This window comes from Miscanthus floridulus, chromosome 5 (genome assembly GCF_019320115.1).
Source record: "Miscanthus floridulus cultivar M001 chromosome 5, ASM1932011v1, whole genome shotgun sequence".
Lineage (NCBI taxonomy): Eukaryota > Viridiplantae > Streptophyta > Magnoliopsida > Poales > Poaceae > Miscanthus > Miscanthus floridulus.
In genome coordinates this window covers 5,286,684-5,405,941 of record NC_089584.1, presented here as the reverse complement: position 1 = coordinate 5,405,941, position 119,258 = coordinate 5,286,684, and the positions used below count along the sequence as shown (strand labels likewise).

General features: G+C 48.4%; 4 protein-coding genes and 5 pseudogenes across 5 annotated transcripts; 2 read left to right on the top strand and 7 right to left on the bottom strand.

Annotated features, from left to right (window-relative positions):
• Positions 1 to 5,470: 5,470 nt before the first annotated feature.
• Positions 5,471 to 13,136, bottom strand: LOC136454170 (peptide chain release factor APG3, chloroplastic-like; annotated as a pseudogene).
• Positions 13,137 to 13,435: 299 nt separating this feature from the next.
• On the bottom strand, positions 13,436 to 14,915 carry LOC136454168 (uncharacterized; annotated as a pseudogene).
• A 9,150-nt stretch (positions 14,916 to 24,065) lies between these two features.
• On the bottom strand, positions 24,066 to 26,209 carry LOC136449411 (cationic amino acid transporter 5-like). The gene has a single exon (XM_066449436.1). It carries the CDS (start codon positions 26,124 to 26,126, stop codon positions 24,270 to 24,272), a length of 1,857 nt encoding a protein of 618 aa, XP_066305533.1. The 5' UTR covers positions 26,127 to 26,209; the 3' UTR covers positions 24,066 to 24,269.
• A 5,302-nt stretch (positions 26,210 to 31,511) lies between these two features.
• LOC136449408 (uncharacterized) lies at positions 31,512 to 32,897 on the top strand. 2 transcript variants are annotated; one of them, XM_066449433.1, is made up of 4 exons: positions 31,512 to 32,280; positions 32,373 to 32,486; positions 32,575 to 32,643; positions 32,725 to 32,897. In XM_066449433.1, exons 1-4 carry the CDS (start codon positions 31,789 to 31,791, stop codon positions 32,884 to 32,886), a joined length of 837 nt encoding a protein of 278 aa, XP_066305530.1. In that variant the 5' UTR covers positions 31,512 to 31,788; the 3' UTR covers positions 32,887 to 32,897. The 2 variants fall into 2 exon arrangements, with proteins under 2 accessions (XP_066305530.1, XP_066305531.1); XM_066449434.1 differs by having other exon boundaries at positions 32,539 to 32,643.
• Positions 32,898 to 32,987: 90 nt separating this feature from the next.
• Positions 32,988 to 36,218, bottom strand: LOC136454167 (alkaline ceramidase TOD1-like; annotated as a pseudogene).
• On the bottom strand, positions 36,152 to 37,554 carry LOC136449410 (uncharacterized). The gene is made up of 2 exons (XM_066449435.1): positions 37,248 to 37,554; positions 36,152 to 36,806 (listed from the first exon to the last, which is right to left on the bottom strand). The coding sequence occupies exons 1-2, from the start codon at positions 37,466 to 37,468 to the stop codon at positions 36,365 to 36,367; spliced, it is 663 nt and encodes a 220-aa protein (XP_066305532.1). The 5' UTR covers positions 37,469 to 37,554; the 3' UTR covers positions 36,152 to 36,364.
• Positions 37,555 to 47,612: 10,058 nt separating this feature from the next.
• On the bottom strand, positions 47,613 to 48,469 carry LOC136451403 (uncharacterized). The gene has a single exon (XM_066452107.1). The coding sequence runs from the start codon at positions 48,366 to 48,368 to the stop codon at positions 47,847 to 47,849; it is 522 nt and encodes a 173-aa protein (XP_066308204.1). The 5' UTR covers positions 48,369 to 48,469; the 3' UTR covers positions 47,613 to 47,846.
• A 2,501-nt stretch (positions 48,470 to 50,970) lies between these two features.
• On the bottom strand, positions 50,971 to 52,749 carry LOC136451402 (peptide chain release factor APG3, chloroplastic-like; annotated as a pseudogene).
• Positions 52,750 to 75,136: 22,387 nt separating this feature from the next.
• LOC136451401 (phospho-N-acetylmuramoyl-pentapeptide-transferase homolog) lies at positions 75,137 to 79,566 on the top strand (annotated as a pseudogene).
• The last annotated feature ends 39,692 nt before the right edge of the window (positions 79,567 to 119,258 follow it).

Genomic DNA, 119,258 nt, shown 5'->3' with positions numbered 1-119,258 from the left:
TTCCGTTCGATGAGAACTTTGCAAAGAAGCGAAAGTTTCATTAAAGTAGCAAATGGAGAACAAGCAGATGTTGAGGCCGTTGGTGATCTTCCGTTAGAGCTTGCTGATGGCTTTATAATTATTCTTAGAGATGTTCTTTATGTACCTTCTTTGCAAAGAAATTTGATTAGTGTTTCAAAGTTGGACCATGATGGTTATGATTGCCATTTTAGAAATGGCAAATGTTAGATATTGTTTAATAATAAATGTATTGGTCTTGCCTTCCGACAAGACGAGCTTTATTTGTTATCACTTCGTGAAAATGTTAATTCCGTATGTGATGTGAATGAAAATGTATCCTCATCGAACAATGGAAACAGAAAACGAAAGAGAGCTCAAGATGCGTTGTCGAAATTATGGCACTATCGTTTAGGCCATATTTCGAGGGGGAGAATAGAAAGACTAGTTAAGAATGATATTCTTCCTCCATTAGAGCTCTCAGAGTTAGAACAATGTAGAGATTGCATAAAAGAAAAGTATATAAAGAAAATTAAGAAAGATGCCAAACGAAGCATAGGAATTCTACAGATTATTCACACAGACATATGTGGTCCTTTTCCTGTGAAAAGTGTGGATGGTTATGATTCATTCATAACATTCACATACGATTACTCTCGTTTTGGCTACATTTATCCAATTAAAGAAAGAACAGAAGCGTTGGATAAATTTAAAATATTTAAAGCAGAAGTTGAAAATCAGCATGATTTAAAGATTAAGATAGTCAGGTCTGACCGTGGAGGAGAGTACTACGGTCGACATACCCCATATGAACAAGTTCCTGGACCTTTTGCAAGGTTTTTACAGGAGAATGGTATAGTCGCCCAGTATTCAACACCGGGCGAACCTCAGCAGAATGGAGTAGCTGAAAGGCGTAACCGTACCCTGATGGATATGGTGCGCAGTATGATAAGTTACTCCACTTTACCCACGAGTCTATGGATGGAGGCGTTAAAAACCGCCATTCATATTCTCAATAGAGTACCAAGTAAGTCGGTGCCCAAAACACCGTATGAGTTATGGACAGGAAGAGTACCCTCACTTAACCACTTGCGTGTATGGGGGAGCCCTGCTGAGGCTAAAGTTTTTAACCCAAACATTGGGAAGCTAGATCCCAAAACAGTGAGTTGCCATTTCATTGGCTACCCAGAAAAGTCAAAATGTTTTCGTTTCTACTGTCCTAATAGACATACGAAGTTTGTGGAAACGAGACACGCTGTCTTCCTAGAGGATGAAATGATTAGGGGGAGCATGGTAGCTCGAGAAATTGACCTTGAAGAGAAGCGGGTGTATGCACCCACTCCGATCATTCATGAGCCATTTTTCTCACTATCTACTGTTGCTGCACCAACAGGACAAGACACTGTGGTGCCAGCACCTGTTGTTATCCCGCCTGTGGCAACAATGAATGAAGATGAGGAACCTGTGCCTCAGGATCCTATAGAACCTTGTCACACATGAGGGGGAGCAACAACAGCCTCAAATAGAAAATGTGCCAATTGAGGAGGCCCCTAGAAGGTCTCAAAGAGTTAGAAAATCAGCTATTCCTACTGATTATGAAGTGTACAACACTGAAGAATTTCAAATGGAGGATGATCCCACCTCATTTGAAGAAGCCATGAAAAGTGATTATTCATCAAAGTGGCTTGAGGCCATGGAAGATGAGATGAGATCAATGAATGCAAATAAAGTTTGGGATTTAGATATAATTCCTAAAGGAGCCAAAACAGTAGGCTGTAAATGGGTCTACAAAACAAAACTTGACTCTCAAGGGAATATAGAGAGATATAAAGCCCGACTTGTGGCAAAAGGCTTTACACAAAGAGAAGGGATTGATTACAATGAGACCTTTTCTCCAGTCTCATGTAAGGATTCTTTCAGAATCATAATGGCATTAGTGGCACATTACGATTTGGAATTACATCAGATGGATGTAAAAACGGCATTTCTCAACGGAGACTTAGATGAAAATGTTTACATGGCACAACCGAAAGGTTTTGTCATGGAAGGAAAAGAACGTTTGGGATGCCGCCTAACGAAATCTATTTATGGATTAAAACAAGCTTCAAGACAGTGGTACTTGAAGTTTGATCAGACAATAAAGAATTTTGGGTTTAAAGATAATGTTGAGGACAATTGTGTCTACGCAAAGTTTAAGAATGGGAAGTTTATCTTCCTTGTCCTGTATGTGGATGATATCTTACTTGCTAGTAGTGATGTCAGTCTACTACTGGAAACAAAAAAGTTTTTGTCCTCAAAGTTTGATATGAAAGATCTTGGTGAAGCTTCGTTCATTCTAGGGATCGAGATTCACCGAGATAGAAGTAAAGGGGTATTAGGACTGTCACAAAAGGCATACATAGAAAAAGTCTTAAAGAAATTCAGTATGCACAAATGTAGTCCCTCACCTGCTCCTATAGTCAAGGGCGACAGATATGGGGATTTTCAATGCCCCAGAAACCAATATGAGATCGATCAAATGAAAGTGGTTCCATATGCTTCAGCTGTCGAAAGCTTGCAATATGCTCAAGTGTGTACGCGCCCTGACTTGGCATTTGTTACCGGGTTACTTGGCAGATTCTAGAGCAATCCTGGAATAGAACATTGGAAATTAGTAAAGAAAGTCTTGCGTTATTTACAAGGAACGAAAGGCCTCATGATGACGTATAGAAGATCTGATTCACTCCATATAGTGGGATATTCAGATTCTGATTATGCGGGAGATAATAGAAAATCCACGTCTGGATATGTGTTTACTCTCGCAGGGGGAGCTATTTCATGGAAAAGCTCAAAGCAAACCGTCACTACATCGTCCACAATATATGCCGAGTTTGTAGCATGTTATGAGGCAACGGGGCAGGTGAACTGGCTAAAGAAGTTCATACCCGGTTTGAAGGTGGTTGACGACATCAATAGACCACTGAAGTTATACTGCGATAATAATCCAGCAGTACAGTATGCTCACAACAATAGGTCAAGTGGTGCTGCCAAACACATTGACATAAAGTATTATGTTGTGAAGGATAAAGTCCGGGATCAAATGATAAGTCTTGAGCATATAAGTACCGAGAAGATGCTCGCGGATCCGCTTACAAAAGGCTTACCACCCAACGTGTTCAGAGAACATGTAGCCGACATGGGTTTAAGGGAAAGCCTATGATTCCTGGACTATAAAGGGCCCAAAAGTTAAAGTAACTATTTCAGATCAGAGACGTGCATTGTAGCTGTTAAATCTATCGGCGATTGACCGTGACGATGAGACATGCTCTATGCATCATCTGTGAAGAAATGAGTAAGGATAAAAGGATTAAAGTTCAAAGTTTAAAGATAAAAGTAATAGTGAGATCAAGGGGGAGAATGTTAGATTGATCTCCTGACCAATAAGCCCAACGGCCTATTGGGCCTTGGTCTCGCGCCCTGATCGGGGGCGCCCAACCCTACATGGTTGGTGAGCCCCCGTCGCACTGCGCTATATAAAGAGGTGGGGGCCGGCGGCTCAAAGCACGAGGTTCGCCGTGAGCCGCAAACCCCACCGACAAACCCTAGACCGATCTAAGAGGGCGCGCAGCCAGCGACGGGAAGCTCCGTTGATCCTCGCCGTCGTCACTGCTACGCCCGACCGCACTGCATCGACGTCCGTGCAACCTCTACTTCACCCGTCGCTGCCCGTGTGCTGCCTCCATCACCGAACCAGCGATGGCCAGCACAACCGCGACATCATCTGGAGGCTCAGGTTCATCACCAACCCCTCTCTCCCCTTTCTCCCTCTCGGTGTAGTGTTCTAGGTCTAAATGTGCATGTGTTTCATGGATCTATGAGTTCATCCGCCTAGATCTACCCTAGTCGATCCACGGAATATTAACATTCACAGCTGATGGGCAACGTTGCAAGACCAGGAGGAGTCCTCAGGACCATCTTTTGATTGATTTTGTACCACGAAAAGGTGAAGAAATTCAAATTAAAGTTGTCGGTTCTTTCGGGAGTTTTAACGTGGCTTCGGCGGAGGCCGGAGCTCTTGGGTCTTGGCACTTGGCTGGTGCCTGGCCGCGTGCGAATTTTGGATGGATTTTGTACCACGAGGTTGGCTGGCGGGCGCGCGGCAGTGCAGTGCGCGGTGCAAAAGGACGGCGTCATGTGCCAATGATGGCAGTGATTTGCGGCAGCTTTCAGCTACCGACACCGCGAGCTACTGCTGTCTACTCCGACGACTCTACTCTCTCTAGCCCTAGCCGTGTCTTGCCTTTCAACTGCAGTGCGTGGCCCGTTGGCTTTGACTGTCACGGCGCGATGGTTTATGGCCCAACCAAGGCGACGCGCATTCATGGCGAGCTAGCGCTGTGTCCCAACTCCCAACTGTGCCACCCGCCAGGGACGTGTCGTCGTCCGCCTGCGGCTGCGGCTGCGGCCTTTCTGAGCTCAGGACGAGGAAGGAGGGCAGCAGCAGGCAGGCACGCATGGTGGATTGGTGGCCGTGGCCCGTGGCTGGCGGGGGTCAGTCGGTTCAGTTCACTTCACGCGTCACCGCCCCCATTGGCGTCTGTCGTCGTCGGACGCCTTGGTGGACGAACCCCGGATGCGTCAGGCACTCGCCCACGGATCCGGGGCACCCGGCGTCGACGATGACGATGACAACGAGGGGCTTGGCAAGTTGGCAGCAGCCATGGCGGCGCCGGAGACGGATGAACGTGGCGTTCGGCGAAATGCCGGTGGTGAACGGGGGTGGACAGACACAAGGCAGAGGCTAAATGTGCAGGCAACAGCGACCAGGTGACCAGCGAACTAGCGAAGCATGTTATGAAGTCTTCAGAGATTGTGTTGTACAAGGGCTAAAGCATCTAGGAGTAATAAAGTATGTTGTTCTTCTCAGAATTGTACAATAAACTTTAGGTTGTGAACTTGGGATCCAAGCTCAAACCCTTGTCAAAGTGAGTCTGTCTGCGTTGCAAGGTGAACTGAATTTTTGCAAATTTGTTAACCAGAATGTGCAACGTTTTTCATTAAGACATGGATGGGGAAAATGGACAGCCGGTAATCTACTTAACACATGGCTATAGCTTTCTTCATAAATGGATATTTGCATATTTTTAGCTTGAAAAATTACACGGTGGGAACAAAAAAATTTCACGGAACAACATACCTAAAAGGCTAAAATGCAGTAAATTGTAAAATATTAGAGCAGTTGAACTGTACATACCATTATATTTTCTAATACTGAAAAATCTGCTGCCGTCAAGGAAGCTGAGATGCATGGGTATGTTCTACTTTGGCATAGTCATGACCTGATGACCATGTGGACCACAGAAAAATTTCCTATGTGGAGTTCATTTTATCGGTTTCTTCATGTACAACTATCAATACATCTTTATCAGTTTGAACACACCATGAGTTTCACGATTCTGTTTGATGACCTGATCTCAACGACGAATTGCCTGAATCATACGTGCATTGCACCTACAGAACTGGCCATTTCCAAGAGCTCCTGCTGCTCCATATTGTCGCACAAGATTGTAGATGTTTGAATGACAAATGAAATTGTTACATGAATTCATGTTATTACATCATCTGTGCTTTAATAATTGCGTGTTGCCACATTTACATAGTTTTTTTTCTCAAGTAATATACCTGAACAGCCGATTCGATGTCTCCTAAAAGGAAGCCGGTCAGTTCAAAGTTCATCTTTAACCGATGGTCTGTCACTCTGTATCCTGTGACCAAAACACCTCTATTTCACTATACATATATAAATGTTGGAGACATGAACATGCATTTATAAAGCATAAGAAGAGCTCCTTCAAAAGAACAGAGAAATAAAAGACAACAACGTAAACATGAGAAAACAACATAAACAGTTCTAGGTGATAGATGTCCTGCTACCTTGTAATTGTACGTCTTTATCTTCTCAGATCGAGCACCAGTACCAACCTTCAGTTGAACATGTATTAGTAACATTGAACAGAGGGGATTACATAATCTTTCATGATGGCCAACTCTATTTCCTACACAAACTGAAGGCAACTAGCTTTTGTTCTCTTATCATGGTTTATTTTTTTGTGAATTTCAACAGGATATTATACTGTTCTAATAAATGTCTACTACACTGCTACTGTGTATTGAATTTGAGCATTTATCATCTGCAAGACAGTTTTTTGTTTGATTTCAATTGGACACAACAGCTATGACCTTTGGAAGATGCGATGCTTAAATAAGAATCGACAACATACCTGCAATTTCCTCTGGTTTTCTTATTGATTCTTGTTGTTCCCTTAATTTTATCTCATAGCTGTAATGTTCATGGTACATACATTGTATATAAGGAATGGTAAAAGATTACATAAGGATGACCATGTATTATATTGGGTACAATATATAACTTGGCAACAATATATTCCCTCTACTTTGAATTAAGGGATTTCTAAAACTAGAATTTACACTGTAATTATGGTCCTCTCATCAAAGGACATGTTTAGAAGCAAAATAGCTGAGGTGATAGAAAAATATAGAGAAACATAATTCATAGTTTTAAAAGCTATAACAACTTACAGTTTTGCTCTCAACAATTGAAATGCCCGCTCTTTGTTCTGTAGCTGTGATCCCTCTTCTGTACTTCCTGTAGGCTTGTGAATAAGATTAACAGTCGTCTCCACCTTGTTAACATTCTGCCCTGCATTGATTGAAATGTTAGAAGATGCTCAGTTGTAAGGGAGCAATACAGAAAACCCAGTAATCTACTACGACATAACACAATATGCAAAGTGATATTACCTCCAGCTCCACCAGATCTTGCTGTTAGCTCAATATCTTTTGGATCAATAACCACATCAACTTCATCGGCCTACTATGCCATTGAAACAACATTAGGCGTCTCAGAAGAAGAGGGAATTCATGTCATAAAATAAAACTTCACACAAATGTCAAAATGGTCCACCTCTGGCATAATAGCTACAGTTGCTGTTGACGCATGAACATGGCCCATAGTCTCTGTCTGGGGAACACGCTGAACACGGTGTACACCTGACTCAAACTTCAATTTACTATAGATTTGTTTCCCCTTGACCTCCATCACGTATGTCTTGTATCCACCCATTTCTGCCTGAAAGGGACAGCTTGTGAGCAGTGTTTTTCTTATTCAATAGTCAGGTTAAGGTTGCAAGTACATACTTCTGAGCTGAGAAACCGGCTTAAACTTCCAGTTGTTGCGCTCACAGTATTTCTGAAACATGGGTACCTACAGAAAGCCATTGGCATATTTAGTAGTGGATTCTGTGAGCAAATTTGCAGATATTACACACGTATATCAGAAGTATAACTGCTATAATGACAATAGAAAAATGAACTAAGAAGAGCTTATATTCCAAAAAAGAAAATCGAAATCCTACTTGCACATTCATTATTTATTCTAGGTTATTTTTCCAAATAAACATCAAGGTCTGTGTGTCCAGCTTTAGTACTCTACTATTTGAACAAAATGAAAAACAGCTATATCTCATTTGCTAAATTGCACTCAATTGGAATAAAGTCATCATCTACCTACAAGGTCACCAGCTCAAATTCCAGCTTCGTCACCACCAGCACCTGCTCTTACTGCAGAAACAAAGAAAGACAGTTCTCAGTTTCCAAACTTGAATGAAAAAAAAAACTTGTACAGCAAGACGTTGAATACTCATGGGATTGCCATATAACTAGGTTGAAATGTACAACTGAGAAATGGAGAGAGGTACCTTCAAGTAAGATGTTGCGTGAATCTAGAGGATCACTTGGAAGCAGTAGTAACTAACATGAGGAAATAAGAGCGGATGAGAGGCACTTCAAAATGTCTAGTGTATGCTTTCTCCAATGAAATACAGAAACAGGCATTGTAGAATGCATAAAGCTAAACAGAATGTCCAGAACTTCTGTAGCTATTGTGCATAGTGTTATGTCCTATTCACCTTTAATTTTTCTTCAAGCTCTGCAAGCTAGTTAGATAGATCCTGGAGCTCAGCAGCTATGATCTCTGACATATCATGGTCATCTTCGTTTTCTTTTTGCACAGCTATGATGTTGCAAAGGAAAAAAAAAAAGCTAGTGAGAGTCTAGTATTTTCTCACAGGCACAAGAAATACCATAGTAAGCCAAATAGCTGATCCAGTTCAGATTTTTTTTTTGATAAGTAGACCGAGGGGGAGAGAGTCCCCCACCTGAATTATATTTATAAGGTGGCTCTCAAAGCCTAATGTTTGGAATACATTGTTTACAATTTCTCTCTTGACTTTTACATTGGTGATATGGTCTTGAACGTAATTAGTGTGGTGGGAGTGAGAAGGCAAGGAGATAGGATTATCTTAGTCAAGCTTGTCATTGGTGATATGGTCTTGAACGTAATTAGTGCGTATGCCCCTCAAGTAGGCATCGACGAGAGTGCTAAGAGACAGTTCTAGAAAGACTTAGATGTCCTGATTATAGCTGTACCTAGTAGTGAGAAACTTTTTATATGAGGAGATCTTAATGGGCATGTAGGTACTACAAGCATAGGTTTCGATGCAGTTCATGGAGGTTTTGGGTATGGTAGTAGGAATCAGGAGGGGGAGGAAGTTCTGGACTTCGCGGTAGCTTTTGACCTGATGATAGCAAACACTTTCTTTAGAAAGAGAGAATCTCATCTAGTGACCTTCAGTAGCGGACAACACTCTAGCCAGATTGACTTTGTCCTCACAAGAAGAAAGGACAAACGAGCATACTTGAGTTGCAAGGTGATACCAGTGGAGTGTGTTGTTTCTCAACATAAGCTTTTGGTGGCAGACTTTCGTTTTCAGGTGCGTGTCCATAGGGATAAACAAGCTAAGATTGAAAGAACAAAGTGGTAGAGACTGAAAGGGGAAACATTAGAGGTATTCAGGGAAAGGGTTATCAAAGAGGGCTCTTGAAAGGAAGAAGAGGACATAAACAACATGCGGGAGAAGATGGCAACCAACATTCAGAAGGTGGTCTCAGAGGTGTATGGAGTAACCAAAGGAAGTGGAGGCGAGGCTAAAGATACTTGGTGGTGTAACGAAGAAGTCCAAAGGGCTATTAAGGAGAAGAAAGAGTGCTATAGACACTTGTACCATGACAGGAGTGTAGACAACATAGAGAAGTACAAGGTGGCAAAGAAGACTGCAAAGCGAGCTGTAAGTGTGGCAAAGGATAGAGCGTATGAGGATCTTTACCAATGTTTGAGTATGAAGGAAGGAGAGAAGGACATTTATAGGATAGCTATGGTTCATAAGAGAAAGACAAGGGACTTCAACCAAGTTAAGTGCATTAAGGATGAAAGGGAGCATCTCTTGGTGAAGGAGGATGAGATCCGGCATCGATGGCAAGAGTATTTTGATAAATTATTCAATGGTGAGAATACGGACACAACCTTTCAGTTGGATGACTCTTTTAATGACACCAATAGGCGCTTTGTGCGGAGAATCCAAGAATATGAGGTCAGAGAGACGTTGAAAAGGATGAAAGGAGGTAAGATGATGGGACTAGATGGTATCCCAATCGAGGTGTGGAGATGCCTCGGGGACATAGCTATAGTATGGCTAACCAAGCTGTTCAACCATATTTTTCAATCGAACAAGATGCCTGATGAGTGGAGAAGTATATTAGTACCGATCTACAAGAATAAAGGAGATATTCAAAGTTGTACTAATTACCGGGGAATTAAGTTGATGAGCCATACTATGAAGCTATGGGAGAGAGTTATCGAGCATCGCTTGAGAGCAATAACGTGGGTCTCTATGAATCAATTTAGTTTCATGCCCAGAAGATCAACCATGGAAGCCATTTTCTTAATAAGACAAGTTATGGAGCGGTATAGGAAGAAGAAGGACCTACACATGGTTTTTATTAACTTGGAGAAGGCCTATGATAAAATACCGAGGAATGTTATGTGGTGGGCTTTGGACAAACATAAAGTACCAACAAAATACATCGGGCTTATTAAGGACATGTACAACAATGTTGTGACTAGAGTTTGAACAAGTGATGGAGACACGGATGACTTCCCGATTAGGATAGGACTACATCAAGGATCAGCTTTGAGCCCTTATTTGTTTGCCTTAGTGATGGATGAAGTCACAAGGGACATACGAGGGGACATCCCTTGGTGTATGTTTTTCACGGACGATGTAGTGCTAGTTGATGAAAGCCAGGCAGGAGTGAATCAGAAACTGGAGTTATGGTGGGAGACTTTAGAGTCTAAAGGTTTTAGATTTGGTGGAACTAAAACTGAGTATATGAGATGTGACTTCGGTACTACTACTCGGGAGGAGGAAGATATTAGTTTGGAAGGTCAAGTAGTGCCTAGGAAGGATACCTTTTGATATTTAGGATCAATGCTACAGAGAGATGGGGATATTGATGAAGATGTTAGCCATAGAATCAAAGTAGGATGGATGAAGTGGTGGCAAGCATCTAGTGTCCTATGTGACAAAAGGGTACCATAGAAGCTAAAAGGTAAGTTTTATAGGACGGCGATTAGACCAACTATGTTATATGGTACAGAATATTGGCCTACGAAAAGACGGTATGTTCAACAGATAAGTGTCGCGGAAATGCGTATGTTGTGTTGGATTTGCGGTCATACAAGAAGGGATCAAGTTTGGAACGATGATATACGTGATAGATTAGGGATAGCACCAATTAAAGAAAAGCTTGTCCAACACCGGTTGAGATGGTTTGGACATGTCCAACGGAGACCTCCAGAGGTACCGGTGCATAGTGGAATCCTAAGCCAGTATAGTAACGTGAAGAGAGGCAGATGAAGACCGAAGTTGACTTGGGTAGAGGCAATAAAAGGAGACTTGAAAGGATGAAATATACCTAGAGATTTAGCCTTAGATAGGAGTGCTTGAAAGACAGCTATTCACGTGCCTAGACCTTGATTGTTTCTGCTGGGTTTCAACTCTAGCCTACCCCAATTTGTTTGGGACTTAAAGGCTTTGTTGTTGTTGTTGTTCTCTCTTGACTTTTATATTACATTAACTATAGTAGAACGCCAAACGCAGCTATGTCTCTGTCATTCCTGAAGACTGTTATTCCTTCGCTTCCAAATTTGCCAGCAGCACAAGAGCAGAAATGTTTGAAAGTGTTTGGCTAGGATATGTGTTGGCGGCGTGATCTGCTGGAGTTGTGTCACCGACCAGCTATCATCAGTTGGAATCTGAGTGGCCTCCCAAAATTGCTTTGCAGCAGAGCAACCAAAGATGACATGATCTGCCATTTCATCCGCTGCATGGCAGATATCACAAATTGGGCCTTCCACGATCCTCTTCCTGGCTAGATTGGTCTTGCACTATAGTCTTCCTTGTGATAGCAGCCACACAAAGAATTTGACCCTAGGCGGCGCCTTGTTGTTCCATACAAACTTTGCCCAAGGTTCAGGATTGGAATCAGCCGTTTTCAGTGCCCTATACAGCATGGAGGTATCTAAGTCACCATTAGGCTTGATCAGGGGCTCTGTCGATGATCTCTTCCCTCCTATAACTGCTGTTGTTTAATAATTTCAGTGACTTGGGTGAGTTGTAATTCTGCTGCTGCCGATCGCCGAGGCACCATGCTGCTCAAATGGCACCATTCACTGCTTGTCTGATGGTCATCTCCTGTATTCTGCAATGGCTATAGAGCTCAGGAAATTTATCCGCCATTGGGTCATCACCATACCAAACATCATGCCAGAAAGAAGTGCTTGCTCCATCTCCCAAGATTACAGTGGTGATGACTCTGTATATCGGTAGTAGGGACCTTAGCATACCCCAATGTTGTCCGTGCAGATCCCCAGTTAGAGACGCAACGTGGCTGGCGATTTTTTAAATAATATTTTTTAATGAATAATTGTAAATCTAGAAGCTATCGTATAAAAATTGTAGATATAGCATCTTGTCGGCTACTGGGAAGCCGACAGGAATATTATCGGCCTTTAGACGGCCGACTAGTCTTAGGCTCGAAGGGCTGATACATCCTATAGGCTCTCCAGAGGCCGACATGTCTATCGACACACCCAATTACACTATTGAAGCATCCCTCCCGCAGGAGCCAACCCAACTACATGACTTCTGCTGCTGGTGGCTGGCGAGTCTCTCCCGGCGGCGCCTTCACAAACTCTATAGGAACCGATCCCTTCTCGTCATCCGAGATGCTACGGGAGATGGTGGCGCGGAATGTCATGCTCGTCCAGCGGCCAGCGCATGACATGGCCTTGCGGCAATGGGCTTACGGCGAGTCTACAAGTGGCCATGCCGGATGTGAATTCGGTTGTGCTCTTGTTGATTTCGTTTGCTTTGGATTCGATTTATGACAGCCTCTTCTGTCCATCTTTGCAATTCTAGAATTAAAAATTGACCTCTTGCTGTGATGTGCTGCCTGATTGGTTGTGCTGAATGGTTAGATGGAAGAGGACACTTGAGTTTTGCTGTAGTCACTACAGAATACAAAAAAAGATGTGTGGTGTATTGGTGTGTAATGGGTTGGTACTGGTCATGTGGGTCCCATATACTTGTACCAAATCATACCATTCCATACATCTATCCAAACAAGCAGTTTGTATCATGCTGTACAAGTAACCAAACAATCGACATGTACCATCTAATTCAGAATTGTCCCATCCTTCATCTATCTATTCAAGATGGTTCATCCCATTCATCTCTGTACACCCAACCAAACGCTACATAAGGTAAGTAATCCCACCACTAATCCTAATATGCCTTAGGGAAAGTAAACAAAGCACGACTTGCAATGCCATGTGTGGAACTATGTACTTCCAATGTTCAGAGGTCCACCACTAGTCCTAACATGCCTTAGGGAATTTAACTTGCTGGGTCTATTACATTGTTCTACTGGGTGCAGCGTGGTTGTTTCCCTTTTCTGTCGCGCCCTAAAGATGGTTCCGCTACATCCTTCTTGTTCTTGAGAGCTGCCTCTCGGATTTTGAGCTCTTGCTCCTAATGCTTGATGGCTGCTTCACGCATACTTAACTGCTCTCTTCTCCTAGCAAGGTCATCCTCCTTCCCCTTCAGATGGATTTGGTCGACCCTAACGCGCCGCTCTTGCTCCTCCCTAATTTTCCGGACCTTCTCGCGCTCCTGAGTCATCTTCACGTAGTATTAGCCTTTTGGTTTCCACCTCATGTGGGAGATTTCCTGGCCATGTTGGAAACTTCTGATCCACCCATTGAACCCACTTGCAAGGCTACGTGTGTAGTGGTAGATGTCATGGTTTAGGTTGACAAAAGATAACGAGAAGTCAAAGGGAGATTTAGTTGTCGTTCTTACCATGAAGTCGTTATCCAAATTAGGGCACGTGAAGTACCTACAACCATAGTGACCATCTTCAAACGACACGGACAGGATCGTCCTAAACTCGTAATGGCACTTTGGTTGCTCACGCCACTCTAGGAGTTGAGTTGGGTCGGTCCTCTAGGACGACATTGTTTCTTAGTTGAATGGGGAGGGGAGGCGGAGGAGATGTATGCAAAAATCTTCCATGGATATGTCATTTGTGGATTCTGAACGACTAAGGCTGCCACTTCACAACGCTCTCGCAGATACAACATTGCGCCCCTCAGGATACCCTCCACAATTGCAACCAAAGGAAGCGACCCTGTACCTTTCAGCACCCAGTTGTAAAACCTCCGCTAGATTCGTTGTTATTATGTCGTAGCGTGCACCATAGGTGTCATGCAACAATGGCCACTTCTCGACGAGCTCCTCTTTAATCCAATCAGAGAAACACTTTAAAGACTTGCCCCCCTTGCATCGACGAGTTTTGCTTTTAGGCTCATTCGGATCGGGACCAAGGCCTTGCGGCTCCTCTCATGCCACAATAGGTTGACGACGCACTTCTTTCATGTGGCTTGTGGTCAGTTCGTCTAACCATTGCCAAAGGAAATCAAATTTTTTTCTAGTTCTGCTTGCATAGCCTCTTGAACAGGTCCATTGGGCGCTTGCTCCTGAACTGCTTGTAGAAATTACTAGCTAGATGCCTCATGCACTAGCGACTTTGGCCATTAGACCTCTGGATCCCTACCATTCTTCAACTTATCCACTGCATTCAATAAACCTACATTACAATTATGCATGACACAAACATTTTCCCTTTCTTCCATGAGAGCTTGTTTCAGCAACTTCAGGAACCACAACCAGCTTTCGTTGTTCTTCGATTCAACTAGAGCGAAAGCAATAGACACAACCTAGTTGTTGCCGTCAACCCCTATGGCTGTTAGCAACGTACCTCTGTACTGGCCAGTCAAGAAAGTACCATCGACACAGAGCAGAGGTCGGCAATGCTTGAAGGCATGTATCATGCACCTGAAAGAACAAAAAGCTCGTTTGAGGACACGGTCCCCCTTCATGTTCATATAGTCGTCAATATCAATTATAGTCCCAGGGTTTCTCGCTTGAATGGTTGCTCGAAGAGTTGGCAGGTGGTGATATGAGTCCTTGTAATTACCGAACCTCTTCTCCAATGCTAGTTGTTTTGCTCCCCAAGCCATGTCATAAGAAATCTCATAACCATATCTATTCTGAATAGCAAGCATTATCCGAAATGGAGACATCCTAACTTTTTCAACTATCTCGCCGTACATTACGTTTGCCACGAATTCCGCCGTCATGTTCTTATGCTTGATCAGCGTTGTCTGCAGCAAGCAACTGTGTGGTTGGACAATAGTGGCTATGAAGTTGCCCTCAGCACGTAGCATATGACCATGAACACGCCGAGTACAACCTGGGGTCACACACTTCACGTCCCACGTCGTGGGGTTAGAAATAACCACCTTAAACTGCTTCTTTTTGGAAAAAAGCCCACCACCGAACTATGTGTTGTAGATGAACCTTGTCATGAAACATCTGCCCTTGTTTCACTTCAATCATTGAATACGCTCCAACGCCTTGGACACGAGAAAATGCCACTTCTTCACGTTACTGGCCTCATACAACTCCTACCTCTATCCATTCTCCCGCAATTTAGGCACCAACATACTAATACTGAAACGATGCTGTGAGGGCGGAATACCCAAATATTCATGCAGCCAGGCTAAAACTTGTTTGCGGCTATAATCTAGCGTCGAATTCAGTTCTGTGTCAAAGACCTGAAACTCACTAAGGTCTACCCCGCTGTCCCCATATCTAATTTCACCGTCGCCATGTTAAATTATGAAAGGAACTAAATCGGTCGACATTCCTGATCGCATCGTGCAAAATATCATGTCAGTTATATGAAGTACCATGTGAACTAAACAAAATAAACTAAAACTAAACTAACTCTAAGTAAATCAAACCCTGCAACCTAACTAAAATAACTAATGACCACTAAAACTAACCCTAAAAAACTAACCCCAAAAATCTAACAAAAAAACTAACCCTAAAAATCTAGCTAAAATCTAACCCTAATATACGACTACAAACTAAATATACTAATTAATCTAACCCTAACCATATCTAACTAAACAAACTAAACTAACAAAATCTAAATAAGCTAACTAAAAAACTAAAATCTAAATTTACAAAAAAAACTTACCTGCACCGCGCCGGGCGAGCAGGGTGGGGGGGCGGCGGCGGCACGCCCTTCGCCGGATTCGGTGCTGGCTGGCGCAGGGAGGGCCGCCCGCGCGGCGGTACAGGCGAGCAACGGCGGCTGATGGTGACACGGTGAGAGAGAGAGAGAGAGAGAGAGAGAGAGAGGGAAGCAGGAAGATGCTTGCTAGATATTTTAGGACCTATCAGCCAGCGGAGATTCTCGGCCCCTGCGCGACCGATAGGCCTATCGGCCTGATATGACCCACTTTGTCGTACGAGTCAGCCTCCTCCGGAGCCTTGTCGGTACACCTGGGAATGGATGTGCATCCATGTCCAAGTCAAAGAAATCCATACAACATCCAAATTAATCGACCAAGCCCGAGGTCATGGAAGTCAACACCGAGCCCCCCAAACCGACCAGGACACGGACTGGCAAATTCCGTTCCTTGATTGGCTCGATTGGGGGGAGCTTCCTAGTGATAGGAAAGAAGCCCAATGGCTTGCGCGCCGAGCCAAGACTTACGTCCTCTGTAGTGATGAGTTGTACAGGCAAAGTCCCTCTGGTGTCCTCCAATGATGCATCACCGTTGAGGCAGGCCGAGCCCTGCTCTGGGACTTGCATGCAGGGGCCTACGAGCACCATGCGGCGCCTCGGACGCTCGTGGGGAACGCTTTCCGCCAAGGGTTCTACTAGCCGACGGTGGTCGCCGACGCCACCAAGCTAGTACGCTCCTACGAAGGATGCCAGTACTACGCTCGGCAGACACATCTCCCGGCCCTGGCCCTCCAAACCATCCCCATCACGTGGCCATTCGCCGTGTGGGGGCTCGACATGGTCGGGCCTCTGCAAAAGGCCCCCGAGGGCTACACCCATCTACTGGTATCAATCGACAAGTTCTCCAAATGGATCGAGGCTCGTCCAATCAATCGAATCAAATCCGAGCAAGCAGTGATGTTCTTCACTGACATTATCCATAGGTTCAGGGTCCCTAACACCATCATCGCCGACAACAGGACACAGTTCACCAGCAAAAAATTCTTAACGTTTTGCGACGACCACCACATCCGCATGGCCTAGTCGGCCATAGGACACCCAAGGACCAACGGCCAAGTAGAACATGCCAACGGCATGATCCTATAAGGCCTCAAGCCAAGAATTTACAACCGATTGAAGAAGTTTGGCAAGAAATGGCTCGCCGAACTCCCTTCGGTCATCTGGAGCTTAAGGAACACCCCAAGCCAAGCCACGGGGTTCACGCCTTTCTTCCTGGTCTATGGGGCCGAGGCCATCCTCCCCACTGACTTGGAATATGGTTCCCCAAGGCTATATGCCTATAACGAACGAAGCAACCGCACCACCCGAGAGGACGCCCTCGACCAACTGGAGGAAGCCTGAGACGTCGCGCTGCTGCACTCAGCTAAATACCAACAGACCCTACGGCACTATCAGGCCCGACACGTTTGAGGTCAAGACTTAAAGGTAGGTGACCTGGTGTTGAGGCTAGCACAGAGCAACAAGGGCCGCCACAAGCTGACCCCGCCATGGGAAGGACCGTACATCATCGCCCAAGTGCTGAAGCCCGAGACCTACAAGCTAGTCAACGAAAAGAGTGAAATCTTCACCAACGCTTGGAACATAGAACAGCTACGTTGCTTTTATCCTTAAAATTTCAAGCATTGTATATATTGTTTCTCGGAATACAATTGAAACCTGTTTTTTAGTTGTTCTAATTTTTCGAGAAATTCCCCGAGCCTATCGTTGGTCTCAGCAAAATGATGACACTATAAGGGAGACTTGGCTCTGCCTCTGCAGAACCGAATCTCCCTCGAGGGCTAGATAGGGGATTCCCCCTAAAGTCCCACGCGCCATTTTTAGTCGTTTTTCAAAAAAAATCCTACGCCAAACCCTCTAGCACGCTCCGACGAATCGATTGTGGAAAACCCAAGGACCAAAAGCCCGTCTCAGGGCCAGAAGGCCGCTTGAGTCGTGAGATGGCCTAAGCCTCCGGGCTACGGCGCTCCCTCACCACCTTTCGCCCAGGGGATGGCCTAGGCTCCAAAGAGGTTTTTTTGCAAAGAAATCCGATCAGAGACAACAAGAGGGTAGAGGCTCGGAAATACAAGACAAACGATTAAAGAAACATGAATACTTCCAAAGAAAGGCCTCCACTGCCACAAATGTTATGATACATAGTTAATTCCTACTCTATTTACATGGCCGCTTGGGCCCAGGTCAAGGCTCAGCACCTCTGGCATTGGTAAACAGCGGGGGAGGGACCACCTCCTCTTCAAGCAACGTTGCCAGCGTAGTGCCAGGGCCTTCCACCGCCTCCAACAGCTTTGTCACCACCTCGTCGGCCTCATCGTCATCATCGGGCAAGATGTAGCCATCGCTGATGGCTTGAAGGTCAACACCAACGTAGTGCGAGGCGATGACGGCCAGCGCACGCTTGACGCCCGTATGCAGCGCTCCTCGGAGCCGCTCACGCACTTGACCGCTCAGTGCAATCAGACGGCTCCCAAGGGAGCTACCTGACTAAACCCCCTCGACCACTAGGGCCTCGCAGGCGGCACAGGCGGCACTCTTCAGCGCCTCGTGCTCCCCAATCTCGGTCTCGAGCACCGTCTGCACCGCGCTGGAAGCCTCGGCTACTCGGGTAACCTCTGCCTCTAACTCTGCACCACGGAAAATGGAATGGGGTTGAGCGAGAGAAAAAACAAGCTAAATAGGGACAGAAGCCTACGGAACTCACCCTTGGCCTTAACCTCCTAGTGTCGGGCCTCGACCCGAAAGGCCTCGGCTTTCTTCTTCAGGCGCTGAGCCTCGACTCGAGAAGCCTCGGCCGCCCTAGAAGCTTCACTCCCCAGCTCCGCGTCACACGAGGAAGTTAGGGAATGAATATAAGAAAAAGCGAATAAAATGAAGGGACTAGGACTCACCCTCGACCTTTCCCCTCCAAACCACAGCCTTGGTTCGTGAGGCCTTAGCTGCTGCAAGGGCCTCATCCAAAGCGCCTTTTGTCAGCTGGTGCGCATTCTGTTCCACCCCTAGCTGCCCAGCAAGAGCCATGGCCGAGGCCGTAGCTTCTATGGCTCGAGACCTGAAGGCATCTCGATCACTGGCCGCGCGGGTGAGCTCCTCCTCCAACTCCTTGACCCATGCCGCCAGAGGGGCGAGCTGCTCCTGGGCCATGGCCGCCTCGACCTTCGCATCAGCACAACGAAGGCGGAGGTCCTCCACCTCTGTGCTCCACGCCGATAGGAACTCGTTGGCGCTTGCAAGAAGGCCCTTCTGCCGCTGAAGCTGGTCCCAGACATCCCTCTCCCGGTGGAGAAACACCGACTTCCCAGGAGACCGGGTCTCGAGCTCCTGGGGGAAACAAAACAGGGGTCAATCCCTACAAAGAAAACTCAGAAAAAGACCACCGCATGGGAAAAGAAAGCACGAACCTGGGCGACTCCGAGCAAATTGTCGGCCACCACGGACAGCGCCATCCGTAGAGACTGCTCCACCAGCTAGCGGTACTACTCGAATGTGTCCCAGCAACCGCCCTCGGCCATGTCCTCAAGGGCAAACAGAGGCTCTGCCTCAGGATTATCCCGGCTTTGCCATAGGACACGCGGGTGGTTCCACCCGCGGGGCTTGGGTCACACCCGCGCGAGGGCCGAGCTTCCCTCGCCCGAGGGTTGGAACCGGCTGTTCCACGACACCGGCCACCTCGGCGCCGGCCGTCTCCTGTGCTCGGGAAGTATCATTAGAGGAGATCGGAAGAATCTCCACCTCCTGGGCGCTCTCCCGCAATGGCGGCGGGCCTTGAACCAAGGGTGCCGTCAAGGCCTCCGCCGCCTTCATCTCCACTTCCTAGGCCGGCAGCCCTGCCATGATCATGTCAGCATCGGGGGTCTCGAGGGCTCCGGCCTCTGCCATCGTGGCCTCAGTGGTCTCGGGGGCTCTGGCCTCCGCCATCGTGGCCTCGGTGGTCCCGGGGGCTTCGACCTCCGCCATCATGGCCTCGGTGGTCTCGGGGGCTCCGACCTCCGCCATCGTGGCCTCGGCGGTCGCGAGGGCTCCGGTGCCCGCCGCAGCGGCCTTGATAGTCCTAGGTGCCATAGCCTTGGTCGCCCCGACCTCCGAAACCCTGGGGACCTTAGTCCCGGTGGTCTCGGCGGCCAAGGCGACCTCGGCCGCATCTGACCCACGGGCCTCGCCATCGTGGGGCGGAGGCACTCCCTCCCCCTCCTGTGTTAGGGCCGCCTCGGTAGCCCCTCCTTGGGTGGCCGGCTCCTTTGGGTCGGCCTTCGCCGACGCCGCGCCACGTTGTAAGGCGGCTTGCGCCTCCGCCACCCAGTGGGTGGTGGAACCGGGATTAACCTTGAGTGCTTTAAGGGGCGCCAAGGTAGGCACCTCCGTAGGCCGCTTCCGGCTAAGGATGAGACGATCACAGCGTCAGCACAAGACAAAAGAACGAATGGAGGGCACTGCAACCCCACCAAAAATACACCTACCTCGAGCGGGGCGGCAACCGCTTCGCCACGGCGACCCTTGTCCACAAAGGCGGTGGCGGCGGCAGAGGCATGGCCTCCGTGTCCATCGGTGCCGGTTGGTCCTCAACGGACCCTAGCGCCCCCTCGGTCCTCTACGGGGGCAGTTGTGTCGCCTTCGCCGCCACTTGCTCCACCACCACCGCCGAGCCCACTGGGCTGACGGCGTGTTTGCCCAACGCCCACGCCTCGGGCGTGTCGGCCTTAGCCCCAGAGCGAGCAATTGCTGACCCTGGGTCTGCTCCTCCTCCTCCTGGGAGCGCCGGGCTGCTGGCTGATGCCCCGGGCACCGTCTCCCCTACGTTAGGGAGATGATCCAAGGGACCCCGCCCCATCTCGCCCTCGTCATCCCCGTCCGAGGCCTCCGTCGACAGCGACGGCGATGGGGACTCCTCCAACGGGAGGCCATCCTTCCTTTGTTGACGACGGCGCTTGTCCAGTTCCTCGCGCGTGAGGATCTTCTTCGTGTGCTTCGCCGCCTTGGCATCCTTCCTCTTTTTCTGTGCCTCGGCGTGCGCCCGATTGATTGCCCGCCGCCTCGCGTCCTCAGGAACGGGCGGCGGAGAGGCGCGCACATCCCTCATCCCCTGCAGGAACGGTGAACGTGCATAAGGGAATGAGAAGTAAGGAGAAACGAAGAAGGCTCGGGGCTACAGCGACGCATGACTTACCAGCGAGAGGAACCCCTGTGATGGGCGCATCACGATGGGGGTCAGGTTGTCGCCCCTCAGCTTCGCCTCCACCGTCTCCCCCACCCGACGAAGAATTTCCTTATCGGAAAGGGCGAAGGAGGACATCCGAATGCCCTCATTGGGTTCACCCGGCCTCATCTCGAACAGCCACCACCGTCGAGCCATCAGCGGCAGCACCCTCCAGTGGTGGAAGGCAGCCACGACCATGGCTGCGGTGAGGCCACGGCCCCATAGACTCTCCAGCCCCTCCGGAAGCGGCTGCAGCTTGGGCTGATCCTCCCTCAGGATGTCGTACTTCCACCTCTCCGGGCAGCTCCCCACAATCCGCCCAGTATATGGGGGAAGTCCTTCGTCGTCGTTGTGAAGATAGAACCAGCTCGTGTACCATCGGTGATTGGATGACGTGAGCTGGGATGGGATGTAGAGGTGTTGGCGGTCCTGGCGCACTTGGAGAGTGCAGCCACCGGCCCTCGTTGCTTTCCTCGATCCTGACGTGCCCGTCGGCTTAGTGGTATGCCCCGCCCGGAAGAGATGGAGCCACAACTCCCAATGGGGAGCAATCCCCAAGTACCCCTCATAGACGGCAACAAAGATGGCCGCCTGTGCGATGAAGTTGGGGTTGAAGTTGTGGAGCTCCACGCCATAGTAGTGCGGGAGCGCCTGCATGAACCGATCAGCCAGGACGCCGAGGCCGCGCTCATGAAAGGAGACGAACCTCACGATGTAACCATCGCGAGGCCTCGGCTCCGGCTCGCCCGATGGAGCGATCCACTCCGGCCTATTAGGGTCCATCACCGGACGAAGGAGTCCACCGTCGATGAGCGACTGAAGCATCTCCTCGGTGACGTTAGATGGATCCCAAGGGTCCGCCTCGATGACAATGATGTCGCCGGCCATGGATGCGGTGGAGGGATCGAATGCGGCGGTGAGTTTTTCTCTCTCTCTCTCTCTCTCTCGCTCTCTCTCTTTCTCGCTCTCTCCCTGGCTCGCTCTTCTCCTTTCTTCTTCCCAGCACCCGCTGCTCTAGCGATGGCTCGATGGGGGCAGAGCTAACGCAGGCAAGGTAAGGTGAGGAGGGGTGAGGCTCTTTGCGTATTTATGTGGGGGGAAGGCGAAATGGACGGGCGATGAAATCGAGGAAGTTTCCCTTGGATCCAGCGCGGTTAACCCCGATCCGACATACCAAAAGGGTCACTTAAATCCCATCAACAACAAAGCTATAGGGTAAGCCATGGGCTCATCACCAGCCCCGTCCGAGCCCACCAGGCTCTCCGCCTCGCCTCAGGCCTCGCACGGGAGGTCTCGGCGCCCTGACGCAATCTCCGCCTCGCGCAAGGCCTATCACGGGAGGCCTCGGTAAGGAGCCCAATCTCTGTCTCACCCAAGGCCTCGTGCGTACAGCCTCGGATGAGACTGCTATCCTCCGTATCGCTCGAGGCTGGCTTGACAACAACTCGTTGCTCCCGCCTCGACCGGTCTTCTCGACAGCATGTCGTGTCCCATTAATGCGTCAACCACTCCCGCAATCTCAACCGGACGACGGCTCGACACCGCGGAGAGGCCGATGGGACAAGCAGTCGCATCAGCGCCATACCGGCTGAGACAGGGCATGGCCGGGATTACCGGCCACTGTATTCTAGCGCTGTACCCACGATCAGCGTCCGCACTACAGTGTGCCCCGTAACTCCCGCCCCGAAGACAACGCAGCATGGGAAATCTAGCCCGGGTCATCATCGCCCCCGAACCAGCGTACCAGATCGACCGCCCCCTCTGGGCCTCGGCACTCTACGCTAGGGTCTCGGCTATCTCAGGATTCACGTCTGCCGAGACCCCCACCACGGTTCGGCCTCGGCACCAACCCGGCCTCGGCGCGCAATCAATCCACAGCGACCCGCACGCTGACCACCGCGCCCGCTCCGAGGCAGCCCTGGAGCTCCCATAACGCACAGGATCGGATGTGACCAGCACGTCGCCCCAGCGCTCCAAGGATGGACCACTCCGATGACCACACCGCCACAAGAACATGCTACAGGGCTCGGACTTGCCGCCTCTGTTCGCACGACGCCGTATAGTTAGCACATGTAGTACCCCTGTCCTCCCTTCAACTATAAAAGGAAAGGACTTGAGCCATTTCAGGGGGGGAGCACTCACGAAGAACAACACCCTGTAACGCGCACACTTCCCTGTCGCTTGAGAGCAATATCTCAAGCAGCCCACATCACTCCCCGCCGAGACCTAGGACTAGCTCCCTCTCTCACCTAGTTTGTAACCCCCTACTACAAGCACTTCGGTGCAAGGAATACAAGATCGATCTCTCAGACTGGACGTAGGGCACCAATTGCCTGAACCAGTATAAGCCTTGTGTCTCTTTGCATCACCATCCGAAACTGAGAACACGCAGTATAAATTTACTAGTTGGTTGAGGATCCCCCAGTCCAAAACACCGACAGTACCCTTACCTAGGAGACAACTATTTTGCTAAATCTGATATTTATGTCATCTAATCTATCCTTGACCTGCTTGCATAACTATTCTAGTACCATTTCCATAAAAAAATTGACATTCTAGTTTGATCATATTTATATTACTAAATAAGAATAATTAGGTTTATCAGGAATATATTTTTGTTACCATACCTATTCTATGTTATTAATGTTGATGGTTTTCTCTATAAATTTAATCAAACTTAAGATAATATGATTTAGCACAAAATTAAAATGTTGTTCTTTCAGATGGAGCTAGTAATAGTTTTCAGGCATGGCCTATGTATGTGCAGGGGTGGAGACAAGGGGTGCAGCTGGCAGGGGCCTACCCCTCTCCTAACGTTGCACAGTCTTCATAAGTACTTCTCATAATTAGTTATTACTAAATCACTAGAAACTGTAAGTAAATAAGTCTTCTCAACTAATCTAGTATTGTTTTTTCTCAAATACTCTTGATTGTCCAATATTAAATGTCTAAAAAATACGATGTGAACTTTTGATCTATGAATTGTGCCCATTTTTATCTTCAATTTAAACGTTTAGCATTTTTCTAAGCTGAAGAGGTTAAAGATGATTTATTATAGTTCTTTAAGCCAATATTAAAGTTGATAATTTTTTTAAGCCAGTCTTAGGATTTGGTGATGGCACTGAATAGTTTTTATTGACACTCTGTGATCTAGTCCTCTACTAGTATATCTAAATCCTGGCTTTCGCTCCTGCGTGCAAGAACACGGTAGACACACTAGCCCTATGATTCTACGAATGCAAAGATTGAATTTCACTGAGGATAATAAGAAGGTCTGCATTCTGTGATCAGAGATATTGAGGACACTCGTGAAGTTGGTACGTGTCACATACTCACAGGCGTAATTGTGCATGCACGTTTGCAATCCTAGCGGTAAAGACTCCGGCTCATCGTATGGTTGGTGGTAGTACAAACGACGAAACGCATCTTGTTCAAACAGCAAGTGTTCAGCCGCCTGATCGAGTAATCAAAGGGCGCCGCCTGCCGCATCAGCCTTCTCCACGTCGGCCGCGGCAACAACCTTCTTCTCTTCATCGGCGGCCGCTTCCCCGTCGTCGTCCTCCCCGCCGCAAGCGCCGTGTGCGACGTCATAGGTGGCGTGGAGGCCGACGAGGACATAGTAGACGAGCATGACGGCGGTGCAGGCGCCGAAGCGGATGAAGGCGTCCTTGCCGAGCGAGCCCATGAGGAAGAGGTTGGTGGCGATGGACAGCGAGGGCAGCCACGGCACGAGCGGCACGCCCCACACCTTGGGCGCCCGCGCCGCGGGCACCAGCAGTTGGATGCCCAGCGTGCCGGCCGCCCACGCCGGCACCAGCACCACGTAGCCCTGCCACCTCTCCGGCGACGTGCCCCAGTACGCGGCGATGCCGATGGACGACGCGATGATGAGCAGCAGCAGCGCCGTGAACCGCAGCGCGTGCGTCCGGGTCGTCACGCCCCGCACGTAGTACCGCCGGACGAGCAGCGCCGTGGCCATCATCATGAAGATGAAGAGCGTGCTGACGGAGAGCAGGCTGGAGAGGACGTCGAGGCTGGAGAAGAGGGCGATGCAGGCGCCGCAGACGGCGATGAGCGCGGTGGCGTGCACGGGGGTGCCGGTCCTCGGGTGCACCAGCGCGAACACGGGCGGGATGATATGGCTCCGCGCGATGTGGGTGGTGTAGCGCCCCTGCCCCAGCGCGCCCACCAGCAGCACTGTGGTCATCCCCTTGAGCGCGCCCAGCGCCACCACGTACTGCGCCCAGTGCATCCCCACGCTGGCGAACGCCACCGAGTAGGCGGCGCTGCGGTCGATGGCCGTGTACGGCTGCATCATGCTCAGCACCAGCGCCATGATGCAGTAGATGGCCGTGATGACGGACATGGAGCCCAGCAGGCCCAGCGGGATGTCCCGCGACGGGTTCTTGGTCTCCTCCGCCATGGTCGCGATGTTGTCGAAGCCGCCGTACGCGAAGTAGACGATCGCCGCCGCCCGGAACACGCCCGGCACGCCGTGCGGCATGAAGGGCCGGAGGTTGGCCGGGTTGGCGTGGATGAACCCGGCCACGATGACGAACGCGATGACGACCACGTGCACGGCGGACGCGACCCAGTTCACGCGGGAGGTGCCCTTGGCGGTGAGCATGGCCAGCGTGGCGGTGACGGCGATGACGACCACCGCGATGGGGTCCAGCTCGTCGTACCCCTCGGCGAGCCCCGGCGCGTGGATCCGCAGCGCGCTGGCGGGCTTGTTGATGAGCGACGCGAGGTAGGACGTCCAGGACCGCGCCACGGCCGCCGTGCCGATGACGCTCTCGAGGATGAGGTTGGCGGCGGCGATGAACGCCGCGGCGTCGCCGAGCTCGACGCGGAGGTAGGCGAAGGAGCCGCCGGCCACGGGGATCTCGACGGCGAACTCGGTGTAGCAGAAGACGGAGAGCATGGCGGAGAGGCCCGAGGCGACGTAGGAGAGCACGATGGCGGGGCCCGCGTGGTCGTGCGCCTCCTGCCCCGTGAGAACGAAGATGCCGGCGCCGATGACGGAGCCGAAGCCGAACCAGGTGAGGTCCCACCACGTGAGGCACCGCCGCATCTCGTGCTCGCTCCGGCGGCGCAGCGCGCCCAGCTCCGCGGCGTCGGTGGACCGCCCCGCGAGGCGGTCCCGGAGGCGGGCGGGGGTCTCGCCCAGCGCCCGACGGTACGCGCCCCAGCTCGCGAACGACGGCTCCGGGAAGAAGTCGTCCCTGTGCCATCGCCAGTAGCTCCTCGCTGGTACCGTCGCCGCGGCCTTGCCTGCGCCCTCGTCGTACTCAGCCGGCGCGGACATCTCCGCGGGCGCCATGGCCGCACTCACGCCACTGGCGCGCTCCCGCTTGGTGTGGAGGTGGAGTAGCTGGGCTCGGGACTGTGTGCGGTATGGCGACTGGCGAGGTGGCACCCGTATAGATATGGGAGTGCGGATGGGTCGCTCGGTCTCTCGGTCGCTGTCTCGCCGGGCGGGACCGTCTTGGCTTGGAGTTTTGCGCTGCAAGACGCAGGAGGGAGGCACAGGCACGCAGCTACCAATTCAAACGCCGATTTGGTTGCAGGTCCTGTCTCAGAACTGCAGCGCGACGCCGATCGCCCAGCATTTCAGGAAAACCGGCGGCGGCTTCTTGTTGGTTGTGATTGGACGCGTTGCGTTTTCCTGCAACACATGACGTACTACGTGTCACCAAAATCTTTGCACTGCTATGAAGTGATGGACTGCAAAGGCAAATTTGGAAAATGAACCGAGAACAGCAGCTGCAGGCTGCAGCGTCAGCTGGAGTAGGGCATAAGCACGTTCTTGGCCCAGCCCCATATCTGAGCCGAACTGATCGATGTGTCCTGTTTTTCTTCGAGTTCCTGGATGGCTGGATAGGTACCGGATGTGCGCACCGGTTGGCCCGATTGCAAAGGCATTGGTCAGACTAAGTGTCTCCATACACTGACAGACATACATACACCTGGTTGTCCTCTCTCTCTCTTTTGAGAGGACGTACACCTGCTTCTTTGAATGATTGCATTGCAAATTGCAATGAGAGAGAGAGAGAGAGAGAGAGAGAGAGAGAGAGAGAGAGAGAGAGAGAGAGAGAGAGGCATTGCATGCGCTGACTCGTCTGTTGATATGGCCATCCATATGGGGCATATGGGTGCGGTGCCGCGACACAAAACAAGGACACGGTTGGCCGGCGATCATGATCGCTCAGCTCGTTGGTCAACAGATTCGCTTGGAGGTGGAGGTGGTGCACGCCGGCAAGTCGATCGAGCTCCGTAGCGCTTGGAGCCACATGCAGTGCGGGGCCGCGGGAGGACGCCAACACGGGCGAGCGGGACAGCGGGGAGGAAGCCTCCAAAACTCGCCCATCGGGGTCGGGGCCGTCGCAAGTGGCGTCCGGCCTCCGCGGATCACGCGCCATCCATCACATCACGCGCGCCGTGCCGTTGCACTGCCCGGCGCGTGCTCCGTCAGCGTGTTCGTTTGGCTGAGATGGTTTGTTGTCGGATCGTGAAGAAGTACTGCTGGCTGGTTTGATGTAAAAGAAAAATATTGTTTCGACTGAAAATTTACGATCGTTTACGAGGCAATAGGCCCAGGCTGCGTATCCTTTGGCCTGTTCACACGCGCCGATACCGGCAACACGGTCACTCCGTCGGAGCTGCAGCTGCTTGCCCTCGGGGATGGATTTGCCGAAAATGATCATGCGGAATCGAATTTTAAAAGTAGCCATGATGCTGAAAATAAATAGGTCCTTTTCTGACAGAAGACGGGTACAGACTGTCATCAAGTGTGTGAGTGTCACGGCAGAAGCATACCGGCTTATTATAAAGTGAACGGTGAATTAAGGGCTAATCAATGATGTAATGGGTTCAAAGTACGCCCGTGAGCCACAAACATAGACCATCTTTTGTTTGAAGATGATTTATTTGTTGTTACTCGTGGAAGCAAATGAAACGAGTAAACAATCTCTGTAAAGTGTTCTGGATTTGTATCAGATACGCTTGGGTCATCAACGATCAACAAAGAAAAGTCTTCGGTCCTGTTTAGCAGGAACACTAATTCTAGCTGATCATAGAAACACCTTAATGTTGTCTTTGGATATTAGAACAGTGGCTTGGTATGTTTGGTCAAATAAAATTCTCAGCAATGTGTATATAATCAAGCCTAAATTATTACCCCTAAAATCAGAATTAATATTTCTATGGCTCTTGTACAATGGTCGGCTACAATCTGCATTGAATTTAGAGGCCAAGTTAGAATTAGATTTTAAGTTGTCTAATTCACGTCTCTCCCTTAGGCATCACGGTTCTTATAACTATTCATTTTGTGTGGTGGTTAATCGCGATTGCGTGAATCACATCGCTCCTGCAATTTTAGGATTCTAGTGCAGCCCTGCAAGTTGAAATATTACATTTACAAATTGTTAAAAGGCTAATTTCCATATTTAGACTGGACCACACCCTAGCCTAAAATCTTGGTAGTCTATTTAAGCAAATCAAGATATAAAAGAATCTAGGGTGGAATACCATGATACGTCGCCGTTTCTTTTGGGCGTGATAACAAAGTGAAATGATGTATTGGTTATCGGGGGATCCACTGAGTAGTCAGAACTAAGAAGGAAAATGGGCGGTCTTGGATACAGGGATCTGGCGCACTAACACGTACTCTCTCCGTTTCAAAATAAGTATACTTCTAGAGTCTTAGTGAAGAGATCATGTTAATAAGAAATTACACATATATACACGTATAAAAAGTTGCTCTAGGATGTAATTATTGCAATTCAGAAATAGAGAAAGTGAAAAAAAAGACAACTAGAGTTAGGTGGTCCCATAGCTAGAGATGCACACTTATTTTGGAACGAATTTTGAATTCTACAAATGCACTTATTATGGGATGGAGGGAGTAAAAGGAAAGACTTTTTTTTCAAAAAAAAATCCTCTCTAGAGTTTTAAACAAATAGAGAGTTGCTTGCCCTCGGAGCATACCCGAGACGTGTGGTCTGCATTTGTGACACGAACTTGACGAAACAGCATGAAAGGTCTGTAGGACGCATCGATCCCAGACTTTCCAGTAGATCACTGCGACATTTTTTTGTGAATGACTTCACGTCTAGTTCATTCGTCCTAAAAATAACTGTTGTTTTAGAAATGAATGTGGACTAGGTTTTCTTATAAGTCTCTTTTCTCCGGCGTCAATCAGCTGGGCCCATGCCCATCACGCTACTAGCATCTCGGCCGGCGCGCTAGGCCCATGACCATCACGCATTCGCGCTCTTGTGGACCGCGCGCGCTTCGCCCCGGCTTGTCTTGGCAGAAAGTCAGAGAACCGGTCGTCGGCGACGGCGACCTGACGAGGTAGACGCAGACGAAACTCAACCATCTCCTCTCCTTGCATTGCTGTCAGTTAAGTCAAAGTAGTACATTGCACCTTTGTTCTGTAATACAGTAAGTACTAATAACTTCACAAGTTTAGCTGTAAGAATAATCCATGCATCTAGAAGCTAAGCTAATTAACGCATCAGAGTGAGGCGCTGAGTTAACCACCAGCAGGCAGCAGCAACCTTGGTGTCGCGTGTTCCAGAAGCACGTTTTCTGCGCATCTCATTCAAGGGTACGTAGTTTCTTTGTCATTAGATTAGAAGCTTTGTACGTATATCATCACAGGTTGTTGCAGGATGTACCTAAACGTAACTTTTGAAAAGATCATGCGCAGAAAGAGATAAGATCATGCGTAGATAGAGAAGTCCACCGAAGTATTTTTTTTCCCAATTATTAAACGGCTCTTTTGAATGACAACCATGTCGATGCGACAGATATCGGATCAAGGAAACTTTGGCAGACTAAAGAGTGAGGAGAGGATCGATTATTCGATTAGCATGGGCACTAATCCCTGCAGACTATTAATCATATTCAAAGTGCTCAGAAGACAAAGGAGTAAATAGCACCCAACATACAACAACTCATATGGGTGTATTATTTTGGTCCAACAAGTTAATAGAGGGAAAAACTTGTTGAACGCGCGCTTGTGTGTGGTCACATGTGTACCATACAACGTATTTTGCCACCATGGTAGGTGACATCGACTGTTTTATACACATAGCGCCATGACTTTCTTCCCCCTTATCGTCTAGGTTCTATGCGGTTTGTTTCCTTCTTTCTTTCTGTTACTCATTCGTTCAACTGAGGACTTCCTAGAGTATCGTAGCAGTGATAATGGAGCCACAATGATGTTGTCCGGTGGCTGTATTCACTCAAAATGGATTTCATTTATTTGGACTAATGCGCAGTGTGTCGAGTTTAAATTTGAGTCGTTCCTTAGACGAGAGATCATCACCTATCCCAATGTACAATAATCATAAATCAACTCTGCGGTAGCTTCGGAGGTCAGGCGCCGTAGGAGGCAATGGGGTATAAACTTGTTTCGTATTGCCTACAGGTGCCCGTACCCGATAGGGTACTAATTCTCACGCACACTCATCTCCATGCAGGTAGCAAGTACCCGCGGGTTGTCCATACTCGAGAAAAAAAACTACATCAGTAACATTATCAACACACAGGAACAACATATGTTGAGTATATGGCATTATGACCAAATAACCTATTAAGATTGTCACAAAGCAGTCATAAAGAGAGACATGGTTCTTCGGTTCATTTATGAACTCTCTTATCTTCACTCATGGGTTTAGCTTGATCACTTTTTGACCTATCATTCAATCAGATTGCATCCATGTTAATGGCGTGGCATACTCAACAATGATTGGATACTTCACATTGCATGACTCCTCATGTCTTAATTAGTTCCTTGGTGTTAATCCAAGTATTTTAGTCCTTCACCCCAGTTTTGGTTCTTGGTACCAAGCTGTCTCTCGCTCTTCACCTTTACTTAGTCCCTGGAAATCAAATCCTTGCTTAACGATTCGCCCTATCTGGCCATTCCCGGGTCAAGTTTTACTTTACATCAACAACAGGTACACATGTTTTGAGATTCCAATTTGCCAAAAACCAATTCACGCGAATCGTCAATGACCATAAATATGCATCACATTCTACTTCATCTCATTTGAAATCTGAATCATTGATTTCTAAGAATTGTGTAATCTTCGGTATTCATTTTATTTGTTTTCATCTGTTCATTGATAGACAAGGATGTCTATTGATATTTCCTTTTAATCTTCTTCAACATTTTTCAATGAAACCAATTCCATATCATTTTCATCATGCCACTTGATTTCTTCATATAGCTTGACACGTCTTCATGGATTGCTTGGCAAAATGAATACAATATCTCAATATCACGTAGGTAGGCTTTCAAACAAATGAGACCACAGATTGGCACATGTTCATGTCTCTTCTTTCTTTATCACCTTTGCTTGTCATCTAGTCAAATTTAAACATATAATATGATTAATCTTTGTCTGTATACCATTTTAGCGTTAATGGATCCAAATAACCTCTAAATAAATAAAGAAAGAAAGAAAGAAAAAAGAAACGGGAAGGGGAAATAGGGGTGGGATGAAACCACTTCCAGTAGCGCAAGCGACTTGTCACTTGTACCAGGCCCTGCCTTAGTTGGCTCCTGGCATTTCCTATCATTTTTCAATCAGAAAAAATGGGGACGAAAAATCATAGGTCTGGGGATGAAATGGAGAACATCCATATGATTTCAGTTTCAGTCCGTGATCAGTGCAGTGATGAGAAACAAAAATGAGAATTACGCTTCCATAATCTAGTGGACATGTGTTGGCCACAAAAGAACTCCGGCTTAGGGCCTAGTTCAGCTCAGTTGATTAGCTAAAGGCAGAGCGCACTAGATGCCTTGCTTGCGGTGGCAGAGGACGCAAAGCACCATGGCTGCGGGCTGCCGGGGCATGCATGGCGCACAAGATGATGCCATGCATAAAAGCAAAAGATGGAAAGGAAACGGAGAAGAGAAGATTGCCCACCATCTGACTGCAGACAGAGCTGAACAATCCAGCTAGCGCATGGAACCGTCTCTGTGCACGCCGCACGCCACGGTGACCGCAGCAAATGCCGCCCCGCTATCCGTGCGGCACCGCGGCGCGCACAGGGCTGGTGGCGCCGTGCGCGCCCACCGCCACCACCAGGGGGCGGCGGCGGGGGAGCCAGGCGATCCCCACCAGCAGGTGGTCCCGGCGAAGGGACGAGGCCCGCCGGCGCTGCCCAACGCCGCGTTGAGGGTGGGCGCCGGCGTGGCGCTGGCGCTCGCGCTGGGCGGCGTCTCGTGGACGGCGCGCGGCGGGAGCACTGGCGCTGCCCCCGTCACGCAGCCGGCTATGGTGTGCGCCCTCAACGGCGTCACCGACGCTGCGCTCCGCGCCTCCGCGGAGCAGCGCGGCGCGGCGACCATGAAGACAAGCGTGGACGCGCTGTCCGACTCGCTGTTCCGGCGCGAGGACTCGCCCAGGGACCGCGCCACGCTCATGGACCTCGTCTTTGAGCAAGTCACCAAAGAGGTGTGCCCCTTTTTTCTACTCGCGTGTAGTGCAGGCCAGTGATCGGTTTCACAGCCACCGGCTGATGCTAACGCTGTGGATTTCGTGCGCAGCATATCACCGACAGGGGGAAGCTGACGAGCCTGCTGCAGGAGTTCTCGGCTACCCGCGACTCGGAAAGGAAGCTTGACCTCGGATTGCTGCTCACCGACGTTCTAATCAATCAGGTGACCTGCCACATTTTCATCATGCTTCCTCCATTGGTGATTTGAGCTAGAGCCCTATTTTCGACATGCGTCGCAAAGAGACTGGCAGAGGGCGAAAGAAGTTTGCCAGCAGCTCACAGGTCGCTACCAGCGTGACTCGAGGCCTTACCTTCACTTGGTAATGTTTCTACACGTCTTGGGTTTGAGGGTTTCTGAACTTCTTTGGTCTGAATCTGAATACGCTACATGTTTTCTTCAGCCTGTGGTCAACATGATGATAGCAGTGGAAGCCATGCTGTCCCCTGACACCACCACCACCGACGACATCGAGAAGATGACCAAGACCGCCATGGACGCCTGCTGGAAGGAATTCAAGAACAAGAGCGAGCTGGCCAAGGGGTCAGCAGATTCCACCGCCTGATAGCTGATATAACACCGTGGTTGCAGTGCAGTTTGCCTGACGCTGAAGATTTCTGTCGAGTGCTGACTGATCCAGGGATGACTGATGAATCTGTGTGTCTTCTGATTGTCAAGTCGTTTCAATTCCAATGCCTGTCACTAAATTTTCTAATTCTTTTTTTTACATTGTATATTTTATTTACAAAAATGTTCTAGTTTGTCAATTATTACCCTGCAGTATGCCAGCATATGTACACACACCCGTGCAAACAAAATTTAAATAAAAAGATAAAAAAAAAGAATGGGCCTGCATTTTGCAAAGGCCTTAGTCAGCAGACTCCCCCCACATCTTGAGAAGATACCTCTCTCAGCTGCTCCCGGCGATGTCTCTCGAGGATGCCATCCTGGTGCCGCCCTGCTGCTTCCCTCGGCCGCCGCCGCCGAAGCCGCCAGGCTTGAGGTTGTGCCGGTACTCGACGGCGATCTGCTCGAACACCTCGACCTCGAACATGTTGATGCTCACCTTGGGGCTCATCTGGTCCCTGACGTAGGTGAACGCGAGCTGGTCCCGCGGGCTGAACGCCTCCAGCTCGTTGAACAGCAGGCAGGAGAAGAGTTCGCTGGCCACGCCGTGCCTCCGGATGATCACCGCCGTGTCCGGCACATCTGCAGCATGGCAAGACAACACGTACAGTGATCATGATTCAAGATTCTGAAATTTTGGACGGATGTGTTGTTCTTGTTGCATCAGAACAGAACATGGCAGCATGTGTCATAAATCTTGTTCGTTCCGTCGAACAAGAAGATATCAGAATCAATGCTGCCGTGGACTCGTCGTGTCTCCGTCCGGCGTCTGCATTTCTTACCCGACGGATATGGAAGCTTGCTGGGGGACCATGGCTGCAGGCCGTTGGCGCAGTAGGTCTCCATCTGCGACCTGACGGCGTCCACGTCGCCGCACTTGCGCCACCGCGCCGTCGCGATGGCCTCCTCCATGGTGTGCCGGTTGAAGGGGTGCCTGGACACCGCCACGTCCACGCCCACGCGGACCAGGAGCGCGTGCACCAGGAGCGCCGGGTCCACCGTGAGCTGCACCTTGGCGTCCACCCACACGCTGAATCTGGCGTTCGGGAACAGCCGGTGCAGCAGGTGCTTGGCGACCACGCCGTTCATCGCCGGGTCCTCGTAGGGGAGGCACCCGCCGCCGGCGCGACGGCCCAGCGTCACCACGCGCCACGCGCCGACGGTGGTGAGTTCGCCGCCGCCGCCGCGGGCGTCGCGAGCAGGAAGGACGCCCTGCCTCGCCAGGACCCTGCGGGTGGCGTCGTCAATGAACAGGAAGAAGCACGCCGTGCGTAGCGTCTCGGAACCCAGCCCCCTGGGCTGCCGGACCTTGTCGTGGTCGTTCATGATCGCCGACGCCACCACCACGCCCCTGCACTTCTCCATGTCCAATCTGTCTGAAAGCCGTCAACGATAAATATTCAGTGGTGTTCTTTATGATTGCTCCGCGACAGCAAAAGGTACTTGCATATCATTTGGCTTGCATCCGAAGGCGAAATATAATGACGCGCGATTACGAGCACGATCGCGGCGAAATCTCGAGTTCTTCATACGTGTGAATGCGATTAACAAGATCAAGGAGCTCACCATGTTCTGGGACGGGAAATTCCCGGAAGAACCCACAGGGAATCGCCACTTGGTCGTCGGTGTGGCTGAAGAAGGATCTCCGTTCGTCGGTGGAGAAGTTGCCCGCAAACGTGCCCCTCCCGCCGCTCTGGTACCGCAATGCAGGGGACGCCGAGGTGTTGCGGCAGAGGCCATGGATCTCTTCCAAGGCAGTCTTGTAGTCTGCTGAAGCAGTGAGTGTAAACGATCTTTTTTAAGGGGGAAAAAAGAACACCTGAGGATCACTACAACTACCAAAGACCGTATGCATGGCAACTGACATGATCCGAGATTTTTGTTCCACAAACACCAAGCCAAATGAGAAAACGCCAAACCAAACTTCATCCGCTGCAAATTGTAATTCGTTGACTTTTTTTCTTATGTTGTTATACACGTAGATATACCACTAAACTATGTATCTGGTAAAGTAAAAACGAACTAAGATTTGAAACGGATGGAGTATACAGTAGCTGTAAATTAAATCTATCCAAAATGAAACGAACAGCCACGGCGATCAGGCAGACTTGTCGAAGGCGATGCGGACGACTCCGATCGTTACGGGTCATCATCAACGGCCACGCCCGGCCCGATGCGACGAAACACGAAAACGGCCACGCACGCAACGAGAGAACGAACGGCCACGGGTGCGTGCAGTGCGGTGCCGTGCAACATCACTTGCCGGACGAGAAGGACAGTCGGAGACCTGCGAAGGCGACGGGGTTGGAGCAGAGCGCGCGGGGGGTGGGCAGGGCATGCCTGTGCTCGCCGTAGCCGGGCGGGTACCGGAAGAGCGGCTTGGGCGGGGAGGGGAAGGGCAGGAGGCGGAGGCAGCCGCGGCGGCCGGGGTCGGTGAAGGAGACGTAGAGCGCGGGCGGGAGCGTGGTGAGGAGGTAGAGCAGGGACAGGCACAGCAGCTTGGACTGCAGCACCCCATGCCACGGCGGGGCCGCGGGGACGCGGCGGTTCTGGACGCGCAGTGCGGCGCGGCGGTTGGTTGGCCTTGGCTTGGCTCCGCTCGTCCACTCCTCCTGATCAGGGCGCGAGAGGACCGGGCACTGAGACTCTGAGCGCGAGTGATACTAGGAGTTGGTTGCAGACTGAGGCAGTGCCAGTGACCGTAGTAGCTTTCGGCTTTCCCAGTACTCATTTTGCGTCGTATGCATGCAGCCTCCCCCCGGCTCGGCTGTTGCGGACGCCCCCCTGTTTCTCAACTGCTTAGAGCAAATTCAATCTTTAAATTTGAACCACTATATCTCTATCCAGGCCGGAGCATGCGGGCTACGTGCGCTGGCGCAGGGCTAGGTCGTTGTCAGGATAGACATGGATTACGGTTGTTTTTTTTTCATAATGTAGCGTCCGCAAAAAAACTAACGGCCGGGAGTGCAACTCTTGTATTATAAACTCTTTCTTTTAATACAATGATATACACACTCTGCGTATTCGAGAAAAGAAAAAAAACTTTTATTTTTCTTGATTTTTGGATTTCTAAAAATGTCCCAGGCTCCACTACGAGTTTCGACCCGCTCCGTTCGCCAATGTGGCATGCCGACTAGCGATGACGTAATATGACATGTTTGGTACAATAAAGCTTACAAAACAGTGTTATCTTGGTCCCAAACTTCCAAAATTGCATTTATATATAGCCGTGCCATAAAATGTGATTACAAGCAGAATTAGTTTTATCATTATTGCTCACAAGAGGCACATTGTTATCCAAAAGTAAACGTAGCTAGCGCAGAAGAGCACGAAATACTTAATGCTAGCATAGGTGCATCATGCACGTCCTTTCCTAAACGCCTCGTTCAGTGCCTTAAAGCACGTTTGAAATCGCATCACATACTGGTGGCGGCGGCAGCGGCGTCGTCGAACAGCATCCAAATCTCGTTGACCCTGCCGCTGAACTCGAAGGGCGAGTTGTACTGCGCGACGGTGTAAGGCGAGGCCGGGTCGGCCCTACGCGCGTCGTTGACGGCGGCGGCCCATCTGGTGCCCTGGAGGCTGCCGTCGAGCCGCGCCGCCTGCTCCCCGACGTCGGCGTCCGCCACGAATCCCCCGAAGCGGCGCACGGCCGCGTACCTTGCCCCGGCCCAGCGCTCCACTCGCAGGCCCTCAGCCGGCGGCGGGTCCGCCTGGTTCTTGGCCGGCACATAGAAGCTGATGGCGAAGGAAGAGGCGCAGAAGGGCCCGTCACTGGGCGACACCCGCGTTAGCACCGGCGCCGTCATCTCGATCGTCTCGTTGTACGCGTTTTTGCCCTGGATGTAGTTGAACAGTCTGCACGCACACACGCAGTGTGAGGGCTTTGATGCATATGGCTAATTACTAGCTGTACTAAAAATTAGCCAGCTATAGTTGATTAGCTAGTTGGCTAATATCTAGTTAAAAACTTGACTAAAAAATAACTCATATATTAGCCTCACTAGGAACTAGTTTTGTCTATTTTTTAAGCAAAGAATTTTACCTATTTATTAGCTGGCTATATGATTATCAAACGTACCCTCATTATTTTATTTTATTTTTGATTTTGAGCAAAGGCCCTCATTAATTTTTAGCCAGTGATTAGACCAGCAACAGCCACGGCTACGGCCTACGAGACCATATTATCTCTCTGGGCTTGGGCTCTGGCCCACTTGAAGGTGGCCCAATAAGGAACGCAAGCGTGCGTGCTTACTGCTTAGTGCTACTGTGATGTGACGGAGGCGAGAGGTCGCTTACTGGAGGAAGCCGATGCGCGTGGCGGCGACGAAGGAGATGTCGTCGATGGGCGCCGTGGTGATCCACATGGCGTCCGTGTACCGCCGGATCTCGAACCCGTTGGCGCTGTCCACCACCTCGTACGCCGGGCATTCGATGCGCTCGCACGTCGGCGGCACCGCCGCGGCGGTGGCGACGAGCAGCGCCGCGGCGACGGCGAGCAGGCTGCCATACCGCGCCATGATCTTGCTTTGCCTGCCTGCGCTGCTGCTACTGGTGCTGGATTGGGATGGGGTCTGGCGCTCGATCTCCGTCCGTGCGGCTGGGGATCGGCGGTGATAAATACCTCTGCTTTGCCCGCGGCTCAGGATGCTTGTGGCGTGGGCGCTTCCACGTCGCTGGTTTTCGGGCGCTTGGCCATCGTTCGAGATCTCGTGGTCTTGCTAGAGTCCACAGGCGTGAGGTTAGCTGCAGGAGCACGTAGAAAGCACCCAGTTTTGGTGGTTTCTGAGATTTTTTCTTGCTTCTGGATTCTGGTCGAGCCGCTAATTGTGGGTTACACCGGCATTGCAGTTGCAGATAGGAAAAGAAAGTACGGGCAACATATATTTTCCATTGATTGGAGTACACCAGCTGACAGTTACCCACACTGAAACATTATTTGCGGTTCCTTTCAGTTTCAGCTTGCAGGCATCTGAAGTTTCGAGCTTATTTTCACAGTAAACGTACAGAAAACACTCAAACAGTAAAAAAAAAAATCCAACTCCGCATTTCAGAGGGGCCTTCGTCTGTGCTATAAATAAAGCACGCAAGCGAGCAACTTCGGTGGTGTTGCAAGGGTTGGTGAGCTTAAATTGCAGGACTGTTCGCTGATCGCTGGTGAAGCAAGGAGCTCATGGCCTACAGTTATGTACTTATTTTTAGATTGATCTCCTAACCAATAAGTCCAACGGCTTATTGGGCCTTGATCACGCGTCCTGATTGGGGCGCCCAACCCTACATGGTTGGTGGGCCCCCGTCGCACTGCGCTATATAAAGAGGTGGGGGCCAGCGGCTCAAAGCACGAGGTTCGCCGTGAGCCGCAAACCCCACCGACAAACCCTAGACCGATCTAAGAGGGCGCGCAGCCAGCGACGGGAAGCTCCGCTGACCCTCGCCGTCGTCACTGCTACGCCCCGTCTGCACTGCATCGATGTCCGTGCAACCTCTACTCTAACCATCGCTGCCCGTGAGCAGACTTCACCGACGAAGCTGATGGAGGCCTCTGATGAAGACATCAACACCGATCACACATCCACGCCGTCCACGCCGACACCTGCTGGTCCTATTACCCGTGCTCGTGCTCGAACACTTAATCATCAAGTGAGTTCCTTCTTGAGTTCTTGTCCATCCTGTTTAGATCTTGGAGACACGTGCACTCTTGTTTTGATTAGGAATCAAGGAGAAGACCGAAAGGGAAAAGGACTCGCGTAGGCTGGATTCGGACTGCAGCACACCTCCAACTTGCGACGGTCGCCACGGTTACATACGGAGTCGGATTGGGGTGATTCTGGACTTGTTGGAAAGCTAATAAAGTCTACTTTCATACGGATCTGACCTCATACTCATACCTGCTCATAAACGGCGTCAACAGCCCAAAAATCACCGAGAGGTCTATTCTGTCCAGGGTGCTGCGCCACCTTAAGTTAGCCCAATGGGCTTGTATCGTTTAGAGTCCAGTAGGGACGCGTCCTAGGGTTGGAGCACGACACAAACTCTCTTGTGGTCGTCCTCTACACGTCATATACCCCTTAGCTGCCACCAGGAACACTTGGGTTTTATTTAGATCAAGTTTAGCCTTTGCTACTTGCTTGTAGGCGCGCGTGCTGATCCAGCCACCCGTCTCCTTGTCTTCGGAACCCCACTCATAATAAGATTCAGTTTGAGGCTTTCAATTTCATCTTGCAAATTCAGCGCTTGTTTCGTTGTTCTTGCTAGTTCTTCGATTGCTTGCAGGACGGGAGCCCTAGTGGCTGGTTGTTGCGCTCCACAAGATCGTGATGGCCTTTGGAGGTGGTGTATCGGTTGCTAAGGCGCAGTCTTGGAAGGCTGTAGTCGGGCCGTGAACGTCATCTCCATCCACCAAATCGAGTTGTCTCACGCCTCTCATCGAAAGATCATCCATAAACCCTAGCGGGTTCTTATCAGCCTCTGGATCCACTCCCTCTGGGATCTCAGGTTTGACACCATCTCCTTCCTCTAGATAGCTTTCTAGGTCTACAGCGTTACCGTTGTCTACTGCTCTTGATGTCTACCCTCTAGACCGACTGCTAGATGATTCTAGAAAGATAACAATGGTACCAGAGCCTACTAGCACATAGATCTAGATAGGGGTAGAGAAAGAATGAGATCACGATCTCGGATCGGATCTGATGAAACCCTAACCCTAGATCGGGTTCGGGAAAAGAAATTAAAAGTTACCCGAGAAGAAATAAAATCGGGGGAAAAGCTATCCAACCCTAACCCTAACCCAGGAAGGGGACTGACTGAGAAAGAAAGAACCGTGCTGGGATCCGGCGCCCGCTCGGTGATTGACTGAGAAGGGAAAAGAACCGATTTCAAATCGGAAAAGCAAACCCTAACCCTAATCGTCAAATCGGGTCAAATCCGAACAAACCAATCAATCAAAAGAAAGAGGAAAGAGGATGGCCTACCTCGGCGTCTGCGCGGCACTGCAGTCACGCCGGCGTGCAGGGAAAAGGAAGGCTGGCCGAAGGGGGCACGGCTCGCCGGGATCCGGCCACAGGGGCGCCGCGGCCAGGCCGCTCGATGGCGGCGCGCTCACCCGCTAGGGAGCGCGCACGCCGGCGATGGCGCCGGGACCTCGCTGCTTCGCCGTTGTCGCTCGCTCGGCGTTTGACTGAGGAGAGAGGGGGGAGCAGTGAGGCGAAGAGAGAGAGTATGCGAATGAAAATGAAGCTAGGGTTGAGGGAGGCGCGGTTGGCCGAGGTTTTTGATGCCCCGAGCTACGCGCTCCACCGTCGATCTGAGATCAACGGCCAGGAGGGCTCGGGCCTCTTTTGGCCCAGGCGGGCGATGCTGCTCGGCTGAAATCTCGGCCCAGGCCCAGGTTACGGCCTGGGCGTGGGGGAGCGCTGGCGCGCATGGCTGGGCCACGGGTAGCTGGGCTGGAAGCGCTGGCGCGCGCGGCTGGACCGCGGGCTGCTGGGCCGGGAGCGCTGGAGCGAGCGCGTTAAGCAGGCCATGGGCCGCATTCGCTGGGCCGCGCGCATGGTTGCTGGATCGGGCCGAAATGGCCAAACAAAAGTACAGTCATAGTTTTTGATTTTCTTATTTTCCAGAAAACAGTTTGATCAATTTGAATTGAATTTTTATGACAATTTTCTGTACAAAATTTATCCAACGATATTTTTTGTTCAGTAAATAGTAAAGTTGCTTCTGGAAAATAGGAAAATGATTATTAAATGTTAATGTTTCCGCTGCGTATTTAAAGTAATTATGGACTTTTAATTAAATTCGAACCAACGGGAGAATTTGATTTTAAGAGCCAAGAGATAAATATGAGTTGATTATGATATTGTTATTTTCTGACCAACGTTGTTAATAGCAATATTATAATTTTAATGATTATGCATTATTTCTATTTCTGCCCAACGGTGATGTAGATTTAATGTATAAAATAATTGTATGTTTTAATTTTGACCAACGTTAAACTAAGGCATGCAATTATTGTTGTTATTTTTGTTCTCACCCTATTTGAATTGTGTTTTCAGAAGGATACAACTTGATGAGTTGCATCAAAGAGATCCCCACTCTAAAAGGTGATAACTATAATGAGTGGAAGTAAAAGATAGACCTGGCTTTCATCCTTGCTGAGGTGGACTGGGTTGTCACCACACCGTGCCCTAGAGAACCTGTGGCACCGGTGAGGGAGACTGATGAGACTGATGCTGCATGGCAGAATAGAGAGCGGTATTTTGCTCCCGTAAAGATGTCCTATGACCTTGAGCATAGGAAATGGGTCACTGCCAACAAGAAGTGTTTGGCAGTGATAAAGAACACCATTGAGCCTGCTATTGTGGGCTCAATTTCAGACTGTGACACGGTCACAGAGTACCTAGATAGAATAAAGAGTCAGTTCACTGGCTCTTCAAAGACATATACAACCTAGCTGATCAAGCAGCTGGTTACAGAACGGTACTCTGGTGGCGGCAGTGGCATTAGAGAGCACATACTGAGAATGAGCAATCTGGCATCTAAGCTCAAACCAATGGATTTGGTATTCAAGGATGAGTTTCTTATTCATTTGATTTTTGCTTCTTTGCCCAAAGAATTTGACACCTTTGTTATTAATTACAACATACAGCCTGAAAAATGGGATTTAGAAAAGCTTATAGCCATGTGTGTGTAGGAGGAGGAAAGAATAAAAGTTTCACAAGGTGGTTCTGTCAACTACCTAAAAGATAAGAAAAAGAACTATAATAACAACTCTTTCTTCAAGTCATCTGGAAAAGGTCCCATGCAACAGTCTCAGAACCAGCAATTCCCAGTGGCTAAAGACCAGTGTCTCCACTGCAAGAAGATGGGACATTATAAAAAGAATTGTCCTGGTTTCTTAAAGATGATTATGAAGAATAAAGGTGAGAACATTATTACGTTCGTAAATGAATCCTTGTATGTAAAATTTTCAAAATCTACTTGGTGGATTGATTCAGGTGCAACTATTCATGTTGCTAATTCATTACAGGGATTCCGTTCGATGCGAACTTTGCAAAGAAGCGAAAGTTTTATTAAAGTCGCAAATGGAGTACAAGCAGATGTTGAGGCCGTTGGAGATCTTTCTCTAGAGCTTCCAGATGGCTTCATACTTTTTCTTAGAGATATTCTTTATGTACCTTCTTTGCAAAGAAACCTGATTAGTGTATCAAAGTTGGATCATGATGGTTATGATTGCCATTTTGGAAATGGCAAATGTCGGATATTGTTTAATAATAAATGTGTTGGTCTTGCCTTTCGACAAGACGAGCTTTATTTGTTATCACTTCGTGAAAATATGAATTCCGTATGTGATGTGAATGAAAATGTATCCTCATCGAACAATAGAAACAGAAAACGAAAGAGAGCCCACAATGCGTTGTCGAAATTATGGCACTGTCGTTTAGGCCATATTTCGAGGGGGGGAATAGAAAGACTAGTTAAGAATGACATTCTTCCTCCATTAGAGCTCTTAGAGTTAGAACAATGTAGAGATTGCATAAAAAGAAAGTATGTAAAGAAAATTAAGAAAGATGCCAAACGAAGCGTAGGAATTCTACAGATTATTCACACAGACATATGTGGTCCTTTTCCTGTGAAAAGTGTGGATGGTTATGATTCATTCATAACATTCACAGACGATTACTCTCGGTTTGGCTACATTTATCCAATTAAAGAAAGAACAGAAGCATTGGATAAATTCAAAATATTTAAAGCAGAAGTTGAAAATCAGTATGATTTAAAGATTAAGATAGTCAGGTCTGACCGTGGGGGAGAGTACTACGGTCGGCATACCCCATATGGACAAGTTTCTAGACCTTTTGCAAGGTTCTTACAGGAGAATGGTATAGTCGCCCAGTATTCAATACCGGACGAACCTTAGCAGAATGGAGTAGCTGAAAGGCGTAACCATACCCTGATGGATATGGTGCGTAGTATGATAAGTTACTCCACTTTACCCATGAGTCTGTGGATGGAGGCGTTAAAAACCGCCATTCATATTCTCAATAGAGTACCAAGTAAGTCGGTGCCCAAAACACCGTATAAGTTATGGAAAGAAAGAGTACCCTCACTTAACCACTTGCGTGTGTGGGAGAGCCCTGCTGAGGTTAAAGTTTTTAACCCAAACATTGGGAAGCTAGATCCCAAAACAGTGAGTTGCCATTTCATTGGCTACCCAGAAAAGTCAAAAGGTTTTCGTTTCTACTGTCCTAACAGACATACAAAGTTTGTGAAAACGAGACATGCTGTCTCCCTAGAGGATGAAATGATTAGGGGGGCATGGTAGCTCGAGAAATTGACCTTGAAGAGAAGCGGGTGTATGCACCCACTCCGATCATTCATGAGCCATTTTTCTCACTACCTACTGTTGCTGCACCAATAGTACAAGACACTGTGGTGCCAGCACCTGTTGTTATCCTGCCTATGGCAACCATGAATGATGACGAGGAACCTGTGCCTCAGGATCCTATAGAACCTATTGCCACACATGAGGGGGAGCAACAACAGCCTCAAATAGAAAATGTGCCAATTGAGGAGGCCCCTAGAAGGTCTCAAAGAGTTAGAAAATCAGCTATTCCTGCTGATTATGAAGTGTACAACACTGAAGAATTTCAAATGGAGGATGATCCCACCTCATTTGAAGAAGCGATGAAAAGTGATCATTCATCAAAGTGGCTTGAGGCCATGGAAGATGAGATGAGATCAATGAATGCAAATAAAGTTTGGGATTTGGAAATAATTCCTAAAGGAGCTAAAACAGTAGACTGTAAATGGGTCTACAAAACAAAACTTGACTCTCAAGGGAATATAGAGAGATATAAAGCCCGATTTGTGGCAAAAGGCTTTACACAAAGAGAAGGGATTGATTACAATGAGACCTTTTCTCCAGTCTCATGTAAGGATTCCTTTAGAATTATAATGGCATTAGTGGCACATTACGATTTGGAATTACATCAGATGGATGTAAAGACGGCATTTCTCAACGGAGACTTAAAGGAAAATATTTACATGGCACAACCGAAAGGTTTTGTCATGGAAGAAAAAGAACGTTTGGGATGCCACCTAAAGAAATCCATTTATGGATTAAAACAAGCTTCAAGACAGTGGTACTTGAAGTTTGATCAGACAATAAAGAATTTTGGGTTTAAAGATAATGTTGAGGACAATTGTGTCTACGCAAAGTTTAAGAATGGGAAGTTTATCTTCCTTGTCTTGTATGTGGATGATATCTTACTTGCTAGTAGTGATGTCAGTCTACTACTGGAAACAAAGAAGTTTTTGTCCTCAAAATTTGATATGAAAGATCTTGGTGAAGCTTCGTTCGTTCTAGGGATCGAGATTCACCAAGATAGAAGTAAAGGGGTATTAGGACTGTCACAAAAGGCATACATAGAAAAAGTCTTAAAGAAATTCAGTATGCACAAATGTAGTCCCTCACCTACTCCTATAGTCAAGGGCGACAGATATGGGTATTTTCAATGCCCCAGGAACCAATATGAGATCGATCAAATGAAAGTGGTTCCATATGCTTCAGCTGTCGGAAGCTTGCAATATGCTCAAGTGTGTACGCGCCCTGACTTGGCATTTGTTACCGGGTTACTTGGCAGATTCCAGAGCAATCCTGGAATAGAACACTGGAAATTGGTAAAGAAAGTCTTGCGTTATTTGCAAGGAACGAAAGGCCTCATGATGACGTATAGAAGATCCGATTCACTCCATATAGTGGGATATTCAGATTCTGATTATGCGGGAGATAATAGAAAATCCACGTCTAGATATGTGTTTACTCTCGTAGGAGGAGCTATTTCATGAAAAAGCTCAAAGCAAACCATCACTACATCGTCCACAATGTATGCTGAGTTTGTAGCGTGTTATGAGGCAACGGGGCAGATGAACTGGCTAAAGAAGTTCATACCCGGTTTGAAGGTGGTTGACGACATCAATAGACCACTGAAGTTATACTGCAATAATAATCCAATAGTACAGTATGCTCACAACAATAGGTCAAGTGGTGCTGCCAAACACATTGACATAAAATATTATGTTGTGAAGGATAAAGTCCGGGATCAAATAATAAGTTTTGAGCATATAAGTACCGAAAAGATGCTCACGGATCTGCTTACAAAAGGCTTACCACCCAACGTGTTCAGAGAACATGTAGCCGGCATGGATTTAAAGGAAAGTCTATGATTCCTGGACTATAAAGGGCCCAAAAGTTAAAGTAACTATTTCAGATCAGAGACGTGCATTGTAGCTGTTAAATCTATCAACGATTGACCGTGACGATGAGACATGCTCTATGCATCATCTGTGAAGAAATGAGTAAGGATAAAATGATTGAAGTTTAAAGTTTAAAGATAAAAGTAATAGTGAGATCAAGGGGGAGAATGTTAGATTGATCTCCTAACCAACGGCTTATTGGGCCTTGGTCACGCGCCCTGATCGGGGGCGCCCAACCCTACATGGTTGGTGGGCCCCGTCGCACTGCGCTATATAAAGAGGTGGGGGCCGGCGGCTCAAAGCACGAGGTTCGCCGTGAGCCGCAAACCCCACCGACAAACCCTAGACCGATCTAAGAGGGCGCGCAGCCAGCGACAGGAAGCTTCGCTGGCCCTCGCCGTCGTCACTGCTACGCCCCGTCTGCACTGCATCGACGTCCGTGCAACCTCTACTCCAACCATCGCTGCCCGTGAGTAGACTTCACCGACGAAGCTGATGGAGGCCTCTGGATCCACTCCCTCTGGGATCTCAGGTTCGACACATTCTCCTTTCTCTAGATAGCTTTCTAGGTCTACAGCGTTATCGTTGTCTACTGCTCTTGATGTCTACCCTCTAGACCGACTGCTAGATAATTCTAGAAAGATAACACTGCTTGGTCTCTATTGCCGGCCGTCTGTGTCAAATTCTTGTTATCCTATTAACTACCTGACAGCTATACATATCCGCAACGTGTGAATCGATAGAACTCAATTAAAGTGAACTGACTGGATTTTGTTTTCGCTCAATATTTAAAGGCGAAATAGCCATATTCATCCTTAAACTTTCATCCAAAGCTCAAATTCGTCCTTCAACTATCAAAATGGTCGGTTTAGTCCTCGAATTTGCAATTTCAGTCCGATTTCATTCTCTGTCTGATGCCGTCTTCCACACAGAAGATCACTCCGTCCGCACAGTTCTATTGGGAGACCAAAAAAGGTGATTGAAGACTTTGCATCCATGAATCACAGCTTGACACGGTTGTGTTTGCATTCAGATGGACAATGGGATGATATGTACAGTGATTGACAAAGGTTGCGAAAAGAAATATGTAAACTTATGCATGGTAGGGATGAAAACGGATCGGATCGGAGCTGATAATGGCTTCCCCATATCCTAATCCATTTTTTATTAGATTCGGAGCGGATAAGATATTATACGGATTCGGATGCGAATACGGATTTTTTAGATGTCGAAAATGATACGGATTTGGACTGGTGATGGAGCGGAAGCGGACTTTTTTAAGTCGGATAATATGTGCTTACGTGTTATTTTTTATGATGAGAAACAATTCATTAACCAAAGTCATAAAGCGGCAATACCACACGGAATAATCACCATCAATCCACCACTTCGATTTAAGAGCTCACAAAATGAATACAAGTTCTCAGTTTAAATTTAAGAGTATAAAACAAGTGTGTAAAAAATAAATATTCTTAATTTGGCAAAACTTTACCTTCACTCTTTGCCGTGTACTAGTCCTCCACTTTGGTAGATGATAATTCTTTTGTCTCCTGTAATTTCAATGTACCAACCTATAGTTGACGAGCTTTGTTTGTGGACTTCAATATAATAATGCTTGTGTCATGGGCCAGGCTGACTTGTATTCTTGCTGCTTGGGCTCCTTAAAATATTCCAATTATCCTATTATAAGCGTCGCGCATTCAATTATCGGTTAATCTATATCCGTCGGATTTTGCCAATTCCATATCCAACACCTCATCCGCATATAATCGGGTTCGGATTATCCGTATCCGCATGGATATTAAAAACACTTCTCCATATCCATAAAATTCGGATTCGGAGCGGATCAGAGCAGAGGGTTATCTATACCACTGGTGCTTTTGCATTGTAAGTGGTTGTAGGCCTGTGGATAATCATGTAGTGATTTTTGAAATCAAATGATTTTTGAAATCTAATTATAGTACCGACTTTCCATGACTTGGTGCCTGATTTCACTGGTTCTGAAGGGTCTTTCTTTCTATTTTTGGGTGGGCGCCCTCGCATTTTCTTCACTCTAGGAGGCAATGGCTTTGGATTTGGAGATACAGGCCATGCTTACTCATGCTCCACGGGTTCCAGCACATGCTGATATGTCCAGAGACTTGCCAAAATCTGCAAGTGTGTTGTCTCATCTCAAAGTGTGTTAACGGAGTGAGCTACTATGGCAGACGACGTCCGACAGAGGACGAGATTGAACCAAAATTGCAAATTCAAGGACTAAACCGGCCCTTTTAATAGTTGAGGGACGAATTTGAGCTTTGGATGAAAGTTTAAGGACGAATATGGCTATTTCGCCGTATTTAAAAAAGGATCAATCTTGAAACTGGTTAGCTGATGAGTACTAAAAAAACACCCCGTGACACAATTCCAAGGATGGACAGTGGATACTCGTTTTCCATTCATAAAACACAGTAAATTCAAGCAGGTAGCAGGGGGTACAAACATCATTATTCAGGAGACAGGACAGGTATTAGCAATTACAGCTACTACAGCAAGGAGAGTACAACCACAAGTGAAGGGTCTGTTCGGCTGATACCGTCGACTGAAACTGTTTCTTCGTTGCGAGAGAAAAATGCCCAAAAGCTCTCTGACGCTGCCGCCACCTCACTTGCTGGCAGCAGCCTTACCGGCGGTGACGGCCTCCTTATTACCGTTGGCGGCGGCGGGGGCGTCCTTGGGCTTGGCCGCCGCGTCGGCGGCGCCTTCCTTGGCGAAGGCGGAGACGGGGAAGGTCCTGCCTAGGCCGGTGGGCGTCTTGAAGGTGATGTTGGACTGGTCGTCCTTGTGGACGAACATGTCGGAGAGGGTGACCCAGATGAGGAGCTCCTTGGTCTTGACCCCGGTCATGCGCTTCATCCTCCGGTCCTCGACGAAGGCGGTGACCTCGGCGGCGTACGAGACCTGGCGGCCGATCTGGCGGAACGTGTGCGTGAGCGCCTTCTTCTGGCGCAGCCACACGAAGCCCGTGGCGCGGTTGTAGCCCACCTCCTCCATGTCCGCCAGCGGCAGCAGACCCAGCGGGAGGTGCGCCTCCGCCAGCAGCTCCGTCGACTTCTCCGCGCACAGCGCCGCGCCGCTGTACACCTCCGCGCCCGCGCGGTGCGCCTCGATGGCCTGCGAACCCATCGGGGATTGAGGGGGATTCGGGATTCCGGCGAGGTGGAGGTGCAAGGGAATGGAAGGCAATGCTGAGGTGAGGCGGCGAGGCTGGATTGGATCGCTGCAGAGCCTGCTGTGGAGGAACGGGATTTATAGAAGGAAAGGGAGGGGAGGACTGGGTCGGCACTCGGCAGCAGGCTTCCCGTCCGCCCGTCGGAGTCGGCGAGGGGCGGTTGCCGGTTGGGGCGCTGCGGGGATCAGTTAAAACGGGTTCAGTTAATGCACTGAGGGGTGTTTGGTTCGAGCCGCTAAACTTTAAACTTTAATAGCTATTAAACAATTTAATTTCTTTTAGTAACTTCAGAGTTATTAGAGATGACTAAAGCTTTTTTAATAGTTTTTTATCATAGCGTTTGATTAAAAAATTACTAAAGTAACTAAAAGCTACTAAATTTAGTAGCTATTAGACGAACCAGGCCCTGAGTGCGAGCCGGCGGCCTCGCCGTGGCCCGTGGCGGGCGATGCGACGTGGGTGCAGAGCCTGAGGTCCAGTTTAGTTCCTCCCAAAATGCCAAATTTTTCAAGATTCCCCATCACATCGAATCTTTAGACGCATGCATGAAGTATTAAATATAAATAAAAAATAAAACTAATTACACAGTTTAGACGAAATCCATGAGATGAATCTTTTAAGCATAATTAGACTATGATTAGACACTAATTACCAAATAACAACGAAAATGCTACGGTGTCATTTTGCCAAAAATTTCGGCATCTAAACAGGCCCTGATTCGCTGTGAGCGAAATGGCTAAAAAGTACGGCAAACAGGGTGTGTTGGTGAGTTCACAGCTGATGGGCAACGTTGCAAGACCAGGAGGAGTCCTCAGGACCATCTTTTGATTGATTTTGTACCACGAAAAGGTGAAGAAATTCAAATTAAAGTTGTCGGTTCTTTCGGGAGTTTTAACGTGGCTTCGGCGGAGGCCGGAGCTCTTGGGTCTTGGCACTTGGCTGGTGCCTGGCCGCGTGCGAATTTTGGATGGATTTTGTACCACGAGGTTGGCTGGCGGGCGCGCGGCAGTGCAGTGCGCGGTGCAAAAGGACGGCGTCATGTGCCAATCAGCCTGTTCGGGAGGCCGTATTGTATCGTGGATTATTTACTGCTGGCTAGTTTGGTGTGAGAGAAAAACACTGTTTCTGGCTGGAAATTTACGATCGTTTACGAGCAAGCGAACAGGCTGATGATGGCAGTGATTTGCGGCAGCTTTCAGCTACCGACACCGCGAGCTACTGCTGTCTACTCCGACGACTCTACTCTCTCTAGCCCTAGCCGTGGCTGATGATGGCAGTGATTTGCGGCAGCTTTCAGCTACCGACACCGCGAGCTACTGCTGTCTACTCCGACGACTCTACTCTCTCTAGCCCTAGCCGTGTCTTGCCTTTCAACTGCAGTGCGTGGCCGGTTGGCTTTGACTGTCACGGCGCGATGGTTTATGGCCCAACCAAGGCGACGCGCATTCATGGCGCGCTAGCGCTGTGTCCCAACTCCCAACGGTGCCACCCGCCAGGGACGTGTCGTCGTCCGCCTGCGGCTGCGGCCTTTCTGAGCTCAGGACGAGGAAGGAGGGCAGCAGCAGACAGGCACGCATGGTGGATTGGTGGCCGTGGCCCGTGGCTGGCGGGGGTCAGTCGGTTCAGTTCACTTCACGCGTCACCGCCCCCATTGGCGTCTGTCGTCGTCGGACGCCTTGGTGGACGAACCCCGGATGCGTCAGGCACTCGCCCACGGATCCGGGGCACCCGGCGTCGACGATGACGATGACAACGAGGGGCTTGGCAAGTTGGCAGCAGCCATGGCGGCGCCGGAGACGGATGAACGTGGCGTTCGGCGAAATGCCGGTGGTGAACGGGGGTGGACAGACACAAGGCAGAGGCTAAATGTGCAGGCAACAGCGACCAGGTGACCAGCGAACTAGCGAAGCATGTTATGAAGTCTTCAGAGATTGTGTTGTACAAGGGCTTAAGGCATATAGGAGTAATAAAGTATGTTTTTCTTCTCAGAATTGTACAATAAACTTTAGGTTGTGAACTTGGGATCCAAGCTCAAACCCTTGTCAAAGTGAGTCTGTCTGCGTTGCAAGGTGAACTGAATTTTTGCAAATTTGTTAACCAGAATGTGCAACGTTTTTCATTAAGACATGGATGGGGAAAATGGACAGCCGGTAATCTACTTAACACATGGCTATAGCTTTCTTCATAAATGGATATTTGCATATTTTTAGCTTGAAAAATTACACGGTGGGAACAAAAAAATTTCACGGAACAACATACCTAAAAGGTTAAAATGCAGTAAATTGTAAAATATTAGAGCAGTTGAACTGTACATACCATTATATTTTCTAATACTGAAAAATCTGCTGCCGTCAAGGAAGCTGAGATGCATGGGTATGTTCTACTTTGGCGTAGTCATGACCTGATGACCATGTGGACCACAGAAAAATTTCCTATGTGGAGTTCATTTTATCGGTTTCTTCATGTACAACTATCAATACATCTTTATCAGTTTGAACACATCATGAGTTTCACGATTCTGTTTGATGACCTGATCTCAACGACGAATTGCCTGAATCATACGTGCATTGCACCTACAGAACTGGCCATTTCCAAGAGCTCCTGCTGCTCCATATTGTCGCAGAAGATTGTAGATGTTTGAATGACAAATGAAATTGTTACATGAATTCATGTTATTACATCATCTGTGCTTTAATAATTGCGTGTTGCCACATTTACATACTTTTTTTTCTCAAGTAATATACCTGAACAGCCGATTCGATGTCTCCTAAAAGGAAGCCGGTCAGTTCAAAGTTCATCTTTAACCGATGGTCTGTCACTCTGTTATCCTGTGACCAAAACACCTCTATTTCACTATACATATATAAATGTTGGAGACATGAACATGCATTTATAAAGCATAAGAAGAGCTCCTTCAAAAGAACAGAGAAATAAAAGACAACAACGTAAACATGAGAAAACAACATAAACAGTCCTAGGTGATAGATGTCCTGCTACCTTGTAATTGTACGTCTTTATCTTCTCAGATCGAGCACCAGTACCAACCTTCAGTTGAACATGTATTAGTAACATTGAACAGAGGGGATTACATAATCTTTCATGATGGCCAACTCTATTTCCTACACAAACTGAAGGCAACTAGCTTTTGTTCTCTTATCATGGTTTATTTTTTTGTGAATTTCAACAGGATATTATACTTTCTAATAAATGTCTACTACACTGCTACTGTGTATTGAATTTGAGCATTTATAATCTGCAAGACAGTTTTTTGTTTGATTTCAATTGGACACAACAGCCATGACCTTTGGAAGATGCGATGCTTAAATAAGAATCGACAACATACCTGCAATTTCCTCTGGTTTTCTTATTGATTCTTGTTGCTCCCTTAATTTTATCTCATAGCTGTAATGTTCATGGTACATACATTGTATATAAGGAGTGGTAAAAGATTACATAAGGATGACCATGTATTATATTGGGTACAATATATAACTTGGCAACAATATATTCCCTCTACTTTGAATTAAGGGATTTCTAAAACTAGAATTTACACTGTAATTATGGTCCTCTCATCAAAGGACATGTTTAGAAGCAAAATAGCTGAGGTGATAGAAAAATATAGAGAAACATAATTCATAGTTTTAAAAGCTATAACAACTTACAGTTTTGCTCTCAACAATTGAAATGCCCGCTCTTTGTTCTGTAGCTGTGATCCCTCTTCTGTACTTCCTGTAGGCTTGTGAATAAGATTAACAGTCGTCTCCACCTTGTTAACATTCTGCCCTGCATTGATTGAAATGTTAGAAGATGCCCAGTTGTAAGGGAGCAATACAGAAAACCCAGTAATCTACTACGACATAACACAATATGCAAAGTGATATTACCTCCAGCTCCACCAGATCTTGCTGTTTTAAGCTCAATATCTTTTTGATCAATAACCACATCAACTTCATCGGCGTACTATGCCATTGAAACAACATTAGGCGTCTCAGAAGAAGAGGGAATTCATGTCATAAAATAAAACTTCACACAAATGTCAAAATGGTCCACCTCTGGCATAATAGCTACAGTTGCTGTTGACGCATGAACATGGCCCATAGTCTCTGTCTGGGGAACACGGTGTACACCTGACTCAAACTTCAATTTACTATAGATTTGTTTCCCCTTGACCTCCATCACGTATGTCTTGTATCCACCCATTTCTGCCTGAAAGGGACAGCTTGTGAGCAGTGTTTTTCTTATTCAATAGTCAGGTTAAGGTTGCAAGTACATACTTCTGAGCTGAGAAACCGGCTTAAACTTCCAGTTGTTGCGCTCACAGTATTTCTGAAACATGCGTGCCTACAGAAAGCCATTGGCATATTTAGTAGTGGATTCTGTGATCAAATTTGCAGATATTACACACGTATATCAGAAGTATAACTGCTATAATGACAATAGAAAAATGAACTAAGAAGAGCTTATATTCCAAAAAAGAAAATCGAAATCCTACTTGCACATTCATTATTTATTCTAGGTTATTTTTCCAAATAAACATCAAGGTCTGTGTGTCCAGCTTTAGTACTCTACTATTTGAACAAAATGAAAAACAGCTATATCTCATTTGCTAAATTGCACTCAATTGGAATAAAATCATCATCTACCTACAAGGTCACCAGCTTAAATTCCAGCTTCGTCACCACCAGCACCTGCTCTTACTGCAGAAACAAAGAAAGACAGTTCTCAGTTTCCAAACATGAATGAAAAAAAAAACTTGTACAGCAAGACGTTGAATACTCATGGGATTGCCATATAACTAGGTTGAAATGTACAACTGAGAAATGGAGAGAGGTACCTTCAAGTAAGATGTTGCGTGAATCTAGAGGATCACTTGGAAGCAGTAGTAACTAACATGAGGAAATAAGAGCGGATGAGAGGCACTTCAAAATGTCTAGTGTATGCTTTCTCCAATGAAATACAGAAACAGGCATTGTAGAATGCATAAAGTTAAACAGAATGTCCAGAACTTCTGTAGCTATTGTGCATAGTGTTATGTCCTATTCACCTTTAATTTTTCTTCAAGCTCTGCAAGCTAGTTAGATAGATCCTGGAGCTCAGCAGCTATCATCTCTGACATATCATGGTCATCTTCGTTTTCTTTTTGCACAGCTATGATGTTGCAAAGGAAAAAAAAAAGCTAGTGAGAGTCTAGTATTTTCTCACAGGCACAAGAAATACCATAGTGAGTAAGCCAAATAGCTGATCCAGTTCAGATTTTTTTTTTTGATAAGTGGACCGAGGGGGAGAGAGTCCCCCACCTGAATTATATTTATAAGGTGGCTCTCAAAGCCTAATGTTTGGAATACATTGTTTACAATTTCTCTCTTGACTTTTACATTGGTGATATGGTCTTGAACGTAATTAGTGTGGTGGGAGTGAGAAGGCAAGTAGATAGGATTATCTTAGTCAAGCTTGTCATTGGTGATATGGTCTTGAACATAATTAGTGCGTATGCCCTCCAAGTAGGCCTCGACGAGAGTGCTAAGAGACAGTTCTGGGAAGACTTAGATGGCCTGATTAGAGCTGTACCTAGTAGTGAGAAACTTTTTATAGGAGGAGATCTTAATGGGCATGTAGGTACTACAAGCGCAGGTTTCGATACAGTTCATGGAGGTTTTGGGTATGGCAGTAGGAATCAGGAGGGGGAGGAAGTTCTAGACTTCGCAGTAGCTTTTGACCTGATAATAGCAAACACTTTCTTTAGAAAGAGAGAATCTCATCTAGTGACCTTCAGTAGCGGACAACACTCTAGCCAGATTGACTTTGTCCTCACAAGAAGAAAGGACAAACGAGCATACTTGAGTTGCAAGGTAATACCAGGGGAGTGTGTTGTTTCTCAACATAAGCTTTTGGTGGCAGACTTTCGTTTTCATGTGCGTGTTCGTAGGGATAAACAAGTTAAGATTGAAAGAACAAAGTGGTGGAAACTGAAAGGGGAGACATCAGAGGTATTCAGGGAAAGGGTTATCAAAGAAGGCTCTTGGAAGGAAGAAGATGACATAAACAACATGTGGGAGAAGATGGCAACCAACATTCGGAAGGTGGCCTCAGAGGTGTGTGGAGTAACCAAATAAAGTGGAGGTGAGGCTAAAGATACTTGGTGGTGGAACGAGAAAGTCCAAAGGGCTATTAAAGAGAAGAAAGAGTGCTATAGACGCTTGTACCATGACAGGAGTGTAGACAACATAGAGAAGTACAAGGTGGCAAAGAAGACTGCAAAGCGAGCTGTAAGTGTGGCAAAGGGTAGAGCGTACGAGGATATTTACCAACGTTTGAGTATGAAGAAAGGAGAGAAGGACATTTATAGGATGGCTAGGGTTCGTGAGAGAAAGACAAGGGACTTCAACCAAGTTAAGTGCATTAAGGATAAAAGAGAGCATCTCTTGGTGAAGGAGGATGAGATCCGACATCGATGGCAAGAGTATTTTGATAAATTGTTCAATGGTGAGAATACGGACACAACCTTTTAGTTGGATGACTCTTTTGATGACACCAATAGGCGTTTTGTGCGGAGAATCCAAGAATCTAAGGTCAAAGAGGCGTTGAAAAGAATGAAAGGAGGTAAGGCGATGGGACCAGATGGTATCCCAATCGAGGTGTGAAGATGCCTCGGGGACATAGCTATAGTATGGCTAACCAAGCTGTTCAACCATATTTTTCGATCAAACAAGATGTCTGATGAGTGGAGGAGAAGTATATTGGTACCGATCTACAAGAATAAAGGGAATATTCAAAGTTGTACTAATTACCGAGGAATTAAGTTGATGAGCCATACTATGAATCTATGAGAGAGAGTTATCGAGCATCGCTTGAGAGCAATAACGCGGGTCTCGATGAACCAATTTAGTTTCATGCCCGGAAGGTCAACCATGGAAGCCATTTTCTTAATAAGACAAGTTATGGAACGGTATAGGGAGAAGAAGAATGACCTACATATGGTTTTTATTGACTTGGAGAAGGCCTATGATAAAATACCAAGGAATATTATGTGGTGGGCTTTGGACAAACATAAAGTCCCAACGAAGTACGTCGGGCTCATTAAGGACACGTACACTAATATTGTGACTAGAGTTCGAACAAGTGATGGGGACACGGATGACTTTCCGATTAGGATAGAACTACATCAAGGGTTAGTTTTGAGCCCTTATTTGTTTGCCTTAGTGATGGATGAGGTCACAAGGGACATACAAGGGGACATCCCTTGGTGTATGCTTTTCGCGGATGATGTAGTGCTAGTTGATGAAAGCCGGACAGGAGTGAATCAGAAACTGAAGTTATGCCGAGAGACTTTGGAGTCTAAAGGTTTTAGATTCAGTAGAACTAAAACTGAGTATATGAAATGTGACTTTGGCACTACTACTCGGGAGGAGGAAGATATTAGTTTGGAAGGTCAAGTAGTGCCTAGGAAGGATACCTTTCGATATTTAGGATCAATGCTACAGAGAGACGGGGATATTGATGAAGATGTTAGCCATAGAATCAAAGCAGGGTGGATGAAGTAGCGGCAAGCATCTGGTGTCCTATGTGACAAAAGGGTACCACAGAAGTTAAAAGGCAAGTTTTATAGGACGACGATTAGACCTGCTATGTTGTATGGTGCAGAATATTGACCTACGAAAAGACGACATGTTCAACAGATAAGTGTCACGGAAATGCGTATGTTGCGTTGGATTTGCGGTCATACAAGAAGGGATCGAGTTCGGAACGATGGTATACGTGATAGATTAGGGGTAGCACCAATTGAAGAAAAGCTTGTCCAACACTGGTTGAGATGGTTTGGACATGTTCAACGGAGACCTCCAGAGGCACCAGTGCGTAGTGGAATCCTAAGCCAGGATAGTAACGTGAAGAGGGGCAGAGGAAGACCAAAGTTGACTTGGGTAGAGGCAATAAAAGGAGACTTGAAATGATGGAATATACCCAAAGGTTTAGCCTTAGATAGGAGTGCTTGGAAGACAGCATTCACGTGCCTGAACCTTGATTGCTTCTGCTGGGTTTCAACTCTAACCTACCCTAACTTCTTTGAGACTTAAAGGCTTTGTTGTTGTTATTGTTGTTGTTCTCTCTTGACTTTTACATTGCGTTAACTATAGTAGAACGCCAAACGCAGCTATGTCTCTGTCTTTCTTTGGCAATCTAACCTTCCATAGTTGAGCTTCGATTTGCATGCCATAAGAGTTCCTTGGAGCGTGGTCTTGTCATTCCTAAAGATTGTTATTCCTTCGCTTCCAAATATGCTAGCAGCACAAGAGCAGAAATGTTTGAAAGTGTTTGGCTAGGATATGTGTTGGCGGCGTGATCTGCTAGAGTTGTGTCACCGACCAGCTGTCATCAGTTGGAATCTGAGTGGCCTCCCAAAAATGCTTTGCAACAGGGCAACCAAAGATGACATGATCTGCCGTTTCATCTGCTGCATGGCAGATATCACAAACTGGGCCTTCCACGACCCTCTTCCTAGCTAGATTGGCCTTGCACTGTAGTCTTCCTTGTGATAGTAGCCACACAAAGAATTTGACCCTAGGCGGCGCCTTATTGTTCCATACAAACTTTGCCCAAGGTTCAGGATTGGAATCAACCGTTTTCAGTGCCCTGTACAGCATGGAGGTATCTAAGTCACCATTTGGCTTGATTAGGGGGCTCTGTCGACGGTCTCTTCCCTCCTATAACTGCTGCTGTTCAATAATTTTAGTGACTTGGGTGAGTTGTAATTCTGCTGCTGCCGATCGCCGAGGCACCATGCTGCTCAAATGGCACCGTTCACTGCTTGTCTGACGGTCATCTCCTATATTCTGCAATGGCTATAGAGCTCGGGAAATTTATCGGCCATTGGGTCATCACCATACCAAACATCATGCCAGAAAGAAGTGCTTGCTCCATCTCCCAAGATTACAGTGGTGATGACTCTGTATATCGACAGTAGGGACCTTAGCATATCCCAATGTTGTCCGTGTAGATCCCCAGTTAGAGACACAACGTGGCTAGTGATTTTTTTAAATAATATTTTTAATGAATAATTGCAAATTTAGAAGCTGTCGTACAAAAATTGTAGATATAGCATCTTGTCGGCTACTGGAAAACCGATAGGAATCTTATCGGCCTTTGGACGGCCGACTAGTCTCATGCTCGAAGGATACATCCTATAGGCTCTCTAGAGGCCGACATGTCTATCAACACACCTAATTACACTATTGAAGCGTCCCTCCCGCAGGAGCCAACCCAACTACACGGACTTTTGTTGCTGGCAGCTGGCAAGTCTCTCTCGGCGGCGCCTTCACAAACTCTATAGGAACCAATCCCTTCCCGTCATCCGAGATGCTACGGGAGATGGTGGCACGGAACGCCACGCAGGTCGCCGTGCTCGTCCAGCGGCCAGCGCATGACATGGCCTTGCGGCAACGGGCTTGCGGCGAGTCTGCAAGTGACCATGCCGGATGTGAATTCGGTTGTGCTCTTGTTGATTTCGTTTGCTTTGGCTTCAATTTGTGACAGCCTCTTCCGTCCATCTTTGCAATTCTAGAATTAAAAATTGACCTCTTGCCATGATGTGCTGCCTGATTGGTTGTGCTGATTGGTTAGATGGAAGAGGCCACTTGAGTTTTGCTGTAGTCACTATGGAATACAAAAAAAGTGTGGTGTATTGGTGTGTAATGGGTTGGTACTGGTCATGTGGGTCCCATATACTTGTACCAAATCATACCATTCCATACATCTATCCAAACAAGCAGTTTGTACCACGCTGTACAAGTAACCAAACAATCAACATGTACCATCTAATTCATAATTGTCCCATCCTTCATCTATCTATTCAAGATGGTTCATCCCATTTATCTCTGTACACCCAACCAAACGCTACATAAGGTAAGTAATCCCACCACTAATCCTAACATGCCTTAGGGAAAGTAAACAAAGCACGACTTGCAATGCCATGTGTGGAACTATGTACTTCCAATGTTCAGAGGTCCACCACTAGTCCTAACATGTCTTAGGGAATTTAACTTGTTGGGTCTATTACATTGTTCTACTAGGTGCAGCGTTGTTGTTTCCCTTTTCTGTCGCACCCTAAAGATGGTTCCGCTGCATCCTTCTTGTTCTTGAGATCTGCCTCCCGGATTTATGGGTCTTGCTCCTGACGCTTGATGGCTGCTTCACGCATACTTAACTACTCCCTTCTCCTAGCAAGGTCATCCTCCTTCCCCTTCAGACAGATTTGGTCGACCCTAACACGCCGCTCTTGCTCCTCCCTAATTTTTTGGACCTTCTCATGCTCCTGAGTCATCTTCACATAGTATTAGCCTTTTGGTTTCCACCTCCTGTGGGAGATTTCCTAGCCATGTTGGAAACTTCTGATCCACCCATTGAACCCACTTGCAAGGCTACGTGTGTAGTGGTAGATGTCATGGTTTAGGTTGACAAAAGATAACGAGAATTCAAAGGGAGATTTAGTTGTCGTTCTTACCATGAAGTTGTTATCTAGATCAGGGCACGTGAAGTACCTACAACCGTAGTGACCATCTTCAAACGACATATACAGGATCGTCCTAAACCCATAATGGCACTTTGGTCGCTCACGCCACTCTAGGAGTTGAGTTGGGTCGGTCCTCTAGGACGACATTGTTTCTTAGTTGAATGGGGAGGGGAGGCAGAGGACATGTATGCAAAAATCTTCCATGGATATGTCATTTGTGGATTCTGAATGACTAAGGCTGCCGCTTCACAACGCTCTCGCAGATACAACATTGTGCCCCTCAGGATACCCTCCACAATTGCAACCAAAGGAAGCGACCCTATACCTATCAGCACCTAGTTGTAAACCTCCGCTAGATTCGTTGTTATTATGTCGTAGCGTGCACCACAGGTGTCATGCAACAATGGCCACTTCTCGACGAGCTCCTCTTTAATCTAATCGGAGAAACACTTTAAAGACCTACCCCCCTTGTGTCGATGAGTTTTGCTTTTAGGCTCATTAGGATCGGGACCAAGGCCTTGCGGCTCCTCCTCTCATGACACAATAGGTTGACGACGCACTTCTTTCATGTGGCCTGTGGTCAGCTCGTCTAACCGTTGCCAAAGGAAATCAAATTTTTTCTGGTTCTGCTTGCATAGCCTCTTGAACAGGTCCATCGGGCGCTTGCTCCTGAACTGCTTATAGAAATTACTAGCTAGATGCCTCATGCACCAACGACTTTGGCCATTGGACCTCTTGATCCCTACCATTCTTGAACTTATCCACTGCATTCAATAAACCTGCATTACGATTATGCATGACACAAACATTTTCTCTTTCTTCCATGAGAGCTTGTTTCAGCAACTTCAGGAACCACAACCAGCTTTTGTTGTTCTTCGATTCAACTAGAGCGAAAGCAATAGGCACAACCTGGTTGTTGCCATCGACCCCTATGGCTGTTAGCAACGTACCTCTGTACTGACCAGTCAAGAAAGTACCATCGACACAGAGCAGAGGTTGGCAATGCTTGAAGGCCTATATCATGCACCTGAAAGACCAAAAAGCTTGTTTGAGGACACGGTCCCCCTTCATGTTCATATAGTCATCAATATCAATTATAGTCCCAGGGTTTCTCGCTTGAATGGTTGCTCGAAGAGTTGGCAGGTGGTGATATGAGTCCTTGTAATTACCGAACCTCTTCTTCAAGGCTAGTTGTTTTGCTCCCCAAGCCATGTCATAAGAAATCTCATAGCCATATCTATTCTGAATAGCAAGCATTATTCGAAATGGAGACATCCTAACCTTTTCAACCATCTTGCCGTACATTACGTTTGCCATGAATTCCGTCGTCATGTTCTTATGCTTGATCAGCGTTGTCTGCAGCAAGCAACTGTGTGGTTGGACAATAGTGGCTATAAAGTTGCCCTCAGCACGTAGCATATGACCATGAACACGCCGAGTACAACCTGGGGTCACACACTTTGCGTCCCATGTTGTGGGTTAGAAATAACCACCTTAAACTGCTTCTTTTCGGAAAAAAGCCCATCGCCGAACTACGTGCTGTAGATGAACCTTGTCATGAAACATCTGCCCTTGTTTCACTTCAATCATTGAATACGCTCCAACGCCTTGGACACGAGAAAATGCCACTTCTTCGTGTTACTGGCCTCATACAACTCCTACCTCTATCCATTCTCCCGTAATTTAGGCACCAACATACTAATACTGAAACGATGCTGGGAGGGCGGAATACCCAAATATTCATGCAGCCAGGCTAAAACTTGTTTGCGGCTATAATCTAGCGTCGAATTCAGTTCTGTGTCAAAGACCTAGAACTCACTAAGGTCTACCCCGCTGTCCCCATATCTGATTTCACCGTCACCATGTTAAATTCTAAAAGGAACTAAATCGGTCGACATTCCTGGTCGCATCGTGTCAGTTATATGAAGTACCATGTGAACTAAACAAAATAAACTAAAACTAAACTAACTCTAAGTAAATCAAACCCTGCAACCTAACTAAAATAACTAATGACCGCTAAAACTAAGCCTAAAAACTAACTCCAAAAATCTAACAAAAAAAACTAACCCTAAAAATCTAGCTAAAATCTAACCATAATATACGACTACAAACTAAATATACTAATTAATCTAACCCTAACCATATCTAACTAAACTAGCAAAATCTAAATAAACTAACTAAAAACTAAAATCTAAATTTACAAAAAAAACTTACCTGCACCGCGCCGGACGAGCAGGGTGGGGGGCGGCAGCGGCACGCCCTTCGCTGGATTCGGTGCCGGCTGGCGTAGGGAGGCCGCCCGCGCGGCGGTACAGGCGAGCAACTGCGTCTGACGACGACACGGTGAGAGAGAGAGAGAGAGCGCGCGCGAGCGAGAGGGAAGGAGGAAGACACTGACTAGATATTTTAGGACCTATCAGCCAGCGGAGAGCCAACAGGGCCTTATCGGCCCCTGCGCGACTGATAGGCCTATCGGCCCGATATGACCCACTTTCACCTGGGAATGGATGGGCATCCATGTCCAAATCAAAGAAATCCATACAACATCCAAATTAACAAAGTCCACGTCCAGTTCAGTCCAACTTTAAGCGAGAGAAAATCCTGTCCAATCCAATCCATTCACTCAATGTCCAAAATCCATTCAGCTAATCCAATTAAACAGCACCGCAACGCATTGGCGCGCAGAAGCTGACTCGCCGCGGCCGCCGACGACGTCGAGGAGGCGGCGCCGCTGGGGCCCCAGCTCCGGCGTCTGACGCGGCCGCAGACAACGTCGAGGAGGCGGCGCCCCTGGGGCCCCAGCTCCGGCGTCTGACGCGGCCCCTGGTCTCTTGGCTCCGGCGTCTGCTGGGGCCGCCATCGACGTCGCGAGGAGGCCGCGCCACTGGTTCCTCGGCTCCAGCGTCTGCCATAGTTGCCGTCGACGTCGCGCGGAGGCCGCGCCCCTGATCACTCGGCTCCAACACCCGCCGCGCGTCTGCGGCCTCCTGGAGGAACTGCTCGACGCCAAGCTGCGGCAGGAGGAGGCCGAGGCCGAGGCCGTCCTGTTGCTGCGGCTGCAGGTCGGCCTCGTCGGCGCCGGTGACGCGCTGCACCATGGCGCGCAAGGTGGCGGCGTCGGTGCTAATGTACGTGGTGGGCGCGCGCTTGGACGGCCGTGGCCGGCGCCGCTTCCCCGCGTGCCCGCCCGCCGGGCCCAGCTGGCACCGAGCGGACGACGAGGACGACAGAGACGGCGCGGCGCTGCCACTGCGTCCGTCGGGGGGCAGTCCATCGTCGTGGCCGCGAGCGGATCCGAGGCGTGATCGGAGAGGGAGAAGTGGAGCGCGCGCGCGATGGCCGCGTCGGGAAGGAGTGGGACAGGAGAAGTTGCAGAAACCCGTCGCGCCCATGTATGCCAGTGTCAGCGGCGTGGCTAGCGTGTCCAATGGAGTTTGGATTTTTATCTCCGGATGTCCAATTATCCAATGTTGATTTTGAACCTCACCTCCAGCTATGTCCAAGGTCCAAATAAATCCAGTCCAAAAGAATCCACGAAGAAAAACTCCAATTGGGCACTGGATGATCGACGTCCCCAGGTGTTTCAATTTTGACAGTTTTTTGTCAGGCGCTCCTTCATTTTTTTCGATTTTAGAACTCGTCAGGACGTATTGGCTATGAATTTTTGGGTTGAGCAACAGCTCAGAATTTGTGGATAAACACATCTTGCATGAACCAAAACTCGTCCTTGCTCGCAACTCGCAAACGCAGCTGAAAGTTGCTCTTCTTGTTCATGTCCGATGAACTTGTGCCCAGCCTCCTTGTTTTAGCATCAACATCTGGGGGTTGACGCGTGTCGTTACAGCACGGTTGTTGAGGTGAACAGGTTCCCTTGAGCTGGGAGGACAGGCGCCATACAGAAACTCAGAAAGGGTTCCACCTCAGGTGCAGATCGCCAACTGAAACAGTGCTTGTTTTCAAGCACCACTAGCACTTCAACCTTCAAAAACACAAAGTAATATCTCAACATTGGGCACCAAATCAGAGACTGTCTGTCAGCTCAGTGACGAAGAGGACAAGGTGATCTGGAGGTGGACCTCAGACGGAACGTTCACGGTGCGATCTGCATACAACGCCCTGCACATTCCATCACTCCCAATCCCCGACTGTGATCTGATCTGGGAAGCTTGGGCGCCGCTGAGAGTCAAACTGTTCATGTGGCTTGCTATTCGCGGAAGGCAGTGGACAGCGGACCGCCGGCGACGACACGGCCTTGAAGCTGACGACCACTGCTTCCTATGTGACCAGGTGTCAAGGGCGTTAAACCCCAAGGTAGCTCGACCTCGACTACGCAATTCGTAGTCTCGATCCGTCTTCTCCGGCGAGGTTTTCCCCTCCGCCGTAGGCTTAGTTGAGAGAGAGAGATATGTTTTAGGGGATAATACTTTTTTGCTTCCTCCTTCAATGTCTCGGTTACCAGAATATAAGGCCAGGGGCCAACCAAACGAGAGCAACACGCTCCTATAATTCAGGATCTGATAAAGGGAAATAATCTAATAAAAGGAAACTAAGATATCTTCCTGGCTTAGCCACTCGAACCGATCGGGCTTCCCTCTTCACGCGCCAACTCCGCGCCCGCGCTCGCCGCGCCCGCGCCCGCGCGTTCCGCTGCCCGTCGAACGTCTCTGGCACGCCTTCTCCTCGTGTAGGTCTTTCCCCACATGACATCTCCCCTCCCCTCGAGACTCAGCTCGTCCTCGAGCTGAAACGCTGGGTACTTGGCGCGGAATGGGTCGACATCTTCCCAAGTTGCCGAGGCCGGAGACTCCCCTTTCCATTGGATCAGCACCTGTCGCACGCCTCGTGCTAGACGGAGTCGCACGGCGCGTTCTGGCTCCGGAACGACAGCCCCATGGTGGACTGTAGGTAGTGTAGGCGGAGCTGTTGGTGGTGGCCCGTGGTACTTCTTCAGTAGCCCGATGTGGAACACGTCATGGAGCCGGGCGCCCGGAGGCAGCTCGAGACGGACAGCCACCTCGTTGATGAGCTCGGTGATGCGATAGGGACCGTAGAAGCGCGGCTTGAGCTTGCCGGTGGTGGCCTGGGGCAGGGACGACGCCGGACGCTGACGGAGTCGGAGGAGAACCCACTCGTCGACCCGATAGGTGACCTGGCGGTGGTGTCGGTCGTAGTGCACCTTCTGAACCGCCTGCGCTTGCTCCAAGCGGTAGCGGATGTCGGCGATGAACTCGGCGCGTTCCGCCATGCTCTTGGCGACCGCCGCGACGCGTGTGTCCCCCGGTTCATAAGACCGGATGGAGGGTGGATCCCGGCCGTAGACGACGCGGAACGGCGTGTCTTGGAGCGAGGATTGGTACGCCGTGTTGAAGATGAACTCCGCCCATGGGAGCCAGCGAAGCCATTGGCGCGGCCTGTCACCTGTCAAGCAACGCAGATACATGATGATCACTCGGTTAGCTGCCTCCGACTGCCCGTCAGATTGCGGGTGGAACGCCGTTGTCATCTGCAGCTTGGTGCCCATCAGCCTCATGAGTTCGCGCCAGAACGTAGAGGTGAAGACCGGGTCGCGGTCCGACACCATAGATTGCGGGACCCCGTGCAGGCGAACAATGTCGGTGAAGAATGCTTGGGCGACGGACTCGGCGGAGTAGGGGTGCGCCAAGGGGATGAAGTGGCAATACTTGCTGAACCTGTCCACCACCGTCAATATGACAGACTTGCCACGCACTCGGGGAAGCGCCTCGACGAAGTCCAAGGCGATGTCAGTCCAGACACCCTGGGGCACGGGTAGGGGAAGCAGGAGGCCGGCCGGGCTCAAGTGCTCAGACTTGTTACGTTGGCACACCCCGCAGGCGCGCACCCAATCTTGGACGATCTGCTTCATGTTCGGGATGTGGAAGTCGCGCCGTAGACGATGGAGAGTGCGCTGGACTCCCTCATGGCCCTCGTCGTGTGTCGCCGCGATGATCTCCTGCACCAAAGGGGAGGACGGAGGGATGTACAGCCGCCCGCTGTACTGCAGCAAGTCGTCGACCAACGCCCATGGGGCCGCGCGCGCGCCCGCGCTGACCTCGTCCCGGATTGCGATGATGGCCGGGTCCTGTCGTTGAGCATCGCGGAGCCGGCTGACGAAGTCGAAACGGGGCGCCGAGAGTGCCAGGATGGTGCCCTCCTCGGTGTCACGCCGGGACAGAGCGTCAGCGACGGCGTTCGCGGCGCCTGGCTTGTATTCCACCGTGAAGTCGAAGCCCAGCAGCTTGCCCACCCAATGGTGTTGAGGGATGGTGGCGAGGCGCTGATCCAGCAGGTACTTGAGCGAGTAGTGGTCGGTCTTGACGACGAAACGACGACCCCAAATGTACGGCCTCCAGTGGCGGACGGCGGTGACCAGGCCGATCAGTTCCCGCTCGTAGGCGGCGAGCGCGCGGTGGCGGGGGGCGACGGGGCGGCTGAAGAACGCCACTGGGTGGCCCTCTTGGACCAGCACGGCGCCGAACCCATGCGTCGATGCGTCGCACTCCACGGTGAACGGCTTGGAGAAGTCCGGCATGGCGAGGACGGGCGCCGAGGTGACCGCAGCCTTGAGGGCGTCGAAAGCCGCTGCGGCCTCCTCTGTCCAGGAGAACCCGTCTTTCTTGGTGAGGGCCGTCAGCGGGGCGGCGATGGTGCCGTAGTTGTGGACGAATTTGCGGTAGTAGCCCGCCAATCCGAGAAAGCCGCGAACCGCCCGCGCCGAACGAGGGACCGGCCAGTTGTGGATCGCTTGCACCTTGGTCGGATCCATGGCGACACCCGCCTCCGATATGACGTGGCCGAGGTAGGCGACCGAGGTGGAGCCGAAGGCGCACTTGGCGCGCTTGACGAAGAGGTGGTGCTGCCGGAGGACCGAGAGGACGGTGCGGAGGTGGCGTAGATGGTCTGCCCATGTTGCACTGTATATAAGGATGTCATCAAAGAAGACAAGAACGAACCGGCGGAGGAAGGGTCGGAGCACGTCGTTCATCAACGCCTGGAACGTCGCTGGTGCATTGCAGAGGCCGAAGGGCATGACGAGGAACTCGTAGAAGCCGTCATGAGTGCGGAAGGCAGTCTTGTGGATGTCCTCCAGTCGCATGCGGACTTGGTGGTATCCCGACCTCAGGTCGAGCTTGGTGAAGAAGCGGGCACCGTGAAGCTCGTCGAGGAGCTCGTCGACGACGGGGATGGGGAACGCATCCTTGACGGTGAGCGCGTTGAGCGCCCTGTAGTCGACGCAGAAACGCCACGAACCGTCCGCCTTCTTGACGAGGAGGACCGGCGAGGAGAACGCCGAGTCGCTGCGGCGGACGATGCCTTGCTCGATCATGGCGGCGCACTGCCGCTCCAGTTCATCCTTGTGCGCCACCGGGTAGCGGTAGGGGCGCACGGCCACCGGCTCCGTGCCCGGCTTGAGGACGATGGCGTGGTCGCGCGAGCGTGGAGGAGGCAGCCCGCGCGGCTCCTGGAAGACGTCCTCGAACGACGCCAACAGCCCCTCCATGAGTGTGTTGCCATCCGTGGCTGCGCAGAGGGGGGGTGCACGGGGGGTCGGTACCCCAGCCCAGCGCACCGTGCGTCCCTGACGCTGGAAAGACAGGGACCGCGTGGCGAAGTCCCACACGATCGGCCCCAGGGTCGCCATCCACTGCGTACCCAGCACCATGTCATAACCTGCAAGGGGCATCACAAATAGATCGACGTGGAACGGCGAGTTATGGATGACGATCGGCGCGTTCCGGATCACGCCGGGACAGGAGATCCGCTCTCCGTTGGCCACCATGGCCGTGAGACGCGGCCGTGGCTGGATCGCCAGACCCGAGCGGCGGGCGGCAGCTTCCCCAATGAAGCTGTGGGTGGAGCCCGAGTCGAACAGCGCGGTGAAGTTGGACGCCCCCACCGTCACATGGATCTGCATGGTGCCCACCATCGGCACGCCCGCCACGGCGTACAGGGAGAACACCGGGGTCTCGGTGTCCGGCGTGTCCTCCACCTGGGCTTCGGCCGCCGCGTCGTCGTCCTCCTCTGTAGAGTCCAGGAGGAAGAGGCGCTTGCACACCTTGTTGTGGCCGCGGGTGTACTGGTCGTCGCAGTTGAAGCACAGACCGAGGCGGCGGCGTTCCTCCTGTTCCGCCTGAGTGAGCCGACGCACGGGCCGCCCGTCGACCGTCGTGGTGTCCGGAACGCGCTTGGGCGCCGGATTCGAAGGCAGTGGAGGCTTCGGCCCGGGACCAGGTAGGATGCCCTTGGCGGCTGGTTTGCCCGCGAACATGTAGGGCTCGAGGAGCTCAAACTGACGGGCGAGGCTCATGGCGGTCCCGAGGGACTGCGGGTTCTGCTGCTGCACCAAGAGCGATAGCGGTGGTTGGAGGCCGCCCGTAAAGAGCTGCACCCGCTGGGCGTCATCAAGTTTGCCCGCGCGAGGGAGTAAGGCCTGGAACTGCTCCTGGTAGGCCTCCACCGTCCCGGTGCGGCGACACGCCGTAAGCTCGAAGAGGGGGGCCGAACGGAGAGGCGGCCCGTAGCGCAGGTTGAGGAGCTCTTTGAAGCGCGCCCACGTCGGGGTGCCCTCGTCCTCCTGGAGCTGCATATACCACAGCTGGGCACCATCGTGGAGATTGTACGACGCCATCCAGACCCGCTCTTCGGCCATGATGCGCTGCTGGGTGAAGAAGGACTCGCACTTGTTGAGGAAGATGAGTGGATCGCCCTTGCCGTCGTAGCGTGGAAACTCCGGACGCCAGTGTTTGGGCGGCCGATCTTGGTGGTGCTCCCCCGTTCCCGGACGTCCCCCGGACACCGTGGACGACGGGTTCATTTGGGCGAGCGCTAGGATCGCCTTGGCGTTCGCATCGATGGACGCCTGAAGGGATTTGGCGGTGGTGTCGAAGTTCTGCTGCATCGTCGCCATATTCTTGGTGAGGGCTTCGATGGCTGACTTGAGATCGTCTCCCATGGCACCGGCACAGGACGCGACGGACGATGAGGAAGATGAAGATGGCGGACTGGTGGCTGCGGCTGGAAGGGTGGTAGGGTTTGTGGTGGGAGGCGTGGCGGCGGCGGGTGGGACAGCGGCGGCGGACGGAGTTGAGGATCGCGAGGAACGTGATACCAGGTTGTCAAGGGCGTTAAACCCCAAGGTAGCTCGACCTCGACTACGCAATTCGTAGTCTCGATCCGTCTTCTCCGGCGAGGTTTTCCCCTCCGCCGTAGGCTTAGTTGAGAGAGAGAGATATGTTTTAGGGGATAATACTTTTTTGCTTCCTCCTTCAATGTCTCGGTTACCAGAATATAAGGCCAGGGGCCAACCAAACGAGAGCAACACGCTCCTATAATTCAGGATCTGATAAAGGGAAATAATCTAATAAAAGGAAACTAAGATATCTTCCTGGCTTAGCCACTCGAACCGATCGGGCTTCCCTCTTCACGCGCCAACTCCGCGCCCGCGCTCGCCGCGCCCGCGCCCGCGCGTTCCGCTGCCCGTCGAACGTCTCTGGCACGCCTTCTCCTCGTGTAGGTCTTTCCCCACATGACACCAGGAGCCCGAAACCATCAACCAAATCGTTGTTACATGCTCTTTCTCCCAGCAGATTTGGTGGAACGTCGCTGCAGCGCTCGGACAGCCGATGATGACCGCGCCGTCTCCATAGATCATCGATTAGTGGAAAGCTTGGCGCCGGCAATGGACAGGGGCTGAGGCACGGGGAGAAGACTCCATCTTCCTACTAGTCTCCTGGGAGCTGTGGAAAGAGCAGAATGCCAGATGCTTTCGAGGAGCGAACACTCAAGTGCCGCAAATCCTAGCTGTGCTCAGGCGTGAGGCGGAGTTCTGGGTCCAAGCCGGAGCCCAGAATCTTGGTTGTCTGTTACGCCGAGTAATCCATTAGCTAGAATCAGCGCTGGGCGGGCATGAGCAGATTGGAAAACCTTGTAAAGCCCGTCTTGTAATCCAAACAATTTCTATCTTAAGACGCACAAATTATTTGCGTGATCAAGAGAGAAAAAACACAAAGTAATGTCAATTTATGAATACTGAAATTGATCATATATAGAAGTTTCTGTGGCGTTTCATTCACAAAAATATGATCATGTGAACTAATGTCACAAAAATGAAGCTTCCATTTAGCAATGAAGTTCAGTTCTTCACCTTGTCAGATGGTTCCTTTTTGCTCCCTCCAAAACCAACAAGCACAATCTTGTCCCTGTCGTACAATGGAGCTGAAACCCTGCAAAAGTTTTGTGTTCCATTGTGCAGCAACTAGAGAAATGGTTAGCACACAAATAAACATAAATATCAAAAGATTCTTCCTCTGAAGACTCTTTATTATACTATAGAATGGGCAACACATTAAAGTTATACTGTTATAGTAATTCAAATGTCCACTATTGAAGTACAGTTCCCATGGAAAACTATTACAAAGATAGATGTTTGAAAAGTAATTTGAAGTTTTTTTATCTATGCAATAGATATTATATATTTGGAGGAATCTTATAATATGCACTATGCAGTGCTCAAAATTTTCAGGATGATCTTAAATAAAAGAAACTGTATCCGCTTTCCAACATTGCATGGAAGGTGAATTCCTTGTGAAGTCAGACATGCCAAGGCTTGTGTGGCGCAATTGGGCACCACCGAAATGTAAATTCTTCGCTTGGCTGGTCCTCCAAAACGAATCTGGACCGCAGATCGTCCCGTAAAGCGTGGTTGGCCAAATCAAGGAACATGTCCCTATGTCATGCCACAACTACAAATGTTGTCACTTGGTTGTTCATTGCTAATACTCTATTCAGATTTGGGATCTCATCTTTGCATGGTTTCCCAACACTTACCATCGCGCAGCCAATGGCAGCACTACTCCAGGGTAAAGGATTAGTGGACGGAGATGGCCAGTCAACAAGGCTTCCTGTTAAAGGGCTTTTCTCTCTCTTTTGTTGTTAGTCATGTGGGAAATCTAGAAGGAGCGTAACGCGCGATTTTTTTTAAAAAACAACACTTGTCAATTCCCTCACTGCAAACCAAAATCAAGGAGGAGGCTCGCACCTGGTGCGCTGTAGGAGCGAAGCACCTTATTGAGATCTTGCGATTGAGAGTTTGCATTTGGTGTGTTTCTTCTCAATGCCAACCATTGGATCAAAAGTGTGTTTCTTCTCAATGCCTCAAGATCATCTCTCATGGATTAAAGGGCCCACAAAGTGGACAACCCAAGTGACAAAGTGGCCCCACTAGAAGAAACCCACACTAGAAGAAAAGGAGAAGCACCCCACCCTTCGCGTTTGGCCCCACCTGTCATAGGGGGGTCGGCTGACCCCCTAGATGGTCGGGCAACCACCCCACCTTCTCCACTGCCTTCCACCTTCGTGCATGTAAACAAACACAACATTAAAAGATCTCGACCGTGCATTTTAAGGTAGTTTGATCCAAGGATGGAGGATAGAGAGCACATGGATCCATGGGCCCACACTAAAGTGCTATAAATACCCCTTCCCCTCACTCTCATGTCATGACCACAGAGGAGGATCTACTCTCACTTTAGATAGGAGAAGCCCTGTTCTAAAAGTAGTAGTACAAATTAGGAAGAGAGTGAGGGAAGTGAGTAGAAAGGCCCGGATGTATCGGTGTATTCTCCAAGCTATACCTCGGCGGATGCGCTCTTCTTATACACAGGAAAAGAAAATGATATATTGGTGGTCTAAAAAGTAAAAACACATCTACAAAACTTAGTATTTGTCATGATGCATGATAGAAAAAAAAGATTTAGATAAGGTACCTGCCCTAATTTTGTATTAGGAATCCTAAATTATTTCCAAATCCGATGCTTCTCTATTTTTTTTCATTCTCTAATTAACCCTTAACACCAGCTAAAGGTAATGGTTTGGAAACCAAACCTTATCTAGGCCAAACCGATTCATAATTAAACCTCAGCCTACATGGACTACAAGTGTTAGCTCCAAGTGTTTGGCTCTCAAGTTTATCTTTATTTTTTCCCTTTATACTAAATGCATTTTTAATTTGTATCCCTATTGTAGAAGCAAACAAAAACAAGAGCCACTTAAACTTGTTGCCTCTTTCATTTTTAGTTTATATCTTAGATAGATGGTAATTTCTCTTCAATTGGTTGTAACTGTGATTAGTGCACTATCAACTTATGTTGTGAACTATAAAATCAATTGTATGTTTTGTGATGTTTGCAGGGGCACATCCTTCCAAGAGAGATCAACTTTTACTTTATCCTTGTGGCTTCTTATGTTTCTACGTGTGCAGATAGTGGATCGAATCCTCCTCCTGCTCGCCTGGTTTATTCTAGGAAACAAAACTTGGTATTCCTCGACCTAGTAGGGGCCCATTGTAGCAAAAAAAAAAAAAAGTGTGTGGGAAGACGCCAGTGCTTGACGTGGTTACAATAGCAAAGATCGTCTGGAGACATCAAAGTAATTAGTTAATTCTTTTGAGTTTATGTTGTTGTCATTATATAACTATCTTAATTGCATAGCTCATACTATTGTACTTATTGCATATTTCCACCCATCCGGGCCATTTCCTAAAACCGTGGTTCTTTGACTGTTTATGACGGTACGGCACGACGAGAAGGATCCAGTTCCTCCAACTAGTTCTTCCAGACCTGTTAGACGAGCACCACGCGACACCGGTTTCAATGCTTCGTCCGTCCCTCTGATCCCTACTGGCATCCTGGGCACCTGACTGTTGCTGTAGAATGTCAAGAAGTCACCGGCACAACTCTGATCACTGCCGGCGTAAGCACCTGGCTACTGCTGCTGCTGCAGAAGGTCAAGCAGTCGTCAGCACAACATGACTCGATGCCGCTGCTCCCCATCGACGGCTTCGCCAGTTGAGTCGGCTCCGGTGGCGGCGGCGAAGGTTGTAGCCTAGGAGCGTTTCCTTGTGGCTAGTGCTGTGGGGCATCGTCGGCGATGCTGTTGTAGAGCTGTGTGTACAGGTCATCGGCGATGGAGCCTAGGAACAGCTCCACGAGGTCATCGTCCGTGCTCCACAAGATGTACATCTCCACGGGGTCATCGTCCATGCAAGCGGCGCCACCTTTAATCCGCCATGTGCTGTCCCAGGTGAGAAAAGGGCACCGCAAATATGAAACTATCGCAAACCATCTCCAAAGCCCAAACTGAACTAGCCCATTACAGCTACTGCCCCAAACTGAACCAACCCGTTAGAGTTTTCAACTTATTTCCGACCAAACCATGTTAGCCTAAATAGAAACCCAAACCAGTAAATTAAACACGGGTTTGGCCCAAACCATTACTAGGTTTAACACCAACACACGAATCCTCTATAAGACATAAGACGCCACCACCGCTAGATAGAGTAACAGTCCGAGCATACAGACACGCCGCAAAATTATAGTGCACGCAAAAATTCTTCTCTAAAACTCTATGGGATATCAAACTTGCTTGTTTAGCTAATATACTCGTCTTCATGTATTACATTGATGTAAAATCAACTATTGCTAACGAAACAAGCCAAAGCTAGATCGAAATAAACTAAATAAAAAGATGACCAACTATTTGAAGCATTCTAAGAAGGCAAAATGCGGGATAACTCTATGTGGCCACTCTAATTGTATGGACAAACAATGGTGCACGGCACATTTTATATTGAGTTATACAATTTTAGTTGCTCGATCTAAGAGAAAGCGGTATCGTTTTAAATCAATTGCAATAATATAGCATAATTAACCAATTACTAGAATTCTAGAAAACGAATACACGTAAGACAATATTTTAAATAGGTATTGGTACAATTTTGATTAGTACGCAACATGGAGACTGCTAGAACGCATCATCACTAAATCTTGTTTGGCTGCAATAGTATCTATCTCAATCCCAACACATCTTAAACTAAAGTGTTTTGGTGAATTAGGGTGGAAAATTCATAAAGGGGATTGGGGGGGGGGGGGGGGGGGGGGACAATCATAGCGATCTGAGTTGGATGGGATGTTTGAAGTAAATGGAGCTATCGTGGCTATGACAACGGTGAGGTCACGCTTGTGGCGAGTTGTAAGTTGAAACTTATTTTCGCTTATTTTTTCTCTCGAACACATAGAAAATCTACATGCCATCGTGTAGAGGCACGAGCACACAAAGGAAGGTACAAATCCTATAGTGACACATAAAAGAAGAGAAAATCACCTACGCCCACACAACTAGCACCGAAGCATTATGGAGACATGCTTACCACGTGCTGAAGAGTAACGACCAGGAAGGATTGCTCTCAATCCCTGTGCGCTAGCTAAGTTTCACAAGCCTGCCTCGTCTAAGATTTGCCTTGTGACCACATTCACTCGTGGGTCGCTCGCCGTTGAAGACACATATATTCATGTGCTTCGAAATAAGACATGATATAAAAATAACCACGGAGTTGAAGCCCTTTCGTCTTGACCTGTCCAGCTATCTTGTTGTCTGCCACCACCAATCTCTGAACACCGGTCAATGGCTCTAGGCTGTGGAAACCAAAGACACCAGCCTTGTGACTACACCATCTCTTCGTTCCAAATTATAAGATAGTTTGAAATACATAGCTTTTTTTGCTACACACTTAGGACACTCGCAATGATATGAGCTAGTTACTAGTTCTAATACAGCCTCTTCAATGATACTAACTTTTAGGGTATAGCTCATAAGATGAATAGCCCTACATGTCATCCTTATACAATATTGAATCATGTGCATGAGCTAGTTTTTCTCTCTCTCTTCTATTAAAATATGAAACAATGTTTTGAACTAGCTCATAAGTCGTCATTGGAGCTGCCTTTTAATACACACTGTCTAAATATATATTAAAAATAATATATAGAAAAATCAAAATGTCTTATATAATTTAAACAGGATAAAATAAATGGTGAATAGTCACTTCCTCTTACAATGTTTTTTTTTGAAACATGGAAATTCCATTACTCAATAACTGGGGCCAAATTGTTGGCCAACAGTTCATAGATACAAATTGGGAAAAACAGAAGCACTATCTGAACTCAACTTATACCCTAGAGCCACCAAACCATGGGCAACTAGATTACAAGACCGAGAATTGTGAATTACTGGCTCTATCCCAAATTACAAGACATTTGACTTTTTTGATATCAAGTTTGACCACCCGTCTTATTCAAAAATTTGTGTAAAATATCACTTCTTTTGTCGTGACTTGCTTTATTAATAAAAGTTCTTCAAGAATGACTTAAATTTGAATATGTTTGCACAAATTTTTTTGAAGAAGACGATAGTGGTAAAACTTGGAGTCAAAAAAATGTCAAACGTCTTATAATTTAGAATGGAGGGGTACCCATGAATTAAGTTACATCGCAAACCAATCCGCTAGCCGAATTTCGATCAGCGTCAGAAGACAGGGCTGCCTGGACCACCATCATCGCATCCATCTCCAGTATGATCTTTTGCAAACCGAGGTCAGCCTCTCTGTAATACCAACAAGCAAGCAATGAGCTCCGCGTGACATGGTTCCAGCACTCTTCCCAATTTGCCAAAGCCGGTAGTGATCACTTCCCCTTCAGAGCTGCGGATGACAAAAGCCCCAACCACCCCCGATCGTTCCTCCTGCTGGAAAGCCCATCACAATTTATTTTCGCAACTGTCTTGGGGTGGCTTTCTCCATTTTTTCTTCCGTCGAGTTGATGGCACCTCTTGCCGTTTTAGTGTCGACTCTGCATAAGTTTGGACTAACTGCGCTAAGCTAGCAGCACTTCTTCGTAGCTCCCCTTCACGTGCACCACACCATTCTAACCACCACTGATACAGCAGGATGGTCACTTGGGTCTGTAGTTTTCCTGTGAATTTCAGAATCTCACCGATCACTTCCTTGCCCGAAAGGACTGTCATTAGTTTTTCCCCTAGGACCTGTTTGGTTACCTCGAAATGAAGACCTGGAACGATTCCCGACTGAAACGATTGTCTAATTTGTATAACATTGATCAGCGGGAATAATTCCTGGCCTAAATGCAGGCCTTATGTGTTTCAGGCTCAGTTCACTCCGTAACTTCCGCAGAATGAACAATGTTGGTGTGCGGAAGACAACGACTCGCGAGCCGGTAACAACATACCCGCTCGAGAATTTTGACTCCATTCGATGCATTTTACACAATACTCAAAATATTTTCATCGGGGGAAAAAAAAGGCACACACCGAACACAGTGCACCCACCAGGAAGGAACACAGGGCAGTCTGAGCAGCCGGCACCGGTCTATGCACCGAGTCCACAAGGCTCCCCCACCTCGAACCCACCGATCATCGCCGTCGCCGTCGCCGTCGCCGTACCCGTCTAAAAATACCTCCCGATCTCCGACGAGTTGTCAACTATGGCATCTCCCGCGCACCCGGCGACCCACCGCCCGCGCCTCCGCTTCCGGCGGCCTCTTCGCGCGCAGCCACCGCCGCCGCGGCTGCCTACTCCCTCTTTCTACTCCCGCCGCCCCTCCGCACCCCAGGTGAAGTCCCAGATCCCTCGCCACCTTCTTCCTCCTCTGCGTAGAGTTCTCCTCGTGATTGTCGCCTTCCTGGCATTCGTAGAGATGCTTGCGTGAATGCGCGAAGTCAAGTGATCTCCGATTTTTCGCCCTGTTTCACGTGTCAGCAGCATTTTTGCGCGACTTCGCGTAGTTCGATTCGATGCCGTTTTATCGGGATATTCGCCCGAAATAGTCAGTCTGTTTCTGTAGCAAAAAAACGAATGTTCTGTGTAGTGCTTGCATGAACATTACTAGGCTTGTACCGTTATGCGTGGGGTACGATTTGGGGCGTTTGTGATATGAGTTGATCGGTGTGGGTGGGTGTGGGGTGGGGGTGGGGGGGGGGGGGGTGTTGGACAAGTAACCACTTTATATCAGCAGCAAGCAGCCTTACAGAGTATATGTTTACAGAGGCCAGTGCATTCAACAGAGGGCACTGGTGATCATGATTGCTATAGGAGCACATATGCTCAAAAGATGCATTAGTAGGAACATTGGCAGAGAAGGCCTGTCTAGCCAGGGCATCAGCCGTGGTGTTTAGTGTCCTACTGATATTGTAGATCTTCGCTCGTCGACGATTGGCACAGTTGGCAAACAACTGGGTATAAGGGTTCATTCTCCAGTCCGGAGGATGTTCTTGATCAGCTTCATTTAGGAAATAGACGAACTGCTTGCAGTCAGACAAGAAGGCTGTGTTGTTGAAGTTGAGCAAATCAGTGACTGTTGCTGCAAGTGAAAGAGCTGCAGCCTCAGCCATGATGACCGAGTGAGCATCGGACATGATGGCCTTGATGTAGATCGTTTGCGCCGGCTGTATCTGTGTATTAACTAGAAGAACTCCAAGGCCAGCTGCTCTTGGTGACATCAAAGGCTGGTCAGGCAGCAAGGAGGCATCAACATAGCACCTGACACCGGGCAGTAGAGCTGGCATGAGGATGGTGTACCTGTCCATCTGGGTGGTACCGATCCCCTGGTCGAGGCTGGGAGCCTGGGAACCTGCTGCAGTAAAGGTTTGTATACCAGATACTTGACTCGGAGTGGTGGCCATGACTGGATCGTCATTGTGATGGTGGAGCGTGGTGCCTCTGGTTGGGTTGGTGGTGTTACCTGCAAGTATAGAGGTCATACCTGAATTGGCAACGTGTGGATGCAAGTAGGTCGTTCCTTGCTGCATGTGGTTGTTGTGTCCGAATGGTTGGTTCAGGTAAGTGCTAGCAGTCGCTGGGTGAAGATGACTGTGCTCCGAGTTTGTTGCCTGGTTGGCTGTGATGTTGTTTCCTGTTTGTTGCACCTGGTGATGAGTTGTGATGTGTGCAGCCACGGCGTGATGAACCTGCCAAGGAGTCCAAGATTTTCTCTGGAATCGAGTGTCGGTTGTATATTTTACTCCCTTCGTCCATGAAAGAATGCAATTCTCGCTTTTCGAGGAGTCAAACAGTTTAAACTTTGACTAAATTTATATAAAAAACTACTATCATTCATGATATAAAATAAGTACCGTTAGATTAGTTATAGAATATATTTTCATAATAAATTTTGTTTTGAGACATAAATGCTAACATTATTTACTATAAATTCGGTCAAACTTGAGTTACTTTGATTGCCACGGATCCCATAATTGCATTCTTTCCTGGACGGAGGGAGTACTTATATAAGCCAATGTTTGTCCCTATTAGCTTTTGTTTCGCCAATGGGGAGCGTTTGAAGTTGTGCAGTTAGTCTCAGTGGCCACTATCTTCTGCAGGTATCCCAATTAAGAGCCATCGCGTCGAGACCTTCAAGGAGGCGTCATGCTGTTCAAATTGTCACAGCATTTGATGATGTACTGTGACACCTCCACTTTTAGTTACAATATTTCACTATAAAGTAGCTTGTATTATGATTTATATTTGACAGTGATTTGGTGCAGGATCCTGGGGATTTCTCGCTGGCGCATGATGATGGGGACTTCTCGCTGGCGCATGACGACGGGGACGAGCAGTTTGGTGTTGCTCCATATTCGAGTGAGAGTGAATGGAGTGATGATGATGTTGTTGTATTGACCGCATTCACGGATGTTGAGTTGCCGATGACAGTCAAGAACCGGGCTGAGGGCGCACTAACTATAGCTGCCCATAGGCTCGCCACAATTGACAAAGGGCATAAGAAGAGTAGGTAAGAGTGCTAAGACAATTAGCTTTCCATATTTTGAAAAACAAATAGCTTTCAAGACAATCCTAAAATCTAGTGGTTGAGTACTTGAGGTGTGTATTATAGTTTTCCTTCTTTTCTGTATTGGAAAAGGGGCTGTAGAATAGCAGCTTTGCATCTTTTGGTTGGCAGTGAAAGAGGCATATGTGCAATAATTCAGATGCTTATATGGACAAAGTAATGTACCAAAATAGGAATATGGCTATTTGTTATTTTTTTATGGGACGCGTAGCAATTATTGAACTATCCTAGTAGTAGTAGTAGTAGTAGTAGTAGTAGTACAATAAGAGCATGTATGCTACTATCTTCCAGGTTTAATACTATATCTCAAGGGAATGTTGCAATTCTTGTTTGTCGTGGTAAATGAAACAGAAAGTATGCCATGCTACTAATATGGACAGATAAGCTTTTTTCCATCTGATTTAGTTAGGCTCTAACTAAGTTCTTTACATCGATTCCCAGAACTCAACAAGGGCTGATGAATAATGTTGGACTGGTTGCTTTCTTAGCAATATTACTTTTCTTTGTCGACTGGTGTTCTTGGAAGATTGTTAGACTACCACTGGACTCCTTTTACTTGACACGCCCTTTTTTAATATCAGTAGTTTTATCAGCACTTGCTGGATTTCTTTTTGCACCAGTCGCTGATAGCCTGAAGATCCACCATTTCCGGAGGAGAGGAAAGTCTGTTTCTCCGTCAAGTAGAAAGCCAACCCCGGCAATGGGAGGATTATTCTTTGTTCCTGTTGGTATTTTTGTGGCAAAAGAGAGGTTGGTTACAACTCGAATGGAGTTAATGGAGCAGCTATGATTACCCTCATATTTGCGATGGTTGGGTTGCTTGATGATATTTCGAGTCTTGCGTCAGATGGCAGTCATAAAATACCGCAATGGATAAGGTTCTTGGTTCAAGTGAGTTGTTCTTTTCCAAAGTGTCAATGTGAAAATATGCTGTCCTTTCCTATTACATTGAATTGAACTTTCTTACTATCTTGTGTATTTTGCAGATTGTTGCTGGCATTTACTTCTCTATCTGGTTGGGTTCTGCAGATATTTCAACACCATATAACATGTAAGCATTCGTGTAACTTATATATGCTTTACTCCATCTACAGCTTGATTGATTCCAGTTTATCAATGAAGGAAATTTCTGGTTCCTCTGCCTCCTCCTTTTGGCCTTGCACTTATTGGAAAAGTATATATGGTTCTGGCTGCTACATGTTCACTTTCGATGGGGCCGGCAGTAACACTGGTTGATGGTCTTGATGGTTTGGCTGGTGGTATTGCTGCTTTAGCACTCATAGGACTATCTGTTGCAGCTCTCCCGATTTGCTCTGGTAAACTCTTCAGCTTCCTAAGTTATTCTGAGTTTATCAATTCAAATTTTATTTTTTATAGCATAGTAGCTTCTCCTCATGAAATATGATGGGTCCTAGCTTTAACTTTGTCCAAAGATTTTTAAGGTCCTGTATTCCATCAACAGAAAAACAGTTACATTTAGCCTCCTAGCAGACTGCACCTCTGAGCCTTGTCATTCGCATGCCTAATATTAGTAGGTGCACCAAAAAATCAAGATTAGAAATAGTCCTTTTTTTTGTCAAGTTGTTATTACAATTTTTGAGCTTTTCCTTGCACAAAAGGGTCCTGTGGATGGGAACTGTCTTTTTGAGTTTTTAATTGATCATGTGATAATAGTTTTTCAAAGTTGTAACATAGTTCGATTTTCATGATTTCTGCAGAATTCAGTGTTTTTGGAGCATCAATGTCAGGTGCTTGCATTGGCTTTCTTTTTCACAACAGATATAGGGCCTCAGTAGTTATGAGCCGGGTTGGTTCTTTTGCACTCGGAGGAGCAGTTGCCACAATTGCATCATGCAGTGGAATGTTTCTTCCAATGTTAATAGCATGCAGTCTCTTCTTTATTGAGCTACTGTTTGCAATATTGCAGGAGCGTCATTCTGTTGACTACTTCACTTCAATGGTTGCAATTCTAAAAGTGCTCATGCTTCATTATGCTGCGTTTGCATCTGTCCATTTGTTGATCGCTACTCTGGAGTCTGGACCAACTAGTTTGTGTCATCCTCCACATCTTTGTGGACCGTAACCCTGAATGCTTGTTCATTGCGTGATGATATTGGAATTTAAAGTATTTGCCAAGGATGTGATGAAAGCCCTTTTAGTATCGTTTCTACAACAGTGAGCAGCATAACTTAAGACAAACATAACTAATCTGACTTTGCTTTTTGCATATTTCTGCTCCTTCTTCCTATTTCCCGCTGAAAGCTAAAGCTATTGTTTCTGTCACATATCCCTCGTTATATGTGCATTCTGATCAGTTTGCATCACCGGATTTTATGTGTAGCATTATAGCATACCATCATCCAATGTTTTGAGTTATATTTGTGGTCTACTTAGAATCAAGGGTACTGCTGTCAAAGTTCAACTAGCATTTGTTTCATTTGTTTGCATTTTTGTAGGGTCATGACCTTCTCAATTCAGAACATAACCATATGGTCTAATTTCTTTTGGTGCTCATGTTCCTTTTCATATGGCTACAAATTCTTTCTGCGGAACAAGCAGACATCCCCTGAAAATCCGTCCCTCACATTACTACCTCAGATTGTTAGGCATAAAGGAACCTTATATTGTGGCGGGTGCATACATGATATCATGCTTCTTATCTCTGTTGGCAGGATACCTTGGCCTTGTTTCAGCATAGATGAGTAGCATTCTTTCATTGTTTTCTTTTTCAGTTGTGGTACATGACATAATTCAGGCAGCCGTTATTGCTTCATTTTTGCCGGATCTGTGTTTCAGTGATATGAAATTAACAGATATAGAGGAACTGTAGAGTGAGGCCTGTAGAATTCCTCAAAAAGGGACCGTGCGGTATGCTCCGCTTGTACCGTGGGCTGTTGGTATTTGAATGTAATTTATTTGTGAGCTAGATGAATAGCGTTTCAAAATTCAAAATGTATCTACTCAGGCAAGTCTTCCTTTTACAATGGATCAGTTAGCCTTGCTTGCAAGAAGGAAGTTTAGATGAACTTTACCATGGTTAAAGTTTTTTTTTATCCTGTTTAGGCCATGCTATTAGCACCTGACATCGCAATTACACGGGATGGGCCGGTTGATAGGCCCAAAGTACCGGGAATCATTATTGTTGCTCTTGCTCCCAGTCAGTGCACGTTTAATCGCTCTTTAATATTAGACTGTATTTGGTATAGATATAGATTATATGGTGTTTCGATAGATAACAATGCTGACATCGCATCAACGGTACTGTAGACTGTGGAGTAGTTAATTCCATTTTATTATTATTTATTTTTTGGGGTTTTATTTTTTGAGTCGAGCAGCCACCGTCCCTACTTGCAGATGGGATGCGATGTTGTAATATTGCGACTTCGGCAACATGTATCCTACTTGCGAATGGGATGCCATATTGCGATATTGTGACTTCGGCAACATACATGTATGTCTTTTGTGTCTTATCTGTGTTTTTTATATAAAAAAAACTTTTTCCTTTTCTTCTTGCAAGCAAGCTTCTTTGTGCCTTCTGTGAGCAGCAACCACACCTTGTTTAGAGTGGTGTTTTTGCCCCCAACCACACCTTGTTTAAGTAAGGCTGCTAAGAGTGGGCAAGCACAGCAAGCTAACTAGAGATTCAGTTCTATTCAGGAAAAGGCAGATGCTTGATGTTTTAAAAAAATAAAATAAAAAACTCTAGCGGCATCTGATTGATTTCAAAATGAATAAGTCTATTTTGACCACTTAACTCTTCTATTTGCCAAATTTTGTCCGTGAATTCCGATATCATCTAAATGGTACCTCAGCTATTGATAGTGTTCAATTTTGACCCCCAAGATCCATTTTTAGTGTGGTTTTCAATCAACGTAGCCATGTTTGCCTCTAAGTTGTCATTTTTCTAAAAAATTTCGTAGCTGGTCGCTTGAACTTATCAGTCGTACCGTTTCAGTAAAATAATAGTGTTTTTCTCTCACAACAAATCATCATCAGCATCAGCCGTTTTTCCAGTCAGCCGAACAGGTTAAGTCTACCTAGATATGTCCTAGGTCAAACCTTTTAACTCTGTCCAACATCTAGTTTCTTTAAAGAAAAAAGACAGTGCATGTTCTCTTCACTAAAGAAAAGAAGCAGCCAGAGAATAACAGTGCTTGATGGAAACTAGAATTGGAAAACAAAAAAGTAAAAATAAACAAAAAAAATGGTAAATGATTTTCAAAATCCTTAGTCCAATAGAGCTGTTCTGAAATTTTACTGGATTCTGCCTGTGGCGTCACATGACTTCGCTTGTGCCATTTTCTACTCGTAGATTCTGCTCCTGCGTCACAATGACTTGCGTGGATCCAGATTGCTGTATATTTATATTATTATTCGCAGTACTGATTTCCATGTCGTTAGTTTATTCTGAATAATTGCACCTGTCAGTTGTTAATCTAGACCTTGGTCGGGAGCCTTTCAGGGTTCTTTGCATTGCATCCTGTCAGTTGTGGATTGGATCAGCTCTCATGTCACCTCAGAAATCGTCTAGTACTCCCAATCATTGCATCGCCGTGGGCCGGGGGGCAGTTCGGACCCAACCCAAGACCGGGAGTGACGTGGGCGCGTGCGCATCCGTCCAGGCTGGCAGGCTGCTAGCTGGGCAATGTCGCTGTAGTATTTATGATATGAAATGGAGAAGGGAGATCGTGATGCTGCAAATATTTTAGTCACGGGGCTAGTTGAATCGTCGTGCTTTGGAAATTATAATATTGCAAATGTGTGTTTGTGCCTTTTCTATGCAAGGGAAAAATGGTGCAGAGTTGGTCTACGTACGCATCTCGCAATCACGTACGTAAGGATATTCTTCGAGCCTGCTAAGCGTGAGCGACGACCTCGCTCCCGTCATCGACGGCTTGTATGTATAATATATAATACATTACGTACTGTAGATTATTACATATAAATGCATCCGGATCGAATGCAAATCTGATAAGTCAGCAAGGAGATCGTGATGCAAGCAAGGGCCAGATAGATCGTTGCAAACTTAAGGTAGAGCGATTTGAGGCTGCGTTATCGCTGTCCATGTACAGGTAAATGTAGCAAATCCCTAGATGTTTGTCGTTTTCGTTTCCTAATAAATAACTTTGACTAAATATATATTAAAAAATATTAATATTTATAGTATATAATTAATATAATTGGATAGATATTTAAATCTAGTTTTTTAATAAATTTATTTAGATACACAGATGTAGCACGTAATTTCTATAAATCGAGTCAAACTTATTGGCACGCAAAACATGACGACACACATTTAGGGACAGATGGAGTACTCTTGCATTCTAAAAAAGTGTTATTTTAAGAATAAATCTGAACAAATATTTATCCCGTTTTACTTTAAAACAATGCAGCCTGTTCGTTTGACTGTGGCTTATAAATTTTCAGCCGGAACAATATTTTTCTCTCACATAAACCAGCCAGCAGTACTTCTTCACGAACCAGCAACGATACGAACCAACGATACGAACCAGCTAACCGAACATGCTGATGGTCTTTTTAAGAAAGAGGGAGTACAGGGAAATAAATGCGATGTTCTCGTGTCGGCCGCAGGCTGAGAAAACGCACTCCAAGAGCGCGACTCAACTCGCAGCTCGTGTTTATCAAAAATAAAAAAAATCGCAGCTCGTGGATCGCGAGGTTCTCATGTCGCATGACAAAAAAGGGCATTGTAGTCTACTACTACTACTCCTACTAGTAGGCTACTAGAACTTGAATCATTGGATAACCGATGGATAAGATTGCGACGCGCCGGCTATCCCAGGCGGTGGTGGTAAAAACATCGACATCGACAGTTGCTGGCTATGGTGGCTAACGGGACTACCGAAACATTGCCAAATTAAAACCTCCTCGCTTGGAGCCGTGCAAACCATTTTTAGGAATGTTTGGTTTTGATAGCCCCGTTTCGTCCCTTTCTTTCTCGTTTCTGGTACTAGCGAACATGTGTTTTTGCGTTATCATAGAACATATAGCATCCGTTATCTGTTCTAATATATTTTAAAATTAGACTTTGTACGTACCTTGACTGAGCTTCCACTATTGTATTAAAATTGTACTCTTTTATATATGCATACACGGATATACGATGTCATTGCTGTTGTCGTGGTAATTTTGCTTATCGCTAGCCAATAGTATTTTCCTCTTACAACAAACCAGCACTAGTCGGACTTATCAGCCTAGAAACTAACCAGCGAACATGCCGATTATGAAGATAAAACTCCCCTTTGTAGATGGATCAATCGCACTCGAGAATCAAACACTAAATAAAAAGAGAATTGTCCTATTCTGTTCCACTTGGTCCCGGCCAATGTGTCAACTCCACTTCCTCCGAAAAACACATTGTCATTGAAATATGGTCGACAGTCTACCTAGGGGTATGCCCAAGGTAGTAGATTATCGGTAGACAGATGCGCAAGCTACAAACAAGATGGTGATGTAAGGCAGACACAAGATTTTATCCAGGTTCGGCCGCTGTAAAGGCGTAATACCTATGTCCTGCGTCTGATTGTATTGTTGTATGTCAATGAGAGATGTTTTTTAGAGGGGTCCCCTGCCCGCCTTATATAGTTCGAGGGGCAGGGTTACAGATCTGGAAACTAATCCTAGCCAGTTACAATTGCTATAGGTGGCCGGATAATGATTCCTATTCTAACCGATCAGGATCTTGCTTGATCTCCAAATCCGCCTTGATTCCTTGCGCGGGATTCCGAACAGGTTGCTCGGGCTGCGCGTCGTCTTCTAGTGGGCCGGACCCCCTGATCTAAGCCGACCCAAGCCTAGCCGTAAGGGTATAGGGGTTAATACCCCCCCCACAGTGTTAACTCCAAGGACCCCTCACGGCCTCACCAACTAGTGCCCGTGCGCGACGATGCTGGCACGTGACTAGAAGAAGCCATGCGATTCGGACATGGAGGAGGAGGACCCTGAACCGAAGGCTGGGCAGTGCTCCGTCGTGAAAAAATGATCCGTCGCAGTGGTCGATGGCACATTGCACGATGGTACGCCCACACCCCCACTGCTTGAGCCAAGCAGTGGGGGATGTGGACGTGCCATCATGCCGTGTGCCATCAACCACCGCGACGTTCCCTGCTGCCCTATGCGAGCTAACAAGAACTGAAGCAGTGGGGACATGGGTGCGCCGTCGTGCCATGGTCTCCTAGTCTGATAAGGTGACCTACAATTTATGGGCTCGAGAGCCTAGGCGAAAGCCACGCCCGACTTGTCGGTGCTATCGACGGCGACGCCCTTGGGTGCCGTTAACCTTCTTGGAGGCGTCGATACAGCCTCTCCACCCATGTAGCTGTAGGATATCTTTGAGTGAAAGCCTAGCTCCAGTTCCCTGGGGCCGGTGGCGATGGCATCATTGATGTCGCATCCTAGTTCTGGGCGTCGCGTGGAGGGTCGTCTCGGGCTTAACCACAACTCTTGTGTAGGGTCTTTTTTTTTTTTGCTCACACCTCCTAATTAGGGGGCACAAGCTGGTTACAGGATGATGGCTGCTGCTAGTGTCCCAGCTCTGATGTCCTTCATGTTACTTGATGCATCTTCTCACCATATGCCGGGTTAGCGGAACCATGATCCCCTCTCTTAGGATCTCCTTGTTCTCCAATCGTCGGTCCTCCAACCCTTAAGGCTTCCTTCTCTCTAGAGGCGTAGGTGGAAGGCGACTGGATCCCGGATGATCTCCATAGAAGATGTGAATCACGACTGTCATCCATCACCTTAACTCAGTGCCTTACAGTCGCATGTGGATTGGAGTTCATCGACGTTTTGCCTACTGGTGGTACTATGATCGACAACCATTGACATGTCTCTGTCGCGGGGGTTGTGGCTTGGTTTATCCCTGTAGCAGCAGTTGGTGATGGTTGTTGTTTTTTTCTCGCCTTTCTCCTTTGGTAACTCTGGGATCATGAACTACCATTACAGGCCCGGGCGCGCGATGCTGTTACGTTCACCGCCGCGCGGTTCAACGCACGTTGCTTCTCAGCATGTCTGCTTGCGCGGTATACGCCGCCCCGTGCTTCCGTACGTGCGGCGGCAGCCACCGGCGCGCGCGGACGAGCGGGAAGCGACGTCGTGGTGGTACGTGCGGGAGCACGGCCGGTTAGCTTGCCTACCCGATGCTGGTACGGATGCTAATTATTGTTGCTCAAACACCCGAAATCCCGAATGGATGCTAACTATTGTTGCTAATGGCCTGTTTGGTTCGTCTAGTAACTACTAAATTTAGTAGCTTTTAGTCACTTTAGTAATTTTTTAACCAAACGCTATGACTAAAAGCTACTAAAAGGGCTTTAGTTTTCTATAGTAACTTCGGAGTTATTAAAAATGACTAAACCATTTAGTAGCTACTAAAGTTTAGTAGTTCGAACCAAACACTTCCTAAGTCTATGTGCCTACTACGTACAGTGCGTATACTGATTTCGGTTCTCGTGAGCGACGCCCTCCGGTCCGGTGAGTGAATTGGCACCAGCACGAGCCGCAGGCCGGCCGCTCAATCCGGGACGGACGACGGATCTGCTCAAATGATCATGCATGGTCCATGGAGCGCTACAGTGCATACGATTGTGCAAGTTGCGTTGCGTTCCATTTCAGGTGCCTAGTACTCGTAGGCTGCAACGTCAGATCTAGGAGCTGTACTTGCACTGTGCCGCTAGACTTGTCGGCCACCTGCTGCTCTGTTCCTCTCAACGTCAGAGGGTCTTCGTTCTTGGGCCTCGTTTAGATGCTAAAAAAATTTCAAACCGATGAATAGTACCACTTTCGTCTTATTTGATAAATATTGTTCAATCGTGGACCAACTAGGCTCAAAAGATTCATCTCGTGATTTCCAACTAAACTGTGTAATTAGTTATTTTTTTACCTACATTTAATACTCCATGCAAGCGGCTAAAAATTGATGTGACGGAAAGAGAGTGAAAAAACTTGGAATTTTAGTGGCATCTAAACAAGGCCTTGGTCGTGGCTCTCTAAGGCACGGGCAGATGGGCGACCAACGTGAGGTGGCAAGCAACCTCTGCGTACGGCGGCCCTACATAAACACTCGTTGATTCCTGCGTAAAGCCTGTTCGGGAGGCCGTATCGTATCGTGGATTATTTACTGCTGGCTGGTTTGGTGTGAGAGAAAAATACTGTTCCCGGCTGAAAATTTACGATCGTTTACGAGCAAGCGATCAGGCTGGTAGTACCGAGCGTGCACCGGTGGAGACCAGCAGACCATCGATAGTAGATCCCACCTCGTGCTTGGGAACGTCCGTTTCGGGCGCCGGTCCGTTCGCTCGTATCTAACTTATAAGTTATAATTTATTTGTTAATAAATAATATTTTTCTCTCCTACTAAATCAATCAGAGTACTTCCATTTACAAGCTAAACCAGCCGAAACGCGCTGATTACCTGAGCCAGACGGTACCACGGGTATTAAGGGCATGTTTGGATTGAACCCTGGGAGAAAAATGCCTCACCTGTAACTTGCCTGGAAGTTGACTGCACCTTGTTTGGTTGCAGACCTGGTGGGTTGCCTGCCCCAGGCATCTCCAGGCGTAGAAAAATGGTCGCCTGGCTCCTGCTGCTTCTTTGCCTGGATCAGTACTACTCCAATGACTGATTTAATTGCTTTAGCTATTTAACTACCGTGCATTAGCTACTTATAATTAAGGCAAAAGTACATTAGCTATCTGTTTTATTAAGGCAAACGTGTACCATTATGGATTAATTTAATATAAATACATATTTATTTCTATTTTATTAGCTTAATAATCTAAAATAAATCTAATTAAAATAACGTTTTTAGATTTATAAATAATTCTATGTTTATTTAACTAATTAAAATATTTATACAAATATATCTTTTAGTAAAACTGCAAAAGCTATATGCTAATTATATATCACAGACATCAGTTAACACATTGATATTATGAATATCTCCTCTTATTAACATTCTCAGGCACAGGTCTCCAACCAAACAGACCTTCTTCAGACTTGCCTAACCAGGCAAAAATCATCAACTTTCCAGACAACTCTCAGGCAAGACCTTCTTCAAACTTGCCTAACCAGACAAAAATCATCAACTTTCCAGACAACTCTCAGACAACACTTTTTGCCAGATAAGTCCTTCAGGTCTCCACCAAACAGGCCCTAAAATTCTGATGGATGGTGACCTGACCTGAACAACTCGTCGATCATTTGATTTGACTTGGGCGACTCCGCACAGTACGGATCGGGATCGGGATCGGGATCGGAGCTCCTCGACTCAAAACACGCGAACAGTACTGGCGTGCGCGGCGCAGGCTTCCGGACGTCACGTGCCCGGTACCCCCATTGGCCATTGACCGCCAAAAAACGCGCAGAGACCAAACCACGGAGCCCGCCGGCCGGCGCTGCTTCTGTGTACGGAGTACTTGGGCTCGGCTCCTCGGCTCCCTGGCGGCGCGCGCGCGCATCCCGTCGATGATTGTTCGATCGGTTCGCGGTCCCGGGCGTCCCAGTTTGCGTGCGGATGCGGCAGCCGGCAGGCGGCAACACGTGAAGGGCGTGAAGGCATATCTGACCGTGCCGGATCGTTGTTCTGGTGATCATGGATAAGAGGAGAGGGAAGGCGGCGATGATTGGCCACCTCTCGTCGACCGCACCTGGACACATGGGCCACCCGGACGATCACATGCTTCCTTTTACCGCTGCTGATTGCCTGAGTTTTTTTTAATGTAATCCGTGAGCTGGGTTGGACTTGGACGAATGCAGTTAAACCAACCATGAGGATTTGCTAGTCGCCAAAAAAATGGAGGATTTGCTTCTCTGTCTGTCTCTCTCTGTTTTTTTTTTGCGAAAACTACTTTGCGGGGACAGGAGGTGGGTGGCGCGGCGAGGCGAGGCGAGGCGATTTGCCGCCGGCCGCCGGTGGTGGGGGCGGGGGTGAGGAAGGCAGAGGCGCATGGCGGGGAAGGTTAGGGGAGGGCAGGGGCGGGAGGCGCGACCGGCGACGAGGTAGCTGCTGGCCAGGGGCGACGGGGGAGAAGGTGGGGGTGGGGCAAGGACGAGCGCGAGTGCAGGGTGGAACTGGGCCACGCATGACCGACACACTTTATCTCTATCCTACAGTTTCTCTCAGCTCCACAGTATTGGAAGAAGAAAGGACAATTGCGGCAAGTACATAGTACATACATACTGGACTGTACATGCATTGACAATCATTCCTAAGGATCCCATATCTACGATGGTCGTTTTATGTGTGGACTAATATTAACTCTTCAATAATCTCTTGATTTGTGTTTGAAAGGTCCTTGTTTGGTTTTGGTAATTGAGTGACAACCTAGGTGGACTAATTGTGTTTATGTGAGATACACATGTGATTAGTCCATATGTACATGTGTATGAGCAACATATGCCATGACGGTGGAAATGGCTCGGAGATGTTGCAAAGCTCACACATGTGATGATGAAGGAGTTCATTGCACATGAAACATGACATTGAGTCATGTAATCAAGGTGAAGAAGATTAAGACAAGACTTGGCTTGATGTACCGGTTGCAAGAGTGAAGGGCAAGTCGGAGGCTTTGGAGCGATGGACCGCGTAGCGGTGAAGCTTGAGCAAGACTTGGCGCCGATGGACAAAGGCAACGGTGAAAAGCAAGTGAAGTCAAGATCGATGAACCAACACGGTCACGTGATGATATGAAGTGGATCATATCATTGTTGATCGTGTTGGTGCATGTGTTGCATCAACATTGGAGGAGATGGAATGAAATGCGCAAGGCAAAGGTATAACCTAGGGCATTTTATTTCACTGGTCATTGGTGTGTAGAGAAGTTGATGACCGGGTTTAGGATAGATGACCATACTATCAAGAGGGGCAAACTTGTTTGCATATTGGTCATCTAGTGTCACTCGAGTGATCTAACTTTGCATCCGTCGCTAGGATCGAGTGGCGTGGCAAGTTGAGTGGTTAACTCCTTGAAAAATGTTTGTGAAAAGCTAACACAGGTGCACAAGGTATTGTACACTTGGTGGTGTTGGCACATTTGCAAAGGAAAAGAAGTTGGTGAAGAAAATGAGTTAAATGCGCTGGTCACGGGGTGACCGGACGTGTCCGACATGTATACCGGACGCGTTCGGTATCTGACTCAGGCGACAGTGTTCCCGACGTGATCGGACGCGTCCGATATCGATACCAGACGCGTCCGTTATTTTAGCCAGACGCAGACAGAGTTGCCGTGGTGACCGGACTCTGGCTCGTAGTAGTGACCGGACGCTGAGCAATCACTGTTCAGCATCATGTCGTGGTGACGTGGGGCGCGGGTGTTGGTCCAGAGAGGACCGGACGAAGGGGCGTGTCCGGTCGGCCGCACCAGACGCGTTCGGTCGCAGTTGAGCGGCTCTGGGAGCTCTCTGGACTCTACCGGATGCTGCCCCTCCTGCATCCGGACATAGTTTAGCGGCTATGGGAGCTCTCTGGACTCGACCGGACGCTGCCCCTCCTATGTCCGGTCAGCCACACCGGACATGTCCGATTGCCATTGGGCGATAATGGCTACTTCGTTTAAATGGGACACGTGGCGGTCATACAGTGATCGGATGCGTCCGGTGCACACGACCTGCGCGTCCGGTTATCCCAAAAAATGCCCAGTGAAGGAGTAATAGCTATTTTAGCCCATGGGGCTATAAATAGAAGTGTTGGTCGGCCTTTGACCGGTAGCTTAGTAGATGTGGAAGAACCGTCCGAAATAACGCACTTACGAAGGCGCTCGTCTTCGACCAGACACTAAGCACCCCATAAGCAAGCTACATCGGGTGGTTTCTGTCGGGCACACCCCAAGGGAGAGCCCGAAAGATCCACATTTTTCCCAAGGATCCAATAATGAGAACGAGTTACAATACTTAATCCAATTCATACGTGATGGCGAAGGTAGGCGGGGCAAGCCCACACACGTGCAGCCGTGAAGGGTCAGCGGCAGCAGTGACCGACGAGCGGCGGTCGGAGCGCAGCGTGACCGGGACGCAGCTTGAAGCGATGGTGATGGCAGAGCGGCCAGGCTCGCCGGGCCCTAGCGGGCGTGTGTGTGTGTGAGTCGTGTGCCAGAGCACGGTAGCAGGTGGCAGTGGCCAGTAGCGCGGAGCCACGCGTGCGGGCATGCGTGCACGTGCACGTCGGGCAGCCGGCACGGCAATGCCGGGTGCCGAGCAGGGTGACCGTACCCAGACGCAGAAACCAGCGGTAACGTGCCATGGACGACTTTTAAAGTGTTTCAAAAATCAAACTCGATGATTCAAATGCCAAACCAGTTTTTCTACACTCAAGAGGGTCTGTGAAACTATTGAAACAAGCCCTAACACCCCACTGTTACTTAACTCAAATCTCCTACAAAAATTGTTGAACTTAGCTTCGTCGAACGATTTTCCGACTTACGAAAATTGACTAAGTTTTTGTTCGGATTCGTGTCAACTTTGATTTTCATGCTACCAACCATGCTAGCTAGGGAATTCCGTTCTCGATCGCAAGTATTTCATCGCCACCTACGAAGTTTGTACTACAAACTTTATTAAAGTTTCGTATATGCATTATATAGTATTTTTGTTCAATAAAAATTCATTTAGAACCCTAAGTGATGTATCGCGACATGAAATATAACATTCGTTTCGCATTTCCGATGAACGTTTCAAGTTACGTACCTTGCTTTACACCCGATATCACACACATGTACACACAATTATGATACTCATGCAGTGTTTTAGCAAAAGACTGTACAGTGTAACACCGAGGGTGTTACAAATCTACCCCCTAAAACAAAATCTCGACCCGAGATTTCATGTGTCTAGTGTGAAAAAAGAGATAAGAATTACATTTCAATGTAAGCAGCTACCTATCTAAACTAGAGAGAAGATGGGGTAATGCTTTAAGATATAGCTCTCTTGTTCCCACGTGGCCTCATCCTCAGAGTGGTTCTGCCACTGCACTTTGTAGAACTTTACCACATTGTTCCTTGCCACTCTCTCCTTTTCATCCAAGACCTTGATGGGATGCTCAATATACGTCAAGTCAGGCTGGAGGGGAATTCCTTCAATCTCCATAGCTTCATCAGGCACCCGCAAACATTTCTTCAATTGGGATACATGGAACACATCATGTACCGCTGATAAAATATCGAGAAGCTAAAGACGATAAGCAACTGGGCCACACTGCTTCAAAATTTTGTAAGGACCCACATATCGAGGGGCTAGCTTGCCATGGATACCAAACCGATGCACCCCTCTCATATGAGACACCTTGAGATACACATAATCCCCAACTGCAAATTGCAAAGGCCTTCTTTGCTTGGCCGTATAAGCTTTCTGTCGGCTCTGAGCTACCTTCAAGTGACTCTGAATAATGCTTACTTGCTCTCGAGCCTCTTTGATGAAATTAGGCCTAAAATATCCACGGTCTCCTACTTCAACCCAGTTAGTTGGTGTCCTACATTTCTTTCCATATAGAGCTTCAAATGGTGCCATGCGGATGCTTTGTAAGAAAATTCAGCTAAGTTCAAGCATTCGTCCCACTTCTCCAGAAAAGAAATGGCACATGCTCTCAACATATCCTCCAGTACCTGGCTTACCCTTTCTGTTTGGCCGTCAGTTTATGGATGATAAGCTGAGCTTCTGAGGAGACGAGTACCAAGACATTGCTAAAGTTGCTCCTAGAAATGAGAGACAAAAACTGACCCTCAATCAGAGATGATAGTAAGGGGAACTCCGTGTAGGGTTACAATCTGATCAAAATATATCTGAGCATACTTCTTGGTTGTATATTTAGTGTCCACCGAAAGGACGTGAGCAGACTTAGTGAGACGGTCCACAATGACCCAAATTGAATCATAGCCCTTGGATGTGCGGGGCAAACAAACAACAAAGTCCATGAAAATATCTTTCCATTTCCAAACAGGAATGGGCAAGGGCTGCAAATATCCTAGTGTACGCATATGATCTGCTTTAACTCTCCCACAAGTGTCGCACTCTGCAACATACTGGGTGATATCCTGCTTCATGTTGGACCACCAGTACAAGTGGCACAAATTATGGTACATCTTGTTGCTGCCAGGATAGATAGACAATTTTGAATGATGAGCTTCATTCAAAATCTTCCTTTTAGCTCCTCATTTGATGGAACCACCAATCTATCCTTGTACCTCACTACATCTTGCTCATCAATACTAAAGTGAGGGACACGCCCTTCGGCAATCAATATCCAGATGTGAGGAATTTCTAAAGTATCTTGCCTTTGCTTCATAATAATCTGCTCATGCAATTCTAAGACTAAGACAATGTGAGCCAACACCTCAGCATGATTGAGAGACAAAGGTGTCGGGTACCACGAGAAGGGGTCCCCTAAGCAACAATCAAAAAAATCGCTTAGACCCCGTCAAAATCAAAGCCAAGAGACAACTATGGGCTAAACCCCGGCCATGTCTGAGGCAACCCACTCTCTGCCTCGCTAGAGGCCTCGCACGAGAGGCCTCGGACGGCCTACCAAATCTTCGCCTCGCTCAGGGCCTCGCCTGAGAGGCCTCAGACGATCTACCGATTTTCTGCCTCGCTCGAGGCCTCGTGCGAAAGGCCTTGGTTGGGGAACCGATTCTTCGTCTCGCTCGAGGCCCCGTGCGTATAGCCTCGGACGAGACGCTGATTCTCCGCCTCAACTCAAGGCCGGCTCGGCAAAACAACCCCGTTACCTCCGCCTCGACCAACTTCTCAAACAAGACGTCATGTCCGACCGGTGCGCTCAACCGCTCCGACGATATTAGCTAAACAACGGCTCGACACAGCAGAGTGGCCGACGAGACGTCAGTCGCATCAGCACCATATCGTCCAGGATAGGATAGGGCAGGGGTTACCGGCCGCTGTGTTCGGTACTGCGCCCACGACCGGTGCCCGTACTACACTGTGCTACCTAACCTCTGCTCTAGGAGCAACGCGGCGTGCGGAGTCAAGTCTAGGTCACTGTAGCCTCAGAATTAGTGTACAGGACCAACTGCTCCCTCCACGCCTCGGCAGTCTACTTCAGGGTCTTAGCAACCTCGGGATTCACGCCCGCTGAGCCCCCCCCCCCATGATGGCTCGGCCTTGGCACCAACTGAGCCTCGGCTCTTCACGCGGTCAACACACAACAACCAGCATGTCGCTTGCCAGGCCCTGCGTCAAGCTATCACTGGAGCTCCCACGTCACACAAGATCAGATGTGACCGGCGCGTTGCTCTAGCATTTCAAGGGCAAGACCACTCCATCAACCATGCCGCCATAGTAACAGGCTACAGGGCTCAGACATGCTGCCTCTGTTCGCACGACACCACGTAGCTAACACATGTACCACCCCTATCCCCCCCTTCAACTATAAAAGGGAGAGACCGGGGCCGTTTCTAGGGAGAGGAGTGGAGGCTCACGAGTTCGTGAGGTAGATGAACACACGCTTGAGACTCTGTAACGCACTCGATTCCCCACCGCCTAAAATCAATATCTCAAGCAATCCACGCTGCTCCACGCAGAGACCTAGGACTAGCTCCCTCTCTCGCCTTGCTTGTAACCCCCCTACTACAAGCATTTCGATGCAAGGAATACAAGATCGATTTCTTAGACTGGACGTAGGGCACTCATTGCCCGAACTAGTATAAACCTTGTGTCTCTTTGCATCACCATCCAGGATTAGGGGCACGCAGCACATTTTCACTAGTTGGTTGAGGGCCCGCTGGTCCAAAACACCGACAGTTGGCGTGCTAGGTAGGGGTTCTATGTGTCACCTTCATCTCCCTAACAAGTTCTAGATGGTAGATCCCGTACGACCACTGCGTCTCAGCACGGTGATCTGGTTTGAGAGTCTAGAGTTCATGTCTCTAGGATGTGAGTACGATATGGTACTTCTCACTCCCTGAGCCCCACCGACCGATGATGACATCACGCACCCACAGCCCAGGCGCAGGCGGCGCCTGGGCGGCCGCTCTCGTCGCGCTCGCCAGGCACGATGCGAGCGGGGCCACCCCGACACCACATGAACATAGGGCGACACACCGCCCTCCACCGGTATCCCATGCCCTGCTATTGGCACAAGGTCCCTGGTTGGGGACCTATCCATCCTGAGCCTTGGCGCACGACGATGCCCCGTCATCAAGCTCTGCCCCACCACGTCCTAGGGAGTCGACTTTGGCAGAGCAAAGCCCGGCGATGGCACCATCCCCGTAGCCCTTCGGGTTGAGAAATGCCGCCACCACCTATGCTTCCGTCTACGCTTCTGCTCACGCAGAGCCCTCAGGACGCCACCAATGCTTCGCCCTTGACTTCGGCACCATAACTTCGACTCACACCCACGCTGACTCCTTAGAGGAGGACGAGGCATGGGCTGGAACGGACTTCTCTGGACTTCGCAACCCTGAAGCCATGCGTCGCTTCCTGGCCACGAGCGACTACTGCTTCAGCTACTCCGACTCTAACGACGAAGGCACTTACGATCCCACTCGTGAGTGCTTCCACGTTGGACTCGGGATGCTGAGCATGGGCGATGAGGACAAGGGGGCAGGCAACCATACCCTACTTCGCTAGGGAGTGAGCGATACCACACCCTCACATGTTGTCCCACCAGCAGCGCAGAATGAGAGCCTCGCCCTCAGACAACTTCGACGCCTGGACTTGTAGCAGCTCCGTGAGCTTGAGGCCAAGGTCGAGCAAGATCAACTCCTTCTGCAGCAGCTTTGAGACACTCTCGAGTAGGAGCAGTAGGGTTGTGGTGATGGCGGAGGAGCCCGACAGAGGGCCACGATGTCCACCACCGCATCAACGACGACGAAGGGGGTGAGCAACCCCCAATCTTCAATCACGCTAGCCAGAACATCGTGGCTATGGCAATGCTTGTCCGAACGATGCCCGAGCCCTCTTCTATGGAGGGGCGACGGGTCCACGGCGAGCTCCAGGATCTCCTCGAGACCGCCGCGGTACAGCAGGCCGAGAGTTCCGCTTACCGACAGCGTGGAGGCACCTCAGACCTTCCCACGGCACTGCCTTGGTAGGACAGGGAGGCCTCGGCTCGTCCCGAACCCGCTTGCGCACTGACGATCAATAGGTTCCCCTTGCTGCATGACCTCCTCGGCAACCAACGTGAGGCACAGGGCGACCATGAAGTGGTCAGCAGGCGACGGTGACACGATAATGAGGGGCCCACCCGAGGCTACCATCCGCATTGAGGTGGCCGCTACGATAGTGGGGAAGACCGTAGTCCTTCCCCTGAGCCACCTGGTCCTCGAGTCTTTAGCAGAGCCATCCGCGCTGCTCATTTTTCGGCTCGATTTCGGCAATCGGCCAACCTCACAAAGTACAGCGACGAAACTAATCCCAAACTTTGGCTAGCTGATTACCGCCTGGCTTGTCAGCTAGGTGGCACTGATGATGACCTGCTCATCATCCGCAACCTCCCTTTGTTCCTATCAGACTCGACGTGAGCCTGGCTTGAACATCTCCCTCCCTCACAAATCCACGACTGGCGTGACTTAGTAAGGGTCTTTGTTGGGAACTTTCAGGGCACATACGTGCGCCCTAGGAACTCTTGGGACCTCAAAAGTTGTCGCCAGGGCCCAGAAGAGTCTCTCCGAGACTTCATCCGGCGCTTCTCCAAGAAATGCACTGAGCTGCCAAGCGTTGGTGACTCGGAAATCATCCAAGCTTTCCTTTCCGGCACCACCTGCCGAGACCTGGTTCGAGAATTGGGCCGAAACGTACCAACCTCGACGGCCACACTCCTCGACATCGCCACCAACTTCGCCTCGGGCGAAGAGGCTGTTGGAGCCATCTTCCCCGACGACGATGCCAAGGGGAAGTGGAGGGATGAGGCCCCTGGGGCCTCGGCTCCCCACCTCCCCAAGAAAAAGAAGAAGGGTCACCAGGGGAAGCAGGAAGTCCTCGAGGCTGGCCTAGTCATGGCCGCAGAGGGCAAAAATCCCTGAGGCCCCAGAGGCCTCGGGCTCTTCGACGACATGCTCAAGAAACCCTGCCCTTACCATCAGGGCCCGGTGAAGCATGCCCTCGAAGAATGCACCATGCTGCGGCATTATTACGCCAAGCTCAGGATCCCCGACGACGATGCTAAGAGGAGGGGCGTCGGCGACAAGGACGACGACAAGGATGACGGGTTCCCCAAAGTACACAATGCCTTCATGATTTTCGACGGGCCTTCAGCGTGCCTCACGGCACGCCAGTGGAAGAGAGAGCACCGGGAGGTCTTCTCGGTGAAGGTGGCCGCTCCCCGGTACCTCAACTAGTCTTGGGAGGCAATCACCTTTGATCGGGACGACCATCATGATTATGTCCCGAACCCCGGGCAGTACCCACTTGTCGTCGACCCCATCATCGGCAAGACCCGGCTCACTAAGGTATTGATGGACGGAGGTAGCAACCTCAACATCCTCTATGCCAACACCCTAGAGGTCCTGGAGCTCGACCAGTTGTAGCTCTGGGGTGGCGCCGCACCTTTCCACGGCATTGTGCTAGGAAAACACACGTGGCCCCTCGGGTGCATCGACCTGCCCGTCTGCTTCGGTACTCCCTCCAACTACCGCAAGGAGGTCCCCACCTTCGAGGTGGTTGGGTTCAAGGGAACTTACCACGCCATCCTGGGGTGGCCGTGCTATGCCAAGTTCATGGCAGTCCCCAACTACACGTACCTCAAGCTCAAGATGTCGGGCCCCAACGACATCATCACTATCGAGTCCACGTATGAGCATGCATACGACTGCAACATCGAGTGCATCGAGTACGCTGAGGCGATCGTAGAGGCCGAGACCCTCATTGTCAACCTCGACCAACTCAATAGCGAGGTGCCCGACTCCAAGCATCACGCCGGGACTTTCGAGCCCACGGAGGCCGTCAAACTCATCTCAGTCGACCCCACCTGCCCCGACGACCGGGCGCTGAGGATCAGTGCCACCCTCAACATCAAATAGGAAGCCGTGCTCATCGACTTTCTCCACGCGAATGCCGATATGTTCGCATGGAGTCCCTCAGACATGCCAGGCATACTGAGGGAGGTCGCCAAGCATGCCTTAGACATCCAGGCCGGCTTTAGGCTGGTGAAGCAGCACCTGCACCGATTCGATGAGGAAAAGCGTAGGCCATCAGCGAGGAGGTGTAGAAGCTTTTGGCAGCCGGATTCATCAAGGAAGTGTCCCATCTAGAGTTATTAGCTAACCCTATGTTAGTCAAAAAGAAAAATGGGAAGTGGATGATGTGTGTAGACTACACCGATTTGAATAAAGCCTGTCCGAAAGTCCCTTTCCCATTACCTCAGATCGACCAAATTGTTGACTCCACTATGGGATGCGAAACCCTATCTTTCCTTTATGCGTATTCCGGTTACCATCAAATCAAGATGAAAGAGTCCGACTAGCTCGCGACTTCTTTTATCACACCATTTGGCATGTACTGCTATATGACTATGCCGTTCGGCCTCAGAAACGTAGGGGCCACATACCAGCGGTGCATGACCCATGTCTTTGGTGAGCACATCGGGCGGACCATCGAGGCCTATGTGGACGACATCTTGGTCAAGTCCAGGCAGGCCAGTGATCTTGTCAGCGACTTGGAAGTAGCCTTCAGATGCCTCAGGGAAAAAGGCACCAAGCTTAACCCCGAAAAGTGTGTCTTTGGGGTCCCCCGAGGCATGCTTTTAGGATTCATAGTCTCAGAACGCGGCATCAAGGCCAACTCAGAGAAGGACTCGGCCATGACCAACATGGGACCAATCCGAGACCTCAAGGGAGTACAGAGGGTCATGGGATGCCTTGCGGCCCTAAGCCGCTTCATCTCATGCCTTGGCGAAAAAGGCTTGCCCCTGTACCACCTCTTGAGGAAATTAGAACGTTTTTCTTGGACCCCCGAGGCCAAAGAAGCCATCGCCAAGCTCAAGGCACTGCTCACCAATCCTCCCGTTCTGATACCACCAGCCGAAGGTGAAGCCCTCTTACTCTACGTCGCCACAATGACCCAAGTGGTCAGCGCGGCCGTAGTAGTGGAGAGATAGGAAGAGAGGCATGCTCTACCCATCCAACGACCTATTTACTTCATTAGCGAAGTACTCTCCGAGACCAAAACATGCTACCCCCACATCCAAAAGCTGATCTACGCTATAGTCTTGGCTCGACGCAAGCTGCGACACTACTTTGAGTCCCACCCGGTGACCGTGGTGTTGTCTTTCCCCCTGGGAGAGATAATCTATTACTGAGAGGCCTTGGGTAGGATAGCCAAGTGGGCCATCGAACTCATGGGGGAAGCCCTGACCTTTGCGCCTTGGAAAGCAATCAAGTCTCAGGTCTTGGCTGATTTCATGGTAGAGTGGACCGACATCCAACTGCCTCCTGCCCAAGTCCAGGCGGCATGCTAGACCATGTACTTCGATGGGTCCCTAATGAAGACCAGGGCAGGCGCGGGTCTGCTCTTCATCTCACCCCTCGAAGTACATGTGCGCTACATGATTGGGCTCCACTTCACCACCTCCAACAACGTAGCTGAGTACGAAGCCCTCGTCAATGGCTTGCAGATCGCCATCGAACTTGGAGTACGGTGTCTCGACATATGGGGCGATTCGTAGCTTGTTGTTGATCAAGTGATGAAGGAGTCAAACTGCCACAACCCCAAGATGGAGGCGTACTGTAAGCTAGTATGTCACCTTGAAGACAAGTTCGACGGTCTCGAACTCAACCACATCGCGCGTAAATTCAATGAGGCCATGGATGAACTGGCAAAGATGGCGTCGGTGTGGGCCCCGGTCCCCCTGAAAGTTTTCGCCAGAGACCTCCACAAGCCTTCCATCGACTATGCCTCGGTGGTAGGAGAGGGCCCACCGGTCGAGCCCACCGCAGGGCTTGAGTCCCCCTCCATCGCCGAGACCCCTTCGGCCGAGCTCGAGGTGATGGAAGCCAACACGGAACCTCCCGAGGGCAACCAAGGCATAGACTGGCGGGTCCCGTTCCTTGATTGCCTTGTTCGAGGAGAGCTCCCTACAGATAGGACCAAAGCCAGATGGCTTGCGTGACGAGCCAAGACTTACGTCCTCAGCAATGGTGAGTTGTACCAGCGAAGCCCATCTGGCATCCTCTAGCAATGCATCACCACCGAGGTAGGCCAAGCCCTACTTTGGGACTTGCACGTAGGGGCCTGCGGGCACCATGCAGCGCCTCAGACGCTCGTCAGAAATGCCTTCCACCAAGGGTTCTACTGGCCGATGGCGGTTGCCAGCGCCACCAAGCTAGTACGCTCCTATGAGGGATGCTAGTACTATGCGTGGCAAACGCACCTCCTGACCCAAGCCCTCCAAACCATCCCTGTTACATGGCCCTTCACCGTGTGGGGGCTAGACATGGTTGGGCCTCTATAGAAAGCCCCTAGGGGCTACACCTATCTGTTGGTAGCAATCGATAAGTTCTCCAAGTGGATCAAGGCTCATCAAATCAATCAAATCAAATCCGAGCAAGCGGTGCTGTTCTTCACCGATATCATCCATAGGTTTGGGGTTCCGAACACCATCATCACTAACAATGGGATGCAATTCACTAGCCGCAAGTTCCTGATGTTCTACAACGACCACCACATCCATGTGGCCTGGTCGGCCATGGGACACCCTAGGACAAATGGCCAAGTAGAACGTGCCAATGACATGATCCTACAGGGCCTCAAGCCGAGAATATACAACCGGTTGAAGCAGTTTGGCAAGAAATAGCTTGCCGAACTCCCGTCAGTCATCTGGAGCCTAAGGAATACCCTGAGCCAAGCCACAGGGTTTACATTGTTCTTCCTGGTCTATGGGGCTGAGGCCATCCTCTCCACTGACTTGGAGTATGGTTCCTCGAGGCTTTGGGCCTACGACGAGTAGATCAACCGCACTACCTATGAGGACGCCCTCGACGAACTAGAGGAAGCCCGAGACGTTGCGCTGCTACATTCAGCCAAATACCAACAAGCTCTACGACGCTATCAAGCTCGGCACGTTCGAAGTCGAGACCTGAAGGTGGGCGACCTGGTGCTGAGGCTGAGGCAGAGCAACAAGGGCCGCCACAAGCTGACCTCGCCATGGGAAGGACCGTACATCATTGCTCAAGTGCTGAAGCCTGGGACTTACAAGCTAGCCAACGAGAAGGGCAAAATCCTCACCAACGCTTGGAACATAGAATAGCTACATCGCTTTTACCCTTAAATTCCCAAGCATTGTATACATTATTTCTCAAAATACAATTAAGAAGCGTTCTTTAATTGTTCTAATTTTTTGAGAAACCCACTGATCCCATCACGGGCCTCGGCATTACGATAACACCATAAGGGTGACTCAGCTCTACCTCTGCAGAACTGAGCCTCCCTCAGGGGCTAGAAGGGGGGACTCCCCCCTAAGTCCCACACACCATTTTTTAGTCATTTTTTGAAAAAAATTCCTACGCCAAACTCCCTAGCATGCTCTAACAAATCGATTGTGAAAAAACTAAGGACTGAAAGACTGTCTCAAGGCCAAAAGGTTGGCTGAGTCATGAGACGGCCTACGCCTCCAGGCTATGACACTCCCTCACCACCTTTTGCTCGAGGGGCAGCTTAGGCTCTGAGGAAGTTTTTTGCAAGAGATTTGTTCAGAGACAAGACAGAGGGCAGAGGCTCGAAAATACAATGAAAAACGATTAAAGAAGCATAGATGCATGATTACTTTAAAAAGGTGTCGATGGCCACCAGCGTTATGGTAGGGTAACATAATCCCTAATCTAATTACATGGCCTCTTGGGCCCAGGTCAAGGCTCAAGGTCTCCAGCATCGGCGGATGGCGTGGGAGGGACCACCTCCTCTTCGAATAGTTTGGCCAGCGCCGTGCCAGGGCCCTTCGCCGCCTCCATCAGCTTCACGACCTCCTCATTGGCCTCCCTGTCATCATCGGGCAGGACGTAGCCATCATTGATGGCCTTGAGGTCGATGCCGATGTAGTGCGAGGCGATGACAGCCAGGGCACGCTTAACACCCGTGTGTAGCGCCCCTCGGAGTCGCTCGCGCACTTGGCCGCTCAACGCAATCAGGCGGCTCCCGAGGGAGCTACCCGACTGGACCCCCTCGACCTCTAGGGCCTCACAGGCGGTACGGGCGGCACTCTTCAGCGTGTCATGCTCCCCGATCTTGGTCTCAAGCACCGCCTGCACGGCGACAGAGGCCTCGGCTGCTCGGGTGACCTCCTTCTCCAACTTTGCACCAAAAGAAACGGAATGGGGTTGAGCGCAAAGGAAAACAAGCCAAATAGGGGTGGAAGCCTATGGAACTCACCCTCGGCCTTCTCCTCCCAGCGTCGGGCCTCGACTCGAGAGGCCTCGGCTTTCCCCTTCCAGCGCTGGGCCTCGACCCGAGAAGCCTCGGCCTTCTCCTTCAGACACTGGACCTCGACCCAAGAAGCCTCGGCTACCCTAGAAGCCTCTTCCTCTAGCTCTGCATCACACCAAGGAGTTAGGGGCTGAACACAAGAAAAACAAATAAAACAAGGGGAATAAGACTCACCCTCTGCCTTTCCCCTCTAGACCACAGCCTCGGTCTAGGAAGCCTCAGCCACCTTGAGGGCCTCATCCAAGGCACCTTTCATCAGCTAGTGCGCACCTTGCTCCATCCCCAGCTATCCAGCAAGCGCCTTGAAAGAGGCCATGGCTTCTCCAGCCTGAGACCTAAAGGCGTACTGATCACCGACCACACGGGTCAGCTCCTCCTCCAACTCCTTGACCCACGCCGCCAAGGGGGCGACCTGCTCCTAAGTCGCCACCACCGCCACTGCCTTCATATTGGCACCGCGTAGGTGGAGGTCCTCCACCTCCATGCTCTGCGCCGATAGAAGCTCATTGGCACGAGCGAGCAGGTCCTTCTGCCGCTAGAGCTGGTCACAGACGTCCCTCTCCTACTAGAGAAAGACTGACTTCCTAAGGGACTGGGTCTCGAGCTCCTGAGTAAGCAGAACAGGGGTCATGCACTACGAAAAAACTCAGAAAAAGACCACACCACATGAGAAAGGGAGGCGCATACCTGGGCGACCCCAGGCAGATCGTTGGCCACGACAGACAGCGTTGTCCGTAGTGACCGGTCCACCAGCTGGCGGTATTGCTTGGAGGTCTCCTAGCGCCCCCCTCGGCCACATCCTCAAGGGCAAACAAAGGCTCCCCCTCAGGGTCGTCCTGGCTCCACCACAAGACACGCGGGTGGTCCCATCTGCGGGGCTCAGGTTGCACCCGAACGAGGGCCGAGCTTCCCTCGCCGGAGGCCGGAGCAGGCTGCTCCATGGTGCTGACCGCCTCGGCATCTGCCCCCTCCCTCTCTCGGGAAGTATCACCGGAGGAGATTGAATGGACCTCCACTTCTCGGGCGCTCTCCCGCAACAGTGGCAAGCCTTGGACCAGGGGCGGTACTGAGGCCTCTACCTTCTTCATCTCCACTTCCTGGGCCGTCGGCTTCGCCGCGCTCACATCGGCCTCGGCCGCCCTGGCCTCGGTGGTCCCAGGGGCTCTAGACTCCTCCATCGTGGCCTTGGTGGGCCCGGGGGCTCCAGCCCCCGCCAACGTGGCCTCGGTGGTCCTGGGCACCCCGGCCTCCGTCACCTCAGCCTCAGAGGTCCGGGGGGCCTCGACCTCGGTGGCCTCAATGACGAAGGACACCTCGGCCTCATCTGACCCACGGGCCTCGGCCTTGCGGGGTAGAGGTGCTCCCTCCCCCGCCTATGTCGGGGCCGCCTCGGCAGCCTCTCCTTGGGCAACCGGCTCCTTCGGGTCGGCCCCTACCGATGCCACGCCACGTTGTATGGTGGCTTGCGCCTCCACCACCCAGTGGGTGGTGGAGCTAGGGCTCACCTTGAGCGCCTTAAGTGGCGCCAAGGCGGGCACCTCCGTAGGACGCTTCCGGCTAAAGACAAGATACTTACGGGGTCAGCATGTGACCGAAGAATGAATGGAGGATGATGCAACTATGCTGAAAAAAGGCTTACCCCGAGCAAGGCTACAACCGCTTCGGCACAGCGACCCTCCTCTGCGAAGGCGGTGGCGGCGGTGGAGGCATGGCCTCTGTATCCACCGGTGCATGTCGGTCCTCGACGGGCCCTGGCACACCCTCGGTCCTCTATGGGGGCAGTTGCGTTGCCCCCACCATCACCTGCTCCACCTCTACTGTCGAGCCCATTGGGCTGACGACGCGCTTTCCCAACGCCCGCGCCTCGGGCGTGTCAGCCTTGGCCCCAGGGCGGGCGATTGCTAGCCCCGAGGCGTCTCCTCCTCCTCCTCCTAGGAGCACCAGGCTGCTCACCGATGCCCCGGGCACTGTCTCCTCGACGTCAGGAAGATGGTCCAGGGGACCCCACCCCACCTCACTCTCATCATCTCCATCCGAAGCTTCCGTCGACAGTGACGGTGATGGAGATGACTCCACCAGGAGACCATCCTGCCTCTGCTGTCGTCGGTGCTTCTCTAGTCCCTCACGCGCAAGGATCTTCCTCATGCGCTTTGCCTCCTCGGCATCCTTCTGCTTCTTCTGTGCCTCGGCATGCGCCCGGTTCACCACCCACCGCGCTGCGACCTCAGGAATGGGTGGCGGGGAGGCTCGCACGTCCCTCATCCCCTGTCGGAATGGCAAACATGGGTAAGGGAACTAACAACAGTGAGAAACAAGGAGGCCTTGGGGGCTACAGCGGCGCGTGACTTACTAGGGAGAGGAACCCCCATGACGGGCGCATCACGATGGGGGTCAGGCCAGCACTCCTCAGCTTCGCCTCCACCGTCTCCCTTACCCAACGAAGAATGTCCTCATCGGAGAGATCAGAGGCGGACATCCAGATGCCCTCGATTGGCTCATCCGGTCTCATCTCGAATAGGCGCCACCATTGAGCCATCAGTGGCAGCACCCTCCGGCGGTGGAAGGTAGCCACGACCATAGCCGCCATAAGGTAGCGGCTCTGTAGCCTCTCTAGCCCCTCCAGGAGCGGCTGCAGCTTGGGCTGATCCTCCCTTGGGATGCCATACTTCCACTTCTCTGGATAGCTCTCCACGATCTGCCCGGTGTAGGGGGAAGTCCGCCATCGTCGTTGTAGAGGTAGAACCAGCTGGTGTACCAACGACGATTTGTTGATGCCAGTTGGGCCAGGATGTAAAGGTGCTGATGGTCCTAGCGCACTTGGAGAGTGCAGCCGTTGGCCCTCACCGCCTTCCTCATGCCCGACATGCCCATCGGCTTGGTGGTATGCCCTGCCCAAAAAAGGTGGAGCCATAGCTCCCAGTGGGGAGCAATCCCTAGGTACCCCTCGTAGACGGCAACAAAGATGGCCGCCTGCGTGATGGAGTTGGGGTTGAAGTTGTGGAGCTCCACGCCATAGTAGTGTGGGAGCGCCCGCATGAATCGGTCCACCGACAAGCCGAGGCCGCGCTCGTGAAAGGACATGAAGCTCATGACATAGCCGTCGTGTGGCCTCGGCTCTAGCTCGCCTGACGGAGTGATCCACTCTGGCCTATTGGGGTCAGTAACCGGACGGAGAAGGCCATCGTCGATGAGCGACTAGAGCGTCTCCACAGACACGTCGGACTGACCCCAAGGGTCCTCCTCAATGGCAACGGCGCCGGCCATGAGTGCGATGGAGAATACGACTATGGCGGTGAGCCTCTCTCGCTCTCTCTACCTCGCCTCTCTCTCTTCTTCTCCCCGGCGCTCTCTATTCTAGCAATGGCTCAAGGGCGGCAAAGGCAAATGCAGGCAAGGTAAGGAGGGGAGGGGCGAGGCTCATTGCGTATTTATGCAGGAAGGAGGCAAAATGGGTAGGTGACGAAATCAGGAAAGTTTCCCTCAGATCTGGCACAGTTAATCCAGATCCGATTTTACTGCCCACGTACCCACCTTTTCCTCATTAATCGCGTGAACAGTTAGGTTCCATCCGCTGACACGGCGTCGCGTCTGACCACTGTAGTGGCAGGCACCATTCTGCCTCCTTGAGAAAATCACCTCAAAAGGCGCGCCTGCTGTTGTGAAACCGATGGGGGGGGAGGGAATATCCCCCACCTGATTCCTTTCAGGCGAAGGAACTGGGCGCCAAGCCCGTTACAGTCTAGAGGTTCAAAGGCTGGGCCCCTGAGGGTTTCGATAGCCACCCTAGGGCAATAGAGTCAGGGACGACTATAGGCGAGCCCATACGGGGCCAAGACCCAAGCAAGCGAACCACTTGGGACGCTTGTTGACACCATTTTTTGCATGTGTCAAAATGATCAGAGTGGGCTAATTGGCAGGAGGAAAGTTACTATATACGCTGACAGCCGATGAAAATCAGCTTGTAAAGATGGTTGCCGATGAGTGGTGGTGATCGATGGAAAGGATGATTTAGACTCGGGCGTTGCCGATAAGGTTGGAGATGTTATTGTCGATGCCGATGAAGGAAGGCTTGAAGACTACTGCCGATGAAATAGGAAGTATGCCAATGGAAAGGAGGTCGGTGAGATTTCCATCGTAATTGAGGCGGATAGGGAAATAGATAGGAGTTAATTTCCTTTTCTATATTTGTTAGAGTATTATTCATGTAAGAGTCACGTGTTTCCTTAGATATGGACTTGGTGTCCTAGTTGTATTTGGTTATGTCTCTTTAGATCAGGGTATAAATATAGATTGAGGGGCAATGTAATAAAAAAATCAATCAATATCAAAACTAATTTTTACTCCTATTTGCATCTACTTACTTTTCGGCGACTTCGTCAATTTGCATATTTTTCCTTTTTACGAGTTCTCATTGATTCGGCGAGTTGCATAGCTTCAGTGCGACCTTCGGCGATTCTCGAGTTCCGTGTGAGTACCTCTTGGCCGTGACTTCCGGGCGTATCGCTGTTGTCAGGACCAAAGTGCTCGTATCTTCATCCTTGTCGATTAATAGGTCAAATCGACTGGCATGCTTTGGATATCGATTCGGGTATTAGCCCTTTGTGTTTGCAGATCCACTTTTGCATCAACACATCTTTTGGCACGCCCGGTGGGACCAATCAATCCGATCAATATGTTCAATTTCGAGATCGATTCAGGGAACATTATCGCGGTATCAGAAGAAGATCTTAAGGAAGAGCAAAGGCAGGCTATGGAAAAGGCTATAGAAGAATACAAGCAGCTTTGTCTAAAATCGTTTAGCCTGAACAAGAGTGGACAAGTCATCCAGAAGCAAGATTTGCCGTTGCCTCGGCAGGTTACCTTTGACTCCAATCCTGGTAAACTTCAAGAGATGGTTAATTCTGCAGTAAATCATGCTTTGATTAATCATTCCAATGTGCTATCCAATACTGTTCATAATGCTGTGGTTCGAACTCTCAAAGAAGGACAAGCGTCACCGCATTACGTTGGGTCTACCTATCACCAACCAGAGCCGGCATCTATCAAAACTCCATCGGCTCCCTCGGCCGTTGTGGGTACAGAAGTTACTTCTCCTCCAGTATCGGCAGGCTTACCTAATATTCAATCTACACCGATATGATCAGATTCGGTACTACCAGGAGGACGAGTTTAGCTTAATACAGATCTATCGGCATCAGCTATGTCAGGCGCTGTGTCTCAGAATAGCCAGATTCCTGCTAATTGGTGGAGATATGGTATGCCTCCGGAGTCATCTGCTTTCAATCCTGGGTTACCTCAAGTGTTTGATGCAGTAGGAAAAGCTCCTATACCATCGGCTGTTTCGCCGATGGCTCAAGTGCCTCAATATGCCACAGCAACTACTGTGCAACCAACTCCAAGAGGTTTCCAGATGCCTTTGGTTCAAACACCCAATTCAAGTCCATCGGCAAGCTTACTGTCGATGTAGTAGAAAGCCCCTGCTATGAGTCAAACTGGGGTTCAGTTCATGCCTCAAGCTGGTTATAATTATCCAACAATGTCAGCAAATTACCAGCCATCGGTAAGTTTTGTACCGATGAGTTCTAATAATGGTTGGTCAGGACAGTTACCTATTCAACATACAGTTCAGCAAAATCAGCAGGCTGTAGGGATTCAACAAGGTCATATGCAAGCTGGTTTCCAGAATCAAGCATTGGCAGCTCAGCCGATGAATCCTTTCCAATAGGTTAATGGACCACAAGTAACAGCAAATATGCCGATTGCTGGAGATCGTGGGCCACAAAGATATGTGGAGGGATATCAGTAGGCACCTCCCATAGAAATTCAGCCAGTTCATCAATAGGAGGCTGATGCTTTTTGGGCCGATAAGATAGCAGAAATTATGAAGGATTAGTTTGGGATAAAGCCCAAGGTCAATACTTATTCTTATCGGACTCCATACCCTCCTGCATATGATTTAATTCCTCTCCCAAATCGGTACAAGGTACCAGATTTCACTAAATTCTCTGGGCAAGATGATACATCAACAATGGAACACGTCAATCGCTTCATTATTCAATGTGGAGAGGCAGCTAGCAGAGATGAATTAAGAGTTCGATTATTTTCATCATCTTTATCTGGATCGGCATTTACATGGTTCATTTCATTACCACCAAATTCTATTATTACTTGGGTTGATCTAGAAAAACAATTTCATAAGTATTTCTTTGCTGGAATCCATGAAAAGAAGCTTACCGATTTAGTAAAATTGAGATAGCGTAATGATGAATCGGTAGAAAGCTTTGTGCAAAGGCTACGAGATGTAAAAAATAAGTGCTACAGTCTGGTGCTGGATGATCGGCAGCTTGCCGATCTGGCTTTCCAAGGGTTATTGCCACATCTTAAAGACAAATATGCTTCTCAGGAGTTTGAAAGCCTCAGTCATCTTGTGCAAAGGATCTCTGATCAAGATACTAGGGTTTTTGAACCTAAAAAGAATCAGAGTAAAAAAGTATCATTTGTTGAAGAAGTAGGAGATTCTAATTCTGATGAAGAACCAGTTATCGGCTTAGCTGAGTGGGTTAAGAATAAAAAGCCGATATCTTGTCCCTTTGGTCAGAAAGAACTAGAAAAGTTTACCTTTGATATCACCAAGGCCGACAAGATATTCGATCTTCTGCTTCAAGAGGGCCAAATTAAGCTGTCACCTAATCATGTGATCCTATCGGCAGAAGAGTTGAAGAAGATCTTGTACTGTAAATGGCACAATGCAACTTCACACAGTACAAATGAGTGCAAGGTGTTCAGGCAACAGTTACAATCGGCTATTGAATCTGGGAGAATTAAGTTTGGTACTTCCAAGGCCTAGAAGCCGATGAAAATTGATCAACACCCTTTTCCAGCAAATATGTTGGAGGCCAAAGGGAAGACCAAGGTATTGACGTCAGAGGCTGCTGAGAAAATGCATCAGTGGATCCCCAACATCGGATAACTACCGATGATGCAAAAAGTAAGGGTTTGCTGGGAGAAAGCAGTAGTTCCAAAAACCCTGCTCGACCTGGCATTGTGATTACCCATCGAAGGCAGCAGGAGGGTTGGCATCAGCGTAAGGACTGATATCGACAACAGCAAGAAGAGAGACGTCGGGAAGAATGGTATCGGCATAAAAATCATTAGAGGTGCCCGTTTTTCATCCAATGCTGGGAAGAAGGTATTAAATTGCCAACTGTTGAAAAGTGCCCTGAGTGCAATAGTTATTATGGGGTCAATCGGTCAGAAAGGAGGTTTCAACCTGGCAATCAGGGTTTATTTATCAATGAGCTGATCAGAGGTAGAGCATCAGTGCATGATCGGCTAGGGGGCAGACTTAGTGTACATGAAAGGCTTGGTAAACGTGCTGGATATTTTCCAAGGAATTAAGAGGAGCTTGAGGAGATGGCAAACGCAAGAGTTCCCGATGAAGAAATGTTCTATAGGGACCCTAATATACGCCGTGTAGAATCAACTGGGACCTATTATTAGCCGGTTTGGAAGACCAAGTTTCCTCGATGGTGCCCAGAGGGTCTAACAAAGACACAGAAAAGAAGGATGCAACGTGATTATCAGGAGGATTTATACCGAGAGGAAAATTCTTCCAATGAGAGGTCCGGTCATCAGCAGTGGCAGGTAAAACACAAAAATAAGGGTCCATCGGCAGATGTTAATATGGTATTCATGTTGCTAATGGAGTTTTTGGCACTATCTGATAATGAGGAAGAAGTTGTTCTCTCTGATCAAGTAGCTCAGTTGACACTAGATCCAATGATGGCTGTTTTTGAGAAACCTACTGATGATGAGAGACAGCATCTTAAGGCTTTGTTTGTGAAAGGCAGAGTTGATGGGCAGCCTGTATCTAAGATACTTATCGACGGAGGGGCTGCGATTAATATTATGCCTTATGTGATGTATTGGAAACTTGGTAAGGGAGATCAAGACTTGGCCAAAACCGATATGATGCTAAAGGATTTTGAAGGCAATGTGTCACTGGCTAAAGGGGCAGTATGCGTCGAATTGACTATCGGCAGCAAAACTTTGCCGACGACGTTCTTTATTATTAATGGCAAGGGTGCATATAATCTACTTCTAGGGAGGGATTGGATTCATGCTAATTGTTGTGTTCCTTCTACAATGCATCAATGCCTCGTACAGTGGATTGGGGATAAGATTAAGTTTGTCCCTGGTGATTCTTCTTATATCATCGCATCGGCAGAATTAGATACTTATGAGCGAACTAAATGCATATCTGGAGAAGTTTGGGAAAAAGAATTCCTTGGAGTGGCTGATTATGAAATTCCACCGATCCAAGCAGTCGGTTCCGAAGAAGAGTTTTAATGGATAGGTTTGCCGATGATGGAAAATTAGGTCAAGGGTTCACATGGGCAGATGATTTAGTAGAAGTAGATATTGGTGATGGCGATAGGCCAAGACCTACTTTTATTAGTGCTAAGTAAGATTCCAAGTGTAAGCAGCAAATAACTGATTTGTTAAAAGAGTATAAAAATTGTTTTGCTTGGGATTATACTAAGATGCCTGGATTAGACCGATCGATAGTTGAACATCGGTTACCTATCAAATTTGGATTTCGGCCACATCAGCAGCCAGCGCGCCGATGCAACCCTAATAACTAAATTAATTGAGGCGAAGTTTATTCGGCAGTGTCGATATGCAGAGTGGATCTCTAATGTGGTTTCTATTTATAAGAAAAATGGAAAACTTCGTGTTTGTATTGATTTCAGGAATCTTAACAAAGCCACACCGATGGATGGCTATCCAATGCCGATTGCTGATTTGTTGATTGATGCTGCAGCCGGACATCAAATTATCAGCTTCATAGATGGTAATGCAGGTTACAATCAAATATTCATGGCTGAAGAAGATATTCCCAAGACTACTTTCAGATGTCTAGGTCATGTAGGGTTGTTTGAGTGGATAGTCATGACGTTTGGTTTGAAAAATGCCGGCGCTACTTATCAAAGAGCTATGAACTTTATTTTTCATGAATACATCGGCACATTAGTGGAGATCTACATTGATGATGTAGTGATTAAGTCTAGAGATATCACAAAACATCTAGCCGATCTACGAAAGATACTGGAGTGCACAAAGAAGCATGGATTGAAGATGAATCCTAATAAATGTGCATTTGGTGTATCGGCATGTCAATTCTTGGGTTTTATGGTGCATCAGCGGGGCATCGAAATCAGTAGGAAGTCTATTGATGCAATTAACAAGGTGGTTGGTCCTGCCAATAAAACTGAATTGCAATCTTTGATCGGTAAGATTAATTTCATTAGAAGATTCATATCTAATCTGTCGGGTAAGATCATGGCTTTCAGTCCATTACTTAAATTGAAAGCCGATTAGGAGTTTGTATGGGGAGCTGAACAACAGTTAGCCCTAGATGAAATTAAGAAATATTTAACGAATCCTCCAGTGCTAGTTCCACCTCAACACGGGAAACCTTTCAGGTTATATTTGTCAACTGATGATACCGTTATCGGTTCAGCTCTTATTCAAGAATTTGAAGGGAAAGAGCGTGTTATTTATTATTTGAGCAGAAGATTAGTGGATGCTGAGACAAGGTATTCGGCCATCGAAAAATTATGTCTGTGTTTATACTTTTCTTGTGTCAAATTAAGACATTATTTGTTATCTGCCGAATGTACGGTCATATGCAAAGACGATGTAGTCAAGTATATGCTGTCAATGCTGATATTAAGTGGTAGAATCAGCAAGTGGATTTTAGCATTATCAGAATTTGAACTACGTTACGAATCGACTAAGGCAGTTAAGGGGCAGGTTATGGCTGATTTTGTCACTCAGCATTGTAATACAGTGGACTCTCTAGAGATTGCTCCTTGGATACTTTTCTTCGATGGGTCCACATGTGGTGAAGGAGCAGGTATCGGCATTGTGTTGATTTCACCTCAAGGAAGGAAGTATGAGTTTTCATTGCCGATTGTTGCTACATCGACAAACAATCAGGCTAAATACCAAGCCTTGATAAAAGGGTTAGAATTGCTGAAGGAGATACGTGCCGATGCTGTTGAAATCTTTGGTGATTCTATACAACAACAACAACAACAAAGCCTTTAAGTCCCAAACAAGTTGGGGTAGGCTAGAGTTGAAACCCAACAGAAACAATCAAGGTTCAGGCACGTGAATAGCTGTCTTCCAAGCACTCCTATCTAAGGCTAAGTCTTTAGGTATATTCCATCCTTTCAAGTCTCCTTTTATTGCCTCTACCCAAGTCAACTTCGGTCTTCCTCTGCCTCTCTTCACGTTACTATCCTGACTTAGGATTCCACTACGCACCGGTGCATCTGGAGGTCTCCGTTGCACATGTCCAAACCATCTCAACCGGTGTTGGACAAGCTTTTCTTCAATTGGCGCTACCCCTAATCTCTCACGTATATCATCGTTCCGAACTCGATCCCTTCTTGTATGACCGCAAATCCAACGCAACATACGCATTTCCGCGACACTTAGCTGTTGAATATGTCGTCTTTTCGTAGGCCAACATTCTGCACCATACAACATAGCAGGTCTAATCGCCGTCCTATAAAACTTGCCTTTTAGCTTCTGTGGTACCCTTTTGTCACATAGGACACCAGACGCTTGCCGCCACTTCATCCACCCTGCTTTGATTCTATGGCTAACATCTTCATCAATATCCCCGTCCCTCTGTAGCATGGATCCTAAATATCGAAAAGTATCCTTCATAGGCACTACTTGACCTTCCAAACTAACATCTTCCTCCTCCCGAGTAGTAGTGCCGAAGTCACATCTCATATACTCAGTTTTAGTTCTACTAAGTCTAAAACCTTTGGACTCCAAAGTCTCCCGCCATAACTCCAGTTTCTGATTCACTCCTGTCCGGCTTTCATCAACTAGCACTACATCGTCCGCGAAAAGCATACACCAAGGGATGTCCCCTTGTATGTCCCTTGTGACCTCATCCATCACTAAAGCAAACAAATAAGGGCTCAAAGCTGACCCTTGATGTAGTCCTATCCTAATCGGGAAGTCATCCGTGTCTCCATCACTTGTTCGAACTCTAGTCACAACATTGTTGTACATGTCCTTAATGAGCCCGACATACTTCGTTGGTGATTCTATGCTAGTTATAAATCAATTAGCTAGGATTTATGAATGCTGAAGTGAAGTTTTAATTTCGTATTATGAAAGATGTTTGCAATTGTTGAAAAGGTTTAGAGATTTTTGTCTTGAACATATTTCTCGACTGCATAATGAAGAGGCTAATCGACTAGCTCAGCATGCTTCAAGGTATCAGCCTATTCAGGAAGTGCTAACATCGGCGGTCGATACCGATGACTGGAGAAAGGAGATTGTATATTATTTAAAGGATCCATATAAAAAGGTTGAAAGACGTATAAGGTTCCAAGCTACCAAGTATGTGCTCCTCGATGATGAATTATATTATCGAACTATAGATGGAGTTTTACTCAGATGTGTTAGCAGTGATGAATCGAAAAGCTTGATGGGTGAAATTCATGAAGGAGTGTGTGGAGCGCATCAATCGGCTTTCAAGATGAAGTGGATGATCAGAAGGAATGGATACTATTGGCCGACTATTCTTGAAGATTGTTTTAAGTATTTTAAAGGATGTCAGGGGTGTCAAAAGTTTGGTAATGTTCAAAGAGCGCCTGCATCGGCTATGAACCCTATAATTAAACCTTGGCTGTTCCGGGGATGGGCTATCGATCTCATCGGTCAAATTTATCCGCCATCGAGCAAAGGACATAAATTTATTCTGGTTGCTACCGATTATTTCACAAAATGGGTTGAGGCAATTCCTTTAAAAAAGGTGACATCGGCTAATATGATCGATTTTGTGAAAGAGCATATTGTTTACCGATTTGGTATTCCTCAAACTATCACTACCGATTAGGGTACTATGTTTACATCGGGAGAATTTGATGAGTTTGCTGTAGGTATGGGAATTAAAGTTTTAAATTCTTCTCCATATTATGCTCAAGCTAATGGTCAGGCTGAGGCTTCTAACAAAGGGATCATCAAACTCATTAAGCGCAAAATTAAAGAAAATCCTAAGAGGTGGCATACAGTATTAAATGAAGCCTTGTGGTCATATCGGATGTCATGTCATGGTGCAACCAAAGTAACGCCTTATCAGTTAGTATATGGACATGACGCAGTATTACCTTGGGAAATTAAAATTGGCTCTAGGCGAATACGTTCTCAAAATCAGCTGACAGCCGATGATTATGATACTCTTATGAAGGATGAGTTGGAAGATGTGGCGGGTCATCGGTTAAGGGCTTTAGTTAGCATCGAAGAAAATAAGAAAAGAGTAGCCAGATGGTATGACAAGAAGGTGAAGGTAAAGGAGTTTGCTGCTGGAGATCTGGTCTGGAAATTGATTTTACCGATTGGAACTAAAAGTTCAAAGTTTGGAAAGTGGTCTCCTAATTGGGAAGGTCCATATCGGATAAATCAGTCTATTCCTGGTAACGCATATATTCTAGAAACCCTCGAAGGGGTTGTGTTTCCTAGAGCATTAAATGGAAAATATTTAAAGAAATATTACCCTAGTATCTGGATGGATGCATAAAAGTATAAGTGCCGATAACAGTCCTATCGGCTAGAATTATACAAGGATGTCAATGTCTCATAAAGTGCCGATGCAATAGACAAGATTTACAAGTTTGACAAGGATTGGATAGCCAATATCGCACGCAGGCGAATCTGGTCGGCTTCCTTCATTTCTTTGATGTCTTCATCGATAGCACCCTCCATAGGCTTGAGTTTTTTCTTCATGGCCAAGGCTTTGCGAGCCTGGATGTCTCTTTCTTGCTGAAGGGCCTTGATGGCATTGGGTAGCTGGCTTTCTTCTTGTTGGGCATGAGTTAAGGCTGCCTCGACTTCTTTCAATTCAGCCAATAGAGCCATCTTCTTTGCCGATAAATCTAAGATTTTCTGCTTAAGTTCAGCGCCCGAAGTTTGCAAGTTGCCGATGCCCTTGTGCTTCTCATCGACAATCTGTTTCAATTATAGCATCTCTTCTTTGAGTTGAGCCTGAGCTGCTCTATCGGCAATGCATTGAGCAGCCCATTGATATTACAGTTGGCGGCTTTCTAAATGGGCTGCTGGGAAGAGTACTTCTTCAACATCGGCAGGGACCTGGCCATGAATTGTTTTGAAAATTGCCTTTGCGGGGTCCGAGTCATCTACCAGTTGGGCGGTATCCTGCTGTAACAAGTTCAGGAGAGCTTCCAACTTGGACTTAATTTCTACCGATATTATTCTCAGTGCAAGGGAAGAACTTGTTTCCTCTCCATCATCGTCAGAAACGTCAATGGCAAAGGAAAATAGGCTGTTTGGGGAGTCTTATTCCTGAGAAAAAGAAAAAGAGGTCAGTTAAGGATAAGTATGAATATTATAAATCGACTAGGTCAATCAGCTTACCTGTTTCAAGGCAATTTCCTGTACTTGGCTGGAGGAAGCAGCCTGGAGTATGCCGTGTGGAGGATCGGCTGAGCTTGCCAATGGGATATCCTCTGTGGCCTCGTCGGTGGTTGGCTCTTGGGGTATGATGACCGATGGTATGTCCTGTACAGGAGGATTAACTGCTTGCTCAGTTGCATCGACTGATTCTGGCCCGATTATAGACATTGGGGCAGATGTGGGGATCGGCATGGACTTCTGTCATTTTGGCTGTGCCTCGGCATCTGTTAAGGCTTTGCGCTTTGCTTGGGCCTCAGCAACGGTTGGCTGGGGGGCATCGGCACTTGTTGGTTGTGAAGCTTGGACATCTGGTACGCTTGCCGATATACCCATTTGTTGCTGCAAAACAAGTGTAAGGTATGATATTTAACAGATAAAATGTAAAATCAAAGAAATACCTCTGAAGGTTTGTCAGAAGTAGTGGTGCTTGATGTCGGAGGAATTGCCGATGACGATCCAGCAGCGGCTCTTACACCCTGATGATTAATGTTAATACAGTTTGTGATCGGCATGAGTAGAAATAAACAGGGTTGTTACCTTGAATGCCTTGATCAGGGTTGTAGCAGCAGCCAATGGAGTGGCCCTAGCTATAGCCAATTTGGACTTGGAGGTGATGGTCTTGGCACGGATCTTCTGGTGAGTCAAAGCAGCTAAGGTGGGGGCGTTGTAGCCGATCGGTGATATCGGGGAAATAGGCCGAAGATCGAAGGGTTTTCCACTTTTGCTCATAGATGGTGCTGGGTTGTTAACCTGTCACGAGAAAGTTAGTTACCGATATATGAAAGGAAAAAGTAGAAGGGAGTTAAAAGAAACTTACTGCGTCATCGAGAATGGTGTATTTAGGGTCGATCATGTGCCGATATGTGTGAGTAGATGTTGCAAACAGTTGTTCCCTCCACTCTCGCCACCATTGCTTATATGATTCGGTGATGAAAGATATTGGCGTCCAAATGGATATATCGACATCTGTAGTATCGGCATCGAGGGAGAGTCGCACTACCCTGCTCCAATCTGTTCTGCAGGTGATTGTTTCTCTAGGTTTGATCACATCGGCAAAACAAAGTTTGTTTGGCAGTTGCCCAAAAGCCAATTGACAGGATACTGCCAATGGGTTGTAAAATTCATACGTGATATTGGTGTTTTTCCCGCTACCGAATGTGTTTACTAGGATTGCCCTGGGAGTAATGATGGCCATCATGAGTTCATTATCCTGATTTAGAGTGTCATCGGCAAAGTTGAAAAGAAGGGGGAATCTGTTTTCTTCGTTAATATAAGGTACCCAGGCCCTATGATCACGAGAAAGACCATTGTAGAAGCTTTGGAAGAATCTGCCGATCTGGTCTTCATTGGCCTTTGTTCTAGGGAGGACAATTATGGCTTCACCAAAATTGAGGGGTGAGCATGTTGCCGATTCCTCGTCCCCAAGCACGTGGTCTTCAGCAATTTCTCATGGGAATTGTTGGGCAAAGAAGTCCCATTACAAACGTTTGTGCATATGGGCATTCAGCCACATGTTGATAAACCACCACGGGCCTCCTAAGTTGCCGATGGGTTCGCCAAGCAAAAGTTTCTGAGACACTTGATGAAGAAGATGATAAGTGGAGCTCAGAAGGTATCGGCCAAGAGGGAACCTTACACCATTAGCCAAGAGTTTCAGCCGCGGGGAGGAAGGCGTTGGTTGGTCCTACTGATCGACCATAGAAGATAAATTTTTCTAGCCACATATTCAAGAATGTGGCATGTTCCCTCTGGTTAACTGTCCCAGTTCTCTGGCATTCTTGAATGTATCCCGTCCAACCGCCAATGTTGCGGGTATTCACCCTATATTCAGATTTTCTGCCATAGATGGAGCCTTCATCGGTAGTTGAAATGTCCAAGCCAGTGAGCATGTAGACATCGGCAAGTGTGGGAGTAGCTGGGCCATGTCCAAACATAAAAGTGTTTGTTGTGTCTGACTAGAAGTAAGCAGCTGCAATCATCATTGACTCATTCTTTTGCATATCAACAATGGATAGCCTAATGCATTGGTCTAGCTTTCGTTCTGCCCAGTGTACTTGCATCGACCTATTGACCCTCAAGTACCAATCTTTCCACCCTTTAGTGGTTTTGGGCAAAGATCAGAATGTATCTTTCTGTTGACACCGTTTTTTGCATGTGTTAAAATGTTCAGAGTGGACTAATTGGCAAGGGGAAAGTTACTGTATACTTTGATAGCCGATGAAAGCCAGCTTGTAAAGATGGTTGCCGATAGCTGGTGATGCCGATAAAGGGAGGCTTGAAGACTACTGCCGATGAAACAGGGAGTATGCCGATGAAGGGAGATTTGAGGACTACTGTCGATGAAATAAGGAGTATGCTGATGGGGGAAGACTTGAAGACTATTGCCGATGAGATAGGGGGTATGCCGATGGGAGGAAGGACAGTGAGATTTCCATCGTAATTAAGGCGGACAGGGAAATAGATAGGAGTTGATTTCTTTTTCTATATTTGTTAGAGTATGATTCATGTAAGAGTCACGTGTTTCCTTAGATATGGGCTTGGTGTCCTAGTTGTGTTTGGTTGCGTTTCTTTAGATCAGGGTATAAATATGGAGTGAGGGGCAATGTAAATAGATATATCAATCAATATCAAAACCAATTTTTACTCCTATTTGCATCTACTTACTTTTCGGCGACTTCGTTAATTTGCATTATTTTCTCTTTACGAGTTCTCATTGATTCGGCGAGCTGCATCGCTTCAGTGCGAGCTTCGGCGATCCTCGAGTTCCACGTGAGTACCTCTTGGCTGTGACTTCCGGGCGTATCGCTGTTGTCAGGACCAAAGTGCTCGTATCTTCATCCTTGTCGATTAACAGGTCAAATCGACTGGCACGCCTTGGATATCGATTCGGGTATTAGCCCTTTGTGTTTGCAGATCCACTTTTGCATCAACACATCTTTTGGCACGCCCGGTGGGACCAATCAATCCGATCAATATGTTCAATTCCGAGATCGATGCGGGGAACATTATCGCGGTATCAGAAGAAGATCTTAAGGAAGAACAGAGGCAGGCTATGGAAAAGGCCGTAAAAGAATACAGGCAGCTTTGTCTGAAATCGTTTAGCCTGAACAAGAGTGGACAAGTTATCTAGAAGCAAGATTTGCCATTGCCTCGGCAGGTTACCTTTGATTCCAACCCTGGTAAACTTCAAGAGATGGTTAATTCTGCAGTAAATCATGCTTTGATTAATCATTCTAATGTGTTGTCCAATACTGTTCATAATGCTGTGGTTCGAACTCTTAAAGGAGGACAAGCGTCACCGCATTATGTTGGGCCTGCCTATCACCAACCAGAGCCGGCATCTATCAATACTCCATCGGCTCCCTCAGCCATTGTGGGTACAGAAGTTACTTCTTCTCCAGTATCGGCAGGCTTACCTAATATTCAATCTACACCGGTACGATCAGATCCGGTACTACCAGGAGGATGAATTCAGCTTAGTATAGATCTATCGGCATCAGCTATGTCAGGCCCTGTGTCTCAGAATAGCCAGATTCCTACTAATTGGTGGGGATATGGTATGCCTCCGGAGTCATCTGCTTTCAATCCTGGATTACCTCAAATGTTTGACGCAGTAGGTAAAGCTCCTATACCATCGGCTGTTTCGCCGATGGCCCAAGTGCCTCAATATGCCACAACAACTACTGTGCAACCAACTCCAGGGGGTTTCCAGATGCCTGCGGTTCAAACGCCCAGTTCAAAT

What these genes read in the sequence shown, in the direction of transcription:
- LOC136449411 (XM_066449436.1), bottom strand. Translation starts at nt 26,126, where the DNA reads ATGGCGCCCGCGGAGATGTCCGCGCCGGCTGAGTACGACGAGGGCGCA.
- LOC136449408 (XM_066449434.1), top strand. Translation starts at nt 31,789, where the DNA reads ATGGAACCGTCTCTGTGCACGCCGCACGCCACGGTGACCGCAGCAAAT. An exon ending in TTGAGCAAGTCACCAAAGAG is followed by an intron (nt 32,281 to 32,372) that starts GTGTGCCCCTTT and finishes TTTCGTGCGCAG; the next exon opens with CATATCACCGACAGGGGGAA. An exon ending in CCGACGTTCTAATCAATCAG is followed by an intron (nt 32,487 to 32,538) that starts GTGACCTGCCAC and finishes TTTGAGCTAGAG; the next exon opens with CCCTATTTTCGACATGCGTC.
- LOC136449410 (XM_066449435.1), bottom strand. Translation starts at nt 37,468, where the DNA reads ATGGCGCGGTATGGCAGCCTGCTCGCCGTCGCCGCGGCGCTGCTCGTC. An exon ending in ACGCGCATCGGCTTCCTCCA is followed by an intron (nt 36,807 to 37,247) that starts GTAAGCGACCTC and finishes GTGTGCGTGCAG; the next exon opens with ACTGTTCAACTACATCCAGG.
- LOC136451403 (XM_066452107.1), bottom strand. Translation starts at nt 48,368, where the DNA reads ATGGGTTCGCAGGCCATCGAGGCGCACCGCGCGGGCGCGGAGGTGTAC.